The following is a 144,179-nucleotide window of genomic DNA, read 5'->3' as shown; positions in this document are numbered from 1 at the left end:
AGTTGCAAGTCCAAATTATAAATGAAATAGCCAAGATGATTGTCTATAAAATGATGATAGTCTCGCGTTCAAAGCTGTAGTGGACGGTGAGATATGGAGTCAAAAGTTCAAAACATTATTACCCTTTTGCTGGTCAGTGTATATTATACTTAGATCACACAAAGAATAAAGACTGACATAAATTGCTACTGATGACAATGACGGAAGGGTGACTAAGGGGAATGAGAATACATCATATACGATACGTATATGCCTATACCATCAAGGGCACTCCAACTTCCATTTGGCTGGTTTTCCCTGTACTAGAGAGTGCCCCAGAGGATTTAGTGCTGTCCCATCACTGCACGCCGGCCGAGGGAGGCTCTACTAACCGTGAGTAAAAACTACTACTAACCGCCTCAGCCTACTGCGCCTTACGTGTTGCCCCTGCGGACCCGGTCACTGCAGGTACCTCCCTCCTTTAGATTGAGCACTCCCCACCCATCTGCCCAGGGCTTCTGAGCAGAGTATAAATATAGCTGGTTCCTACACCGCCCTGAACATTGTATTCTTAGGTTAGGCCCAGGAGAGGCAGTTCTGTTAACGTTAGGTACTGTACCCATCTGAGGAAGCCACATTGATGACGGTAGTTAGGCCCGACACATGTTTGTGTGCAAAGAGCTTCCATTTTTTATGTATAGTAGGTATAGTACCACTTTAATCCAGAATAATCCCTAATCCTTAGTTCTATTGTTTGCATGTGTAATGGTGTGCTGCCATACCTTTTTGTTTGCTGTCTCCATGCTAGCTTTATGGATGGCACCTGTGACTATGGATGTGCTAGTCTAAATTTTCTTGCAGAAATAATAGAAGAACAGGACAATATAGAGCTATATGAATAGATGCTCCAAAATTGTTATTACATGGGGATGCAAAACAAACATGTCAGGAGAGGTGACAGATCCTCTTTAACCCCTTCCTGGGACTTTAAAGATGGCGTCCTCTTGCGAGTGACACAGGCGCCATAGATTCAGTGCCCTTCAGATGCCGCGGTCAAATTCGACCACAACATATGAATACGCTAAAACAAGGAGGAGGTATGAACTGAAGCTGCCTCACATTAGTTTCTATGGATCCCCTGCTTGTGGCAGGGCTCCATAGGAATAAAGTGTATTTCTCATACATTCCAATGCTAATACATGAGAGAAGCAATCTAATGATTGCTTGTTATAGTTCCCTATGGGAACTATAAAAAATTAACAATTCACTAAATATCACAGACAGAATAGAGACGCTAAAACTAATATACACTGCTCAAAAAAATAAAGGGAACACTTAAACAACACAATGTAACTCCAAGTCAATCACACTTCTGTGAAATCAAACTGTCCACTTAGGAAGCAACACTGAGTGACAATCAATTTCACATGCTGTTGTGCAAATGGGATAGACAACAGGTGGAAATTATAGGCAATTAACAAGACACCCCCAATAAAGGAGTGGTTCTGCAGGTGGTGACCTGACCACTTCTCAGTTCCTATGCTTCCTGGCTGATGTTTTGGTCACTTTTAAATGCTGGCGGTGCTTTCATCTAGTGGTAGCATGAGACGGAGTCTACAACCCACACAAGTGGCTCAGGTAGTGCAGCTTATCCAGGATGGCACATCAATGCAAGCTGTGGCAAGAAGGTTTGCTGTGTCTGTCAGTGTAGTGTCCAGAGCATGGAGGCGCTACCAGGAGACAGGCCAGTACATCAGGAGACGTGGAGGAGGCCGTAGGAGGGCAACAACCCAGCAGCAGGACCGATACCTCCGCCTTTGTGCAAGGAGGAACAGGGGAGTACTGCCAGAGCCCTGCAAAATGACCTCCAACAGGCCACAAATGTGCATGTGTCTGCTCAAACGGTCAGAAACAGACTCCATGAGGGTGATATGAGGGCCCGACGTCCACAGGTGGGGGTTATGCTTACAGCCCAACACCGTGCAGGACGTTTGGCATTTGCCAGAAAACACCAAGATTGGCAAATTCGCCACTGGCGCCCTGTGCTCTTCACAGATGAAAGCAGGTTCACACTGAGCACATGTGACAGACGTGACAGAGTCTGGAGACGCCGTGGAGAACGTTCTGCTGCCTGCAACATCCTCCAGCATGACCGGTTTGGCATTGGGGCAGTAATGGTGTGGGGTGGCATTTCTTTGGAGGGCCGCACAGCCCTTCATGTGCTCCACAGAGGTAGCCTGACTGCCATTAGGTACCAAGATGAGATCCTCAGACCCCTTGTGAGACCATATGCTGGTGCGGTTGGCCCTGGGTTCCTCCTAATGCAAGACAATGCTAGACCTCATGTGGCTGGAGTGTGTCAGCAGTTCCTGCAAGACGAAGGCATTGATGCTATGGACTGGCCCGCCCGTTCCCCAGACCTGAATCCAATTGAGCACATCTGGGACATCATGTCTCACAATATCCACCAACGTCACGTTGCACCACAGACTGTCCAGGAGTTGGCAGATGCTTTAGTCCAGGTCTGGGAGGAGATCCCTCAGGAGACCGTCCGCCACCTCATCAGGAGCATGCACAGGTGTTGTAGGGAGGTCATACAGGCATGTGGAGGCCACACACACTACTGAGCCTCATTTTGACTTGTTTTAAGGACATTACATCAAAGTTGGATCAGCCTGTAGTGTATTTTTCCACTTTAATTTTGAGGGTGACTCCAAATCCAGACCTCCACGGGTTAAAAAATTTGATTTGCATTTTTTTTTTTGGTGTGATTTTGTTGTCAGCACATTCAACTATGTAAAGAACAAAGTATTTCAGAAGAATATTTAATTAATTCAGATCTAGGATGTGTTATTTTTGTGTTCCCTTTATTTTTTTGAGCAGTGTATATACCTCTCAGAGAGATCATAAAGTGCTTAAATAACTTAAAGTGAGAGTACAAATACTCAAGAGAGAAATATATCCATCATTTTATGTTGAATGACAAGATTGAACAGTTGAACCACCATCTTATGCATACCGCAATTTTGTGATACTTTATTCAACACGTGTTTTGTACATGGACCACTGCTGCGGAGGCGGCAGTGTTATATATGAAAAAAAGTTGAAGTTAATAAAGAAGTTATTTAAAGCATTTGGTGTGCTCTTTAAATCTACTGCTTCCATAGAACGGTGCTAGAGGAATTACAGAGTAATAGACAGTCTGGTTAGACTAAAAGTCAGAGATATCAAAATTCTTCTAATGCCACAGCGCAAAATGCACTTCATAGTGCCGCTCCTGCCACAGGGGCTGTCAAATCAACCTCACCACCTGCCCACCACTAACTAAACCTCCCAGATGCTGCGTCACAGGGCTCGACACGTTTCATCAGAGATTCATCAGGAGCAAGTTTAAAGCAAAACTAAAGAGCATGTAGTGGAAACACACGCTGCCACACTGGTGGTGTGTGACAGCATATTCAGCACTGTGTGCTGATTCTGTGGACGGGGACTGTGAAGGAATTTGATGAATTTGTTAGAGTCTTGAACATCAACAAATGTGGCCTGTTTTTTACATCTGAGATTAACCGTACTCAAATTATGTTCTTGCATCTTGTCGTTTTGAAAACTGATGACGGCAAGATCCATACCTGTTTATTTTGCAAGAAAACGGCAACGAATAGTTTATTACACTGGGATAGCTGTCATCCCTTCCCACTAAAAAGAGAAATTCCAAAAGGGCAGTATCACCATGTTCGTCGTAACTGTTCTTCAGTCTCAGACTTTAAAACAAAGGCCAGGGATATGAAGAATAGGTTTCTCAGACGTGGATATCCTCGCAGTATTCTCAAGTCAGCATACCAGCATTTGTTGACTTGCACGCGTGAGTCCCTTCTCAACATTAGAGACAAGAAAATGGATGACGAACAGATTCGCCTAATAGCGACTTTTGATGCTGCCAACAGACCAATTCAAGAGATCTTGCGGAGACATTGGAGTGTCCTTAGAATGGACACGGACAGAGAACATCTAGTGGGAGATTATCCAGCTATTACCTATCGTAGAGGCCGAAATATAAAGGACCGTTTGGTTCATAGTTTCTTTCAGACCCCTGGTCCTAACACATGGTTAGCAAATCCCATGCGAGGCACTTTTTGGTGTAGTGGCTGTGTAGCAGGTGATTCCATTAAATTGGGATGTACGTTTGTCAGCATAGCCACTTCCAAATCTTTAAGTATCAAATGTTTTGTCAATTGCAGATCCTCGGGTTTGGTCTACCTGGCCACCTGCGTGTGCGGCTTGCAATACGTTGGTAAAAACGACCCGTGAATTTCGCCATAGAATTGGCGAACATCTGAATGATATCAGAAAGAATGCAGACACCCCAGTCGCACGTCATATTAATGTACATCATGCTCCCAGGGGGGGCAATTTGGACCAACGATGGACATTTAGGCTCGTCATAGTTCGCCCCTCCGGACTCAACGATCATATTTCCTATGCATGTTTTATTGATCGTTAATAAATTCCTTGATGGTTAAAGGATTGATCCATCACAAGTTCCCTGTCTCAATTTAAACTGCTAGTGGTGGATATAACAATAGCCACTTTTATTACATATATATCATCGTTTTAGGTGGCATTTTGATGCACTGGGCACCCTTAACACAATCCTGATACAGTAAGATTCATTAATGCCCAATGATTAAAATTAGGTTTGTGATAATCATCTAATGTACCTAATATATACTATCAAAAATTGCGGCTCTAACTCCCTTTTGTTTATTGTCATTAGGCTATTCAAGCACCAGTGTTCTATCAGCTGTTTTTTTTTTTTCTCACCTGATAATTATTGATACAGGGCCTTTTTTTTTTTACACTGTTCTTGATATTTTGAATCTGGTTCATTAGCTGCTGTTACTTTGTTGCACCCTGGATGGTCTGTCTATGCAACGTGCCGTTCCACAGGGTAGAACGCGTGAGGTTCACGGTGGGCCGATGGGTGCAACAGTTAGTCGGTACTCTCTGTTTAGCAGACGCCTCCCTGAGCCAGCAGTGCAGTGAAGGGGAGAACAGCACCAAATTCTCCGGGGCACGCTCTATTATAAGGGACACCAGCCAGGTGGTGTTCGGCTTTTCTGGGTGCTTGTGCGGCTGGGCCCCTGAATTAAGGTAATGTCATGATGCCAGCACCTTGGTGGTGCAAAATGATGAGAGTGGTTGTAGTATGGAGATAGAAGAATGAGGCAGGGTTTGAATCCAACTGAGAACTTTATTGTAACCAGGGTCTTGACATCAATTTACATACAGTTATAAACAGTCTCTTATGAATATGTAGGTTGAATACTGTAAATCCAGGTAACTGGCTGTATATGTGACTATATATCAGGCTATAGTAGGAGATTGTGTACTCACTGGTAGTCAGCTCTTTGCCTTGTTCTAATCTCAGTAAAGATGGTTCAAGTCCTTATCTTCTACGCACAAGTGATGCAACAGATGGCCTGTCTGTCCTTGAAGTAACGGTGAGGCTGCCGCTAGCTAATAAATTCTTCACCTTGATACAAAGGCGCCTAGAGCCTAGAATAATGGTTTTATCCTTCCTTTGTCTTTCCACATAGAAATTAGTAAAATCCACTTGGCACTCTGGAAGAGTAGACGGTAGAATAAAGGTTTCTCCTCTGCCTGCTTTCCTTACTTGACACGGAGACAAAACGAATTGGCTCCTCTGGGCCGTGGAGCCCAAGAGAGAGCTGAGAGGAGGGAGGTCCTTCCCCTTGCTCCTCACTCCCTCCTTCCCCTTGCTCCTCACTCCATCTCCTCCAACTCCCACACTCTAAAACTTTCTAACTAGGCCTGAACTGTGATATATATACTGTGGTGCTATCCCCATCTAGTGGTGGAATATGTGTAGTGCACCTAACAGCCTGTTAACAGGGATCTTTATACAAAAGTGCAATACAACATGGTACAACATACAATATAACAAGATTTGCAGTGCTCCTGATGAATCTCTGATGAAACATGTCGAGCCCTGTGACGCAACATGTGGGAGGTTTAGTGGTGGGCAGGTCGTGAGGTTGTTTTGACAGCCTCCTTGGTATAGTTGGTTGTTGATACAAATGACCAATCTGCGGGCACTTTTTTATATAGGGGTCAGTTCTTACCTGGTTCTTTAGCTGGTCATAATACAGCAAGTTTGCATACTGACCACCAGGTGCTCTCATACTTACCTGTATATACAATCCACCCAGTTTTGTCTGGAAATCCAGTTCAATTATCTGATTTGGGTGGACAAATCACTAGACCCAATTGGTACCGTATTTTTCACCCCATAAGACGCACTTTTCCCCCCCAAAAAAATAGGGGGGAAATGCCCCTGCGTCTTATGGGGCGAATGCTGAAATTTTTACATCGCAGGCTGCGATGTATGAGCAAGCGGGGAGGGACTGGGAGGAGGAGCTAGGGGCTGGCAATTGCGGCGGGGCGGTGCAGTCACTGTACTCCGGCCCCGCGTCTCCAGTGCTGCACTATACAGATATAAAATGTCTCATTCAATTAAAAGTGATTAAACATGCCCCCTCACTCCTAATATTACCGTACACACTAACAGTTTCTGTAGAATGCAGGCAGGCCGGGCGGGCGGCAGCGTAACTCCCTGATGTCACGTGCCTGCGCCGCCTACTTTATAAATGAAGCAGGCGGCGCAGGCAAGTGACGCACTGGCCGCCTGGCCTGCCTGCATTGTACAGAAGCTGTTAGTGTGTACGGTAATATTAGGAGTGAGGGGGCATGTTTAATCACTTTTAATTGAATGAGACATTTTATATTTGTATCTTGCAGAATTGGAGCGGTGGGGGGGAAATCTGTTGATGACAGTTTTATGGGGGACATCTGTGGATGGCACTGTTAAGGGGTGGGGGGTCTGTGGATGGCACTGTTATGGGCTGGGGGGGTCTGTGGATGGCACTGTTATGGGGTGGGGGGTCTGTGGATGGCACATATATAACAGTGCCATCCACAGATCCCCCATAACAGTGCCATCCACAGATCCCCCATAAGTGTCAGCCACAGATCCCCCCCTGTAACAGTGTCCGTCACAGATCCCCCCCATAACAGTGCGTCATCCACAGATCCCCCCATAACAGTGTGTCATCCACAGATCCCCCATAACAGTGCGTCATCCACAGATCCCCCCATAACAGTGCGTCATCCACAGATCCCCCATAACAGTGCGTCATCCACAGATCCCCCATAACAGTGTCCTTCACAGATCCCCCCATAACAGTGTCCTTCACAGATCCCGCCATAACAGTGTCCTTCACAGATCCCCCATAATAAGGCCATCCACAGATCCCCAGTAATAGTGCCATCCACAGATCCCCAGTAATAGTGCCATCCACAGACCCCCAGTAATAGTGCCACCCACAGACCACCATTAGTTCCAAACCCACCTAAAGGACACCTTTTGGTTAAAAGGGCCAGTGCGTCTTATAGGGCGAAAAATACGGTATATTAGGCAATATTTCAAGAATGTGTGGTTTCTTTTTTAATGTGAGTGATAATTGTCATATATTCCCTTGTTTTTAACTAGTATTAATAAAGTATATTAGTTTTAGCACCTCCATTCTGTCCGTGATATTGAACTATACATTAAAAAAAAAAAATATAAGAATATAAAAATTCTAATCACCCCCCCTTTCTCCAAAATAAAAATAAAAAACATAAAAAATATATACTTTATTGGCATCTCTGCATGCGAAATGCCCATACTATTAAAATCTAAAAATATTTATCCCATACGGAAAAGGACAAAACTGAAAAACTGTCAAAATGGCCAATTCACAATTTTTTGGTCGCTTATCCTCCCACAAAATTTTTTATAGACAGTGAAGTCGTACACACCGCAAAGCAATGAAAAATACAGATCACCTAGCAAAAAATTAGCCCTCACACAACTTCATACACATAACTACAAACAAGTTATAGGTGTCAGAATATGGCAATGAAAAGCAAAATAATTTTTTAAGGTTTTTATTTTCTTTTTCAGTATAAAAATGCAAGAAAATCTATACATATGTGGTATTACTGTAATCTTACTGACTTGGAGAATGAAAATAACTGGTCCATTTTAGCGTATAGGGAACTCCGTAAAAACAAAACCCACAAAAATGTTGCGGAATTGTGTTTTTTATTTTCAATTTCGTTTTACTTTTTTTTTCTTCAGCTCTCCACTATATTGTACGCAATATCAAATGTTGGAATTAGAAAGCACAACTTGTTCTGCAAAAAACAAGCCCTCATACAGCTATATGAATGGAAAAATAGAAAAGTTGGGGAGTAATAAACAAACACAAAAAAAAGAATTCCAGGGCCTAACTACTCAGGAAAGACAGATGCATGTGTGTGAGCTCGTCTCTACTTTAACCTGTAGATCAGCCTATTTCGTGGATATTCTGGCCACATCATGGTCAAAATAGGCAAAGACAAAGCCAAAGACAAACTGGACCTGATGAGGCAAGATCGAGGGACGAAATACCTCCACTTATAGTCGCCGGATGAACAGACAGAGCCAGAGGCGCTTCCAGCCTTTGATACAGATGGCCTCTTGGAGTCAAGTACAGCTACAGCCTCCAGCAATCCATCTCTGGTCTCTCACTCATTCCTGCAGCAGGCCCATCTCAAGCTCAGGCTCCAGTTATGCAGAAGCTAGCTTAAATAAAGGGTGTATCCTTCGTCTCTTGAAGGATCACCTCAAATCCAACCAGATTACATTCAAGTGGTTGTTTCCTTTTGCACTCACCTTAGTAATAAATGGCATATGGTGCACAGTCCCTCAGGTGACTGATGTCAGGAAATCAAGCAGATTGGCTTAGTGTGGAGGAATCTAACAGCCTCCTTGATTTCTCTTGATTCTTGATCAGTGTTGATAGGGTTAATGACCACTGCTTTTTTCTCAGCTGTTGCTTAGTGGTCATCACTTCTACCCTTTATAGTCTGACCCCACCCTTCTGACTATGCAGTAGATAGCTTCATTTGGGTTTGGCTGAGCTGGTGTGTTTGTCTCTGGTGTTCCTGCTCGTCCGTCTCTACAGAAGTAAAGTGTCGAGTTTGTTATATTCCCTGTTGGTTGTATCTGGGCCTGAGACCGAGACTTCCATTCGTCCATCTGGAGAGGAATGGGTTGTCTCTGGTCCTAACCTTTTCCAGGGCATTATAGGGATATAAAGGCCTAGGTATCCTGCATATGAATATTCCTACCTTCAGGGTCTATTCATATTGATAGATAGTTAGGGCCCGGATTAGGGTTGTCTAGGAGGTGACTGACCGCTCCTGTCATGGTGGACGGTAATTTCGAATTTCAAATCGGCAGGATTGTGGACTCCCGAGTTCTTCATAGATCCGTCCAGTATCTCGTCCACTGGAAGGGTTATGGACCAGAGGAGAGGATGTGGGTTCCAGCGGCCAATGTTAATGGGAATCGTCTGGTGAAGGCCTTTCACAGAGCCCATCCTGATAAGGTCGGTCCTGGGTGCCCGGAGGTCACACGTAGAAGGGGGGAACTGTCACTGTCCCTCAGGTGACGGATGTCAGGAAATCAAGTAGATTGGCTGAGCATGGAGGAATCTAACAGCCTCCTTGATTTCTCTTGATTCAGTGTTGATAGGGTTAATGACCACTTCCTTTTTCTCAGCTGTTGCTCAGTGGTCATCACTTCTACCCTTTATAGTCTGTGACCTCACCCTTCTGACTATGCGGTAGATAGCTTCATTTGGGTTTGGATCAGCTTGTCTGTGAGTTTGTCTATGGCGTTCTTGCTCATCCGTCTCTACAGAAGTCTCTACGTTTGTTTGTGTTTGTTATATTCCCTGTTGTTTGTATCTGGGCCTGAGACAGAGACTTCCATTCGTCCATCTGGGGAGGAATGGGTTGTCTCTGGTCCTAACCTTTTTTCAGGGCCTTATAGGGATATAAAGGTCTAGGTATCCTACATATGTATATTCCTACCTTCAGGGTCTATTCATATTGATAGATAGTGACCCGTTTCTTTCCTAGTTTCCAGGCCCAGTTACTGTTCCCCTTCCCTCCTGTGTTCAGTGTGGAGTTTCCCCCCCACACTGATCGTGACACCTTTCCACAGCATGGTCGGCGTTGTAAATCTTCCCCCCCCCCCCTCTTCCCCATGGAGATCCCTTCTTGGATGCCTGTGGTGATGCTTCATACTCCATTGCCTGTGCTACCGGAGCCTGGCCAGAGGGGAAATTTGGGCAGAAGAAGAAATCAGGCTCAAAGAACCCATACACCTAATTAATAAGTATCACAATGTTTGTTCAACGATGAGGGAACTCTATAGGTAGGCACAGTGCCTAAACTCACCTATGAGGGCAGGGGAGTCTCTGTTAATGGACTTTGGTGTGCCTTGCCTCCCTGCCGATAGTTGCCTACTGGGGATACTTTAAGAACAGGAAACCTCAAGTTTGGAGTTTGCATCTTTCTTGACCTGTGTTATGCTTTTTATTTCTCTATATTTATTTTGCTAATATTTTCTAGTTCTTATATTTGGCACACCATTGACCCCTCATGAGGTCATGTCCTAAGATACTCATTACTCTACTGGCCTTATGATGTGATTATATCAGGTGACGACATTATCATTGTTTGAAATATCTTCTGTTTGTACAGGTTTGTATTTCTATATGTTAGGACGTACATTAACATCTAGTTCTCCCCCATCCTGGAGACAGATGGCCTTTGGCCACTTGTCTAAGCTGAGATCTCTACTCATGCTGCTAATGTTTATCACAATGTCTGAATATTCAGATGTCTAACAGGCACATGTCAACTTGTGACTATTGAATCTATTACAGTATCTGATCATGCTTCTATCTCGTCTTCAGCAAACTTTGCTAATCTACCACACAGACAATGGACGTGGCGCTTAAATAAAACACTGTTGGATAGAGGGGCTGATTTTAAATTTCTCCAACAGAGACTGCACTAATTCTTTCAGGAAAATTCCCCTTCAGATACATCAGTGGCAACTGTATGGGAAACCTACAAAGTAGTGATGAGAGGGGAGCCTATCACTTTAGGATGTAAAATCAGAAAGGAAAGGCAAAAGTTATTTCACTTTCCTAGATAGCGGGTATAGAGTCACTGCATAAGCAGTCAAAAGCTATACAAACCCATATGAAATAACTGCAGCTGAGATGGGAGCTGAAGGATCATCTTAATGTGTGCCACACCAAAGCTTATCAATATTCTAAGCATCGTTTTATGCCCATGCAGACAAGAGTACTAAACTCATGTACAGATTCATAAAGCATCACTTCTATTAAGCAAAAAGATGAAAGCTTAGTATCAAAAACCAAAGTTATTGCAAAGACATTCCAGCAGTTCTATCAGGATCCAGATTGGACTCTGGTTTGAGTATGGATGATTTTTTTGTAGTAAATTACAGCTCCCTTGCTTATCCTTGGATGATGCAGAGGCCCTACTCAGACCATTCTGGAAGAGGAGGTTGAGGGGATTATTAAATTGATGCCGATGGGGAAGAGTCCCGGGTCTGATGGCTTTCCAGTGGGATATTAGAAGAGGTTTTTGCCCATTTTGCTGCCTCAACTTACTAACTGGTGTAGAGCTCTCTTTTCTGGTTCCTACCTTCACTAACAATCCCTTGAAGCAATAGTCACTATTCTACCTAAAGAGGGGAAGGATCTGCAACAATGAGGGAGCTATAGATCTATTTCACTTCTAAATATTGATATGAAAATTTGGGCAAAGCTGTTGGTCAATCGACTCAGTACCTTCTTCCCTAAACTTATACATCCTGATTAGGCAGGTTTTGTTTTGGGTAGAGAAGGGAACCATAATTCTTTCAGGTTTATCACAGCAAGTTTGTGCTTATAGGAATAGATGCAGAGAAGGCCTTTGACAGGGTCAATTGGGCTTTTCTGCAGAAGATGCTGTTGTGCTTTGATGTGCCAGAAAGATTTCTCCAGGCAATCATGACTCTATATAGTGACCCAAGTACAAAAGTCAGAGTTAGTGGTACTTTGTCCCCTTCTTTTCCAATTAGCAATGGCACAAGACAGGGGTGCCCCCTTTCCCCCACTCTCTTTATTCTGGTGATGGAGACTCTTCTCCAGGCTATTAGAGATCACCCTCATATTCAGTGCCTTCAGGTGGATGGTAGTAAAACTTACTACACTAAAGCAGCCTTTGCTGATGATATACTTATCATTACCAACCAGGTTAAGGCCTTCCCACACCTATTAGAATTATTTGACCAGTTCAGCTCTCTCTCTAATTTCAAGGTCAACCATTCCAAGTCTGAAGACCTCAATATTTCCCCCCAGTAGTGACAGCTTTAAGGACGTCCACCCTCTTCAAGTGGCAGACCTCGCACATTACTTATTTAGGAGTTAAAATCCCATCTCAGCATGGAAGACTATATCCTTTGAATCATGTCCCTCTGCTTAAAGACATTCAGTAGCATTTGCAGTCCCTTAAGATTCCCTATGTTTCATGGATGGGTTGTAAAAATCTCTTAAAAACCTTTATTATGCCCATGCTTTTATATGTCCTGCAAATGCTCCCTATTTAGTATCCCCACCTGATTCTTTTCCCAAGTAAAATCAATCTTTGCAACCTTCCTGTGGAATGGGAAAAAAAATCCAGGTTATCATACAACAGATTAGTGTTAAGGATAGAGCATGGAGGCTTTGGTTTCTCGGATGTGTTCACTATAGAGCGGTCCACTTGAAAAGATGGCTCCAAATCCAGGGTTCTCAGGAATGCTGTGAAATTAGCACATCTTACATCTGACTAGAGAGCGGGCCTGTGGTGCCTCTCAGCTGCCTCCCTAGGAAACAGCCCCCTTCTCAGAGGAACAATATCTGTTGTATGATCCCTAAATAAGGACAGTGATTTGTTTGGTAACCCATCCCCTATGATGCCAGCATATCTGATCCCCTTCCTGGTGACTGATCTCGCACCAGTGTGGGATAAGTTCCACAATCGCACATTGGAGGACTTTCTTGAGGAGATGCCCAACCCAGAACAGGATTCTCAATCTGCGTTTTTCACTTCTAGATACCTCTGCACTCTTCTCTGCTTGCAAGCTACTGTACAAGCAGGTAGGAGAGGTGAAAGATAAGACATGGTTTGAAAAATTACTGCATAGGAATACTATCTCCCCCAAATTGATCTTGCTTTTGTATCACTCCCTGTTGACCCCAAGGAATAGAGAGACCCCTCATTATATACAGACTTGGGCCACAGAACTGAACATTCTGACTCAGATTGTTGTGATAGCGATCTATCCCTTGTAAGACCTCTATGCCTGGCCTGTATAAGCAAATATAATCACTGCGGACAATCCTTATCAGATAGCTGAACTCACCAATACCGTGTTCATCCACAAAGTTGCTTTATTCTGTACATCAGACAACAGGATACAGCAGAGTGAATGGATCTCAGTATTATGGATACTTTCTTTAGCGTACCATGAAGAATATATGTGTCCCTGTTACATGTGGCCTGTTAGCTGCATCCATGATACAGGAAGTGCTATACTACAGAAGAAGGGTGGAGCATTACAAAAAAGGAAATAAATCTCAGATCTCAAGGAAGGAAATATAAAAAACAACTGCATTACCAAAAAAAAGGCCATTAGATGCCAGCATATAACTAACCATAGAAATATCCATAGGAAATGGTTCAAAGAATAAACTATATAAACTCCCATCTACATAAATGTAAATATTAACTGTGACAGTATACTGAACATTGGTCTTTCTGTAATAGATATCCTACGTATTCACTCTCACTCCCATAGATTCTCCAGATGCATACGGACCCAGGAACATCCTTAGAACGTATTGACAATGGTACAAAACCCCCAAGCAGTTGTACTTGAAGGGTTTGTAGGACTCAGATACATGCTGGAGATGCGAGACTAGACTAGGGAGGGCTCTCTAAGTCATATTTTTGGGTTTTATCCAGGGATACAGACTTTCTGGAAGGTGATTGCACATTTAATTAACAGTATCTCCCCCTCCCCTATTACTTTGACCCCAGAAACTGTTCTTCTTTGGTTACCCTTCTAAATGGAATTTGGCTACTCATTTGATTCAAGCAGCACAGCTATTAATTCCATTGAAATGGTTGAGTAAGGATCTGCCTACTATAGAACAGTGGAGGGATAAAGTAGACCAGATGTGCCATCTAGACCAGCGGTCCCCATAATGGAAGCGCTCATTAGTACAGGAGGACCAGGAAGCGGTGAAGGATCTGTACTCACCGCTTCCTGGTCCTCGGCTCGGCTATCGGCTGTGACCTCACACTGTGCGCCGCAAGTGTTCTTTTTATTTGCCCTGGGGGTTGACGGCTCACATATGGCTGATGGCTGACATAAGGGGCTGATGGCTGACATAGGGGGCTGATGGCTGACATAGGGGGCTGATGGCTGACATAGGGGGCTGATGGCTGACATAGGGGGCTGATGGCTGAGATAGGGGGATGATGACTGACATAGGGGATGATGGCTGACATAGGGGGCTGATGGCTGACATAGGGGGCTGATGGCTGACATAGGGGGCTGATGGCTGACATAGGGGGCTGATGGCTGAATTAGGGGGCTGATGGCTGACATAAGGGGCTGCGGCTGACATGGGGGCTGATAGATGGCTAAAGGTTGGGGGGTTGATCTGAGGCATTAGGGGTCTGATCTGAGGTCTGATTAACATTGGGGGTTTGATTGCTGGTCTCACCTGCGGTGTAATGAAATTTTTTTTTTCTTTTGTTCTACTCTCAAACATATATGCGTCTTATAGGGCGAAAAATACAGTGCAGCAGAGACCCTAGTCAGTTTATATAGTCGTTATATAGTGTTATATATTTTAATATGCACCTTGTGTTTTGTTATGCGCCTGAATCAGTCAGTGCTGACTAGCACCCCCCTAAGCCCCACCCCATAACCTCCCCCCCACCCAGTCCCTGGGAAAATTGTCTTGCAAGAAAGTGGTCCTTGGTGCAAAAAAAGGTTGGGGACCACTGGTCTAGACTATAGTTCCAATAGTTTTCTTGGGTGAACTCTTTCATTGAGCAATGTGTTGAATTCATGTACTCTCTCAACCCCCAGGACATTGAAGATGGAGTAGATGGTGAACCACCTATTCATGAGCTTTCTGTAGCCCCTTTTGCCTATATCTCTGCATATTTTCCCTGCCCCCTAACCTACCCCTTCCCTTACCCATCACATTGCTATTATTTGAGTTTAGTCTGGTATTTCATTCACGCTTGATACCTTTTTTGCAATTTGATACCATGATCCATATTTTGTTTGATAGATGGCTATGCCAATTCTGGATCCTTTTGTTTTGGTTTGTCTGTATGCGCCATGTATGTTCAATAAATAAAAATAAATTTGAAAGAAAAAACTTCCAGGGCTGAAAGGGTTAAATCTTGATGATAGTGATGTGCATTTTTTGTTTAACCTGGACAGCATTCCAGACTGCCCAGACGGTACAGGCCCTTTCACTGATCTAAAAAACAGGAGCACCAAGATGCCTCCGGCGGGGGACATCTCGTGTGTAGACGTTTTCCTCAGACAGACCACCACTGAGCTGTCTGAGTTAACTCCTAAACATATGAGATCTAACTGTAGCTGGAAGGAAAGACAAGCAATTATTGAGTTGTCAAAGGACAGTAATATCGTGATCAAGCCCTCTGATAAAGGGGGCAATGTGGACATAATGGACACCTTGGCCTACCGAGATATGTGCCTCACGCTACTCAGGGACAAACAAGGCTACGAGATATTAACATCTGACCCCACCCCCAGATTTCAGCAGGAACTAAGGGAGATTCTATCTAAAGCCAAAGCAGACAGACTCATAAGTGGTGAGGAATTTGAATATCTCTATCCAGCGCATCCCATTATGGCCACGTTTTACGGCCTACCAAAGGTCCACAAGGGTACCTTGCCCCTTAAGGGCCGGCCCATAGTGTCAGGGGTAGGCAGTCTCCCGCAAAACTGCGGAATTTATGTGGATCGCATATTAGGGCCATTTGTGCAGTCGCTTCCCTCGTATGTGAGGGATACAGGTGACCTACTCTCGAAACTCGAGCATCTCAACCTCGAACCTGGTTGGTTCTTGGCATCCATCGACGTTGAGGCCCTGTATTCCTCCATCCCTCACGACAAGGGTCTTACAGCCACTGCACACTATCTGAGGGCTAGAGGTTTACAGTTTGCTGCGCACAACGAGCTGATTCTCCATCTTCTGAGCTTTGTGCTCACTAGTAATTGCTTCCTTTTCGATGGACGCATTTACCACCAGCTCAGGGGCACTGCGATGGGCAGTTCCTGCGCACCATCGTATGCCAATCTGCTCCTGGGCTGGTGGGAGGAGACCACTGTCTTTGGCGATGTGCCAGGGTGGTACACGGAGTTTATCGTCCTCTGGGCTAGCTACATAGATGACATTTTCATCCTGTGGAGCGGCTCAGAGGACGACTTCGGCAGGCTGGTGGAGGAGCTAAATCACAACAGTATTAATCTCAGATTTACTTCATCTATTGTACGGAATAATCTCCCCTTTCTTGACCTGTGTATATCTAGAGACACTAAAGGGGGCCTACAGACCACCATATACCGCAAAGAGAGCTCCACCAATTCTCTGCTTCGCTGGGACAGCTGCCATCCTGTCCCTTTGAAGCGGGGGATTCCTGTGGGCCAATACCTACGGCTCAAACGCAACTGTTCTGACCAGCGGGAATTCATACGACAGGCGGGTGAACTAAGAGAACGCTTCTTAGCACGGGGATATCCAGACAACACCCTTAGACAGGCTTACCAGCGAGCACAACAGACGACACGCACTGGACTGCTACATCCGACCGGGGACCAGAAGGTTGAGCGCCCCAAGGCACTAAGGGTCATAGGCACATTTGACACTGCTGCAGCCAAAATCAAGGAAATTCTTGGACGGAATTGGGGCACCCTCCTAATGGACCCAGACCTGGCCGACGCAGTTAGCCCCCACCCGTCAGTGACCTTTAGGAGAGGGACCAACTTACGAGACCGATTCGTCCACAGCCACTATAATCCCCCTAAGAAAAGCACGTGGCTGCACAGTCCAGTCCGTGGTTGCTTTAAATGTGGCCGCTGTACCTTCTGTAAATTCATCACACAGTGTAAGTCCCTGCCAGCGGATCCCACGGGCTTTGCCCACCACATCCGTGATTTTATCAATTGCCGCACCACTGGGGTCATTTACCTCCTAACCTGTGAGTGCGGCATGAGATATGTGGGCAAAACCCGTAGGGAACTACGGGTACGCATAGGCGAACACATGGGGGATATCCGCAACAACAGGGATACCCCAGTCTCAAGACATGTCCACTCTGCCCACGACGGACATATGTCCGTCATAACATTCACAGGCCTAGAGCATATCAGGAAGCCACCACGAGGGGGAGATTGGGACAAAAAGATCCTCCAGAGAGAGTGCTGGTGGATCTTTAAACTCAAAACCACCCAACCCCTCGGCCTAAACGACCAATTACAGTTTGGCTGTTTCCTGTGACCTCCCCTATAGGTCAGCTCACTATTTATACATTACTAGTATATAGCTGCCCTAAGTGCGGCTACCTGCTGTGTGGACTATGTATAGTTTGTCTGTACCCTTCTCTTCCCTCCCATCACATGCTTTGGGAGTTCATCCCCTATTATGCTTATCTCCACAAACTGGCCCCCATTGGTGCCCCCACATATGGCGGATACAATTCGGGCCGATCTCTCCCGGTGCAGATCAGCTACATCTGTCAGCCACCCTGAGCCACATCATTATATTCGCAGGTGGATGACACACTTCAGTTATGCCCCCTGTTTGATTGTTCTATTTCCAACCTGCAGCGGCCATCTGCCGATATTTCCCTCTGATTGTTCAGGTTAACGCCTGTTTAGCTTATATCGCTACTATTCCTACTTATACCCGTCACCGGACTGCCAATTTAGTCCCCTTTCCTGGTCCCATGCTGGAGAGGATTGTAACTTTCTTTCCCCCAGCATTGGCACGTATGTTGTTGCAGGGGCTGTACTATCACTTATAGCAGCCACTCGCGCCTTTATGCGCTGACAGACGCTGGCATATGATCGGCACCTATATCCGCAGTGCCGCATCCAGTGATGAGAATTCCCATGACCCTCACACCAAACAGTAAGTAATACTATCTAACAGGCCATGCCATGCAACTGTATCTAGGTAATGTGCGCCCCAGACTGATTATACCACTTTGCATGTGTTTTTTTCACTCTGTAGGATTCTGGGTGATCCAGGACTATTTAGTCGCGCTAAGTCTGCGCCATCCTGGTACTTTCGTACTTCCTCCCTCCCCTCCCCCATTTCTGGTTTGACCATACAGATAGGTAGTGAGTGGGGAGGCATACTGTACCCTCTACCCCTGTCCCCTGACGAGTTGTGGGGTTTGCCATAGGCAATCACCTATAGTTCCTTCACCATAGGATACATATAGCATTTTTTACTCTCCAACGAAACGCGTAGGGACATAGAGTATCTTTTATACTAGTGTATGATACATTGCACATCTACCCACACTAGCGTATACCCCCCTCCCTCTTTATTCATTGGCTGTACCAGGCCATCTGAGCCCCACAGGGCCCTCTCCCCTGTCCTCACAGGGCTATTCAGGGTCATTGTTTTTAGGGCTAGGTTCCGGACGGGGCCACCCCTTGCGGGGATTGGACCCCGTATTAGTAGGCACTTTAGGGCAGCTTTAGGCCAAGTAGGGCAACACCAGGGACAGTTTCTCCCCTGTGGCCCTCCTGCACAAAGTGACCACCATTGGGGGACGCATCCATACGCAAGAATACCTCCCTTAAGGGCATTGGACCGGCTGGTCCTCTTGCCCAATTTCCGGTAAGACCTACCCTTAATTTTGCCTCTATGGCATGTTTATAGACCACGGCACATGCCACGGTCCTCATTACTATTGTTATTTTGTTCACGTTTACAGGTCATAATACTTGCGCCCCGTTCCATCCTGGGACGCCTCTGTCTATTTGACCATCGGGTGACCGGCCACACCAGGTCCCCTGTTTTTCTGTGTCTGTGTTTTGTTTGTCAGGTAGGGGTTCATTTCCCAGTTGGGATTCATAATTGTCCTATTAAAAGTTAGGTTTTAACACGTCACTACCCCTTTTTCTACATTCTGATAGTGATTGACCCAAGATAACAGCTGCTGTCAGACTCATCCAAATTCTTTCCACCATGCCTCATACAAATACAAATCTAAACTGATATAAAGGCCTAATTTAATGCAGTGATAATGACATTTTTTGATTACTCATAAAATTGTGATATGCTTCATGTGTTATTGTGATGCACCACTATGAGAAGTCACCTCAGTGACCGATTAGTCACATAAAAACAATTGTAATAAAACTCCAGAACCTGATGGTCTAGTATTCTTGTTAAGCATTGGTATCATGATGCAAAGCTATTACAGGGCCTGATGTCATGATCTTACACTGCATTATGATTTCCCAACAAAAAATACCGGCTAAATTAAGCTACGCTCCAAAGAGGTGTGTGGTTTGGGGGCATGGCTTAACACTGGGTATCAAGTCGCTATGTCATAATGTGGCTCCCGGTAGTGTCCCCATTAGTGCTCCCCCAATAATAGTAATGCCTACATTAGTGTTCTCCAAAATGAATAATGCCCCCATTAGTGCCCCCCAGAGTTAATAATGCCCCTATTAGTGCCCCCAGTAATAGTAATGCCTCCATTAGTGCCACCCTGAATTAATTCTGGGAGGCACTAATGGGGGAATTATTAATAATGCCCCCATTAGTGTCCCCCATAGTAGTAATGCCTCCATTAGTGCCTTATAGGAAAACACTGGCTATTATTGCCGGTAGAAAAAAAATTACTGGCACCAGCAGGCGCACTAAATTATCGGCTTGGGCGGTGAGATACCGGCCGGGTGGGAACCCTAATTATGATTACAGCGGGACCTAAGTGAACGACGCATGGATTCTCTTTGGTGGTTTCGCTTTTGTCTCTTTTCCAAAGAAGCTGTCCAAAATTAAAGGTGTAGTCTATATGTACCTGCATTCCCTGGATATGTCATAATTGCTTAAGTAGGTTTTATAATCCACCAACATGCTCATTCCAGTTGCCAAAATGTCATTGAATCAATTGGTGACATATTTAGCTGTAGGCACCTTAGTACAAACTCACAGAGCAGAAGGATGGACTGCAGATGGACTTTAGATACCCTATTTTCCATTCACATGCTAGTAGGGAGCATACCAGTAAGGCCTTATGCACACGACCATACCGTATCTGCTTTGCAGTCCACTAACCGTGGAGCCAGGCCATGTGCATGTCACCGTTTTCTTTTTCCCTTCAATAGAAATGTCCTACCCTGGTCCCCAAAACAGACAAGAATGGGACATGTTTTATCCATTTTTAAAGGGACTGTGGCACGGACATCCGATCCACAAAAAATGCGGATCTGATGTAGACAAAAATACCGTCGTGTATATGAGGCATAATAGTGATTCCATTGGGGTAAAGTTTATGCCAATAATCTTTATACATAATGGATCATGTATATGGCAGAGATGTGAGCACAGGGCGATAGAGGCACCTACAGTACCTGAGGCTCCATACTGCAGAGCTGGTACTGAATACTGAAGAGCTTCATGTGACACGGTAGGATGCCGAAAGAATTGCTTCTACCTCCAATCGAGCATGTCACAATTGTTTAAATATGGAATCTAACAGAATAAACTTCTGTATGAAATCATCATGAACCTAAGAATTAACAGACATCAAAATGAGAGCCATAATCCAAAAATAAGTCATTACAATATGAAGGAAGTGTTTTGTTACCAGCACGCTGTAGCTTTGAATGAGCAATATGAAAAAACGTACTCACTATGATAATATGTGACACCTTTACAATGTTTAACTTGACAGATCCCGACACGTCGCCAAGTCCAAGAGTGCATTCTCTGTTTCATGCCAAAACTTGCAGTCTGAACAGTAGAACAGTAGTGTGGTGTGAATATTTACACTTACGCAATAAGAGTTCTAGGTAGTTAATAGATCTAGATGACATTAAATAGATTTCTTTACGACATACAGTATACATGGTTTATAGAACAGAATGGGATTGATACAGCGGATCTGGGCGATGAGCAAATGTTGATTAACCGCAGGGACGTAGCTAAAGGCTGATGGGCCCTGGTGCAAGAGTTCAGCTTGGGCCCCCTTCCCTCAGTGCTTTGTGGCAACGGGCAGTGGGGCACCCAGTGATGTAACTAGAGTTCTATGGGCCCCAGGGCACACTTTGGTATGGGATAGGGGATGCCCCACCCCCAGGCCATGCCTGGTCACACCCTCTGTGACCACGATAGTTACACCCCTGGTCTCTGGTAATAATAATATTCCCCCCCCCCCCTATTAATGTACCTATAGCGCCCACAGTAATATCCAGTAGTGCCCTTCCACTGTCCCCTGGGTGTGTCCTCCACTGCCCCCAGTCTTCACTCACATGAAATAGGGCCCAGCACTGTCACTATACTTCATACCGGGCCCTGTCCGAGCGCTCATCTCACCTGCATCACATGCGGTACAGCATTACAGCATCTATCATGCCTGGAGCTGCCCTACTAGAATTATTCCTAAATGAAACGGGTGGGTGTAGCCTAATGGATGTTAGTCAGGCTCCGCCCACCGTTTAATTTGTGAATAATTCTAGAAGGGCAGCGCCGGGGCCTGATAGATGCTGTACCGCATGTGATGGAGCTTAGTAGAGAGTTCTGATGAGGCCCGGCATGAAGTACAGTGACAGGGCCAGGCCCTGTTACATGTGAGTGCAGCGGGCCCCCTCCTCCCCCCCCCCAACCCGGGGCCGGTTGCAGTCGCACTCTCTGTGACCATGATCCTTACACCTCTGGGTGCACCTAGCCTTTCTGCTGCCTGAGATAAAAATTAAATTAAAAATGCACCTCCCCCAATGCCAAATTATCACCCTAACCCCTTCCCTCTAGCCCTACCGTTAGGCCAGACACACACAAGGGAGTTGAATGCGATAAACTCACAGTGTGTGTCAGTGAGAGGTTCCGTTCTGGTCTCCACATCTCTGACAGGATTGCGCGGGATTATAATTCTGTGTAACCCTGAGAGTCCTGGAATCTGTTGTATTAGGCTGGATTCACACGTCCATGAAACAGGGTCCGTGCGATACCGGCCTGGATTTCTTCTGAGTTTAGGAGCGCACGGCGTCATTGGTTGCTATGACGCCGTGCGCTTCCTGCTGCCGCCACAGTACAGTAAGACACTGGTATAGATCATACCAATAAAAAGGATAAAAACAGAAAAGGTCTCACTACTCAATGAATTGTGTGATCAGAGCCAGTTTTGGTTCCGGGGACAGGAGAACATGGAACAATTCAATGCTGATCGGATCCCAAAATTGTGTCAATGAAAGGTTCCAAATCCCTCATTTTTATCTCCATTTGGCAGAGGGTGGAGCTGAGAGGGGTCTCCCTCCCATTCTCATCCCAGCCTTCTGGGAAGGCTCCACCTCTCTTAGTCAGCTGGCAAATATGAAATACTAGCTGAAGAACCCGGCTTCGCACGGGTATATTTCATCTATTTAATTTAGTGTTTGTATGCGTCGTTAAAAGATAGACAGTATCCACTATAACAGTGTGACCTCTACAGAACCCGGCCCCCTTAACAGTGCCCCCCCCCCCCCCACAAAGTGCTGCGTCTCCTTAAAATGAGACGTCCACAGCACCCCACCCCCTTAACTTTGACCTTCACAGCAGCCTGCCCCTTTAACGGTGAGTTCAACAGCACCCCACCCCCTTGACAGTGACCTCCACAGGGGCCTGCTCCCTTAACATTGACCTCACAGTACCCTGCTGCCTCTTTAATAGTAGCCTCCACAGTCCCCTCCTCCCTTAACAGTGACCTCCACAGTGCCTGCCCCTTTAACATTGACCTCTATATCGGCGTGCCCCCTTAACAGTAACATCCAAAGCGCCCTCCCCTTTAACAGTGATCTCCACAGCGGCCGCCCCTTTATTAGTGACCTCCACAGTACCCCATCTCCTTAACAGTGATTTACACAATAACCCTCCCCCTTAACAGTGACCTCCACAGAGCTCCGTTAGTGACCTCTACAGCACTTTGCCCCTTAACACTGACCTTCATAGCGGACCATCCCCTTAACTGTGAGCTCCCCCATTCCCTGCCCCCTTAACAAAGACCTCCACAGCAGCCGCCCCTTTAACAGTGACCTCCACAGCATCCTGTCCCCTTAACAGTGACCTCCACAGCGGCCGCCCCTTTATTAGTGACTTCCACAGTACCCCATCTCCTTAACAGTGATTTCCATAACACCCCGCCCCTTAACAGTGGCCTCTACTGAAATCTGCACCTTAACACTGACCTCCATAGAGGACCGTCTCCTTAATTGTGACCTCCACTGCAGCCTGCCCCTAGGGTGGCCAGAGGTCCGGTTTTAGGCAGGACTTTCAGACTCCCTGTCCTCCGTCCGGCGCAGGGATGTCCTTTTGAACAGCTGACTCTCAGACAGCAGCACTGTGCTGTCTGACCGGGAGCTGCAGGGAGAAAGTCACCCTCTTTCCCACCGCTGCAGCTGACAGAAGTTGATTTTTACCTTCATTTTTTTTAATCCCTGTCGGCTACAGTGTGGGAGGGGGCATGGCCTTACCGGGTCAGGGGCGTAGCTTAGCGGGACCTGGGGCGTGTTTTTTATTTATTTATTTTTTACGTTCTTTTTAAATTTCAACACCTTTATTAATATACAAAACCAATACACAAAGAAACTTCAAGCTTAATATAATTAATACCACTTTACCCTTAACCCCATTTCCCTCCCACCCCCTCCCCCCACACCTCCTATAAGGGCAGAGAAAGAAGGGGAGAAGGAAGAAAATGAAGGAGAAAATAAATAAATTTATTAACTCAACACTTCCAGTCATCCCATATCTTGATCCATTTCTCTAGTACGTCTCTGCTTATAAAGAATCCGTTCATAATTTTTTACCTTATTAACCAAGTTTATCCAATTGTTTACCTCTGGAGTTTGACGTGCGAACCAGCTCCGACTAATCAGAACTCTGACCAATAATAGTATTCTACCTAGCAGGATCTTTTTATATTTATGACTACCTAGTGAAGAAAAATCATTCAGTAGAAACAGTTGTGGCTCAAGAGGGATCCGTATTTTCAATTTATGGGTAAGGAGATTATTAATACCATTCCAGTAGGCTCCAAGTTCTGGGCATGCCCAGATCATGTGCAAATAATCCGCACCTACAGTATCACACAGAGGGCATTTGAAGGTATCTCTTAATCCACACTTATTTAACCAAATGGGAGTAACATATAATCTGTGATAAATATTGAACTGTATTAAAACATGATTAAAGTTATGAGATAGTAGGTAGAAGTTAGTAAAAATGCTTCCCCACCCTACCGATTGTATATTTGGGCAATCCATCTCCCAGGCACTTTGTCCCGGCGATTGTGTCTCTCCAAAACGTGACTTAAGTAATAATTTATATATATTTGAAATCTTCATTCTTTGTGATATATTCCCTACCCACCCATTTAACGGAGAAGTATTATCTATTTCTAAGAGTGATTTATCATTCAAACTAAAAAGTGCCGACCGAAGCTGAAAATACCTAAGCCATGAAAGATTCACTATATTATGTGATAGTTCCACAAATGACTTCATCTCTCTATTCTTAACAACCTGTGTAATATAAAGAATCCCATTCTTTTGCCAAAATTGATCCGTTGCTATACCCTCTAGGGTCTGTAAGTGAATATTATGCCAAAGAGGCGTGAATGTAAGTGATCCCTTTACCCCCAACCAAGCTCTAGTGGTAGCCCAGATTTTCAGTAGTGATTTTATAGTCTCTTTATGGCCCTGGTCTCTATTAATCAATAACCCGGATTCCAAAAGCGTAAATATGTTATTATGCGAGGAGCTTCTCACTAACCTACTTAAGAAGGTACTATTTTGCCATTCATGGCACGTCCATAGCTGAGCAGCAATAAAGTAACCTTTGAAGTAGGGGAGATTTAATCCCCCCTGCTCCAAAGGTTTATATAAATATTCCAGTTTGAGGCACACACGTTTCCTTCCTCAAACTAGGTCATTGATTATTCTTTCCATAAGTTAAAAATATTTATCCTCTATCCAGATAGGTGTATTCCTAAGAACATAGAGGATTTGGGGTAGAATCACCATCTTGACCAGTGAAACTCGATCAGACCTAGATAAGGGAAGTCTCAACCAAATCCCTATTTTTGCCCTAATTTTCGTTATCAATGGGATCAGATTGAGTTGAACACAATTTTCAACCTTGGGAGATATAAATCATACCCAAGTATTTAAAAGTGTCAGAGACATCTAGCTGGGTAATCAAGGATTCCTTCTGGGAGACCGGATCTAATGGCATCAAAATTGTCTTCGACCAGTTTTTTGTCTAGGCCTGATACCTCACCAAATAGTTTAACCATCCGAATAATTCTTGGGAGAGTTATTTCTGTGCTATCTATAAAAAAGAGGACATCGTCTGCGTATAGAGAAATGCGATCCTCCTCCTAATATTCCAAATCCTTTAATTTGAGCGTCCTGTCTAATAGCCAGAGCCAGAGGCTCAATATAAATATCAAATAGGAGTGGTGATAGTGGGCAGCCCTGACGAGTACCTCTGTTTAAGTTAAAACTGGTAGTAAGGCTCCCGTTAAGACTCAACTTGGCCGTGGGGGATCTATACAGTAATTTAATCATATTTATGAATCTCTCCCCGAAACCCATCCTGGCCAGGACCCTCCACAGGAATCGCCACTCCACCCTGTCAAAGGCCTTAGAGGCATCCAATGACAGGATGGAGCGAGCAGACCCCCCTGGTGCCTGTATGTTAGCAAAAAGCCAGTGAAGATTATGGTGAGTACCCTTATTTTGGGATGAAATCGGTCTGTAGGATCCCAAATCTATGGGGTCCTTACCTTTTTTTGGAATTAATATTATCATGGCTTCCGACATTGAACCCGGTAGGGTCCCCTCCTCCACCGATTCAGCAAAGACCCCCAACAATTTGGGAAGAATAACCTCCTTATATTTACTATAGAATTCATATGGGAGACCGTCTGAACCGGGGGTGGAGTTATCCGAACAGAGTTTGATTGCCCCTTCAAGCTCCTGGATTGAGAGAGCGGCCTCAAGTACCCTCCTTTGGGCCAAAGTAATAGTGGGAAAAATAATACCATCAAGGTAGACATCCATCATTTCATCCGTTATCCTACAATTGGCTCTATAAAGATCTGAGAAATAGTCCAAGAAAACTTTCTCTATAGGGTTTTGTCCAGTAACTATCCTCCCATTAGCCATTCGGATATTATCTATATTTTTCTTGGGTTCCTGATTCGAGATAACTCTGGATAGAAGTTTCCCCGGTCGCCCCGATTCGGTGAAATCTTTTTGACCCTTAAAGAATAAACTCTGTTGGGCCTTCTCCAGCAAAAAGTTAGAGTATGATTGTGTGGTCTTCTGCATAGTTTCCCTGTTTTCCTCTGTCCTATTTATATAACAGGATTGTGTAGCTGAGGAAGCTTGTTCTTTTAAATTTTCCTCCTTTTCCCCATACTCCTTTCTCAGGTTGGCAATATTACTAACCATTATTCCCCTCATATAAGCCTTGAAGGTGTCCCATACTACTTGTGTTTTTGCTGAAGTATAATTAGCCTCCCAGAATTGGTTAATTTCCTTTTGTATTGTTTCATGATTCTTTATTACTGATAACCAATAGGGGTTAACTCTAAATGGAGACCTCCCCGTTTGTTTATCATGGGTCAGGCAAAGCTCGAGGAGTAGGGGTAGATGGTCCGAGAGTGACCTAGTCTCATTTAGAGAGGAAGCTGTAATTACTCTGCACCAGCACTACAGTGTAGACGGCATGCTGATACAGAAAGCAGAACTTGCATGGGTGCCATGGCCCCTTCAAGCAGCTGCGAGAGTCAGACCACCATGATGTCATATTGATGACATATCCTGAGGAAAGGTAATCAAAATCACAAAACCAGTCTACCTTCTTAGAGGGGGATTTCAGGCACACAAAATAGAACCAAAAAGGTCTATAATTACCTGTGGAGGACCTTGATCCTTTTTTTACTATGGACACCACATTTGCCTTGCGCCAATAATTTTGCACTGTACCAGTGCCTAGAGAACCTTTAAAAATTATAAACAGGGGCACAGCAATGACTGAACTGAGCTCTTTAAGCACTCTTGGGTGTAATCCATCTGGACCCGGAGCCTTATTCACATTTACCTTATTTAACTTATCTTGGACAATATCTACAGTTAGCCAGTTGAGTATATCACTGGATTTACTAACAGCCCCAGCACCACAGATATCAGCTCCTTTCTCTTCTTTTGTATATACAGAGCTAAAAAAAACTAATTTAATAACTCTGCCTTTTCTTTATCTTCAGTGACTTATTTAGGGGACCTACCTGCTTAGACCTTGGTTTTTTAGCATTTATATATTTAAAGAATATTTTGGGATTTGTTTTGCTCTCTTCTATTTTTTTTTGCTGTGTGGACGGATCACGGGGCTGGCAAATTGCGGTCCCCAATGCATGGAATGGCCGACCAATGGCCGTGTGCAGAAGCCCTTAGAGAGACAGCTTTTGAGCTATACATAGGAAGGGAGAGGAGATGTATTAGTCTTTTCTTGATACTTTTCCTTCTTTTAGTATCCACTCCCAGAAGTGACTCAAAAATGCCACATAAACGGCATGTATAATTTCAGCCCAGAAGAGTACTTTTAAAGGAAATGTGTCATCAGAGAATTTTATTTAAATCATGTTAAATTTATGTTCAAAGAATGTGTGATTTTTTTAAATTTTCCATGACCTAAAAAAAAAAAAAAAAAGTCCTGCAGTTTTGACGCTGGCTACTAAGCCTAATAATAGGCACTACTTCTTGGTCAGTACAGATCACTTTTTATCATTATAGGCATGATTACAATGACAGATAACCCCTACATACAGAGATAAAAAAAAGGATCCCAACATACACAATAGGTGATTGTAAAAGCATATCTATTCTTTCCTTGTACATTGACCTCTGCAGAGGTCACAGAACATGCCTAGAAAACTTTCCCATAGAATTCAATGAGGCCCCTTCAGTCCATCGTGTCTATAGTTCATGGCAGCTGCTGTAAAGCATCTCTCTAAATGCTGTTAAAAATAGTTGGCTGGGGGGCGGAGCCTAGCGGCGCATGGAGTAGGACGCATGCCGCACTAGCTCCGGCAAGTATCCTGTCTATAATACCTAAAACGGTGGAGATATATCCTTACAACACCTGAAGGAGCGGGGGACATAGCCAGCAAGCGGTCCGGTGCTGAGAAAAATCATTATGCCTGCAAAGAGAGGCAAAACGCCGAGCCGGCAGGACAGAGAGGCAAAATCCCAAGATGGCGCTGAGGAGGAAGAGTGGCCTGATCTGAGGGCGGCGGTGAGTCAGGGAGCGGCAGCGCGGCTAGAGCGCTTCGCTCACAAGTCACACCAGTCCCCCAGTCAGGTATGGGGAGAAGGAGAGGACACCCTGGCACAAGTGGAGGAAGGCTTAGGGGAGCAAGATGGCCCCTGTAATGACGACCAGCAATTCCCAGCTCAGCATGAGGGGGGGGGCGAGTGTCAGCGGGTGCAGCACTGAGAAGTGCCTGCCAGTGATTAATGCCCCTGAGCCCACCTTGAAAGATGTGATGGCAGCTATTGCTTGCTGCAACGCCACCCTCCAGAACATGAATATTAATATTGGAAGTCTAAAAGCGGACATGTCCATTATCCGTCATGACCTGCATAAAGTGGCTGAACGCACCTCAGAGGTAGAGAGGAGGGTCTCGGATCTGGAAGATGGGGCTGTTACCCTACAGAGAGAGAGCCGGGCTGCGTCAAAGGATATAGCGGCACTCTATGCTAAAACAGACGACCTAGAAAACCGCTCTCGCCGCAACAATATAAGGCTGGTGGGCATTCCTGAGAAATCTGAGGGCCCAGAGGCTACTGATTTTATTGAAAAATGGCTTGCGGAAAAATTCCGTGATAGAGGACTCTCTGCACTTTATGCTGTGGAACGAGCACATAGGGTCCCCACCAGGCCTTTGCCGCCAGGACGTCCGCCACGTCCAATACTGGCCAAAATCCTGCACTATCGAGACAGAGACACTATACTGAGGGCCGCAAGGTCTCATCCTGATTTAAAAATTGGAGTGCAGGTGTCTCTGTTCCCTGACTATTCGTCGGATGTACAGAAAAAAAGAGCTCGCTTTGTGGAGATTAAACGGAGGCTGAGAGATTTGCAAGTACAGTACTCCATGATGTTCCCGGCCAGGCTCAGGGTGGTGGCGTTTGGATCCGCGGTGTTCTTTGAGGACTCGGACGCTGCGGTCAAGTGGCTGGATCAAAATGAGCGTCGCCTTAGGATTCCATCAACAGACACCTGAGACTGTTGGACATTCCTGCTCCTGATTGAAGTTCTGATGTCCACTGGACCGTCCACCCACCGTTGTGGACATTTTCTTTTTTCTTTAGCCGGTTGCTGAAGAAATTTGTGGGTAGAGCATACGCCCGAGGCTGCTCCCCACCTTTCTAATGTGCCTGCGTACGGTATCGTGCTGGATGCTGTGCTGCTTCAGGCGCTGTTGGGCCAGGTTCACAATGTTGGCCCCAAGTTCATTACTGAATCTAATTATGCTGTATATGTTCATTGCCTGGGGAGGGATAGTTGGGTGGGGGGAGGGAGGGGGGATGGGAATAGCGGGGGTTATTATCGTTAAAGGTGCTTATGATGGCAATTCTAAAATGCTGAAACGTACAGTCCTGGTATATTTTGTCCGGGGGGGAAAAAGAGAAGAGATGGGAATCTGTAATCTGGTATTTAACATTGTTTTTCCCCGCGGCTGCTGGGAGGTGGAAAGTTGTAGATCTCAAATGTACTTTTATATATGTATGCATTCTTATGGGACCTGTTACGAGAATACTTAGCTGGAATGTGAGGGGAATGGCGGATGCTACAAAGAGACACGGTCTGTTCCGTTACCTGTCTAGATATCAGCCGGCAATAATATGCTTGCAAGAAACGCATATGACCAAACAATCTATACATGTCATGCAAAAGCCGTGGTTGGGTTATTCGGTGCATTCCGTCTTCTCCTCGCATTCCAGGGGGGTTAGTATCTTAGTTCATAAGAATATCATATTTGAATGCCTGAGGGTATGTGTGGATGAAGAGGGAAGGTTTATAGGAATGCATTGTGTGGTCCAAGGGATGAGAATGGTGTTAGCAACAATCTATATACCCCCACCATTTTCCTCGGTGCCTTTAAGGAAGCTTATAGAATTCATGGCAGAGTTTCCTGAACTTCCAATGTTAATAGTGGGAGATTTTAATAATGTACTCGACAGTTCGCTTGATAGATGCCAGATCACACCTAGTGGTAGTAGTACGGGTGAAACCTCGTTTGCAAGAATACTGAGGGAAGTAGGTCTGATGGATGTATGGAGAGAGACCCACCCCCTGGACAGGAAGTACTCGTGTTGCTCCTCGACATATGGCTCCCTGTCGCGTATAGACCTGGGTCTGGTAAATGCTCATATGTTCCCGTTTGTACAGACCTCAGAGTATCTTTCTAGGACCCTATCTGACCATTCCTTATTTAGCATCGCCCTTGATATCTCTGTGACAGCCAGGCCGGGGGTTAGATACTGGTGACTTAATGCCTTTTGGTTAAAACTGATGGGGGACCCGTCCGATATGCTTCAATCCCTTAGAGAATATTTTTGTATAAACGAAGGGACTGCGTCTTCGTTAGTCGTCTGGGATGCGATGAAGGCCTTCCTCAGAGGATCCTTTATTAAAACAGTCAGTCGGATTAAATCTAAATCTAGAGAGCTTGATCGGCAGAAACATGACAATATGAAGATAGCGGAGGAAGCTTTTGTGTTAAATCCTTCTATCATGACAAGCAATACCTTGAAGACTAGGCAGGAGGAGTTGAGGTGTCACCTTTTGGAGGTAGCAGAGAGGAAACGACTGTTTTACAAGCAGCAATTTTTTACTGAAGGTGAGAGTGTAGGCCATATGCTCTCTGTTATCGCAAAAGCGCAGCAAGGATCACAATGTATATCTGGCCTGTTAGATGCTGGCGGCGTCCTCAGGCGTGATACGGATAACATTCTGAATATACTAAATAATTTTTATTCCTCTCTGTATGCTTCCAGGGTGACATGCTCAGATGAGGAGATCGACACCTTTTTGGCCACTTTAGATCTTCCTAAGCTTTCTAGGGAAGACAGTATGCGGTTAGAGGAGCCGATTGAGCTAGAAGAATTGAAGGCGGCATTGGCTGCTATGGCTAATGACAAGGCTCCGGGTTTGGATGGGCTTCCGGCGGAAGTTTATAAGTCCTTTGCGGAAGTGTTGCTCCCGGAACTTCTGAAGGTATTCAATTGTTCCAAGGAGAGGGGGGAGCTTCCTCCGTCTATGCAGGAGGCGGTAATAGTAGTCATTCCTAAACCGGACAAGGATCACTCTCTCCCTGACTCATATAGACCGATATCGTTACTCTCCACTGATGTTAAGTTGCTTGCAAAGGTCTTGGCCATGCGTCTGTCTAAAGTGATTCTGTCTATCATACACTCTGACCAGACTGGCTTCATGCCTCAGAAATCAACGTCAATTAATATTAGAAGAGTGTTTGCCAGTATTCAACTTCCAGCTGATAATGTTGGAGATAGAGCTATCCTTTCATTAGATGCGGCCAAGGCCTTTGACAGCATTGAGTGGCGATTCCTGTGGAGAGTTATGGCATATATGGGATTTGGAGATGAGTATATATCCTGGGTTCGGGTGCTCTACTCTAAGCCCGAAGCATGTATCAGGGCGAATGGAGGGGTGTCCCCCAAGTTCTGTCTGGGTCGGGGTACTAGACAGGGGTGCCCGCTGTCGCCTCTGCTATTTGCAGTTGCGATTGAGCCATTAGCCGCAGCAATTCGTAAATCAATGGACATCCGGGGGTTCCAATATGGGACAGTTAATAATAAAGTGGCGATGTATGCAGATGACACCTTGCTTTTTCTGGGAGATACTGGTCCATCGTTGGAAGCGGCTATGAAAATCATTGATTGCTTCGGGGATCTGTCGGGTCTGACTATTAACTGGAGTAAGTCGGCGATTATGCTGCTCGACGGGCAAGTGCAATCACAGACAGTGAGAGACAGAAATATTCCATGTGTAGCGACCTTTAAGTATTTGGGTATTCATATATCTCCGAAAATCCGAGACTTTGGGCGCCTTAATTTTGACCCGTTGGTTATCAAATTTCGTAATAAGACTAAGGCATGGTGTAAACTATATCTGTCGGTGGCGGGAAGAGCTAATCTCATTAAAATGGTGTTGATGCCCCAGCTACTCTATGTTCTACATAACTCCCCGGTCTGGCTGTCAAAATCCAAATTTGTTCCTATCAATGCTACTTTCAGGGAGCTCATATGGCGGAAGGGGCAACCGAGAATTAAGCTTGAAACGTTGCAATATCCTAAAACAAAAGGGGGCCTTGCAGTCCCAAACCCCTGGGTGTACTTCCTGGCTGCACAAAGCCAACATTTTAAGGGGTGGATGGAACTGGAGTCAAGTGAGATGTCGTGTCAGTTGTTTAAACATTGCTTGTCTTCTAATGACCTAATGATGATCCTGGAGACTAGGGGGGCTGGAAAGAGTGGTCCGATGGGCGATTTGGGACACTTGATGCAGTCCGTATGGAATAAGGTCAAGCTCCTGAGGGGGGTTTTCGGCAATACGGAATATACTCCACTGTGGGGCAATCCTGTGCTGCCGGAATTCCTCTCCCTGTCTGAGTTTGGGGCATGGAAAAGGAAGGGTATTCTGAGGTTGGGCCATCTTTTGGAGGAAAAGAAGTTCATGTCATTTGCCAGATTTCAAGAGAAGTATGATCTGCCTAGAACTCACTTTTATAAGTACCTTCAGGAGAGACATGCATACAACTCCACATTTAAAGGTACGACTGTGGTGGCTGGGAGAGATGCTGCACTGCACCAGATTCTGTCCAGGGGGGCGAGGAGAGGTATGATTTCCTGTATATACAAGTTGCTGCTTGAGAAGTTTCTAATGTCACATCCTCTTACGGCTAAAAGTAAATGGGAGAAAGATGTTGGCGAATTAACTGATGACCAATGGTCTGACATACTGGAGGCGATACCTCTCTCTTCGTTGAGTGAAGGACGTAAACTCTCGCAACTGTTTATTGTCCATAGGGTCTACAAAACACCGGTTTTTTTGTTTCGTATAGGGTTCAGACCCACGGATGAATGTCCAAGATGTTCTGTGGTGTCTGCAGATCTGTTGCATATGATGTGGACGTGTGAGAGGTTAGGGAGATACTGGGAGTTGGTACGTCAGACAATACAGGATGTATACAAGGTACGAATACCCTCTGACCCGAAAGTGTGTGTGTTAGGATATGTCTCTGAATTGGCCACTAGGCAGGTGCATAAAATAGCTATAGGGAGAATGTTATATGTCGCTAGGAAGTTAATAGCCCTACATTGGATACAGACAGCGCCGCCAATCCTAGGCGAATTCCTAAGTGCGGTTGACACAATGCTGAGTTATGAACGGATGGTGTACCAGAAGCGTGGATGTCCAGCGAAATTTGAAAAATTGTGGGATCCATGGCTGTCGTTTCGATGTCTGAATAGAAATGTTTAAAAATGTGCCTTTGTATTTTGTAGGTTAGGGTGGGGTGGGATGGGGAGGGGGGGTTGGATTGGAACTGGATTAATACACATAATTTGGTGCCCTTTTTGTTACTAGTCCTATGGACAATATGTCTCTATGTCATCCTTGTATGTATTGTGGAAAAACGTGTATTTACACTGTAAAATGTTCAATAAAAATGATCTGATTTAAAAAAAAAAAAAAATAGTTGGCTGCCCTCATAATCAGGAAATAGAATAAAAAATATACAATCATAAAATAAGAACAGATTTTAAAAAAGTATGTGCGTCACCATCTGGTTTTAACTGGCAGAAAAATAAATTATAGGAGACATGTTCCCTTTAAGGTTCATCTTTTATTGAAGGCTGAGGGAGCTAGTTGAATATGGAACTCAAGTATATTAAAGTACTTAAGGGGTTGTATATAATTAGAAGAACCTAACTACTTACTTTCAAAAACAGTGCCACCCTCCTTCAATGGTTGTTTCTGGTATTGCAGCTCACCTTTATTGGACTGGTGGGGTACTGTTTTTGGAAGAAAGTAAAATCTTTTTTCTAACCTTGTACCCTTAAATTTCATGAAAAAACGGTTTACAAAGTATAGTACTCAAGCAGATACATATTTCACACATTTCTATAAATTAAAAACAAAAATGTACAATGTTGTGCTCCTTATGGATTTCATCCACTTTAAGCAGTGTCTTGTAGCTGCTGAAGTTATTTACATTACTTAGCTGTTGCTCTGTGAAGACTGTAGCACTGTGCTACAGATAGGAGTCATTTCAGGGTGCTCGACATCTCGCTGGACATTATACATGTCTCATCTGCATTTGTCTCATAAGATATAAAATAAATAACATCTGTCTTTCTTGGACACATCACACAGATGTAGTTCCACTTCTCGAATCGTCCATGTAAGGTATACTAGTATCTTCGTTTTCCACTGGGTGCCTTGAAATTGATTGAGAGAATATGTAAATCTCATTATCTTTCATTGAAAGAGCAAGAGGTTCATCCATGATATCGTCACTTCCATCCTTTACATCTTCTTTGGCGTTTCCATTAGGGAAAGTGATTGGGGGAACAGGTGGAGCATCACCCATGGGACCCTCAAAAGGTTGGTACACATCAACCTCTGGATGCGTTCCCTCGGTTTCTGGTAAGAGGTGGCCATAGACCATGGTATCATCAATGACTGCGTAGATATGGGACTCGTTAGCCTTTCTTCCCTTCTTGAAAAATGCTTGGCGTCGAGGTGCCTCTGTATTCACCTTGGAGTTGTATATACCCACAGGAGTTTCGATCTGCTTTTTCCTTTAGGTTAAAAAAGTACATATTACCAAATGACAGTAATAACTGATAGGTAATCTACAATGTTTTGTTGTTCTTAAATATTAAAATTACTATCCAAATTAATTTTCTGGATGCAATAAAAACAAACACCTGCCATTAAAGACTATTAAAAATGTCACCCTAAGGGCTCATGCACACGAACGTGCCTTGTTTTGCAGTCTGCAAAACATGGATGCCGCCCGTGTGCCTTCTGCAATTTGTGGAACAGAACAGGCAGCCCATTATAGAAATGCCTATTCTTGTCTGCAAAATGAACAAGAATAGGACATGATCTATAATTTATGCGGGGCCATGGAACGGAGCAACGGATGCGGACAGCACACAGATTTTTTTGCGGCTCGGATGCGGAACCAAACTACGTTTGTGTGAATGCCACCTAACTTGTGCAGAACACTGGGCTAAGAGACAGTATTGTGAAACTTTGTCCCTGCTTTGAAACCTACCGTACATTAATTGACTCTACATTGTGTTTTTTTAAGTACTCTAAGAATTATCTATGACTTAGGCCTGTTTGTGTTGTTGTTTTCCGGTATTGAGATCCAACAGAGGATCTCAAAACCGGAAAAAAACATATCCATTTAGTCCTCATTCATTCTGAATGGAATGAGATCCGTTCAGGATGTCTTCCGTTCCGTTAGCATTCTGTTTTGTGACCAGACACAAAACTGCTGAAAGTTGCAGTTTTGTGTCCGGTCATAGAAATGGAACAAACTGGGTCACTAAAAACAACGCAAGTCAATTTTTTAGGATCCTAAAAAAAAAATTAAAAAAAAAATGGATCTGTCACCCATTGACTTTCAATGTACATGAACAGATGCATCCTGATGTGCAAAATAAAAACGGATCCGTTTAATTCAGGTTTTGCCAGATCTCAATACCGGAATTAACAAAGATCTGAAACATTTTCTACATACACAAAAGACCCATTACTCTCAAATATTGTTCACAAACCTGTCTAAATCTGTGTTAGTGAGCACTTCTCCTTTGCCAAGATAATCCATCCCACCTCACAGGTGTGGCATATCAAGGTGCTGATTAGACAGCATGAATATTGCACAGGTGTGCCTTAGACTGCCCACAATAAAAGCCCACTCTGATATGTGCACAGTTTTGCCTTAGAAAACCAGTCAGTATCTGGTGTGGCCACCATTTGCCTCACGCAGTGCGACACATCTCCGTTGCCTAGAGTTGATCAGGTTGTTGATTGTGGCCTGTGGAATGTTGGTCCACTCCTCTTCAATAGCTGTGCGAAGTTGCAGAATATTGGCAGGAACTGGAACACACTGTCGTATACGCCGATCCAGAGCATCCCAAACATGCTCAATGGGTGACATGTCCGTGTGTATGCTGGCCATGCAAGAACTGGGATGTTTTCAGCTTCCAGGAATCATGTTCAGATCCTTGCAATATGGGGTCGTGCATTATCATGCTGCAGCATGAGGTGATGGTCGTGGATGAATGGCACAACAGTGGGCCTCAGGATCTCGTCACGGTATCTCTGTGCATTCAAAATGCCATCAATAAAAAACACCTGTGTTCGTTGTCCATAACATATGCATGCCCATACCATAACCCTACCGCCACCATGGGCCACTCGATCCACAACGTTGACGTCAGCAAACCGCTCACCCACAGGACGCCACACATGCTGTCTGCCATCTGCCCTGAACAGTGAAAACCGGGACTCATCCATGAACAGAACGCCTCTCCAACGTGCCAAACGCCATTGAATGTGAGCATTTGCCCACTCAAGTCGGTTAAGACGACGAACTGCAGTCAGGTCCAGACCCCGATGAGGACGAAGAGCATGCAGATGAGCTTCCCTGAGATGGTTTGTGCAGAAATTCTTTGGTTATGCAAACCGATTGTTGCTGCAGCTGTCCGGGTGGCTGGTCTCAGATGATCATGGAGGTGAACATGCTGGATGTGGAGGTCCTGGGCTGGTGTGGTTACACGTGATCTGCGATTGTAAGGCCGGTTGGATGTACTGCAAAATTCTCTGAAACGCCTTTAGAGACGGCTTATGGTAGAGAATTGAACATTCATTGCACGGGCAACAGCTCTGGTAGACATTCCTGCAGTCAGCATGCCAATTGCACGCTCTCTCAAACGTTGCGACATCTGTGGCATTGTGCTGTGTGATCAAACTGCACATTTCAGAGTGGTCTTTTGTGAGCAGTCTAAGGCAGACCTGTGCAATATTCATGCTGTCTAATCAGCACCTTGATATGTCACACCTGTGAGGCGGGATAGATTATCTCGGCAAAGGAGAACTGCTCATTAACACAGATTTAGAGAGATTTGTGAACAATATTTGAGAGTAATGGGTCTTTTGTGTATGTAGAAAATGTTTCAGATCTTTGAGTTCAGCTTATGTGTGTGTGTGTGTATGTGTGTATATAATATTTATATATATATATATATATACACACACACACACACACACACACACACACACACACACACACACACACACAGCTCAAAAAAATAAAGGGAACACAAAAATAACACATCTTAGATCTGAATTAATTAAATATTCTTCTGAAATACTTTGTTCTTTACATAGTTGAATGTGCTGACAACAAAATCACACAAAAATAAAAAAATATGGAAATCAAAATTTTTAACCCATGGAGGTCTGGATTTGGAGTCACCCTCAAAATTAAAGTGGAAAAACACACTACAGGCTGATCCAACTTTGATGTAATGTCCTTAAAACAAGTCAAAATGAGGCCCAGTAGTGTGTGTGGCCTCCACGTGCCTGTATGACCTCGCTACAACACCTGTGCATGCTCCTGATGAGGTGGCAGACGGTCTCCTGAGGGATCTCCTCCCAGACCTGGACTAAAGCATCTGCCAACTCCTGGACAGTCTGTGGTGCAACGTGACGTTGGTTGATAGAGCGAGACGTGATGTCCCAGATGTGCTCAATTGGATTCAGGTCTGGGGAACGGGCGGGCCAGTCCATAGCATCAATGCCTTCGTCTTGCAGAAACTGCTGACACACTCCAGCCACATGAGGTCTAGCATTGTCTTGTATTAGGAGGAACCCAGGGCCAACCGCACCAGCATATGGTCTCACAAGGGGTCTGAGGATCTCATCTCGGTACCTAATGGCAGTCAGGCTACCTCTGGCGAGCACATGGAGGGCTGTGCGGCCCTCCAAAGAAATGCCACCCCACACCATTACTGACCCAATGCCAAACCGCTCATGCTGGAGAATGTTGCAGGCAGCAGAACGTTCTCCACGGCGTCTCCAGACTCTGTCACGTCTGTCACATGTGCTCAGTGTGAACCTGCTTTCATCTGTGAAGAGCACAGGGCGCCAGTGGCGAATTTGCCAATCTTGGTGTTCTCTGGCAAATGCCAAACGTCCTGCACGGTGTTGGGCTGTAAGCACAACCCCCACCTGTGGACGTCGGGCCCTCATATCACCCCCATGGAGTCTGTTTCTGACCGTTTGAGCAGACACATGCACATTTGTGGCCTGCTGGAGGTCATTTTGCAGGGCTCTGGCAGTGCTCCTCCTGTTCCTCCTTGCACAAAGGCGGAGGTAGCGGTCCTGCTGCTGGGTTGTTGCCCTTCTATGGCCTCCTCCACGTCTCCTGATGTACTGGCCTGTCTCCTGGTAGTGCCTCCATGCTCTGGACACTACGCTGACAGACACAGCAAACCTTCTTGCCACAGCTCGCATTGATGTGCCATCCTGGATAAGCTGCACTACCTGAGCCACTTGTGTGGGTTGTAGATTCTGTCTCATGCTACCACTAGAGTGAAAGCACCGCCAGCATTCAAAAGTGACCAAAACATCAGCCAGGAAGCATAGGAACTGAGAAGTGGTCTGTGGTCATTACCTGCAGAACCACTCCTTTATTGGTGGTGTCTTGCTAATTGCCTATAATTTCCACCTGTTGTCTATCCCATTTGCACAACAGCATGTGAAATTGATTGTCACTCAGTGTTGCTTCCTAAGTGGACAGTTTGATTTCACAGAAGTGTGATTGACTTGGAGTTACATTGTGTTGTTTAAGTGTTCCCTTTATTTTTTTGAGCAGTGTATAGTGTAGAATATATATATATATATATATATATATATATATATATATATATATATATATATATATATATTATAATAATACACACACACCGCAGCACATCCAGTAGGTGAAAAACTGTGGGATCCTTTATTCACCCATAAAGGATCCCACTGTTTTTCACCTACTGGAAGTGCTGCAGTGTATTTATTTATTTTTATATCATCACTTTGGCTGCTTCACAAGGTGTGCTGCCCTGAATTTTCTCAAGTGTGTATATATATATATATATATATATATAAATACCGGAAAAACGAGCGGCACTCCGTAGAATATAGAAAAGTGAACCTTTAATCACCCAGAGGTGCAACGTTTCGGCTCTGCTCTTGAGCCTTTTTCAAGTATGAAAAAGGCTCAAGAGCAGAGCCGAAACGTTGCACCTCTGGGTGATTAAAGGTTCACTTTTCTATATTCTACGGAGTGCCGCTCGTTTTTCCGGTATTTATACATTGGGGTAAGAAGCCTATTCCCCTTGGGACGTGCACCCTACTTTCTACAGTCATTTTCACCAGTGCCGCCATTTTTCTCGTACTATATATATATATATATATATATATATATATATATATATATATATATATATATATATATATATATATATATATATATATATATATAATCAGAAAAAACCACTGGCAGCACCACCCTGGATAGTATGGAAAAATAGACGGGTGCAATGTCCAAGTATGGTAAAAAGGTGCTTACCCACTTTAGAAGACAAAAAATCGGACTGCACTCCAAGCATTTCTTCAAAGAAGTTAGTTTTTATTCACCCATAAGGTGGCAAAGCGACGTTTCGGCTCAAGCATGAGCTTGAGAAAGGCTCATGCTTGAGCCGAAACGTCGCTTTGCCACCTTATGGGTGAATAAAAACTAACTTCTTTGAAGAAATGCTTGGAGTGCAGTCCGATTTTTTGTTTATATATACATACATATATACACATACATACATATATATATATATATATATATATATATATATATATATATACACATACATACACACACACTTTTTTTCTGTTTACGGGCCGTTTTTTTGCGTTCTGCATACTGAACCATTCATTTCAGTGGTTCGGCAAAAAAAAAAAAAAAAAATGGAATGTACTCTGTATGCATTCTATTTTCGTATTTTCGTTCTTCCGCTCTGTTGAAAGATAGAACATGTCCTATTATTGCCCCCAAATTACGTTCCGTGAATTTTTGCAAATGTTCGCGAACGGGCGAACCGCCATAGACTTCAATAGGCAGGCGAATTTTAAAACCCACAGGGACTCTTTCTGGCCACAATAGTGATGGAAAAGTTGTTTCAAGGGGACTAACACCTGGACTGTGGCATGCCGGAGGGGGATCCATAGCAAAACTCCCATGGAAAATTACGTAGTTGACGCAGAGTCAGGTTTTAATCCATAAAGGGCATAAATCACCTAACATTCCTAAATTGTTTGGAATAACGTGCTTGAAAACATCCAGTGTGTGTATACGATCAGGTATGATGTTGTATCGATCAGGTAGTGCAAGGGTTACGCCCGCTTCACAGTGACAGACCAAACTCTGACAGACCAAACTCCCCGTTTAAAGCACCGCAAACAGTCCATTTGCACAACCACAAACTCCCCATTTGCACAAGGTTGGATACCAAGCTAGCCATGTCCCGTTCCTAGTCCTCACTGACATCATTGAAAGTCTCTTCCTCCACCCAGCCACGTACAACACCAAGGGTCCCTGAAAGGTGACAACAAGCCCCCTGGGACGCCTGCTGTGGTTGGTCTTCCACCTCCTCAAAGCCACCTTCCTCCTCTGACTCCTCTTCTTCAGACTCCTCTCTCTGCGTTGCTGCAGGTCCAGCAATCGACGACGACAAGGCTGCTTCTGGTGGTGATGGTGACCACAACTCTTCCTCTTCATGCTCATCTATGGCCTGATCCAGCACTCTTCGCAGGGCACGCTCCAGAAAAAACGCATATGGGATGAGGTCGATGATGTTGCCTTGGGTTTGACTGACCAGGTTTGTCACCTCCGCAAAAGGACGCATGAGCCTACAGCCATTGTGCATGAGCGTTCAGTAACGCGCCCAAAAAATACCCAGCTCTGCAGAGGCTGTCTTTTTTAAATAAAAAAAAAATCTGTTCTTAACAGTTTAATCTCTGTTTTGTCCCCTATCAGGGGCCGGTGTATGGAATAGATTTTAGGAACCGGGAGATGGAAAAAGATGCTTGGTCGGTCCTCTTACTTCCAATTTGGGGCACTGCGCGTGTGCCGTGTAATGTACTGTGCAATCCCAATAGGAGTGGTATGTTAAGTAGTACTATTCCTATCAATTTAATCCCTGTTATGTCCCCTATCAGGGGCTGGTCTATGTAATAGATTTTAGGAACCGGGAGATGGAAAAAGATGCTTGGTTGGTCCTCCTACTTCCAATTTGGGGCACTGCGCGTGCGCCGTGCAATGTACTGTGCCACCAGATAGGAATACTACTACTTAACACACTACTCATATCTGGTGGCACAGTACATTGCACGGCGCACGCACAGTGCCCCAAATTGGAAGCAGGAGGCCCAACCAAGCATCTTTTTCCATCTCCCGGTTCCTAAAATCTATTACATAGACCGGCCCCTGATAGGGGACATAACAGGGATTAAACTGATAGGAATAGTACTACTTAACATACCACTCATATCAGTTTAATCCCTGTTACGTCCCCTATCAGGGGACGTGTGTGGAATAGATTTTAGACAACCGCAAAGAGTTGTCAATAGTTGACACACTCATGACATAAATTTTATTCCTCTATGCGTCAATCTTGGTATAGTGATGACTGTGCTCGTGCGCACGTTTGGGAGATTGCAGGCGATGGGGTTTTTTCAAAGCCTATGGTCGTGCTGAGGTAGTTCAGTGACAGTTAAGTGACCCAGAAAACAATGATTCTGCAGTGTGGGCCCATTGTTGGCCTAGTAGGCTTTAATGATCACCTTAGATGATCACAAAGAAAATTAATGTTTTTTCTATGCAAAATTATCCAGCCAATCGCTTTTGGTCTGTTCACAATGAAGCAACGACCTTATCATCTGGGGTGTGCCAACATTGCCATTGCCAACACACTCATAGAGGTGGTCACTTCATTGTGATACGCAAGCCCCTTCACCACAACAAGGTAACGATCAAGAAGGGGAATTGACACATGTATGTGCCTTTTTTTGTTTTGTTTTTGCAGCCACAGTGCAGCACCAGAGGCCAGAAAAATTAGGCATGTACACATGCCTGAAAAATTAGGTATTGTTGCAGCCGGTATTGTTTTCCAGGCAGAAAGTGCACTAAAACATTGCGGCTTGAACCCTAGTTGGTGGCGGATAAGTCACGCAAGTCATCCGGCATGCAGAGATAAAATACAGCAGTGTGTGGACCATCTTTAGCCCAAGGCAGCTCATCTCATCAGGCCTTTTTTAGTCAAATGTATCGCCCACTGTCAGTCTCTTCGGGATCCATGCCTCATTCATCTTAATAAAAGGTGAGGTAATCTAGACTTTTTTGACCTAGGAGACTTCTCTTCTCAGTGACAATACCTCCTGTTGCGCTGAAGGTACTTTCTGACAGAACACTTGAAGCGGGGCAGGCCAGAAGTTCTATCGCAAATTGGGATAGCTCAGGCCACAGGTCAAGCCTGCACACCCAGTAGTCAAGGGGTTCATCGCTCCTCAGAGTGTCGATATCTGCAGTTAAGGCGAGGTAGTCTGCTACCGGTCGGTCGAGTCGTTCTCTGAGGGTGGACCCCGAAGGGCTGTGGCGATGCGTAGGACTTAAAAAGCTCTGCATGTCCTCCATCAACAACACGTCTGTAAAGCAACCTGTCCTTGCCGGCATGGTCGTGGTAGGAGGAGGATTACTTTCACCTCTTCCCCTGTTAGATTCCCGTTGTGCTGTGACATCACCCTTATATGCTCTGTAAAGCATACTTTTTAATTTATTTTGGAACTGCTGCATCCTTTCCAACTTCCGGTAATTCGGTAACATTTCAGGCACTTTCTGCTTATACCGGGGGTCTAGTAGCGTGGCCACCCAGTACAGGTCGTTCTCCTTCAGCCTTTTTATACAAGGGTCCCTCAACAGGCACGACAGCATGAAAGACCCCATTTGCACAAGGTTGGATGCCGAGCTACTTATGTCCTGTTCCTCGTCCTCACTAATCTCACTGAAGGTCTGTTCTTCCCCCCAGCCACGTACAACACAACGGGTACCAGATGGGTGACAACGAGCACCCTGGGATGCCTGCTGTGGTTGGTCTTCCTCCTCCTCCTCCTCAAAGCCACATTCCTCCTCTGACTCCTCTTCCTCAGACTCCTCTTCCAGCATTGCCGCAGGTCCAGCAAGCGATGCTGATAAGGCTGTTTCTGGTGGTGATGGTGACCACAACTCTTCCTCTTCACGCTCATCTACGGCCTGATCCAGCACTCTTCGCAGGGCACGCTGCAGGAAGAAAACAAATGGGATGATGTCGCTGATGGTGCCTTCGGTGCGACTGACTAGGTTTGTCACTTCCTCAAAAGGACGCATGAGCCTACAGGCATTGCGCATGAGCGTCCAGTAACGTGGCAAAAAAATTCCCAGCTCCGCAGAGGCTGTCCTAGCACCCCGGTCATACAAATACTCGTTGATGGCTTTTTCTTGTTGGAGCAGGCGGTCGAACATTAGGAGTGTTGAATTCCAACGTGTCGAGCTGTCGCAAATCAAGCGCCTCACTGGCAAGTTGTTTCGCCGCTGGATATCTGAAAAGTGCGCCATAGCCATGTAGGAACACCTGAAATAGCCACACACCTTCCTGGCCTGCTTGAGGACGTCCTGTAAGCCTGGGTACTTATGCACAAAGCGTTGTACAATCAGATTCAAGACATGTGCCATGCACGGCACATGTGTAAACTTGCACAAATTCAATGCCGCCAATAAATTGCTTCCGTTGTTACACACCACTTTGCCGATCTCCAGTTGGTGCGGAGTCAGCCACTGATCCACCTGTGCGTTCAGGGCGGACAGGAGTGCTGGTCCGGTGTGACTCTCAGCTTTCAGGCAAGCCAACCCCAAGACGGTGTGACACTGTCGTATCCAAGATGTGGAATAGCCCCTGGGGAGCAGTTGATGTGGAGCAAGACGCAGCAGCAGAAGAGGACTCAGCCGAGGAGGTTATGGAAGAGGATGGAGTAGGAGGAGTAGAGGAGGTGGCAGCAGGCGTCACCAACTCCTCTGCAGAGCCACACATTCCATGTTTGGCAGCCGTCATCAGGTTTACCCAATGTGCAGTGTAGGTGATATACCTGCCCTGACCGTGCTTTGCAGACCAGGTATCAGTGGTCAGATGGACCCTTGCCCCAACACTGTGTGCCAGACATGCCATGACTTCCTTTTGCACAATAGAGTACAGGTTGGGGATTGCCTTTTGTGAAAATAAATTTCGGCTGGGTACCTTCCACTGCGGTGTCCCAATAGCTACAAATTTTTTGAAGGCCTCAGACTCCACCAGCTTGTATGGTAAAAGCTGGCGGGCTAAGAGTTCCGACAAGCCAGCTGTCAGACGCTGGGAAAGAGGGTGACTCTGTGATATTGGCTTCTTACGCTCAAACATTTCCTTGACAGACACCTGACTGTGGGCAGATGAGCAGGAACTGCTCAAGGTAAGGGACGGAGTGGCGGATGGTTGAGAGGGGGCAAGGAGGACAGCAGTGGTTGACGTGGCTGAAGATGCTGGACCAGGAGGAGGATTGTGGCTTTGAGCTTGTGTGCTGCTTGTACACGTCATCATGTGTTGATCCCATAGGCGTTTGTGATGTGAAATCATGTGCCTTCGCAAAGCAGTTGTACCTAGGTGGGTGTTAGATTTCCCCCGACTCAGTTTCTTTTGGCACAGGTTGCAAATGGCATCGCTGTTATCAGAGGCAGACACACAAAAAAAATGCCACACTGCTGAGCTTTGCAATGACGGCATTCTGGTGGTGGCAACAGCATGCGTTGATTGGCGTGCTGTCTGGCTGACCCCGGGTGCCGATACATGCTGTCTGACTGTGCCACTAGCGCCTTGCGACGACCTCCCCCTGCTTCCAACTCGTCTCTTCCTCCTCTCTGTCTCCCCATCTGAACTTACCCCCTGTTCTTTTTCTCTTCGAGCGGGCACCCACGTGACATCCACAGACACATAGTCATCATCAACCGCTTCACTTGTATCTGACAACTCAGCAAAGGAAGCAGCAGTGGGTACAACATCATCATCATCACACCGTACGTCCATGTGTGTAATGCTGCCTGACTGAGACATATCCCTGTTATCTACATCCTCTGGCAATAATGGTTGCGCATCACTCATTTCTTCCAACTGATGTGTAAATAACTCCTCTGACAGATCAAGTGAAGCAGCTGTGGTGCTAGTGTTAGTGGTGGCGGCAGGCGGGCGAGTGGTAACTTGAGAGGTGCCCGAAGCTGAGCTGGAGGAGGATGGTGCATCAAGGTTCCGAGCGGAAGCTGTAGAAGATTGGGTGTCCTGTGTTAGCCAGTCAACTATGTCCTCAGAACTTTTCGAGTTCAGGGTACATGGCCTCTGAACACTGGGCATTATTCTAGGGCCAAAGGGAATCACAGCACCACAACCACGATGGCCCCTGCGGGGTGGCCTGCCTCTGCCTGTCATTTTCTTTAGATTAGTTTAGTTGTACTATGCGTGCAAGCTACTGTGACACCAGATATGAGTGGCACTGTGCACTGGCAGTAGTTGGCACAGTACACGCTGTAGGCCTGACACACACGCTTGCAGGCAACTAACTGCTATTACATTACAGTCAAAATTTTTTTTTTTTTTAAATGTAATCTACTGTGACACCACATATGAGTTGCACTGGTGACACTGTGCACTGGCAGGGCCTGAAACACACACACTTGCAGGCAACTGACTGCTATTATATTACAGTCAAAAAATGTATTATTATTTTTTAAATGTAATCTACTGTGACACCAGATATGAGTTGCACTGGTGATACTGTGCACTTGCAGGGTCTGACACACACGCTGGCAGGCAACTGCAATTAGATTACAGAGGAAAAAAAAAAAGCAGACTGATGTACTAGCCCTAAAAAGGGCTTTTTGGGGTGCTGTCAGGACGCTGTCCTTACAGCAGAGATCAGATGAGTCTTTCAGGACTGGAGTGGACACTGAATACACTGGCCTAGCTATCGATTTCCCTATTAAATCAGCAGCAGCAGCACTGTCCCTCCTCTCACTAAGACTGCAGCTTCTGAATGAATCTAAAATGGATGCTGTCCAGGAGGTGGGAGGGTCTGGGAGGGAGGGTCTGCTGCTGATTGGCTGGAATGTGTCTGCTGACTGAGGTACAGGGTCAAAGTTTGCTCAATGATGACGAATAGGGGGCAGACCGAACATTGCATATGTTCGCCCGCCGCGGCGAACAAGCGATTTTCGCCGGGAACTATTCGCCGGCGAATAGTTCGGGACATCAGTAGTCAGGAGTAGCTTTTAGGGTGAACCCAGATGCTGGTGGAATTGGAATGCATATTCTGCACCACTAACTTGCAGCAAATTATAGTGCAATGCATGTAAATAAGGGTTTGAATAAGTATTGGCTATTTTACTACTATAATGGACGTGCCAATTTAAAGGGGTTGTGCGGAATCCTAAAAAAGTCATTTAATTGTGTAAACCTCTTCTAGTCTACAGTGCATAATAGTGCACCTGTAAACTTTCCCCAAATCTTCACTTTAATCTCTTCTCCCACTGTGTGCCATAGTTTACAATCCAAACTTCCAGGTTGTGGGTGTAGATGTGCGGCAGCCACAAACACTTCCCATAATGCTGTGTGCTGCTGCCAGAAATGTAAACGCCTACTACACCTTTCCTTGGTCCTAAAACTCCGCCCACTACACCCTTCATCATCCCCTTGCCATCTCCTCCTAATGTTTCCTCCCACACAGCTTCTGTGTATCATTTGAATACATTATGGTGGAGACTTAAAGGAACCCATGGAAAGCATAAGTGGAGCAGTTGCCTATAGCAGCCAATCAAGATGCTGCTTTCATAGTCATGCACTTTTCTCAAATGAGAGCTGTAATCTGACTGGGCGCTTTCTTTATTTCTATTACTTGTGATAAAACTCTCCTAATATATTGCATGTCATCTGGGATTTGAACGTCTTGCGTTGCTGTTGTATTCCAAGATATAGTACGATTTATGATATTTTGACTGTTGTAAATCATTCACTCTCATCTCCCTACAATACACTTACTTTTTTTTGATGCAGCAAACCGTGGCTATTATCGCCAGAACAACACCAAGCGCTGCAGATGCTGCAATTAGTATAATTGTTAAAACTGCAGAAACAAAAACAGAAAAATATATGAATGATAAAAAAATTTATTACAGTACTTACATAATGGCCAGCCACTGTTTCCAGAACATGATAATTATCACTCGAGACTTTGATTTATTTGTATTTTAATGTAAATATTTAGTTAATATTTTCAGCACAGTATCAAAAAAAATAAAGGGGGTCGTTTATCAAACTGGTAGAACTGGCTTAGTTGCCCATAGCAACTAGATTCCACCTTTCAGTTTTCACAGCTCCAATGGAAAATGAAAGGTGGAATCGGATTGGTTGCTATGGGCAACTAAGCCAGTTCTACTTTACACCAGTTTAAATCAATCTCCCCCCAAAGTCTCTCTCTGTGTAACTGGCCATTTCAGGAGAAAAAGTGCATATAAAATTTTGGTCTATAATGTTATCGACCTTCTTAATTAACAGCTACACAAAAAGCGCCTAATCCCCAAAAACATCAATGATAAGAATCAGTGGTAAAAAAATATAATAGATATTTCTCTATACAGTACTTTTAAGAACTATTGGCGTCATAAATGGGGAATTGTATTATAAAAACACACTTTGGAAGTTGCTACTCACTTCACTGGGGGGCTGTCAAACAGGTTATACTCGAGACACCTGAGACAGTACCCCCCGGCCAGGTTCGCTTGTAGTGTCTTACTGTCTCAGGTGTCTTGAGTATAACCTGTTTGACAGCCCCCCAGTGAAGTGAGTAGCAACTTCCAAAGTTTGTCTTTATAATACAATTCCCCATTTATGACGCCAATAGTTCTTAAAAGTACTGTATAGAGAAATATCTATTATATTTTTTTACCACTGATTCTTATCATTGATGTTTTTGGGGATTAGGCGCTTTTTGTGTAGCTGTTAATTAAGAAGGTCGATAACATTATAGACCAAAATTTTATATGCACTTTTTCTCCTGACTATCGAAGCGTTTAGCCTGCTGCTAACGCTATTTTTTAGCAGCCTCCCCCATTGTTGTTGTTTTTCTTTTTTAGAGATTTATACGTTAATAATCTACCAATAGTCCTATCAACGTTGGTGCCTTTTGAGTGGGATATTCCTTGTCTAAAGTTCTTCCTAACCACCTCCTTTATTGTTTTGTTTGTTTTACTTAACTGGCGTGTAAAACCAAGAACTTAAGTCCTATTACAATGCCGACAATTTTATGCGACAGTCAGCAGTCTACCACGCACCTTTTTGACAAAGCATATCTTTGCAGATACATATTTTGTTGCTACCAAACCAAGTAGACAAAATCAGTCTACTACTATCAACTTGGTAATTACCATAGCTTTCTTTAGGTTGCAGCTTCAGGTCATGTAACTCTGACTCTAAATTGCTTTAAAAAGGGATTTTCCAGACTTAAAACAGTAAATTTTAGCAACTTTTGCCAGGTAGCATAGGACGCATCAAAAGAGGCACACGCGCACATTACAAGAACATAGTGTGCCTCTATACAACACCACTAGTCAGACCACCTATGTATAGAAAGCACATAACTAAATTTGAGCGAGTGCAGTACTGTGAGAAGCAGTGGCGTACTAAGGGCAGGGACGGAACGCCCGCTGTCAGGGGGTAACAGAAGCAATAAGCTCTTCCATCAGTATAGATGGAAGTGCTGATTGCTGGAGCGCCAGGAGCTGGGTCCCGTCATTCACTCACCGCTCAGCTCCTCGCGCTCCTTTTCTAAAGGCCCGAGGCGCACTGAATGGTGACGCACGGGGACTTCTCCCTGCTCCACCATTCAGCCTGCAGGCACAGATCGCGCTGCCGGCCTGTGTGGGAGAAGCCTGAGCCTTCAGCACTGGCACAGAGGGCATTACTACTATGGAGGGGGCACAATTGGAATTAGTGCTGTGAAGGGGACACAAAGGGCATTATTACTATGAAGGGGGCACAATGGGCATTAATACTATGAAGAGGCACAGAGGGCATTAATACTGTGAAGGAGGCACGGAGGGAATTAATCCTGTGAAGGAGGCACGGAGGGCATTAATCCTGTGAAGGAGGCACGGAGGGCATTAATCCTGTGAAGGAGGTGGGCATAACTGTTATGTGGCCCAATAGGCATTACTACTGTGAAGGGACACAGAGGACATTACTACTGTTATGGGTCACAGAATGGGCATTACAGCTGTGAAAGGGGCACGGAGAGGACATAACTACTGTAGCGGGGTGCACAATGAGGGCATAACTACTGTGAAGGGGCATAATGAAGGGATAAGTACTTTAAGGGGGCACGATGTTGGTATAATTACTGTGAAAGTTGTATAGTGAAAGGCATAAATACTGTGAGGGAGCACATATCTGGACAAAACTACTGTGAAGGTTGTACAATGAGTGTAATACTACTGTGAGGGGGGTACAATTTCTTTAACGTATTGGTGGCGGGGGGTGGTTGTGCCAGAGAAAGGACCCGCCCTGGGTGCCAAACACCTTAGGCACGCCACTAGGGAGAAGGTCAGGGGAATGGGTGAAACGTGCAAAACTTTTCATTCAGTGTGGGGAAAAAGGTGGCTTAGGGGAGATGCAATTACATTCTTACATTACAAATATATGAACACACAGTACAAATGTCTTGCTAATGACCTTTTAAGGCTCCTTTCACATCTGCGCTTTGGTTTCTAGCTTTGAGATACGGCTGAGGATCTCAAAAGCGGACCAAAATGGTTCTGTTTGATTTAACACATCAGGATGCATTCATTCCATTAGGATGCAGTTGTGTTTAATCAAAATGGAACAAACTGGATCAGTCACTAAAAACAATGCAAGTCAATGTTTTAGTGACGGATCTGTTTTTTTCCGTTTCGATCTTGCAGCGGTTTTGTGTCCGGTCACAAAACGGAATGCATACTGCATTCACAATACATTGGACCTAAACTGAACTGTTTTGGCCCGGCTTTGAGATCCCCAAAACCGGAATTCCAAAACGCTGATGTCAAAGTATCTTAATACTTAGGCCTGTAACCATGGCAAGGAGTCGCCCTCTAAGGAAAGAAAAATCGGGACATTCAAAACTCGCCCTTGGGAATGTCCAACTCCACCCAGAAATGGCCATTTATGGGCAAGGTTGTCGTTAGCCCCATTTTTGCTTGGACTCTCTGAAAACCAGGGACAATCCCTGAAAATTCGGGACAGTTGGCAACTATGTAGTGTATGTTGCTATGAAATATTAATAAGCAAAATCTCACCTGGGGATATTTGATTGAAGGTAATAGACACCTGCAGTTTAAGCTTCCTTGTCCCCGTCCATGGTTTGCAGTTGGAAATGTTAACCCAGAATGCAGAGTACATATCCAATACACTAGGTAGTTGTTGATCCTCTCTTCGTACTATGCCTGGCCCATCATCTTGCTGTTCCCTTATATTGACATACGCACGGCCCATTTCACATGATATGTCCATCTTGTCTTGACCGAATTTCAACCTTCCAGATCTCTTTTTAGGTAAATTTATACTCCATGAAACAGACACGTAATCTGGAAGCCCGTTGTCCCATTGTGGCGTTTGTAGATAGATGGTATCTTCAGTTTTTGGAGACACAGTGAATATGCACTCCTCTGAAAAAAAAAATACTAACGATTAAGAAAACATACACTAAAAAACACCAAGTAGGAAAGAGAAGGGAACTCTGTAATGTAGCAAATCATTGTAGGATCTTCAGAGTTATTAAAGAGCATTGCTACCAAAGCCCAAAATATTACGAATAAACACTGTATATCAATCATCCACAATGTGAAAATAATGCCTAATAATGTCCAAGTCTTATACAGTCCAAGTCCCCTTTATACAGCTCTGACCATTTGAGGCATGGACTCCAAAGGTTCACTGGAGGTGTCTTGTGGTATCTGATCCATGGAGTGTGGCCTGCATGGATCTAACTTGTTTTTCCAGCATATCCCACAGATGCTTGGATTGGATTTAGATCTGGAGAATTTGGAGGCCAAGACAACTCCTTGAAATCTTTATCGTGCTCCTCAAATCATTTCTGAACAATGTCTACGGTGTGGTAGGGTGCATTGTCCTACTGAAAGAGGCAATTGGCATTAGAGAATTCCATTGCCATAAAGGGGTGTACTCGGTCTGGAATGTTTAGGTAAGCAGTAGCTGTCAAAGTAACATTTGTATAAATGCTAGGACCAAAAGTTTTAGACAATAGGCCATCACTTTCTGATACACCCATGCCGATCAGCTGTTCTACAGTAGCTCTGGCTTCGGAACTACACAGCTCAATCTGTTGCACAGTGGTTGGTGCTGGTTACAGCAGTGCTGTTCAAATGCGGACCCCCACCGATAAGATACTGATGGTCTATATAGGCCATTATTTCAAAAGGGTTGGACAGCTTCTTTAAGTGTTTTTATATTTGTTGCAGCCTACATGACATCAAAAAGAATTCCTATAAGCAAACCAAATCCTAATACAGCCTACACTAGTAATGTAAATATATTTGTGGTATATAAAAGGTATTTAACCCCTTAAGGACTCAGCCCTATTTCACCTTAAGGACTTGGCCATTTTTTGTAAATCTGACCAGTGTCACTTTAAAGGGCTTCTGTCACCCCATTAAACCGTTTTTGGTTTTTTTCTTTACTAATAATCCCTATAGTGCGATCTCAGCATACATAAGCTAATTAAGGATTTTCGTTCAGTAGAATTTGCTAAAAATCGATTTTTGAAATATGCTAATTACCTTGCTACAAGCAAGTAGGGCGGCTACTTGCTGGTAGCAGCCGCATCCTCCGATCGTAATGACGCCCCCTCCGCATTGTGATTGACAGGGCCAGGGAAGGGAATCGTTCTCTGCTGGCGCTGTTAGAATTTGAAATCTCGCGCCTGCGCCGTACCTGTCTTCAATCGGCGCAGGCGCACTGAGAGGCGGCCGCTCGCTCGACCGCTCCATCCTCAATGCGCCTGCGTCGATGATGTCATCGCATACACCCGGAAGAGAAGACGCCGGCATCGCTGGAATGAGGCGGAGAGTCTGGATGACGTGGCTGGATGCTCGAATCAGGTAAGTATGTATGTAATAAGCATGCTGCCACAAAAACCACCAACGAAATGGGAATAAAAAACAAAAAATTATTTTTATCAAAAGTACAATTATTAACACTATACCACCAACGAATATGAATAATAAGCCCTACTCAATAAATATACAGATGCTTATATATGACACATATATAAATATCTGTATATATCTGTCAAATAGTGTGTGTGTGTGCATATATATATATATATATATATATATATACACACACATATATTTTAGTGTAAGTGATATATATCATTATATATGTTTCTTTGTGTATATATTACTATATATATATATATATATATATATATATATATATTCACGGACTGGCATATATATACACATAGAAACAGATATAGAGATACACATAAATATAATATATATAGATAGATAGATAGAGTAATTCCGATATATTATCATAAAGATATATATAGAAAGAGTCGTGATAGACAGGCACAGATGGACAGGCAGAGATGGACAGGCAGAGATGGAGACGGGGAGATGGATACGCAGACATGGACACGCAGACATGGACAGGCAGAGATGGATACGCAGACATGGATAGGCATAGAGGGACACGGAGAGATGGACAGGCAGCGATACATAGGCAGCGATACATAGGCAGAGAATGTCTGCCTGTCCCTGTCTGCGTGTCCATGTCTGCGTGTCCATGTCTGCGTGTCCATGTCTGCGTGTCCATGTCTGCGTGTCCATGTCTGCGTGTCCATGTCTGCGTGTCCCTATATCGGAATTACTCTATGTATATGTATATGTATATGTATGTATATATATATATATATATATATATATATACACACACACATATATATATATATATATATATACACACATATATACATAGAGTAATTCCGATATAGGGACAGGCAGACATGGACACGCAGACATGGACAGGCAGACATGGACAGGCAGACATGGACAGGCAGACATGGACAGGCAGACATGGACAGGCAGACATGGACAGGCAGACATGGACACGCAGACATGGACACGCAGACATGGACACGCAGACAGGGACAGGCAGACATTCTCTGCCTATGTATCGCTGCCTATGTATCGCTGCCTGTCCATCTCTGCCTGTCCATCTCTCCGTGTCCCTCTATGCGTATCCATCTCTGCCTGTCCATGTCTGCGTGTCCATGTCTGCGTGTCCATCACGGACTGGCATATATATACACATAGAAACAGATATAGAGATACACATAAATATAATATATATAGATAGATAGATAGAGTAATTCCGATATATTATCATAAAGATATATATAGAAAGAGTCGTGATAGACAGGCACAGATGGACAGGCAGAGATGGAGACGCAGAGATGGACACGGGGAGATGGACAGGCAGAGATGGACAGGCAGAGATGGAGACGGGGAGATGGATACGCAGACATGGACACGCAGACATGGACAGGCAGAGATGGATACGCAGACATGGATAGGCATAGAGGGACACGGAGAGATGGACAGGCAGAGATGGACAGGCAGCGATACATAGGCAGCGATACATAGGCAGAGAATGTCTGCCTGTCCCTGTCTGCGTGTCCATGTCTGCGTGTCCATGTCTGCGTGTCCATGTCTGCCTGTCCATGTCTGCCTGTCCATGTCTGCCTGTCCATGTCTGCCTTCCCTATATCGGAATTACTCTATGTATATATGTGTCTATATATATATATATATATATATATATATATATATATATATGTGTGTCTATATATATATATATATATACACACATATATACATAGAGTAATTCCGATATAGGGAAGGCAGACATGGGCAGGCAGACATGGACAGGCAGACATGGACACGCAGACATGGACACGCAGACATGGACACGCAGACATGGACACGCAGACATTCTCTGCCTATGTATCGCTGCCTATGTATCGCTGCCTGTCCATGTCTGCCTGTCCATCTCTCCGTGTCCCTCTATGCCTATCCATGTCTGCGTATCATCTCTGCCTGTCCATGTCTGCGTGTCCATGTCTGCCTGTCCATGTCTGCCTGTCCATGTCTGCCTGTCCATGTCTGCCTGTCCATGTCTGCCTGTCCATGTCTGCCTGTCCATGTCTGCCTGTCCATGTCTGCCTGTCCATCTCTGCCTGTCCATCTCTGCCTGTCCATCTCTGCCTGTCCATCTCTGCCTGTCCATCTCTGCCTGTCCATCTCTGCCTGTCCATCTCTGCCTGTCCATCTCTGCCTGTCCATCACGACTCTTTCTATATATATCTTTATGATAATATATCGGAATTACTCTATCTATCTATCTATCTATCTATCTATATATATTATATTTATGTGTATCTCTATATCTGTTTCTATGTGTATATATATATGCCAGTCCGTGAACATATATATATATATATATACACACAAAGAAACATATATAATGATATATATCACTTACACTAAAATATATATATATATATATATATATATATATATATATATATATACACACATATATACACACACACACACACACACACACTATTTGACAGATATATACAGATATTTAGATATGTGTCATATATAAGCATCTGTATATTTATTGAGTAGGGCTTATTATTCATATTCGTTGGTGGTATAGTGTTAATAATTGTACTTTTGATAAAAATCATTTTTTGTTTTTTATTCCCATTTCGTTGGTGGTTTTTGTGGCAGCATGCTTATTACATACATACTTACCTGATTCGAGCATCCAGCGACGTCATCCAGACTCTCCGCCTCCTTCCAGCGATGCCGGCGTCTTCTCTTCCGGGTGTATGCGATGACGTCATCGACGCAGGCGCATTGAGGATGGAGCGGTCGAGCGAGCGGCCGCCTCTCAGTGCGCCTGCGCCGATTGAAGACAGGTACGGCGCAGGCGCGAGATTTCAAATTCTAACAGCGCCAGCAGAGAACGATTCCCTTCCCTGGCCCTGTCAATCAGAATGCAGAGGGGGCGTCATTACGATCGGAGGATGCGGCTGCTACCAGCAAGTAGCCGCTCTACTTGCTGGTAGCAAGGTAATTAGCATATTTAAAAAATCGATTTTTAGCAAATTATACTGAACGAAAATCATTAATTAGCTTATGTATCATGAGATCGCACTATAGGGATTATTAGTAAAGAAAAAAAAAAAAAAACGGTTTAATGGGGTGACAGAAGCCCTTTAAGTGCTGATAACTTTAAAACGCTTTGACTTATCCAGGCCATTCTGAGATAGTTTTTTCGTCACATATTGTACTTCATGACACTGGTAAAATGAAATTTAAAAAAATCATTTTTATTTATAAAAAAAAATACCAAATTTACCCAAAATTTGCAAAAAATTGCAAATTTCCAAGTTTCAATTTCTCTACTTCTATAATACATAGTAATACCTCCAAAAATAATTACTACTTTACATTCCCCATATGTCTACTTCCTGTTTGGATCATTTTGGGAATGATATTTATTTTTTTGGGGATGTTACAAGGCTTAGAAGTTTAGAAGCAAATCTTGGAATTTTTCAGAAATTTTCAAAAACCCAATTTTTAGGGACCAGTTCAGGTCTGAAGTCACTTTGCGAGGCTTACATAATAGAAACCACCCAAAAATGACTGCATTCTATAAACTACACCCCTCAAGGTATTCAAAACTGATTTTACTAACTTTTTTAACCCTTTAGGTGTTCCACAAGAATTAATGGAAAATATTTCACTTTTTTGGCAGATTTTCCATTTTAATAATTTTTTTCCAGTTACAAAGCAAGGGTTAACAGCCAAACCAAACTTAATATTTATGGGCCTGATTCTGTAGTTTACAGAAACACCCCATATGTGGTCGTAAACCACTGTACGGGCACACGGCAGGACGCAGAAGGAAAGGAATGCCATACGGTTTTTGGAAGGCAGGTTTTGCTTGACTGTTTTTTTTGACACCATGTCCCATTTTAAGCCCCCTGATGCACCCCTAGAGTAGAAACTCCAAAAAAGTGGCCCCATTTTAGAAACTACTGGATAGGGTGGCAGTAGTGTTGGTACTAGTTTAGGGTACATATGATTTTTGGTTGCTCTATATTACACTTTTTGTGAGGCAAGATAACAAGAAATAGCTGTTTTGGCACCGTTTTTATTTTTTGTTATTTACAACATTCATCTGACAGGTTAGATCATGTGATATTTTTATAGACCAGGTTGTCACGGATGCGGCAATACCTAATATGTATACTTCTTTTTTTATTTATGTAAGGTTTCACACAACGATTTCATTTTTGAAGCAAAAAAAATAAATCATGTTTAGTATTTCCATAGTCAGAGCCATAATTTTTTCAGTTTTTGGGCAATTACCTTGGGTAGGGTATGATTTTTGCAGGATTTGATGACGGTTTTATTGGCACTATTTTGGGGTGCGTGTGAATTTTTGATCGCTTGCTATTACACTTTTTGTGATGTAAGGTGACAAAAAATGGTTTATTTAGCACAGTTTTATTTTAAATTTTTTACAGTGTTCATCTGAGGGGTTAGGTCATGTGATATTTTTATAGAGCCGGTCGATACGGACGCGGCGATACCCAATATGTATACTTCCCCCCCTCCCCCCCCCCTATTTTTTATTTGGGGAAAATTACGTTTTTGTTTATTTTTACTTGAAACTTAAATTTTTTTGGGGGGAAAACTTTATTTTTTCAACTTTTTTTTCACTTTATTTTTTGTCCCACTTTGGGACTTGAACTTTGGGGGGTATATTACTTTACAATGCATTCCAATACTTCTGTATTGGAATGCATTGGCTGTATGAGTAATACTGTGTGTATTACTCATACAGCTTCCAGGGCCTGTGAGATCCAGGGTGCTGGATCTCACAGGCTCTTCACTGGAAGGCAGCGCGATGCCTTCCTTAGACATCGCGCTGCCTTCCATGCCATCGGGCCCCCCCCCCCCCACAGACGCATGGGGACCCGATACCACCGCCGCAACCGCAGTTAAAAGCCGCAAACCGCAGGTCTGAATTGACCTGCGGTTTGAGGCGATCGCCGATACGGGGGGGGGGGGGGGTCACAATTAACCCCCGCCGCAATCGCGGTTTAAACCCATGACGTACCGGTACGTCATGGGTCCTTAAGGACTCAGGAAACATGCTGTACCGGTACGTCATGCGTCCCTAAGGGGTTAAAAAGTACTAGTTAAAGCGATTGTCTGAGTGTTTAATACTGATGACCTATCCTCCGGTTAACTGATTAGTGGGAGGTCTGACTTCTGGAACTCCTGCTGATGCGCTGTTTTTAGAGACGTTAGCACCGCGGCCTCTTCTTAGGCGAGTGACGTTACGTTCATCAGTCACATGGCCTGGGCGCAGCCTAGTTCCCTTCAAGTCAATGGTGCTGAGCTGTAATACCAAGCACAGCCACTATCCAAATGTATGGCGCTGTTGTGGTAAGCTATGAGGAAGCTGCTGACTCTTCAAACAGCTGATCAGTGGAGGTTCTAGGAGTCGGATATTGATGACCTGTCCTGAGGGCAGGTTATCAGTATTCAACACTTGGGACAATCCCATAAATTTTTACTAGCAACAGATGACTTCAATCGAAAAAACAATAATAATAAGTAATAGACATACAGCTGCACATATAGCCACAATAAAAGGCCCAGATTTATCATACCTCTACTCCAGAATTCTGATTTCAAAAGCCGCAAAATGATGCTCTTGCAACGTTTTGGGCTCACTTGCACACAAAAAATTACAACTTTTTGTATTTTTACACCAGTCACTCCAGTTTTGAAATATGGGTGGGAAAGTAGGTGTGGTTAGTTATGTTAATGAGCTTCACTCCATTCAGCACAGACTTTTTTTTTTAAAAAGTCGCAATCTCACTCCAGTAGGAACATGGAGCAGGAAAACTGGTGTAGCTGATCTAGACAAAAGTGTAAAGTTTAAGGATAACACAAATTTATCAAACATGCGACATTTGGTAAATGTGGCGTAAAGTACTCCAACAAAGACTCAAGTAAAACTGACTTCAAATATTCCCCTCATGATAAATTCCCCTCCAATGAGTACAGATACTGCAGACACTGGGCTACACGTACAGTATAAACATTCATACTAACAAAAAGGCCCCTTGCAGACGAGCGAGTATTCCGCGCGGGTGCAATGAGTGATGCGAACGCATGGCGCCTGCACGGAATCAGGACCCATTAATTTCAATGGGGCTGTGTAGATGAGCAATGTTTTTTACGCATCACTTGTGCTTTGTGTGAAAATCGCAGCATGTTCTATATTCTGTGATTTTCACGCAACGCTGTCCCCATAGAAGCGAATGGGGCTGTGTGAAAATCGCATCGCATCCGCAAGCAAGATGGTTACTAAGAGATGTTGTTTGTAAACATTCAGTTTTTTATCACGTGCGTGCAAAACGCAATAAATTGCATTGCACCCGTGCAAAAAAAAAAAAAATTAACAACGGAACGCGATCGGTAGCCAAACTGAATGTATTCACTGAACGCATCCGGACCTAATCCACACACGCTCGTCTGCAAGGGGCCTTACTAGTAATTCTGACTAGACCATTACCCTATTTATTATGACATGTACAGTAGGTTAGTTACTAGTCTAGACATAGATGTACTACAGTAAATGTACAGTATGTCTACTAAGGCTACTTTCACACTAGCGGCAGGACGGATCCGACAGGCTGTTCACCCGAAGGAACAGCCTGCCGGAGGTCTGTGCCACTAGTGTGAAAGTAGCCTTAGTAGAAATACTGTACACTTGCTCAGTAGACATTGAGTGAAGACCCTCCAGTGGGCTTAAAGGGCATATGTCAGCAGATTTGTACCCATGAAACTGGCTGACCTTTTTGTGTGCACTTGGCATCTGAAGGCATCTCTGTTGGTCCCATGTTCATACGTGGCCGCGTTGCTGAGAAAAATAATGTTTTAATATATGCAAATGAGCCTCTAGGAGCAATGGGGGCATTAACATTACACCTAGAGGCTCTGCTCTCTCTGCAACTGCTGCTCCAGCTCAACTTTGATTGACAGGAAAGGAGCGATGGCGTTTTCACGGCCTGTTCCTGTCAAAGTGCAAGGCAGTTGCAGAGAGAGCTGAGCCTTTAGGAGTAACAGTAACGCCCCCATTGCTCCTAGAGGCTAATTTGCATATATTACAACTTCATTTTTCTCAGCAATGCAGACACATATGAAAATTGGACTCACATAGATGTCTTCAGCTACCAAATGCACATACAACAAGTTAGACAGTTTAATAGGCCCAAATCTGCTGACAGATGCCCTTTAACATGCCACAACCAATGTGTAGCAGTTTGCAAAATATCCATTAAATTAACAGGTGGCCATATACAGGTGAAACTCAAAAAATTTGAATATTGTGCAAAGTTCATTTATTTCAGTAATGCTACTTAAAAAGTGAAACTAACATATGAGATAGACTCGTTACATGCAAAGCGAGATATTTCAAGACTTTATTTGTTATCATTTGGATGATTATGGCTTATAGCTTATGAAACCCCAAAGTCACAATCTCAGGCACCCTTTGCTCAGGGGGTATGGATTAATTAGCTGACTAGAGTGTGACACTTTGAGCCTAGAATATTGAACCTTTTCACAAAATTCTAATTTTAAGCTGCATTAATGCAATTCCTTCTAAGTTGCATTACTGAAATAAATGGACTTTTGCACGATATTCAAATTTTTTGAGTTTCACCTGTACATTAGAGTTAATCAAAACTGAAGATTTCAACCAAGCTATCGTACATTTGGTTAACAGCGAACAGCGATGATTGTTTGTTCAAACACTTGTTCAGCTGTCAACCTACTTCTGTCTGAAGTGTGTGGCCTATGGTTAGTACCAGCACCATACCTTCAATGAATGATACAAAAGACACTTGGAGGTCATGGGTCGGAAGCTTGTTGAGATCTCCATTCCTTGGTAAATTTAGGATAATAGTAACATTGTCTCTCATCTGAATCTTTTCAATCGATCCATTAGGGCAAAAAGTCCCAAGTTTAAATTGGCTTTTGTTAGTGGAACTCAAGATATCGTAGGTAAACCCCACAGTTGTCGCATTGCATGGTTTATCTGAAACATGCTGTTGTAGGTATGTGGACTTTGAAACTATTTCAGTACTGATGTATTCCGGAGCGATCAACTTCCAGGTGTAACTCTCCAGCTGTAACGGAAAGCCAATAAAGGACTGAGGGATGGTAAGGGACATATTGCGGATGTTACAGGCGGTGAGATTCCAGCATTCTAGAAAGACAACAAAAGAGAAAGATACATTATATACTCAACACTGCAACGTTAAGTGGTATGCAAGAAAATAATAGAAGAAAAAAAAAATATAATAATAATAAATAATAATTAATAATATTATATTATATTATTATTATTATTTTCACCCTTTACCAAAAACTCTACAACAGGGGAAGGGGGCCATTATCAAACCCCCTGTGGCAGTTTGTAGAAGCCCTATTTGCACAGTAAGGGGGGAAGGGGGGGCTGGCACGAGCTCAACACTTTAAGTAGACATCACAGGGTAAGGGTGTGGTGGGGTATTAGAGGCAGGGGCTAGGCAACTCAGGATATTTAAATGGGTTGGACACTTTCTGGCTACTGTTGACCAAAGGTGTATATAAGATGACTATTTGGCACTTACTAAAATATCCTTGGTTGATTTTCTGTGCTGTTTACTACATTTCATAAGCCACGTCACCTTGTTGGGCAAATCTTCTGTGCTGTCCACAAAGGAGACCTGTCCATAAGATGGCTGCTGATGGAGGGTCGGTGCAGGTGCGGTGTATTTGAATGCAGGAGACATTACATGGAGGCTATTTGCCTGGTCACATGACCCTCCATCAGCAGCCATTTTATGGACTGGACCTCTGTGTGGACAGCACAATGGACTTGGCAAACAAGGAATCCTACCTTATGAAATATAGAAAATGGTGCAGAATATAAAAAAAAAGAACAAAAAAATTATAAAAATATACTTCTAAGTGCCATATAGTCATTTTACAAAGACCATTAACAGTAACCGGAAAGCAGCAAACCTCTTTAATGTAATTTACACCAGAAAACTCTAGCGCACGGATGGCCCCAAGATCCACCAAAATGAAAGGGGTGTTTAACGTGGCGCATCTGATGCGAGGAAAAAGACAGTCTGAATAAAGGGGAGGGGGGGGGCACTGGCCACTTGGATCCCGCATTTTGTGGAACGGAACAGCCCGCCCCTAATAGAACAGTCCTATCAGTGTCCATAATCCGGACATGTTCTAATTTTTTGTGGAACGGCCATGTGGACATACGAATACGGAATGCACACAGGGTCATTTTTGTTTTTTTTGCGGCCTCGTCGAAGTGAATGGTTCCTCATACGAGCCACAAAAAAAACAACTGAAAGTACACGGAAAAAAAAATATGTTCAATCATGTACATGAGCCCTAATAGTCATAGGTAACCTTGACATTGATGGAATCTGATGACCATTACATAATTTTTATATCTATCTTTAGTTAGGTGCATATTATATGACTGGTTCTGGAGAGGGGTTCCTACACGAAAAAGTTCTGTAGAGGTTTCCACAAACTTCCATCTGGCCCTGTTGAGGTCACAACAGTTAATGCATGATCAACAATTTTCCAGCTATACCAGTGACTGCCCCCACTCCGCGCCCAAATTAACAGATGTGCTAACATTACCAGAAAATATTCTCAAGCAGCCTTTATGGGTGTCTAAAATTCACAAGTATACAGCCAGCTCCTGGCAGTTTTGGTAACCGTAATAATGGGGAGAATAAAAAAAAGTGACAGCTAGACAGTAAATAAAGCGCATGAACATCAACATTTTATACTCCACCTATACCCCCCAAATATTGTCAATGGGCAGATTAAATAAATGGCGCTTACAGTAAGATTGTGAATCAAATCATGTAGATTCATATTCCTACCTATTTCTTTTTCTGCTGTTACAACCAGACTGTTCAGATTGTCACAAAGAAATGAGATTCTGTAGTACTTCCCTCCCTCAAGCACAAGATCAGAATTGCAGTCTGTAGATCCCTTACAGATGACACAGACAGGAGTAAACTGGCGTCCAAACAATCTCTTGCGTATGCGCACAACCAGGCCTTTTTCATTCAGCAGATCCAGAGGGTAGATTGTATCTGAAGATAGATGGAGACACATAAATCATACATTACTAAAAGGTAGACTAATACCAACCACCAAAAATAAAATAAAATAACTGTTTTAGCTGAACAGAACACCATTGCAATACTAGACAGTCCCAGACACACTTAAAAATGAATAGATAATTTAAAAAAACCTGCCAAATGCTGCTGATTGGAGCACAGCACTGAATGACATTCAGGTAATGGAGCCTATGGGTCCATTTAACGGAGGAGATGGGATCTTTCCTAAAGCATACAGCAACCTAGATGCATTGTGAAAGCTCCCTCTAGTGGTGGTTTCCTGCAGCATTTTATCATTTAAAAGGGTTTCTGGTCAATGAAAATGATACCTAATTCAGTTTATCACACAAAAGCTAATAAATTCCTAATATGCAGCATTATTTTTAGATGAGACAGCAATAAAGCTGCACTAGGGGGTGAGCGAAATCGGAGCTTACTGAAACTGGATAAATGTATACAGGCAAATAAACCATATAGTGGATGTCATACGGTTGTTGCAACTAATATTCAGAAAAAACAACTTACTTTGTTCACTTTTCTGGACGGTGATGCTGAAGTTCAGGCTTAGGCCCGGGTAACCACTCGTCGGTTTATCTACCTCACAGTTTTGCAGGGATAAATTGAAGCTACTAAGTATATTGGCGGGCTGCTTGTCTGCCAGCTTTAGCAGCGTCGATTTCGGCAGATAGTAAAGTACATTCTCCTCCTTTTTCACGCACGTGGGGAGAGTATAATTGAGAAACTGAACACTGGCTGCATAGTTTTCAGGGAAGATGAATTTCCAGGTCATTTGCTCATTAGGAGGAAACGGGCCAGGGTAGTTCGCCGACAGAAGATTTACAAGTGATTGTTGTTGGAAAATGGATTCAACAATACTCAGTCCTGCGAAGAGAAAAATCTGTCAGTATCTCAGAGGCATGGTCCAAATGGGATGACACCAACGTCTTCTAGGACTGATCTGCTCTGCATTGTGCCCAATTTCAGGCTTAGACACTGCTGCACCAGTTCTATGGTTTAGCCCCTCAGACGGCGTTCACACACTACAGACAGTGCAGGGTATTCATTAACATGGTCATACATATTGTCAAGATACACCCTTCTATGAGATTGTGGAAATCTTGATAACTGCACCAAATTTATTACAATGTCACACAACTCGCTAGCTTTGTTACACCCTTTTTTGTTCCTTACACCTTCTAATTGGCTTAAAGGGAACCTGTCCCCGGGATTTTGGGTATAGAGCTGAGGACATGGGTTGCTAGATGGCCGCTAGCACATCCGCAATACCCAGCCCCCATAGCTCTGTGTGCTTTTATTGTGTAAAAAACAACAACGATTTGATCCATATGCAAATTAACCTGAGATGAGTCCTGTCCCTGACTCATCTCATGTACAGGACTCATCTCAGGGACCGGACTCATCTCAGGTTAATTTGCATATGTATCAAATCGTTTTTTTGACACACTAAAAGCACACAGAGCTATGGGGACTGGGTATTGCGGATGTGCTAGCGGCCATCTAGCAACCCATGTCCTCAGCTCTATATACAAAATCCCGGTGACAGGTTCCCTTTAAAGGGTTATTGACCTTTCAAAAATCTTTTGTTATGTCATAGTGACAAATCTAAAGTTTTGATGGGTGGAGGTTCCAAGTTCCGAGACCCCCACTGATCGCTAGAACGAAGAGAGAAGAGCTTACATAGCGTGCCGTCTCTCCACGCTGCAGGAGATGGGCTCAATAGAAAGTCTATGGACTTGTCTTAATTCACTCTTCTGCAGTGAGGAGGGGGCACCATGTGAGCGCTTCTCTCTCTTCTTTCTAGCGAGCACTCAGACCCCATCAACTAAAACCACTATGACACATCAGAAGTTTTGTGAAAGCTCAGTGATACTAATACATTTGGTACATTTTACAATTCCTCTTAACCACTCTAAATGAAGCCATGAAATGCATAATTCATTTGGTACAAGCCTGTACTGCATCATATTACTGTAAATCCACAGCAGGGTGGACAAACCACCTGTGCAGCCTCTTCTGCTACACATGGGACCTGAAAAGAGGGGGCTTAGCCAGAAGTTCAGGTTTTAGCCCCAATACAAGGGGCTGAGCTTCACAGGTACACTGCTGACTATGAAGGGATAACATGGCTATATGCTGCTTGGATAGGTATGGAAAGTCAAGGATAAGTTCAGTGTATACTTGTGTGAGTAGCGTGTGTGCATCTAATGTATTAGTTGCATCTGTGTTCATCATGTGTCCAGTGTGTTAGTGGCATGTGCGCCATTTGCCCAGTGTATTAATGTCTAGTGTGTGTGTGTAGCATGTCCAGAGTGTTAGTGGTGTGTGTGGCATGTATCTGATGTGTGCAGTGCCCCAGTGGATCATTGCAAGGGTTAATTTTATTTTACCAAGTTACATATGGGGATGCAATGCACAAACACTTACGTCTTTATGCACTATGTATCCCAAATGGTTGATTATTGGCAGCATAGAGTCAAGTCTGTCCGTCTTGCAGTTACTGCCTAGGAGATGGGTTGGTCCCACCTCTTGGGGTCTGTCTACTGTCAGAACTAGAGACAAGATGTGCATATGTCGGATGCTGCCGACTAGGCCCTATGTAAAGCCTCGTCCAGAAAAACACCATTCCCGAGACTAAAAAAGCTGCCAGAGTACCTCTCAGAAAGAGAGAAGATATCTTAGAAGGACAAGAACCATAAAGGACATGCAGCATAAAGTCAGTAAGGTACCGCACGTTTATAGCAAAAGACTTTACTGCTGGGAAAAGGTTATATTGCTTCATTGCCCACCACACTTGGAGATACACTGGCCATCCGGATTTTGGAACTGCACCCCTCAGCCCACAAATTGCAGAAAGAGTAAATGAGAACGGGATTACATGTCTAGGATTTTTTAGAGATTGCAAAGTGTATTTTGTGAGAGATAGAGAGGAAGTACTACCAATACCACCATCATTACTACTCTCATTATCTATTCAGTAAAGAAAGACTTTATTTATTGCAGCCAATCAGGCCTAGTTCTTGACCTTACCATCGGTCCACCAGCGTCTGCATCTGCTCTCCTGTCTTGCATCCTGCCAAATATCCACCATGAAGCCTCAATACCAGGGTGTGCCCCAAGGGAAAAAGGGTGCGCCCTCCTTACATTGCATGGCCCAGGCAGAGCCAAGGAGAGGACTGCCACTGTGAACCACTACAACTTCTTACAGCGCCACAATTACCATATCCGGTCTGTGAGTGACATGTGCGAGCATGTGTCCAGAGTGTTAGTGGCATGTGTGGAATGTGTGTCTAGTGTGTTAGTGGCAGGTATGACGTGTCTGATAATCCCTCATGGCAATGGGCACATACTTTTTGCACAGGGGTTCTTTACTGTCAGCATCCTGTGCCATGGCAAATTGGCAGTAGAACAAGACATGCTTATGTATCTTAAAAATTGGAAGCATACTCTGAAACCCATGTGATGTACACCCAAAATAAGCAATAAATAACCATGGAGGTGTATGTGGCCTAAAAAACTTAGATTGGGGTGCAAAAAATAAAAAAAAATCATGTTAAAATAAAAAAACATTATACTTACCTTCAATAATTATACTCTCCAGGCAAGTGAGCTGGCCACTTACAGCCCACTGAAGTTATGTTACTATGGATGACATTACTGTAGTGAGCCGAACTCAGATGACATCATAACTACGATTATGTGTCATCACAGTAGTGTGCAAACAAAGATGTGGACAGAGATCTAAACACATGCAGCTAGGGAACATTAAAGAATACTAAATTTAGGTATATTGTAGGCATGTTTTTCTGATCCTGTAATCAAAAGAGTAGATCTTAGGGTAGGTTTACATCTGAGTTATGGTATTGTGGTACTGGCAAGGTCAGGGTGCCGGAATTGCCATATCCGGTACAGCTGGGGCCCACCGAATCCCCATTCACTACAATGGGATCTGTCAGGAATGCCAAAACAGTACCGAAATACCGTAAGGCAGATGTGGGCGTGGCCTTAGTACAATGATATGGTACACCAAGTTAACAAAATTCATAGGAAAATGTTACAAAATGCAATAAAACTTCCTTTGACACTCACTTCTAATGGAAGATCTGTTTGTGATGCTAATTCCAAGACCTTTGATATTAGCATTCCATGGCAGACTTAAAGCAATAACTCCTCTTTCTTGAACTTTAATACGTGTAATAGTACCATTCCTGCAGAAAGTTCCAATGTTATAGGACGAGTCACGAACATAAGTGCCGATATTGAAGCTAACAAGGTCTGAACACAGGCTTGAAGGATGTATCTGTCTCAGCCATGGAGTGGAGAAGCCAAGTACAAGACCACTGTTCTTGGAGGTCACGATGTTCCAAATGAAGGTCCGATTTAAGCCACCCAAGTCTGAAGGCTGTAGAGTAATATTTAACGGACACCCACCAGTGCTGCAATCTAGATATAAAAGAAAACAAATATACAAATCTTATTAAAGCTTTGCACTGCAGATATTCTTTAAAGGGAATGTGTCATCAGAAAATGAACTAGTGTTTAAACTTTTTTTCTTTTTAGAACTTTTGGGGATATTTTTATTTTTTCATACCACTGTCTATAAAAAGAAAAAACTCAAATCCTGCAGTTTTAGTATGTTGAGACTTCCTGTTCGGTACAGGTAACTAATCAGTAGCCATCACATTATCAAAGGCAGAATTACAATGACACCTCTGTATAGATAACATGCCTTTCACCATTTCCATTAGTTGGTGTCACAATTTATCTACTCCCTCTCGACCTCTGCACAGGTCACAGAGCTTGCATAGAAATCTCTACCATAAAATTCATTGAGGTCCCCTCCTGTCTATTGCCTCATGTGGCAGTGTTCAAAAAACAGGAATTCTTGACTTAGTTTAGACCTAGTGGCCAGTGCGAAATCTACAGCATTCCAGGATTTTTTTTAAAAACATATACTGCTCAACACTGAAATTGCATCACCAAAAAGGGGAGATCTAATGACTACCGTATGTATAAATATATCAGGGGTCAGTACAGAGATCTCTCCCATCAGCTATTTATTCCCAGGACTGTGACTGTGACGAGGGGACATCCTCTGCGTCTGGAGGAAAGAAGGTTTGTACACAAACATAGAAGAGGATTCTTTACGGTAAGAGCAGTGAGACTATGGAACTCTCTGCCTGAGGAGGTGGTGATGGTGAGTACAATAAAGGAATTCAAGAGGGGCCTGGATGTATTTCTGGAGTGTAATAATATTACAGGCTATAGCTACTAGAGAGGGGTCGTTGATCCAGGGAGTTATTCTGATTGCCTGATTGGAGTCGGGAAGGAATTTTTTTCCCCTTAAGGCTGGTTTCACACGGGTGTTGCGGGAACATGCGCGATTTTTCCGCGAGTGCAAAACATTGTAATGCGTTTTGCACTCGTGTGAGAAAAATCGTGCATGTTTGGTACCCAAACCCGAACTTCTTCACAGAAGTTCGGGCTTGGGATCGGTGTTCTGTAGATTGTATTATTTTCCCTTATAACATGGTTGTAAGGGAAAATAATAGCATTCTGAATATAGAATGCATAGTAAAATAGCGCTGGAGGGGTTAAAAAAAAAAATAATAATAATAATAATAATAATAATAATAAACTCACCTTAATCCACTTGCTCGCGCAGCCCGGCATCTCTTCTGTCTTCATCTGTGCTGTGAGCAATAGGACCTTTGATGACGTCACTACGTTCATCACATGATCCATCACCATGGTGATGGACCATGTGATGAACGCAGTGACGTCATCAAAAGGTCCTATTGCTCACAGATGAAGACAGAAGAGATGCCGGCTGCGCGAGCAAGTGGATTAAGGTGAGTTTAATTAAATTTTAATTTTTTTTAACCCCTCCAGTCCTATTTTACTATGCATTCTGTATTCAGAATGCTATTATTTTCCCTTATAACCATGTTATAAGGGAAAATAATAATGATCGGGTCTCCATCCCGATCGTCTCCTAGCAACCGTGCATGAAAATCACACCGCATCCGCACTTGCTTGCGGATGCTTGCGATTTTCCCGCAGCCTCATTCACTTCTATGGGGCCAGCGTTGCGTGAAAAATGCAGAATATAGAACATGCTGCGATTGTCACGCAACGCACAAGTGATGAGGGAAAATCACCGCTCATGTGAACAGCCCCATAGAAATGAATGGGTCAGGATTCGGTGCGGGTGCAATGCGTTCAACTCGCGCATCGCATCCGCGCGGAATACTCGCCCGTGCCTTCCTCTGGATCAACTTGCAGGATAACAGGCTGAACTGGATGGGCAAATGTCTTTTTTCAGCCTTATAAAACTATGTTACTATGTAAAAAAGACAAGCCATAAGTTTATGCAAATTGAGGAAGTAGCAGGTATCCTTCAAGCAACTAGCTCCAATCTGTGTCATGTGGGTGTCGGATACTAGCCAAATTGAAATCAATGTTTTATAGCTACTTGAAACCTCAAAAATTGGATCAAGTCGTGTGGGTTGATTGTGTGATAACTGGCATGTCGGTGAACAATAGGCATCACCACCAAACTGGGATAAAATCCTTCAACTAAGAGATCTTGGTTTATCACACTGGCAGATCGCCACATGCCTAGGCCGAGATGTCAGCATAGAAACATAGAATGTGTCGGCAGATAAGAACCATTTGGCCCATCCAGTCTGCCCAATATATTAAATACTATGGATAGCCCCTGGCCCTATCTTATATGAAGGATGGCCTTATGCCTATCCCATGCATGCTTAAACTCCTCCACTGTATTTGCAGCTACCACTTCTGCAGGAAGGCTATTCCATGCATCCACTACTCTCTCAGTAAAGTAATACTTCCTGATATTACTTTTAAACCTTTGGCCCTCTAATTTAAAACTATGTCCTCTTGTAGCAGTTTTTCTTCTTTTAAATATTCTCTCCTCTTTTACCTTGTTGATTCCCTTTATGTATTTAAAAGTTTCTATCATATCCCCTCTGTCTCGTCTTTCTTCCAAGCTATACATCTTAAGGTCCTTTAATCTTTCCTGGTAAGTTTTATCCTGCAATCCATGTACCAGTTTAGTAGCTCTTCTCTGAACTCTCTCCAAAGTATCAATATCCTTCTGGAGATATGGTCTCCAGTACTGAGCACAATACTCCAAATGAGGTCTCACTAGTGCTCTGTAGAGCGGCATGAGCACCTCCCTCTTTCTACTGCTAATTCCTCTCCCTATACACCCAAGCATTCTGCTAGCATTTCCTGCTGCTCTATGACATTGTCTGCCTACCTTTAAGTCTTCTGAAATAATGACCCCTAAATCCCTTTCCTCAGATACTGAGGTTAGGACTGTATCACTGATTTTATATTCTGCTCTTGGGTTTTTACGTCCCAGGTGCATTATCTTGCACTTATCAACATTAAATTTTAGTTGCCATATTTTTGACCATTCCTCTAGTTTTCCTAAGTCCTTTTCCATTTGGTGTATCCCTCCAGGAACATCAACCCTGTTACAAATCTTTGTGTCATCAGCAAAAAGACACACCTTACCATCGAGGCCTTCTGCAATTTCGCTGATAAAGATATTAAACAATATGGGTCCCAGAACAGATCCCTGAGGTACCCCACTGGTAACAAGACCTTGGTGTGAATATACTCCATTGACTACAACCCTCTGTTGCCTGTCCCTCAGCCACTGCCTAATCCATTCAACAATATGGGAGTCCAAGCCCAAGGACTGCACTTTATTGATAAGCTTTCTATGTGGGACAGTATCAAAAGCCTTACTAAAGTCTAGATAAGCGATGTCTACTGCACCTCCTCCATCTATTATTTTAGTCACCCAATCGAAAAAAATCAATAAGATTAGTTTGACATGATCTCCCTGAAGTAAACCCATGCTGTTTTTCATCTTTCAATCCATGGGATTTTAGATGTTCCACAATCCTCTCCTTAAGTATGGTTTCCATTAATTTCCCCACTATTGATGTCAGGCTTACTGGCCTATAGTTGCCCGATTCCTCCCTACTACCTTTCTTGTGAATGGGCACAACATTTGCTAATTTCCAATTTTCTGGGACGACTCCTGTTGCCAGCGATTGGTTAAATAAATCTGTTAATGGTTTTGCTAGTTCAATGCTGAGCTCTTTTAATAGCTTTGGGTGTATCCCATCAGGCCCCTGTGACTTATTTGTATTAATTTTAGACAGCTGACTTAGAACCTCTTCCTCTGTAAAGACACATGCATCAAAAGATTCATTAGTCTTCTTTCCTAACTGAGGTCCTTCTCCTTCATTTTCCTTTGTAAAAACTGAACAGAAATATTCATTGAGGCAGTCAGCTAGTTCTTTATCTTCTTCTATATACCTTCCTTCTTTTGTTTTTAATTTGGTAATTCCTTGTTTTAGTTTCCTTTTTTCATTTATGTATCTGAAGAATGCCGTCTCGCCTTTTTTCCCTGACTGAGCTAATTTCTCTTCTGCCTGTGCTTTGGAAGCTCTTATAACTTGTTTGGCCTCTCTCTGCCTAATCTTATAAATTTGTCTGTCATCCTCGTTTTGTTTTATTTTTATAATTCCTAAATGCTATCTTTTTGTTTTTAATGATTTTGGCCACTTCTGCTGAGTACCACAGTGGTCTCTTCCTTTTTTTGCTTTTACTGACAAGCCTAATGCAATTTTCTGTTGCCTTCAATAGTGCCACTTTTAAGTAGTCCCATTTCTCCTGGACTCCAATGAAACTGTTCCAGTCTGAAAGGGACTTGTATACCACTAATCTAATTTTAGAAAAGTCTGTTTTTCTAAAATCTAAAACTTTTGTTTTTGTGTGGTGTGACTCAGTCACTGTACTTATAGTAAACCACACTGACTGGTGATCACTAGATCCCAAGCTTTCCCCTACAGTAATATCAGATACCAAATTCCCATTTGTGAATACTAAATCTAAAATGGCCTCCTTCCGGGTTGGCTCCTCCACTACTTGCTGTAGAGATAATCCCAGTAGGGGATTTAGAATATCTGTACTCCTGGCAGAACTAGCTATTTTGGTTTTCCAGTTTACATCTGGAAGATTGAAGTCTCCCATAATGATAACTTCCCCCTTCAATGTCATTTTAGCTATTTCCTCAACTAGTAGATCATCTAATTCTTTGACTTGGCTAGGTGGTCTATATATCACACCTACACGAGTTACCTTATGATTATCAAGCTGCACGGTAACCCAAACTGACTCTAAATTGTTCTCGCTAACTTGTATCAAATTAGATTTTATGTTATCTTTCACATACAAGGCCACCCCTCCCCCCTTCTTGCCTTCTCTGTCTTTCCTGTATAGAGAGAACCCTGGTATTGATATATCCCAGTCATTACTCCCCTTGAACCACGTCTCAGTAACAGCCACTACATCTATATTCTCAGATGCCATTATAGCCTCAAGTTCATTGATCTTATTCCCTAGACTGCGAGCATTTGTAGACAAGACTCTGAGCTTGTCATTCCTTAACCTTTGTGCTACTGGCCTCTTCTGGCATTGTTCCGGGGGGCAGTTGGACTGCTGGATTATCACTCTTTTGCCCCCCTTTCCTAGTTTAAATGCTTCTTAGCAAATACCTGGAACTGTTCACAGAGGACATTCGTTCCTTTGAGAGAAAGATGCAAACCATCTTTCTTGTACAGTTCTTTTCCATTCCAACAAGAGCTAACATGAGACACAAAGCCAAACCCTTGGTTCAGACACCATTCACCAAGCCATACATTGAATTCCTTAATGCGCATCTTCCTGTCATGCTGAAGGTTATGCACAGGCAAAACTGCAGAGAATGAATCAGTTGATGCAACCTCCCTTATATCCTTTCCAAGTGTGTGAAAAGCTTCTTTCACCTTTGAAACCTCATTGCAAGCCAGATCGTTTGTCCCAAGATGGAGAATAACATCCACTTCCCTTTCCTGCTTTGCTTGCCTAACAATATTAAGGATCCGTCGTCTATCCCTGCTAGCGGTAGCACCAGGGAGACATCTCACAACACCATTCTCCTCAAACTTCACACCTCTTATGATGGAATGGCCCACCAACAGCTGCTTACTATCAATCCTCACCTTCTCCTTTTTGTCTTTGTCTGCAGTCTTACATACTTTAGGCATGGGAGATGATTGTTTCTCACCCACTGTGCTTGAGCCATCCTCCATGTTGCTCTTGCACTCTGAAAGTGCTGCAAATGAATTATGGAGAGCCACAGACTGTGGGACATGCCTTCTATCCACAACTCTCAGTCTACCAGAACCTACAGTAACCCATCTCCCTATTCTAGGGGGCCTCTGTGACAGTGGCATTGCAATGTTCTCAGCCTGAGTTTGTTTAGTGGTTAATTTAAAAATCTTATATTTCAAAAAGTTAATTTCCTGTTGCATTATGGAGAGCTGTCTACAGATCAGACAGTATCCAAACCTCTGAAGAGTGGAACCTGAAATAAAAGCACAACAATTCCTGCACAGAACCAGGTCTGCCATTGTAAAGAGGGGAAAGATTTTAAACAAACAAATCTTACTTGTTTAGATTGTATCCACCTCCAGATTACCTCCTGAATATCTCAATGCTCTTGTAAATCAGCTCTTGGTAAGCAGTCTTGGAAAAGCAGCAAGCTATAATTAGCAAGCTAATACTGTGTGGGTATATATACACACCCTCCCACAAAGGCTCCTCCCCCAACAGCAAATTAACACCTTACTTGCCTATGCTCATTTGCAATCAGACAATAGAGATCCTGTGTCTAGCAAATTCCTTACCTCTCTTGAAACACAGTGTCTGAGTATTGACCAGAAACACCACTGAAGTTCTGTTCTCTTGAAACACAGTGTCTGAGTATTGACCAAAAACACCACTGAAGTTCTGCTACAGTGGAAAAACTGAGTTAGACTAAGTTGGTCTCCTGAATATCTCAATGCTCTTGTAAATCAGCTCTTGGTAAGCAGTCTTGGAAAAGCAGCAAGCTATAAAGCACTGTTCAATGTTGTGTTGTCCCGGTGGTTGGGAGAACGACAAACTGGAATGACAGCAAGAGGTGCACAGAGGTGAACCTCTGCATGGACAGATCATTTGATTAAAAGAATGGAGCATAGTGATCCATTTTATACTGCAAGTGAAACTGGACATCACATTCCAAGCCTAGGAAAGTATCTACACAAATCATTATAAGACATTTGCATGACACTTGGCTATGAGCCAGACGTCCAGCTACAGGTGTTCCACTGACCTCACACTTCCACTCTCAAAGGCCATCATGGTGGACAGCAAGGCTGGAATAAAGGTCTATCCACTTCAGCGATGATGCCTGCTTTTGTCTCAGATGCTATGATAGCTGGAGATTGGTCTGTAGACCATGTGCACAATGCCATGAAGAGGCCTTCACAAGGGAATGTCACACAGGTCCTATTCCCGGGATTATGGTGTGGGATGGCATAATGTACGGCAGTCGAACCCTTCTAGTCTTTATTTCATGTACACTAACAGGTTGGCATTAACTTGATTTGGTCGTGGAACCAGCGGTATGGCCTTTTCTCCAAATAGTCCCAGGACAATACCAAGCTTCATGTCGCTTGTGCTACTGTGAGCAGCCTACGTAGCCTATATGTGCTACCATGGCCTGCAAGGTCCCTGGACTTGTCTCCCATCAAGCACATCTGGGACGTTATTGATCTGCAATTGCAAAGGGAGCTGCCAGCAGTCTTGATCATTTGTTCTCAGACAACCATTAATGACCACACTGATAGCATACAAAGACATGTAAGGTGTGTATTTCTGCATGTGGTGTTCATACTCAATACTGAATAATTTGAGAAGTTTTGAATATTTTGTTTACATTTTTTTTTTTTTTTTTGCATATCATTAGCCTTCCTATCCATAATTCCACAACTTTTGATTCTTGGTGTTGCAATTTCACTGTTGAGTAGTGTAGATAGGGACACTGAATTTTTTTTAAAAAAAATCTGTAAAAATTCTTTCAAAATATATAAACATGAAAACCTGATTTAAACGATGTAATTTTCTGAGGACACATTTCCTTTATGTAAACTATAAAAAATAAAAAAAATATGGAAAAAAGTACCTTCCATAGAAAGAGAACCTAGTGCCACCTATTGGAAGTGGATCCTGGCCTCCCTGCTATTTAACAAGCTTTGGAACATGACAAGGAAAAGTAGCCAAGTTATTAATCCATCCACAGATTGCTGTTTTAAGGTTCTTGCCTCTCTAAAGTATGGAGTAGGAATTTGGCTGGCTGAGTGAGATTCCTTAGACACAGAGGAGGTACTGGCTCTCCCGAATGAGACAAGCTGTGTATGGAGACATAGTGGAGATACACAGCTAGTCTCCTTAGGCCTAGTTCATTTTTTTTTGCGGTCCGTTTTTCACGGATCCGTTGTTCCGTTTTTTGAGTTCCGTTGTGTTTCCGTTTCCTTTCCGTTTTTCCGTATGCCATGTACAGTATACAGTAATTACATAGAAAAAATTGAGCTGGGCATAACATTTTCAATAGATGGTTCAGCAAAAACGGAACGGATACGGAAGATATATGGATGCATTTCCGTATGTGTTCTGTTTTTTTTGCGGACCCATTGACTTGAATGGAGCCACGGAACGTGATTTGCGGGCAATAATAGGACATGTTCTATCGTTCCACGGAATGGAAAAACGGAAATACGGAAATGGAATGCTTACGGAACACATTCCGTTTTTAATGCAGAACCATTGAAATGAATGGTTCCGTATACGGAAAACAAAAAAACGGCCCGTACAATCGCAAAAAAAAAACTATCGTGTGAACTAGGCCTTAAGGGGGTTGCCCAGGATTTTACTAGGGATGGCCTATCCTGAGGATAGACCATAAATATCTGATCGATGGGGGTCTGACATCCTGCCACCATGACTGGCTGTTCTGCAGAGGCTCCGATGCAGGAACTACACAGTTCAACTGTGTTTTGGAAGGACCTGGTTTCTGAAAAGCTTCATCTATTGAACTGAATGGCAAGGGTGCTGCAGTAGCCAGCTCCAACCATTGTACTCTGGATACAGCTGTGTAGTTCCAGTACTGGATCTACCCTGAAACAGCTCATCCGCAGGGGTGCATGGTGTCAGATCCCCACCGATCAGATATTGAAGTCCTATTTGGAGGATAGACCATCAATAGTAAAATCCTAGACAACTCTGAAAGTCAGTACCTCCCTACACTAGAAAAAAGTTTTTGGAGTAGTCCTTAGTTAAAGGGGTTATCCAACCCCTATAATGACCTTCCCAATGCCAAGGCTCCTCATATAGGTTATACTTACCCCGCTCTTCCATCTCCCTGATGCCCGCCCCTGATCCCCGTTGCGCAAATTAAAACTTTCTGCGACGGTGGGAAGCAGCCAATAGCAGGCCGTGACGGGGACGTGATGCTAGGGAGGCTCATCCCAGCCGCGGCAGGGATCTGGAGGGATGTGGGTTCCATGGAGCAGGTAAGTATAACCTATATGAGATGCCCAGGCATTGGGGAGGTCATTATAGGGGTTGGATAAGCCCTTTAAGGAAATATAATTAGTTTGTGACTAACTTGTCCCTTTTATTTGTTTAAACTGTATCATTTAGAGGGGTACAGACAGAAGCTGGGTTTGCATGTTCGGACCTGCAGCCCTTCCTTCCCGACAATTGGCTGCTCATACAGTGAAGGTGAAGCACCACATGTATGTATTTCAAAGCTCTATAGGCAACTGAACTTAAGGTGCTTATTTCATATTAAAAGTATTCATTTTATGATATTTAGAATAGGTTTTAATAAAGTATATTCAAAAGTTTAGGTACACTTTAAAGGAAATCTATTGCCAGATTTATGATGGTGTATCTGAGGGCAGCAAACTGGCGATAGAGACCCTGTATCAAATGCAGGGACCCTTACTTTTATTTTACTTGCAGACGTTTTCTTAAAATCAGTGGTGAGGCAGGTCACTGTTAGGCCTCTTGCACACGAACGTTGTGTGCCCGTGACCGTATTGCGGCCCACAATACACGGCACTGGCCCGTGTGCACTCTGGGTCCGCAATCATGGAGCTGTGGAACGGAAGCACGGATCGGAACCCCACGGAAGCACTCCGTAGTGCTTTCGTGGGGTTCCAATCCGTGCTTCCGTTCCGCACCTCCGTGATGAATTCTTGTTGAGGGTAGTTGAGCATCACAGAAAAGTAGTCACCAAGCTAACAAAAGAAGGGATTGCATTGTTCAAAGTTGATTAATATAAACACATGTTTTGCCTATCATACTACCTATTAATCTTAGTGTCTAGTTTTAATATTATTTTAAGTTTGTGATTTCTAGTTTTCCCCAATAAAATTTATTAACATTGAAAAATCTTATTTTTTGCCTAATTTTACAAAACTGATCAAAGTATGCAACCTCAAAATATTATCCTATCTTCTTGAAATGTGGCACATATATCTTTTACATCACTGAGACTCGGGGCGTAAGCAAAGTCTGCAAACATTTTACATTTTATTTTTTTCCATTACAAAATGAAACACCCTAATAGAGGTATATTAGGAAATTGCTGTAAATTAAATTTCAATCATCATTTTATGAATACAGAAGAAGAAAGTGGCTAATAATTCATTAAAAGAGGACCTTTCACTACAATAAAAAATCTAAACTAAGCTTTCAGACATGGAGAGCGGCACCCAGGGATCTCCCTGCACTTACTATTATCCCTGGGCGCCGCTCCATTCTCCCTGTATAGGCTCCGGTATCTTCAGATTTTTGGCTCAACTGGGAGGAGCCTGCCGGCATCTCCTTCTCCCAGGCTGGAGTGCTGGCCAATTGCAGCGCTCAGCTTATACCCTTTTTTCTCCCAGGCTATGAGCTATGGGAGTAGTTAAATTACTTATATTGCGATATATGATTCAGCAGTTTCTTCTAAAAACAAAGTTTTATAATATGTAAATTAGGTCTCTACCAGCAAGTAGGGCGGCTACTTGCTGGTAGCAGCTGCAGAAAACCGCCCCCTCGTCGTGTTGATTGACAGGGCCAGCCGGGATCTCCTCCTCCGGCCAGCCCTGTCGGCATTTCAAAAATCGCGCGTCTGTGTTCATTCGGCGCAGGCGCTCTGAGATGAGGAGGCTCGCCTCCTCAGCACTCCCTCAGTGCGCCTGCGCCGATGACGTCTTCTATTTCGGTGATGTCATCGGCGCCGGCGCACTGAGGGAGTGCTGAGGAGGCGAGCCGAATGAACACAGGCGCGCAATTTTTGAAATGCCGACAGGGCTGGCTGGAGGAGGAGATCCCGGCTGGCCCTGTCAATCAACACGACGAGGGGGCGGTTTTCTGCAGCTGCTACCAGCAAGTAGCCGCCCTACTTGCTGGTAGAAAGGTAATTAGCATATCATAAAACTTTGTTTTTAGAAGAAACTGCTGAATCAAAGTAAGTAAGACCATTATATTTTCATATATCGCAATATAAGTAATTTAACTAGCCCAAAAAAAAAATATGACTTTAGTGGGGTGACAGAAGCCCTTTAAGCAGTAGTTCAAATTACAAAACGTAATAAAAAAACTAAATATAAATATAAGGTGTCCTGAACTCACTGATAGTCCTAATGATTTCCATGATGAAGTACATCTCTGGCGTCTTGCAGCTGAAGGAGTAATCCACTCGTTTGCCTCTTGATATCTCAAGACTTGACTCTTTGCAGGTTGGAGTGCAGATATAACAAGGTGGTGAGGGGGCATTTATACCACGTTTTATATGGATGGTTATGTTGTCTGTAGACGGTAATGTGATGGTTACAGATTCTGGAAAGCAAAAGAGAGAAACCTCTTAGAACAACACAATCACATACTGGAAAGAAAATTTTATGCCGTTATTGGAGAGTGGGGTCATTAAAATGCTTATTGTCAATGTTTTTTCAGGCGTGCAACATTGGTGACCAATAAGTCATCATTATCAGATCATGGGGGTCCAAATCCTGGCACCTCCACAATCAGCTATTTGAAGAGGCTGTGGTGCTCCAGTGAGTGCTGAGGGCTCTTCCTAGTCCAGCGAAGTCACGTTCATTGGCCACATGACCTATATGCAGCTCAGTCCCATTCAAGTGAATTGGCCTGGGCTACAATACCAAGCACATCCACTATACAATGTACGGCGCTGTGCTTGGTATGCCCGGAAGGGGCAGAAGAAGTCATCAGAGCACTGCGGCCTTTTCAAACAGCTGATCGACAGGGATACTGGGAGTCAGACACTCAGTGATCTGATATTGATGACCCATCTTGAGAATAGGTCATCAGTATTGTACTAAAGAAAAATATCATTGTAACAATAATAACCCAACATTTTTTCTTGACCAATACTCAGTGGCATACTTGCAATGGAGACAGCCCACGCCACTGCTACGGGGCCAGGGGAGGAAGGGGCCTGGCACTGAACTTCTCTTACCCATGTGAAAACACTGCATTATCAAGCAGCCACCACTAGGGGGGAGGTCAATGCAAAGAAATGATTACAGCTTCCATGGCAATTGCATAAATTCCTGTGCACTGAGCTCCCCCTAGTGGTGGCTTAAGGCAGACTGCTTTGTAATAGAAGGGAAGCAGGAGATTCATCAATGTATTTTTGCCATTTGTCTGGTGTAAATACATTGCTAAATATGGTGTTCAAAATGAGTGCCACAATTTTGAAGCACGTGTTCCGCTTTTTCCAACATAAAAGTAGGATAAAGTGATTGAGGTCAAAGGCATTTTTTTTATTACAGTTTGTATAAAATAAAATAAAAATAAAATAAAAAAGTTAATTCATCAAAGTTTTGGCATTTTGCATTCTGCATTGCCTGGGAGTGACTGGCGCAAAAAGTAAGTCCTCTGAAACTAGGTGGGGCAGGCGGGCCCATACTACGTTTTGCTATGAGGCCCTATGAGATCTGTGTATACGCCCCGAATATAGTGGGAAAGAATATGGATTCTTGCTATGGGCAACAAGGCTATGTTTTCTCAAAGATAGTTTTTAGGTTTTCACGCCTGTATGTTTAAAGAGGATTGGATATGACCAATTTAGTAAATACCTATGTTGGCCATAAATTACATTATTATTTTTTTTGAATGCTGCCTTGTGCTGTTCGTCTGTTACTCCTCCTGGCACACAATAAATAGCTCCCCTTAACATTTTGCACAATTTTTGGAAATGCCTCATTGACTGGTGAATGGTAACACACTGTTACTAATTTATACATTCCAGGATTAATAAATGAGGAACACCACAACACAGGGTTTAATGATCTAAAACTTATTTTATTGGAAATAAAGGGATTTACCAAAGAAGACAAATCAAGAGAAGACCGATTTGCTTTACAGAAAAAAATAAAAAAGTTGAGCTGTAATTGCTTTACGTTTCCACATACATTTTTCTTGAGCTTGGATATATTTTTTTTATTATACATAGTCATCATGAAGGCTTCAATAAATTTATGAAGTTTTCTCTGACAGCACTCAAAGCATTAAATACAATCTCAGAGCAAGGAAAAATCACATATAAGGTGTCACGGATGGTGTACAGGAGACAAGATGATACAAATAACATACGATGACTCACTGGATCCACAACTAAGGAACAAAAAGGGAGACCCCTGCAATCGACCTGCCGCTCTCCCTTATTGCTCAGCCTATGCGACCACTCTAAAGGTGAATGGGCGCATATCCACGTACCTCGGCTATCTGAACCTGAAGGCCCTACAATAGTGAGGGGACACGACCACCGGCTCCCTACACAGACACGGAGGGAGTCAGGGTCACCTGGATCCAGACAACAGAAAATCATAAATACTAAAACAACACTTATCTGCAGACGAACTGAGAACTGGTAGTTGGGAGCTGAAGACAGCATGCACACTCATTCCAGGAAGTTGTATCAGCCACACCCAACTACCTTATGGGGGAGAATATAAAGGGAGGTAATGAGTCTGACTGCATGACAGCTGAGATAGCCTAACGAGGTGAGGAACAGAAACCAAAACAAAGAAACTCAAGGGGGAGGATCTGAACGGCTCCTGTCAGAACTTCTCAGCTGTCTGCTTGTGACAGTACCCCTCCCTCTAGGAGTGGACTCCGGACACTCAGGGCCCACCCTCTCAGGATGGGACCTATGGAAAGCCCTGATGAGGCGAGAGGCCTTAATGTCCGTCACTGGGAGCCACATCCTCTCCTCAGGACCATAACCCTCCCAATGAACGAGGTACTGGAGGGAACCGCGGACAAGACGAGAATCCACAATCCTAGAAACCTGAAATTCAAGATTCCCATCAACCATAATCGGAGGAGGAGGCAAAGGTGAGGGTACAATAGGTTGAACATAAGGTTTCAATAAGGACTTATGGAAAACATTATGGATCTTCCAAGTCTGAGGAAGATCAAGACGGTAGGCAACAGGATTGATGACAGACAGGATCTTGTAAGGCCCAATAAACCTAGGACCCAACTTCCAGGAGGGAACCTTCAATTTGATATTCTTGGTAGACAGCCACACCAAATCACCAACATTCAGGTCCGGACCAGGCATACGTCTCTTATCCGCCACACGCTTATATCTCTCACTCATATTCTTTAGATTATCCTGAATATTTTGCCAAATAGATGACAAAGACGAGGAGAATCTGTCCTCATCAGGCAAACCAGAAGAGCCCTCTCCAGAGAAAGTCCCAAACTGCGGATGAAACCCATATGCACCAAAAAATGGTGACTTATCAGAGGACTCCTGACGACGGTTATTTAAAGCAAACTCAGCAAGGGACAAAAACGAACACCAATCCTCCTGATTCTCCGCCACAAAACAGCGCAGATATGTCTCCAGATTCTGATTGACACGCTCTGTCTGGCCATTCGACTGCGGATGGAAAGCAGAAGAGAATGACAAGCGAACCCCCAAGCGAGAACAGAAAGCCTTCCAGAATCTGGAAACAAACTGCGTGCCCCTATCAGAGACTATGTCAGAAGGAATCCCATGCAATTTGACAATGTGGTCAACAAATGCCTGCGCCAGCGTCTTAGCATTGGGCAAACCGGGAAAAGGGATAAAGTGCACCATTTTGCTAAAACGGTCCACAACCACCCGAATCACAGACTTCCCCGAGGAACGAGGCAAGTCCGTTATGAAGTCCATGGAGAGATGTGTCCAAGGACGGGAAGGAATGGGCAAAGGAAGGAGAGGACCTGATGGCCGTGAGTGAGGGACCTTGGCACGAGCGCAAGTCTCGCAAGCTGCCACAAAACCCTCAACCGACTTACGAAGCGCAGGCCACCAGAATCTCCGAGCAATGAGATCCAGTGTGGCTCTTGTCCCCGGGTGCCCAGCAAGGACCGTATCATGGTGTTCTTTAAAAATCTTGTGTCTCAAAGCGAGAGGCACAAACAACCTCCCAGGAGGACAAAGATCAGGAGCTTCTGACTGGGCTGCCTGCACCTCTGCCTCCAATTCAGGAAAAAGAGCAGAGACCACCACACCTTCAGCTAAAATGGGACCCGGGTCTTCAAAATTCCCACCTCCCGGGAAACAACGTGACAGGGCATCTGCCTTCACATTCTTAACCCCAGGGCGGAACGTAACAACAAAATTAAACCTTGAAAAGAACAAAGACCATCTGGCCTGTCTCGGGTTCAGACGCTTGGCTGACTCCAAGTAGGCCAGATTTTTATGGTCAGTAAACACGGTAATAGGGTGTCTGGCTCCCTCTAGCCAATGGCGCCATTCCTCAAAAGCCAACTTGATGATCAACAATTCCCTATCTCCCACATCATAATTTCTCTCTGCGGAGGAGAGCTTCTTTGAGAAAAAGGCACACGGTTGCCATTTGGCAGGAGAGGAACCCTGAGACAAGACCGCCCCCACCCCTACCTCAGAAGCATCAACCTCAACTATGAAGGGTAAGGAAACATCAGGTTGTACTAGGATGGGAGCGGAAGCAAAACTCTCCTTGATATCAGAAAAGGCCTTACGCGCCTCTACCGACCAGGAAGAAAAATCTACCCCCTTTCTGGTCATATCCGTGAGTGGTTTAACAACAGAGGAATAATTCAAAATAAATTTCCTGTAATAATTAGCAAAGCCCAAAAAACGCATCAGCGCCTTCTGATTCTCAGGAAGCTCCCACTCAAGCACAGCGCGGACCTTCTCGGGGTCCATGCGAAAACCAGAAGCGGAGACAAGAAACCCCAGAAATTGGATCTCTGGAACCGCAAACACACATTTTTCCAGTTTCGCGTATAATTTATTCTCCCGCAGGATGAGTAAGACCTGACATAAGTGTTCCTTATGAGATTTGAAATCAGGAGAAAAAATCAAAATGTCATCCAAATACACTAATACAAATTTTCCCATTAAATGATAAAAAATGCTGTTGACGAAATGCTGAAAAACGGCTGGGGCATTCATCAAACCAAAAGGCATAACTAAATTCTCAAAATGGCCCTCAGGGGTATTGAAAGCCGTCTTCCATTCGTCTCCTTCTCTGACCCTAACCAGGTTGTATGCCCCTCTTAGGTCTAATTTGGAAAAGACTTTCGCCCCAACAACCTGGTTAAACAAGTCCGGGATCAGAGGAAGCGGATAAGGATCACGAATAGTGATACTGTTCAGCTCCCTGAAATCCAGACAAGGTCTTAAAGAACCATCTTTTTTCTTAACAAAGAAAAAACCAGCGGCAACAGGTGACTGAGGGTCGTATGTGTCCTTTTCTCAGACTCTCAGAGATATAAGCACGCATTGCGACCCTCTCAGGTTGGGAAAGATTGTATAAACGAGATTTAGGCAGCTTGGCACCTGGGATGAGATCAATAGGGCAATCATACTCCCTGTGCGGAGGCAAATCCTGAACTCCACTCTCAGAGAAAACATCCAAAAATTCAGAGAGGAAAGGTGGTACAGTTTTAGTAGAAACCTCAGAAATAGATGTTATGAGACAATTCTCTCTGCAAAAGTCACTCCAACCATTTATTTGCCTCGCTGGCCAATCAATGGTGGGGTTATGTTTAGAGAGCCAGGGTAGCCCCAACACTAGAGGAGTAGGCAAACCGCTAAGGACGAAACATGACACATCCTCAACATGAGTATCATTCACAATTAAACGGATATTGTGAACTATGCCCTTTAATGATTTCTGAGAAAGTGGAGCTGAATCAATAGAAAAAACAGGAATATTTTTTCGCAAAGTGCAAACCTGGAAACCATGAGTTATTGCAAATTGGTTATCAATGAGGTTGACAGCTGCTCCACTATCCACAAAAATCTCACAAAAAATGCTCTTGCTCTCTAGCGCCACCCTAGCAGGCAGGACAAAACGGGAACTACAAGCAAAAGACAATTCTTCAATTTCCGCCTCAACCCTGCCAATAGTAACAGACGGAATATTCTTAAAAGTTTTCTTCCTTTTTGTCTCTTTATTACTCCCAGAAAACTGCCTGAATCTCCTAGAGGGACAAACATTTGCCAGATGATTTATACCTCCACAACAAAAGCAAACCCTCCCCTGCGGGCTGAATCCTCTATTGTCAGAGGCAATCAACCCCAGCTGCATGGGCTCCTGCTCAGAAGGGGCTGACAGCGACTGAGACCCCTGTGCACAGAATGACACCGCTGCACTGTCCCGGGACTGAGCATGATAAGAAGGAGAAATCTCTCCTCTTTCTCTAAGACGCCTGTCAATACGAACAGCCTGAGACATAGCAGAATTCAAGGAGGTAGGTCTTTCATGAAAGGCAAATGCATCTTTCAATCCCTCAGAAAGACCATAACAAAATTGACTTCGGAGTGCAGCATCATTCCAACCCGTATCTGCTGCCCATCTCCGAAATTCTGAGCAGTATATCTCTGCGGATTGTTTACCCTGGCATAACAGACGTAGTCTAGACTCAGCCAGAGCAATACGATCCGGATCATCATATATCTGACCCAGGGCTAAAAAGAATTCATCCACTGAACGGAGGGGTTGTGCCCTCTCCGGCAGCGAAAAGGCCCAGGACTGAGCATTACCCCTGAGCAGCGATATAATGATGCCCACCCTTCGTTCTTCATCACCGGAAGAATGGGGAAGAAGGCGAAAATGGAGTTTGCAGGCCTCTCTAAAACGTACAAAATTCTCACTACCCCCGGAAAACGTATCCGGGAGCGAAATCTTAGGCTCAGCACAAACTCCATGAACGCAAGCTGAACCGGTCACTTGAAACTGAGAAAAAGTCTTACGGAGATCAGCTACCTCCAAAGCAAGACCCTGAAAGCGTTCAGCCAAAAGTGAAACCGGATCCATGCTAGACAGTTTTGGTGGCTGATAATGTCACGGATGGTGTACAGGAGACAAGATGATACAAATAACATACGATGACTCACTGGATCCACAACTAAGGAACAAAAAGGGAGACCCCTGCAATCGACCTGCCGCTCTCCCTTATTGCTCAGCCTATGCGACCACTCTAAAGGTGAATGGGCGCATATCCACGTACCTCGGCTATCTGAACCTGAAGGCCCTACAATAGTGAGGGGACACGACCACCGGCTCCCTACACAGACACGGAGGGAGTCAGGGTCACCTGGATCCAGACAACAGAAAATCATAAATACTAAAACAACACTTATCTGCAGACGAACTGAGAACTGGTAGTTGGGAGCTGGGAGCTGAAGACAGCATGCACACTCATTCCAGGAAGTTGTATCAGCCACACCCAACTACCTTATGGGGGAGAATATAAAGGGAGGTAATGAGTCTGACTGCATGACAGCTGAGATAGCCTAACGAGGTGAGGAACAGAAACCAAAACAAAGAAACTCAAGGGGGAGGATCTGAACGGCTCCTGTCAGAACTTCTCAGCTGTCTGCTTGTGACATAAGGATGAATTCCCTCCATAGTTTTTCAAGTTTTGTCTTTATGGCGTTCAATATGTGCTAAAAATGTCATAACAAGCTTATTCTGTCAGTATTTATATAGTTTTTATTCTTATTTATTTCTACTTCTAAAAATAAAAACTTTTGAAAAATAAATTTTTCCATCACTGTAAGCTCATAGCTATAACTTTTTTACATTTTTTTCTAAGGAGCTGTGTGAGGGCTTGTGTTTTCCGGGGTGAGCTCTAGTTTTTTTTATAGGTACCATTTTGGGGGTATATATGACTTTTTAACCACACTTTAATCAATTTTGTGGGAGCATAAAGGTGATTTGTCTGTTACGGCATTCAATCAACAGGCAGGATTTTTTTTTTTATATATATGTTAATATTTTGGACATTTTCAGATGTGACGGTTCCAGTTAGGTTTTTTTTATCTTTTAAAAAACATTTTTAGCCATCTTTTGTCTTCTGATCACTTGTACCAGTGATAGCATAACTAGAACTGACTGGGCCCCACAGGAAATTTTTGAATGGGTCCCCCCTCCCCTCAAAAAACTGCAGCATTGTGTCTAGGCATGCACTACACTATGACTTGAAGTCACACAGCGTCAGTTCATAGTGCACTCCTACGCACACTACGTCCCATCCTGAAGCAGTGCACTGCCAGGACTTAGTGAAGTGCAGGCTTCCAGAAAAGAAGAACATGGATTGGGGAGTAATACCAGTGCTAGGACTCCTCCAGAGCCCCTTCCTAACTTCAGACCCTGTAGCAGATGCTTTCCCTCCTTCCATGGTAGCTACGCCCCTGATTAGCTGCAGTTATATAAATCTGCCTGTACTATCTGTGTGTGCTGACTCTCCAGTTTAGTTTATGGGATGTAGCTTTACACTGCATCCTGTATGTAAGAGCTGACAGGAAAGAGTTGACAGGGCAGAGAGGGCAGACAGGCTCAAGTTTCATCACATGGGAGAACATGGAGACCCTGCAGTGTGAGGGGATAGCAGCTGTGTTACTAATCTGTTATTGCTGCCCTCAGAGAACACAGACCAGTGCAGTGTGAGAATACTCTGCCCCCTCTGTCTCTGTAAAGCCAGGCGTGAGTGGAAATGTAGGATTCTTTAGGACAAATCATATCTGAGGAGAGAAGGAATCAAGATGGCTGCCAACCCACAAATAAAACATGCAGACACAGATCTTGTTGGAGTGGACCATCACCTGTCCAATTGGATCTTAGACTATCTGACAAACTGACCTCAGTATGTGAGAGCCCAAGACTGTGTCTCAGATGCTTTGATTTGTGGTACAGGGGCATCTCAGGGTACAGTTCTTGCTCCTTTTCTCTCCACACTGTACACTGCAGACTTCAGTTACAACTCATTTAGCTGCTACTTACAGAAGTTCTGTGATGACTTGGCAATAGTAGGCCTCATCACAGATGAGGATGACATGGAGTACAGAGAACTGACCCGGGAATTTGTTGATTGGTGCCTGCGGAACCACCGTAGGATCAATGCTGGGAAGACTAAGGACATGTTGGTTGACTTCCGCCAGCACAGAAATCCTCCTAAACCAGTGGACATCCAGGGGACAGACATTGAGATAGTCAACAGTTATAAATACCTGGGTGTGCTGCTCAATAATAAGCTGGACTGGGCAGATAATGTGGACGCACTCTACAGAAAGGGTCACAGCAGGCTCTACCTGCTTAGGAGGCTGAAAGCTTTTGGAGTGCAGAGGCCACTTCTTAAGGGCCCTATACATGGGCCGAGAATCCCAAACATAATTATCTGGCAGTGTAAATTTAACACTGATTACCCGATGAATGAGCCAGTCAGGTAATTTGATTGTTTGTGCACACACAAAAACTATCATTTGCCCGCAGCAGATCATGCTGTGTAAATCTGCTGCCGTCAAACAGCTAGTCAGTATGGGGAAGAGCAACGGTATTAGCGATTGCTCCTCCTCATACTCTGGAGGAGATCACTGCATGTAAATGCAGCGGTCTCCTCCACCAGCCAGCAGGCGATTGCCAGGAAGGAATGCTTCCTTCTCGACTATCTGCTGCTTTGTCCTCCTGTGTAAAGGGACCTTTAGGGTCCAGTCCAACTCTGTAATGGCATCAGCCATCTTCTTTGGAGTGGCCTGCTGGTGTAGCAGCATCTCAACCAGGGAGAGGAAGACACTTCACAAACTGATAAGAAGGGTGAACCCCATCCTGGAGCGCCTAGACCCAGTCCAGGTGGTAGGTGAGAGAAGGATACTGTCCAAGTTGATCTCCTTGCTGGAGAATAACTCCCATCCCATGCACGAGACTGTGATGGCACTGGGCAGTACTGTCAGTGACCGACTGCTTCACCCCAAAAGTGAGAAGGAGCGCTATCGGAAGTCATACCTCCCTGCAGATGTTAGGCTGTACAACCAACACCAACCCAAACGGAGATGGACTGCACTCAGCCTACTGGGTTCCTGGTGATATCATTCCATCCAGAGACTACATTTTTTAAGCTGTGATATCTATATACCTTATTTTCTTACTTTTTATCTGTAACCCACTGTCACAGTAATGCCTTATTTTGGAGTTTTTTCTACTCTCTGTGCTGCTGTAACACTATGAATTTCCCCACGGTGGGACTATCAAAGGATTAGCCTATTATACACAAGAGCCTCTATATCTTATTCTTTAATAAAGGCCTATCTTGCATGACATAGGCAAAGGAACAAAAATCCCGGAGTGCTTCTTTTCTTTAGAGTTTCCAATAATAGTGTACTTTTAGCTCTCGCTGTTGGTAGAGAGTAGGTTGAATATGTGACTCTGCAGTCTGGGTGAGTCAGCTTAGACACGTGCACCTTGCATATTGCCCACACAGGAGAGCCACCGTATTCCCTCCAAACTAATTGTTGTTATGTTACCCGATCAATTCCAATTAATACATCTTCAGTTGTATTAATTCTTAAAGGCGTTGTCCCATCTCAACCTTTCATGGCCAAGATGGGAGAGCCAATGCAGTAATCCGTCGGGGAGTGCTGTGAGGAGGATGGGAGTGGTAGTAGTAGTGGCTGAAAGTAAGCTGTTCTCATACCAGTGCTCCCTGGGGCCGTGCAGTGAACGGAGGACCCACCCTTTCTTCCCTTGGGGCACACCCTGGATCTTTTGAGGACCCCCGTCTGGTGGTAGTTGGAGTTCCCATAATAGTGAACATTTGGCAGGGTGCAAGGCAGGAGGGCAGGTGCAGGGCTGGATAATGGCAGCAGTGCAATGGTGGTGCAAGGAAATAACCAGGCCAGTGTAGGGTTTATAAATCAAGTCTTCTTTACTGAGGTAGTTTAGGCAGTTCATAAAGAAAGACACTGGTAGCATTTGTAAAGCCCCAGAGTGGCATTACCACTCCTACTCCTTGCTTCTATCTGTGTATAATGTGCCCGGTTCACAAGCAGGTGGCAGCAAACAAGGCAGAGCTACAGTTAGATAGAATGGAACCTTCCGTTTCATTCTAACCCCCCTGTGTGGAGAAGTAGACGAGTCCGACTTCCTGCAGGAAGGGTGGGGATCAGTTAGAGGTCAGTCCTAGCGTACCCCAAGCTAGGTGAAGGTGTGCAGGGCCACGTCTCTTCAGAACGTGCCCAAACCAGCCAGAGCACCCTAAGCTCAGCTGGACATGGAGGCCAAAGCTGGAAGCCTCAGAAGCCAGGAAGAAAAGTTCCCTGGTATAACTTAAGAGACAGACTACAGAGAGAAGTTGCAGCATACAGCAAAAGCTGAGTCATACAGTCAGCGTGTCAGTACAGCAGAGCAAGAGAGCAACAGATGTTGGGTTTGCCTGCCAGAGTTTTAATGCTAAAGCCTGCTGGAAACAAGACAAAGTTTGAAGATTGTTTCTGATGAACGTTTACCAAAGTAAAGCTGCTATTCAACTTCATCACAAGGTCTGGACTCAATTATTTCTTCAAACTCCTCAACTATAAGGTTTGCTGCTTCGGAGCCTACGCCTGGGGTCCAGTCGTATCCAGGTAGAAGAGTGACACAAACATTAAGGGACATTGTAGGCCACCCTATACCACTCGGCCATTCCTACACCTGGGTACCAACCATATTATAGGGCCCCAGGGTGGCGGCCCGTTGCACATTCAGTTCAGTCTCCCCAGAGTACAGACACAATACCTCCAAAGCTGAACATGGGATAACCGGCTGAGTCTCTATCACTATTGGAACCAAACCGCTTTCCAAGTCTACCAAAGGGGTGCACATTACCAATATGCACTGCAATTCCCAAAGCAAGGTGTAGATTCTCCAGCAGGTAGCCAATACGTAGTAAAAGCGTGGTGGGCGCTGCAGCAATATACCCTTTCCAGTAGCAGTGAGTCCTAATGCTATAGAACAGTGATTGCACTTACTGTACGTCCTTTAAATTAGCCCTCACCAGTCGGTATATTCTGTACTCCTTTCTCTCTCAATGGGGCTGAGCTGCGCCCAGGCCAAAAGTCGTGATGTTACTGACCCATAGGAAGCAGAGAGAAGGCTGCATTGCTACTGCGAGCGGCTCTGCTTCTCAAACAGCTGATCGGTGTCGGACCCCTGCCGATCAGATGCTGAGGCCCTATCCAAAAGATAGATCAGCAGTAAGAACAAAACGGACAAACCCTTTAAAAGGGCTTGTCTCACTTCAGCAAGTGGCATTTATCATGTAGAAAAAGTTAATACAAGCCACTTACTAATGTATTGTTATTACACATATTGCCTCCTTTGCTGGCTGGATTCATTTTTCCATCACATTATACACTGCTCGCTCGCTTCCATAGTTACCACCTCCCTGCAATCCATCAGTGGTGGTCATGCTTGCACACTTTAGAATAAAGCGCCTGCCTCTCTGGTGGCTGGGACCATGGGAGCACACACAGGCTAGTCCTTTTTCCAATAGTGTGCAAGCATGTCCACCGCTGATGGATTGCAGGATGGTCATAACCATGGAAACAAGCAGTGTATAATGTGATGGAAACATGAATCCAGGCAGCAAAGGAAGCAATATGGATAATCACAATACATTAGTAAGTGCCTTGTATTTACTTCCTATACACAATAAATACTATTTGCTGACGTGAGACATCCCCTTCAAAGGTCCATACACGAGACAACTAAACAGGCAACTATCAGGAACAAACTTTTCATTCCCAATAAATGCCGGCTCGTCGGACTTAAGAGCTGCATTTACAAGCAACAATCACAATCACCTCTGCTGTATAGGGACGTGCAATTGCTTCTGCTATCGATTGCCCCCATACAGATACATTGTTTCTAGGCACAGATTGCTGTTTACAATGCTTTTACCAAATGAACAAGTGTTTGCTCATAAAATCGGGGGTAACTGGTGGCACATTTACATGAGCTGATAACTGGAAGCATCGGGAGTTGGGATTGTCATGAATGTTCAAATCGTCCCAATAATTGACCAATGTAAATGAACCTTTACAAATGCTGCTGGATTTTTAGACATACAGGAGGCAGTGGCGTAACTACCGGGGAAGCAGGGGAAGCAGCTGCTTCGGGGCCCGGGCTGCCATGGGGGCCCGGCGTCGGCAGCGTGTGACAGTTTATTTTCAAGTTTTATCGATGTCTTAACTGTTCAGGGCCCCTTCACAGCAGGCCCCCCTCGCTAATATGATCTAATCTTTCTTGTCTCCTAAAGTCTTCTGATGTGTCTGGGATTCGAACCCACAACTTCCAAAGTCTGAGTGTATCAAAGGCAAAGCATTAACCCTCACAACCATAAAGGCTGCATTACAACTGACTGAAAAAAAAATGAGACTTCTACTGTTATAGCTGGCTAAGTGTACATCTATACACATGACAGCTGCCCCAACACACCCAGCACTGCTATATCTCTATATGACAGCTATCCCAGCACACTCAGCTCTGCTATATCTCTATATATGAGCAGCTGTTATGTGTATAGATGTACACTTAGCCAGCTATAACAGTAGAAGTCTCAAATTTTTTCAGTCAGCAGCAAGGTGTCTCCTATGGTCTAGTGGTTAGATGCTTTACCTCTGATACAGAAGGTCATGGGTTCGAATCCCAGCAGAAACCTTTTCTGAAATATAAGCACTGACTCCATATATGGACATACAGGGCGGGACACAGGAAGAGGCTGCATCGCATCGCTGACATGGAGGTAAGTAGAAAAGAAGTGTTTATATATATTTTTTTAATACCCGACTGTTACTGCCATGGGGGGAGCGGGGGGCACTTGATACTGGCACATGGGGGTTGGCACCTGATACTGGCACATGGGGGGGGAGAGGGGTTGGCACCTGATACTGGCACCTGGGGGGGAGGGGGGGTTGGCACCTGATACTGGCACATGGGGGGGGGAAGAGAGGCACCTGATACTGGCACCTGGGGGGGGGGGGGAGAGGCACCTGATACTGGCACATGGGGGGGGGGAGAGAGGCACCTGATACTGGCACATGGGGGGGGGGGGGGGAGGCACCTGATACTGGCACATGGGGGGAGGCACCTGATATTGGCACCTGATACTGGCACCTGGTGGGGAGAGAGCCACCGGATACTGGCACATGGGGGGGAGAGGGGGTATTTTTGCACTGTCACATTATAAGGAGAATTATTACTACTGGGGGGGGGGGGGGCATTATGGTGGGCTTTATTACTCCCCCATGGTATGACCCCCTAGTAGCAGCACCAGCCTCTCCCTGCTCTGCTATCCCTCTGCCCCTTCTCCAAATCCTTATTATGAAATCTCTCTCATTAGGATAAAACACAACATAAGCTCCGCCGAGCCCCCGGCCAAAGTGTTGAAGTGGTGTCCGAGATCCCCAAGGGTCAAGTAACTAAGTTTTCATGTGAAATATGTTTGTTATACACATATATCATCCACTGTGCCACACAATATACAGTATACCGCTACACTGTGCCCCACAATATACAGTATACCGCTACACTGTGCCAAAGGAGTGGGGTTTACACAGGAGGAGGAAGGTGCGAAGCGCGCTGGGGGGGGGGGGGCCCTTACAAATATTTGCTGTGGGGCCCAGTCACTTCTAGTTACGCCCCTGACAGGAGGTGTTCTACAACAAGCTACTGGAGAGTAACAGAGCCATGTATTGTCCTTGCAAAGCTTTCATTTGAGGACAGCTATAATACATAGTGCATTACATCCATATACCACCACCACATACAGGGGTGCGTTAAACCCTATTCTTCATCTTCAAATAACTCATTATACAGTATATCAAGTGACTAGATATAATGACATCTGTACATCCAGAAGGTCTTTGCCTCCTATAACCAGATGAGAGTGGGGTCGGAAGACCAATACTATATCTAAGTCTTTGAATCTAGTGGTGCATTTACCTGACAAATACCATCATTTCAAAGGGATTGTCCAGTGAAGGAAACGTATTCCCCATCCACAGGATGTGGGATAAGTGACTGATCGGCGGGGGTCCAACAATGGGGGCCTGTTCTACCCGTTTGAATGGAGCTGGGGGTCATGCTTGTGCGGTGCTGCTCCATTCAGCTCTATGGAGCTGCCTTAATTCAAACAGGGGGCTCAGGCCCCCATTGGTTGGACCCTTGAAGATTAGACATTCCTGCTGGGGCAGGGTTAGCTCCTCAATGAGGCAATGTGAAAGGGCTTGATAGGTTTCATGGGTTACTTTTTTGATTAAGAAATGCAGCTGAAATTCAGGAGGATTACAGTTCAAACTATATAAAGAAAATAACCCAAACAAGGCAAAATATATCAGTCCGATAGGCTTTGCATAAAAAATGCACAGGTGATTTTTGGACCACTATTGAGATAAAATAGAGTGGAAGGAAGATAAACATAAGACTATTGTGGAACACAATTATATAAATTTCAAATCTAAAACCTCTCCTTAGGCAGTTTAATTATACCTAATAGCTTTAGTCATGCAAATGAAATCAACGTCTTATTTCCATGAGGTCCTTCACCTTATGATAAAGAGATTTTGTTGACTGAAGCATGAGTCACTGGTATTTATGCCAGAGATTCCTTTTACAAGTCATTCTGTTTCAGAAAGCCATTTGGATGACTAGCAAAACATCTTCAAGAGAAAAATATAGAAGTCCAGTTGCTCCAACTTATTAATACTGATATATCAGGACCTTGAGGACTGTGAACCTTCACAGACAATTCTATGAACTGTAGGAAACTAGATAAATACGATACATGAGTAGTGTCTTTGATTATCTTATCAGGTAGACAAGCAGCATAATAAACCATGAACACAATAGGAAGACAGATACAATGGCAGAGTACCAGATGTTATCAGGGTAGTAAATGCAGCTTGTAGGACCTGTTCTCCTTCCATTCCATTCCAAGTAAGAATCGAGGAAGCAGCTTCTGTAGTAACATTAATCTACTAATGTATCATGAATATGACCATGACATACTTTTTTTTGTATTCTACCCCTTAAGAATAGGAATACTTTGGGCCTTAAAGACAAGGTTAGTCATTTTCTTGTGTTTGCATTGGTCTATATAACATTTTGATTAGAATTTTTGCTTTTTTGGTCACATATGGGGGATTACGAATACATTTAATATGGTCCTGATTTATTAACTGTGATGTGGCCAATAGCTATAGGACTGCTCAGGACCTGATGCCTGAGGGGCCCAAATGCCCCTCTTCAGTGTAAAGCAACACATGGCACATAGTAGGTGAGGGTCCCTGATGCAAATTTTGCATTAGGGCTCAGGAGTTTCAAGTTATGCCTATGAGAACATAAACCTACTATCCACAGGTCACTGTCTCCTGGGAGTCTATTTTCCCCATCAACTGCTTCTTTACTTCCTCTATGGCATGATCACATGTTCTGCTGCAGCCAATAACTGGATTCAGAAGTGATGTGCCCACAAGAGACACATCCCCGATGAAGCCAGTGATTGGCTGCAGTGAAGCAGGGGATTATGGCTGTGACATGGATGAATTATACAAGCAGCAGACCGTTAAATCGGCATACAGGAATCGTCATGCCGGACTACAGTGGCAGGAAGTAGGCAAGTAGAATTCATTTTCAATAGCAGAGGCAGGCTGCATCTGTGAAAAGTTACTTATTCCTGGACAACACCTTTAATATTGCGGTCTAGCAGCCCTGAGATGACTGAAGGCATGCACAACTTCATTCTCTGTTCTTTAGATGAACTTACTTCTGAGCATGTGCATCACAGTTTCAGGCACATGGCGAAAACACAGAGGGGTGAGAATTGATTGCCACTAGAACGCTCTACTTATCACTGTTTGTAGTATAAGGACAGAAGAGGTGAGAACTGATTATCTTTCACCACTAGAACACCCTGCTTATCACCTTTTTTTTATAAATAAGAGCCGTAGATTGATAGAACATAAAATATATTTGATTAACATTTCTAAACTTTTATGAAAGTTAATAAAATAAATTACACAATAATAATAGCAGGCAATACTTTAAGTCAAAGTGGGTACATTTCACTCAAAACGAACTTAGACTCCAACTCCACAACTCTAACTGCACAGCCCTGATTGTTTCTGTGTAGCTCCAGCACCAATAGTCGATGTAACTACACAGTTCCATCCACTGTGTAGTAGAGCCGATTACTGCAACTACACAATGGATAGTATAGTTCTGGTGCTACTTCTGATGCAGAAGCTACTGCAGAACAGCTGATCAGCAGTTGGGAGGGGTGTTGGATCTCCGCCGATCAGATATTGATCCTGAAGATAGGCCATCAATCGTACAATACAGGATTAACCATTGGCCCAAATGCAGTGGCCATGTGACCACAAGTCCAGTCAGGAACACTTTATTTTATAGGGGCAAGAAGTCAAGGCTCACCAGGCTTAGGCTAGTTTCCCATCTGCGACTGTTCTCTGGATCTGACTTTTTCAGATAGTGCCACCTGCCAATTGGAACCCTTCGACTATAATGGGAACCAGAGGAGATCTGGCCACTTCCTGCCAAATATGCCAGAATTTGGCTGGACAAAACCGTTGCACTCAGCGGTTTTTGTCCCAGCCGATCCCAACATTCTTTGCCGAACATTCTGCCGGAGAGCACAGCCACAGATGTGAAACTAGCCTAAACCGGTTGACCCTTGACTTCTGGCCCCTTTGAAATAAAGTGTTCCCGACTGAACTTGTGGTCACATGGCCAATGTATTTGGGCAATGGTCATATGCTTGGGAAGGGTTTAGGTCCAAGTTGGGAAGCCTGGGGGTTGTGTTGCCTCTTTGAACCAACTCTCCAGGGTGTAAAATGAGTGGCCTACCAGTCTGCCCTTTTTTTGAGGTTGACCTCTAACACATATTCTTAATTTTCTTTTCATAACAGAGTTGCCACTGAGTTTGACCTAGCTTCGAAGTGGAAAAAATATTTGCCAAGTGAGGCCAATGAAAAAGGTCTATTTTGCTTTTTCTGTATGTAAATAGTGTCTCTGACTTTCTACTGTAGTCTACAGATAAATGAATAATATACACAAAATTCACGATTTTAAAAGGGTTTGCCTGTTTGTTTGTTTTTTTGCAGCAGAGCAGTGTTGTTTTTTAATGGTAAAGATTAACAGTGATTTACTGCATATGATGGAATCTCACTAGATTGTGCTGTAGGATCACGTGTCATTTTTGCATTACGATGTGCAATATCACATTGCAGAAAATCAAAAAGAAAATCAAAAGCAATTAGTAGAAAAAGTAGAAACTTTGAGATATGAAAATTAGACTTGGACACCAGATTTAATGCAGTGACCTACACCCATGGATGGAAAGATTTATAAAAAGGAATGCAAGGGTAGAGGAGCTGGCAAAGTTGAACAGGAGAAACATTCTTCTCAACTGGATTATAAAAATTCCTTATTTAAGAGGATGACACCAGTACCTCTTATAATCTATGGGGGTCACAATGTACTTATCTGTTGTTGCAGTGATGCTAAATGGCTATATTCAGCCCAGAAATTCTGTTTTCACTAGAATTGCACTAGCGGTGGGGTAGTTTAAAACTGCCTGTGCTGAAGAGAGTTCAACAGTCTAAGGAAATGGGGCCAGAAAGGGAAATAAGCAAGGTGTTTTCTTTTGTTAAATCCCTCATCCGCTATGGGACATACAACAGATTGCACCATTTTAATGGGTTATTCCCATTTATAGCATATCCCCAGAATTTTCATGAGTCCAATAGGTCCAGAGGTGGGACCCACACCTATCTCTAGAATGGACCTGAGGACCCCACTAACATGGATACTCTGTATGGAGATGTGGCAGCACATTTGAGTCTCTCTTCACTCACTTCTATGGGAGTTCTGGAAACAGCAGAGCAAGCATACTCAGCTATTTCACATTGATATGGCATATATGCTCGTGAAGGGAATCATTTACGTTTTACTTTATTAATATCTATTTGTGGGACAAGTCCTTTAAAGTACATCATATAGTATTTGACAATCTCTAACAAAGCTAGAACCAGCCCTGTACCTCACATGGAACTGGAGATCTCCCCATTCATTGCTCCAATTGCTTGGCAAAATTTTCTTCAGGTTGACAACTCAGGGGGTATGTTCTTTCTGGTAAAGCTCAGGGGGCATGTCCTTTCTACTACAGCTCTCCCCCTGTAACTGACTACTTCTAGCAGTGGATATGGCTGGTGGCAGTTGAAGGAAAGAACTAAGCATGTGTGACCACCTCAGTAGATGGCCATGCACATTACGATACACATTAAACTCCAGGGGGAACCATTATAATGAAGTAAAGAGAATATCTCACAACTGGAGCATTTTTGTAACAAAGTAAAATTACAAAAACAGCAAAAGTAATTTTTTTATGCTGAATTATATGAAAATAGCATTTAATGGTGGCACAACTCTAAGTACATAGACATATGAATGTTATTTTTTTTATGGGATAAACTGTTTTCAACTGGGTAAATATAACATAATTTATGTATAATTATTTTTAGGGAGGTGGTGTTGCATGAAAAATGTCACCGTTGTTTTATTCTTCCAGTTTATTCTGCAAGTTAATACAATAAAGGTGATGCTAAATTAAGGTTTTTCTACGGTATTCACAGAACTGTATAAATAATAGAATTTATATTTTTTTATGGGTTGCTACAGACATGGTGATGCCAATTATGCATAATTTTTGTGCTTTCTTCTTTCAAAGGTTTTTTTATTGGAGGTTTTTGCAGGATATTTTACAAACATAAACATTAGTATGTTTTTTATGTAAACAGTAATAGATTACAAATTTCTTTTATATGCATCAAAATGTTATTGATACAGAGATGTTATGCCAATTTGTATTAAAAACTATGCTTGTTTTCATGCTTTAAGTTTTTCCAAAAATGTTTTTTGACTTTTATTGAACCTGCAAACCTACATAATACACTACTGTACTTCTGAAATTTGAAAAGCTGTCTATTGGGCTCTGGAAAATGAATCTGTACATGGCAGACCTGGAGGCAATTGTTAGGCCTTTTGTTTCCATGAAAACCCCTTCGTCCCCCTTTACGATCGCATTGTGGGGGAAAGGGTCGATAGGATGAGAGAAGGGGGTCTCCCCCTCAAAGAGTTAAATGACCAGGAATGGAGTAATGCCCCATCCCTGCTATTAGAGCAGGTGCCAGTCATGTATCAAAGCTGGCACTTGCAACTGATGGCATAAGCACCATCAGTGGACCATAATGGATTCGCACCATGCATTAACTACCTTCCCACTGCAACATATTATAAAACAGAGTGGGAATGGGTTAAAGCCCATGTGGGTTTTGCCTGTAAATTGTTACAACTAGATTAGGCAATGTATTTATTCTTGATGATATGTTGCAGTAATGCCATGAATATTCTCTTAAATTATCACAAATAACACTATGTTGGGAAATCAAGTTCATCTGTCAGACTTCCGAAAAGGCTGCATATTATTTAAAGTAGTCAGGCAATGACTTGTCATATAGGAATTTTCAGATGATCGCTGATGAGCAGTAATTAGAACTAGCCAAGGGCATTATCATGTACACTCCATTACACAGGAAATACTCTTACCCTAAAAAACCTGCAGAGAAGATGATGACGGATATAGTCATGAGAAACTCATCAGTTTAAATTTTAAGGCACTATCTTATTTTTTGAATGGCTGCTATTTAGTAATGTGCTTGCTATAAGTCTGATTCCCAAAAGTGATCGGTGAGAGGCACACTGGAGATACCAGGAAAGGTCCACTCAGCCAATCACTGGCATTATTGATGACCCGCCTCAGAGTGACTGGCTGAATGAGCACCCACACCCCTAGACATTTGCATAGTCAAAAACCCAAAAGGCTCATTGGAAACGAGTATTTTCAGAAAACCCACCTCTACAAATTCCCTTTTTAGGTGGGAGAGCAGTCACCCTTACCCACTTGAAAAAATTGCTCAAAACATTCTGAATTTCTGAAACAAGCAGTGTATTTGAAGGACAGATTTCGGGATCGTGGTTATCCCCTCCATGTTTAAAAGCCAGCTTTCCATTCGGCGTGTTCGCAAGACCGTACCTCCCTCCTCAGTACAAATAAATAGAGGGCAAGAACCGATAAATATAAATAAAGATATGTGGAGGAAGAACCGAATAAATGTAAGAAGGAGGTAGAAGAAGGCGCTAAGATAAAAAATCCGGAAACTACTAAAAGGGTTAATGATTTTAAGTTTAGTTTACTAACTTAGTTTAATACCAATGCGGGTAGGATAAAAAATGCGATCCTTAAGAATTGGGGGTATTGAAAAATGACCCCGTTTTAGGAAAGGTTCTCCCAGAATACCCCTTGGTGATTTTTAAAAAGGCTCCAAATCTACGACATCTGGAGCACAGTGCAAAATGTAAGACCGAAGATAGGAAAAAAGGAAATAAATTCACGTGGTGTGGGTTCTGTCTCCCTTGTAAAAATAGGAATAGAATAGATAAAACAAGAAGTATAGAAACAGTTTGCTCCAAGAAGAAAGAACAGTCCTTTAAAGTTAAGGGGAACATTTTATGCGAGAGTACAGGGGTCATCTACGTTCTGGAGTGTCCTTGTGGCCTCCAGTACGCGGGGCGAAGTACTAGAAAACTCAAGATTAGAGTTCAAGAACATATACGGAATATAAAAAAAAGAAGGAGTCGAAACACATGGTGTCCCTCTGCACTTTAAGAGATGTCACCAGAAGGATCCGAAGGGTTTGCGATTTAAAGGTGTGGAATTGGTGAAAACCTGCGGGGGAGGGGGGGGGGGGATTATAATGCTAAAATAAACAAAAAGGGAGGTGGATGTACAAATTGGAGACACTCCAACCGAATGGACTGAATATAGAGTGTGATTTGAAACCATGTTTAGTTTAGCGGTTTCTTCCTCTTGAATCTCCATTTAGTATTCACCTGTAGGATGAAGGAGATCAGACCTGTGGCAGTAAGGGGTGGGTCCCAGCAAGGATTGGATAGGAGCTGTGATGAAACCGGGATCATATGACGGGTCACGTGATAAGAGGCGTGACGTGCCCGGGATTAGATACTAGGTCATGTGATAGGAGGTGGGTTTTGATTGATACTAGTGGAACTCCTTTGGAGATATTTAAATACCTCCTGCCTTTGCAAAAGGATAAAAGATATTGTAGGAATTAATTATAAATTATTTGTAACGATAATAATGGTTTTATTGTGAAAAATTGGCTTGTTTTAAGGTGGAGGTATGAACCAGATTTGATGATGTAAGTGAGGAGTGGGATTTTGAGACTATTTATAAGATTGGATTACAGAGTGTAGGTGTTCGCTCCTGAAGAAGCGTGAAAGCGAAGCCCGGGTCGGGCGACACCTGTGTGTGTGTGCGCACTTTCATAATTTTATATGCTTTTAACAAGAAGCTGTTTGTAAGGCCTCATGCACACGACCGTTCCGTTTTTTTGCGGTCCACAAACCGCGGATCTGCAAAAAACAGAAGCCGCCCGTGTACCTTCCGCAATTCGCGGAACGGGCGGCCCATTGTAGAAATACCTATTCTTGTCCGCAAAACGGACAAGAATAGTTCATGTTATGTTTTTTTTTGCGGGACCACGGAACAGAGCAACGGATGCGGACAGCACACGGAATGCTGTCCGCATCTTTTGCGACCCCATTGAAGTGAATGGGTCCGCACCCGATGCGGACCAAAACAACGGTCATGTGCATGAGGCCTAAGTATAATAAACCTTTCTACTATATGGCTGAAGTCTGTGCTTCACTATGGCTGCGATTCCTTGATTACCTACAGGAGTGTCGGATATAGGAGAGATGCCTATGCATGGAGCTTGAAGGTCTTTCCCCGTGTCACCAATTAACCTTGTCCCGTGAAAGGAGTAGGTGTGAACAGCAGCGCGGTTTTCCACTCTAATGACTTGTCTGATTCTGTGATTTTACCCACATCACATTGAGGACCTGCAGTGCAAAAATACAGCTACGTATCTTAGTGACTAATTTTCTACTGTGAACTTGTAAACCAGTTGAACATTTACTGCAAATCAATAGTCTCTGGACAGTTGGGACAGTTCATCAATGGAAAGCTTTTTGTATAGTATAAGTAATAATAAGTTCAATTGTACTCCTATTATCAGGTAGTAGCAGTTGTCAATGAAGGGCTTCTTCTAAGGCCTCATGCACACGGACGTTGTTTTGGTCCGCATCCAAGCCGTAGTTTTTGCGGCTCAGATGCGGACCCAATCACTTCAATGGGGCCGCAAAATATGTGGACAGCACTCCGTGTGCTGTCCGCATCCGTTGCTCCATTCCATGGCCCCGCAAAAAAAATATATATAACCTGTCCTATTCTTGTCAGTTTTGCGGACAAGAATAGGCAGTTATATCAATGGCTGTCCGTGCCGTTCCGCAAATTGCGGAACGCACAGGGAAGCCATCCGTGTTTTGCGGATCTGCAATTTGCGGACCGCAAAACACACAACGGTCATGTGCATGTAGCCTAATGTTGATACTCTACAGGCAAACTGAAGATTTACTTTAAAGGGAACCTGTCACTGGGATTTTGGGTATAGAGCTGAGGTCATGGGCTGCTAGCACATCCGCAATACCCAGTCCCCATAGCTCTGTGTGCTTTAACTGTGTAAAATAACCGATTTGATACATATGAAAATTAACCTGAGATGAGTCAGGGATAGGACTCATCTCAGGTTAATTTGCATATGTATAAAACCGGACAAGCAAGCGACCGGACCTGGAGCCAGACTGCATCTTATGGGATAAAGGAGAATCTGCAGAACTGTGAGTGGCACCGGTGCTTATCTGTGATAGGTTATAGGTTTAGGGATTTAGTCAGTGCGCTGTAGTAGCGTCCCCTGAGTAGCAGGGCTAGATAGGAGTATACTAGCTGAGTGTAGCCTGGACTCTGATGTGTATACTGTGGAACGCTTTTATTCTAACTCTTGTTCATGTATTCTGCGTAAACCTGTTTATACGATTTTCTGGCAGTTACATCTGGTCCTTTATTCACCCATGATATGGCAACTTTGCGACGTTTCGGCTCACAAGGGAAGAAGGCTCTTGTGAGCCGAAAAGTCGCAAAGTTGCCATATCATGGGTGAATAAAGTTTCACAATTTTTTCACTTTTATCTGGAGTGCAGTCCTATCAAAAAGGAAAAATCCTTCAAGACTGTTGGAAGACCATTTCAGGGGACTACCTCTTGAAGCTCATCAAGAGAACGCCAAGAGTGTGCAAAGCAGTAATCAAAGCAAAAGGTGGCTACTTTAAAGAACCTAGAATATGACATATTTTCAGTTGTTTCACACTTGTTTGTTATGTATATAATTCCACATGTGTTAATTCATAGTTTTGATGCCTTCATAGTCATGAAAATAAAGAAAACTCTTTGAATGAGAAGGTGTGTCCAAACTTTTGGTCTGTACTGTATATAAGGTCTCTACTATATACCATGGATTTAAAAAAATTGGGGCATTCCCCTGGTATAATTTAATATCTTAATCTAGTGCCCCAGCAGTTTATTAGTTCCAGTAACCCCCCCCCCCCCCATCATTTATTATGCATTTTTTCATCCACCCATATTTATATAGTCACTTATTTATCACCTTCACATATAGGGGCTCAGTTTATTAACTTATCTCTTTGTTCCATCAGCCCCTATTCAGATTGAGTTCTAAGGCACCTGCCTAGAATCCGATTATCGACAATCTGGCTGTAGGAGTAAACATGCCACTAGCATGTCGACTGTGGCTGTTGTAAGTGCGGAAGTGCGCGTGATTTCGTTGCTAGGCAGCTGGTCGTGCTGCGCCTCCCGGACATGCTTCATTGCCACGTGACAACTCCTCCCGATGACGTGTACTCCCGCAGCACCTGCTTCCTGGCACGCAGGCTTGGTTTGCATATCACTTGCGTTCCAGCCGGTGCGCGCAGGTAGGGAGGAGCCACGGTATGAGCGCATTAGCCGGGATATTTAAATAACTGTGGCTGTGCTCCCCTCCTTGACAGACGACGGTGAGACGCAGGCCGAGGGCGACACTTACCCCAGCCCATACAGGCATCGACCATTGTTGCTCTTCATGCCCGTTACCTGAGGAATGGTCTATTTATTTGGACGCCTCTGATCTTCAAACCGGTCAGTTTGACTTGTGTATGAAATGCCATGTGAATTAATTGGTTTATATTGGGACAGTAGGGTTTACTTTTTGTTCTATTTTTCTATTTGTTTTTCAGTTTACCCTCCATTTGTATACCTATCCCCTGATGGGTCACGAGGGGGGACGAAACATGTCATGTTGGTACATATGAGATAGGGATATGCTTAGGGACTAGGCCCCGACAAGGGAAAGGTTCCAGACGGGGTCGTCCCTATCTGGGCGGGTGCTCCATATTGCTAGGTAGGGACGGCTTAGCCCCTATTCCAACCAATTTTTAGGGTATTCATTTAGAGACTATGTAGTTTTGTGTCCCCGGAAGAATCACAGCATTTTTACGGACCCCGTCATTTGATTATCTAGGATGGTTGAAAGGTAGAAATTCACCTGAGTATAGTCTCAATGAACTGGTAAGATCATTCCATTTATTAATGGCTACGGTCTATTTGTATTTTTATACTTTTCTTTTGCTATATTTTTTATATACATTTTTTCACCGGTTATTTGAGCACTATGTGGGTTTATCCTTTGAATTATTATCAGTAAAAGCTATGTTTTAAAATGTATTCAGCCCAGGATCTGTTCTATATTTGAGGGTTTGACCTTTTTCTATACGCAACTATCGTGTGTATAGTAGAGGATTTTAGAATTTCAGTTCAAGCCTATGGTTGGACTTTACGAGTTGTATTTTCACTATTTGGCCTCTTTCATACGCTTGTGTCCACGATGACATCCATGACAAGATGGTCAGTGGTTCATCTGTTAAGTTGTCTGTGAAGAATTTGTGTTTGGTCATAGCAAGGATCCGTGAAAACTACAAATCAAACACAGATGGTATCCGTGTTTGGTCTGTGTTTTTCACAGACTGAGACTATTATGTACACAAGGGATCTGTAATCATGGAGAAAAAAAATGGCATGCTTCGGTGGTGTCACCACAGTCCATAGAAAACCAATAATGTGGAATACACACATTAAAATATATGGGTACAACGTAAAGACCCTGACCTACCAGGAAGAAGCTGGTGGGCCAATACCACTTATTTGGCTAATTTTCTTTTGAATTAATGTTGTGTACCATGTACACTTGATGTGTCAAGTATGTGGGCCAAAAAGGTATTGTGTTTCCCTCTGGTGACACGTTGTGATTCATGCTATCAACATGGACAAGTTTATGGGTTGAGGTGCATTTTAGCATAATTAAAAGATACGCAAACTTTAAGTCACATTTCTGCAGGGCATCAGCAGGAAAAAAACATTTTTGAGGGAACAGATTCTAGCAGAACCCGGTTTGCCACGGTTTTCCCTGCCACTTTAGGTGCTTCAAGTGTATACATGGAAGTGGCTACGGTCATTGACAGCATCTAGCAGCTCAGCAGCAGCAGCAGCCACCAGGCAGAGAAAGTACAGTGTTTGTCTTGTAGTTGAAGGACCATGTGCTCAAACTCTTGAGAGTCTGCAGAACTTGTGAGAAAGCCAGAACAGAAGTGTAGCCTATGACCTTTACACAGTACCATACTAGAGCATATCACATTGACCAGAAGCAATTGCATGATCCAGGGTGGTCTCCTCTCCTGATGCAAGCACTTACTCAAGTGGCCTAGTCAGCAGCAGAGGTCCATAACAGGTTCACAGTGCAGGTAATAGTCCATCACCATGCAGTCAGATCTTCCGGTCTCTACTTCACTCAGCAGGCCCAAACTCAACCACAGATCCTCACTGCTAGCTAACTACCAACATGTATGCCTCGGTTCAGCAGCGCTCTGCCATTCACAGTATCTGACTAAGGCCTCATGCACACAACCGTTGTTTGGGCCCGCATCCGAGCCGCCGTTTTGGCGGCTCGGATGCGGACCCATTCACTTCAATGGGGTCGCAAAAGATGCGGACAGCACTCTGTGTGCTGTCCGCATCCGTGGCTCCGTTCCGCGGCCCCGCTAAAAAATATAACACGTCCTATTCTTGTCCGTGCTTTGCGAACAAAAATAGGCATTTATATTGCCGGCGCCCGTTCTGTTCCGCAAATTGCAGAAGGCAACACGGGCAGCTTACGGTCGTGTGCAGGAGGCCCTAACATGAGGTTCTCTGAACTCCTCCTATTTATCACCTGGCCCCACCTAGGATACAATTCACATGGTGCAACAGCATCCACAAGTGAAACCCTGACCTCAGCCAAGCCACATGCCCACCACTAAAATTTTAAAAGGTAAAATGCACACAAAAATACAGTGCCTGGAATAAAATGCATATTTGTCCTCAAATACAATTTTCTGCCCAGCCCAACTAGTTTAACATGGCATATTACAGTATATACAACAAAACATGGCAGTTAGGGTCCATTCACACGTCCGCATTCGTTCCGCAATTTTGCGGAACGGGTGCAGACCCATTCATTTTCTATGGGGACGGAATGGATGCGGACATCACACAGTGTGCTGTCAGCATCCGCATTTGCGGAGCGCGGCCCCGATCTTCAGGTCCGCAGCTCCGCAAAAGATAGAACATGTCCTATTCTTGTCCGCAGCTTGCGGACAAGAATAGGCATTTCTATAGGGGTGCCGGGCGGGTGTGTTGCGGATCCACAATTTGCGGGTTCGCAACACACCACGGACGTGTGAATGGAGCCTTAGGGTCCATTCACACGTCCGCAAATGGGTCCGCATCCGCTCATTTTTTCAGTTTTGCGGCCCGTTTTTTGCGGTCCGTATACTGAACCATTCATTTCAATCGTTCCGCAAAAAAAACGGAATGTACTCCGTATGTATTCCGTTTCCGTATCTCCGTTCAAAGATAGAACATGTCCTATATTTGGCCGCAAATAAGGTTCCGTGGCTCCATTAAAGTCAATGGGTCCGCAAAAAAAAACGGAATGCATACAGAAATGCACTCATATGTCTTCCATATCCGTTCCGTTTTTTGAGGAACCATCTATTGAAAATTTTATGCCCAGCCCAATTTGTTCTATGTAATTACTGTATACTGTATATGCTATACTGAAAAACGGAATGAAAAAACAGAACCGAAATGGAAACACAACGGAAACAAAAAAACGGAACAAAGGATCAGTGAAAAACGGACCGTAAAACACTGAAATAGCCATACGGTAGGGTGAAAGAGGCCTTAAAAACATCCCTGCAACTACATGCCCCCTCCCCATTCAACAATGCTCACGTGCACCATATATCCACCCACTCACTCAGTAGTTATGTGCCCTTAGTGCCCCCACACAGTAGTTATACACCATTATCGCCTCCTTCACAGTAACATGCCTCCTCAGTGCCCCTTCATGGTAGTTTTTCCCCTTAGTGCCCCTTTCATGGTAATGCTCCCCCATTAGTGCCCTCCTTCATAGTAGCGCTCCCCTTTAGTGCCCCCCCTTAATGCCCCCACACAGTAGTTATACCCCCTTAGTGCCTTGTTCACAGTAGTTTTACCTTTAGCACCCCCACACAGTAGTGCTCCCCTTACATTAGTGCACCCTGTGGTGTCAATACAATAAAAAACATTAATACTCACCTAGGCCCATTCTTCTGCTGAACGGAGCACATTTGACTCTCAGAGCGAACAGGCTGAGAAATGATCCTTGGCCCTTGTGCTCTATTATTCAGCCCTGCAGGTTCGATGATGTCACTGTGACTACTGGAAAAGTAGGAAGCGGATATTAGGAATTGTGGCTCCCACTGAGAATATTGGGAAAGTGGTGGGATGTTATGATCACTAAATAATGTAGAGGGTTGCTGTGACTACTGGGAAAATAGGGTGCAGATCCGCAAAACATGGACACCGGCCATGTGCGGTCCGCATTTTGCGGACCGCAATAGCCGGCACTATGATAGAAATCCGTACTATTCTTGTACGTGGCTATTTTTTTGCGGGGCCGCAGAATGGAAGTGCAGATCCGGACAGCACCCTGTGTGCTGTCCGCATCTTTTGCAGCCCTATTGAAATTAATAGGTCCGCAACCGTTCCGCAAAATTGGGAACGGGTGCGGACGTGTGAATGGACCCTTACTTTATAACTAATAAAGTTCAGCTAAAGCAAGGTTTACACCTGAAAACTGCAGCATACGCATCTGGAGAAGGTTTTCTTGATGCCAGGATTTCAATTCGCACATTCTCACATTACTGGAAACATGGCGGGCGGCAGAGGCTCACATTGCGTAAGAAACTGCATTGCGTAAGAAACATCCTGCTATTATTAATGTAACCAGACTGTTAAAAAATGTATTTGGCACTGATGAACACTGGTGGATATCATAGTATTTACCTTTATGTACGGTTGACTTCCTACCTTTATTGTACAGTCCTACATAACATGCTAGTACTTGGAAAATAAAAGGCGATTCAAAAGTTTCAACACAATATTTGCCATATTAATGTGATTGGGTGCGGGGCTGGCAGGAAGTCTTGTAAGGATTATCGCACTGACAGGGGGAAGTCCACACCACAACCCTTTAAAGGGGTTATCCCACAAAAAGTATTACCATGTAGTGAATAGGTTATTTCAAATTAAGCATTATTTTAATATATGTGCACTAAAAACAATGCAGCTTTTTATATACAATATATTTTCTTTTTTAGTAGTACCCCCTGCTGTTTCTCCTGTTGCTTGAAATTCTGGTCAACCTTCTCCTGCACTCATACAGAAGCAGGCGACATAGCCCAGTCACCTTTAAGTCTTTCTTTCCTACTTCTAAATGAATAGAAATATTTGGCTATATCTCTCTCTCTTTCTCTCTAAACACTGGAGAAGGAAATTGTGGGGGCTGCATTACATATCATAGAGCTCTTTATTACTGGAATCACCGGGGTTGTGCGTGAGGGACTATTTTCTATGCAGGGAAGGAAGGGTTTAACAAGAGCTGGCTGCACTGCACTTCTGGGAGATGCAGGTGCCCGATTGTCACATGTGACAAACTGTTGCCCACCCACAGAAACTGAAGAGACCAGAGAGGAGCAGAGAGGAGAGGTAAGTAGTTACTAATAAATAATACTTATTTCCACCCAAAATAAGTGACAAGCTACTTATTATTTCTGCTGCGCATGGTTTTCCACCTACCACCAGAAATGTTATAATGCCTGTGAACGGGGTTCACACCATTCACATGAAAGAGACATGGATTTCACAAGGATTAAAGGTTAATTGTCTTTTTTATTTTTATTTGCTAGTTTATTAGAGCTAGGCATGTATAACTGAGTTAGTCTGTCAATGATTGTCAAAAGATCTGTAATTACCTTATAATAACAGCTTTCATTAATGTCTCCTGTCTCTTTCCACTGCTCCCTTAAAAGACCGTTACTAGGTCTTGTCTGTCTCCCAACTTAATGTAAACAGAAGACAGAGGGGTGGTCCTTTTCAGAGTGAGGAGGAGTGTCTCTCAGTAATCCAATCTGATTGGCTGGCAGGAAGCTGCTGGCTACAGAAAGTGTGTATGGAATGTGTGGGAAAGCAGTTTTGGCCTCAGAGAACTGCCAGAGGAGGAATGTTATATCAGTGTGTGAGTGTGTGTGTCTAACCTTGGGACCCTATCACTAGAATGAAGATCCTGGTCCCTTATGCCCTCCAGCAGCCCAACCGGTTCCATTAGTGGTTCCAGTGGATAGCTGATAAATGTGTAGACTGAAATTCCCTTTTAACTATTAGATAATTATGAAACACGTCACCAGCTACAGATCCCTGGATCTTTATGTACCATTTCTAGGATTCACAATCAAAATTGTGTCCCATAAGTAAATAAAACGAGAGAACAATAACCAGCAATTAAATGTCAGCTATAAAACCACTCGGTAAATTTACCTGTTAGTTTATACTTCACAACATAAAAGAGGTTATTCCAGAACTTCAGTGCCAAGCTGTGAATCATCTTGGGTGAGGTTGTACTACACACAGAAACTGTTGTGTGCTCCTGTGCAATCAGTCTACTCTACCATCTACTGTATAGTTTCCGGAGCCTGCCCAAAACAGCTGATCGGTGAGTGTGCTGGGTGTCAGATCCCCGCTGATCTGATATTAATAACTGATCCTGAGGATGGGTCATCAATATCTAAAGAGGACCTGTCACCACAAAGGCAGTGCAATCTGCAGGCATCATGTCATAGAGCAGAAGGACCTGAGCAGATTGATATGTAGATTTATGGGAAAAGATTCAGTAAAATGTATACTTTATACATTTATATCTTTGCCGTTTCTGATTTCATTGTACACAGGGGAGGTGTTATCAGTGATTGATTGCATTCTCTGTATAAGGCCTCATGCACAAGACCATGGTTTTAGTCCCCATCCGAGCCCATCCAGATGCAGACAGCACTCTGTACGCTGTCCGCATCCACACGTCCATTCCGCGGCCCCGCAAAAAAAAAAAAAAAAATATAGAACATGCCCTATTCTTGTCTGTATCATGGACAAAGATAGGACTGCTCTATTGTGGGCTGGACATTACCTTCCGCATAAAGCGTCCGGTATCTGCGTTTTGCGGATCCGCATGTGCATGAGGGTACAGCTACGTAACGACAATGTTGCACAACAATAAGTCACACAACAAAAAGGGTACAAGTACACTGCGACATATATTGTGCAACTATCTGTCGCAGCAATGTTGTGCAACATTTTTTGTAATAATAGACTATGTTGTTGCACTGGGACATGTAACATGCTGCAACCCGACTTGGATGGATTTTTGTGCGACTGTTGCATGGCAGTATGTCGCAGTGTGACACCATAGACTATCATTACAAAAGATCTTGCGCGATAAGTGTCGTCGTGTAGCCCTAGCATAAAAGTGTATACAGACATAGCTGTCAGTCACTGATAAGAAGGCCTATTCACCTACTAAATTAATTAATTATAAATGTATAAATTACAAGTTCTACTGAATCTTTTCCCAAAAAACTAATATATATATATTAATCTGCTCAGCTCCTCCTGCTCTATAACATGCTGCCTGCGGACTGCACTGCACTTCACGGTGACAAGTACGGATTAACCCTTTTGATATAATAGTGGGAACCAACAAAATGATATTTTAAAACTGTACTCTGATTCTGTTACTACTGATTCTGCTACTTTCACACTTGAGTTCAGAATTAAATTGATCCGTTTTGATTTTGCACATCAGGATGCATCCGTTCCATTAGGATGCGATTGTGTGAAATCAAATGGGGAAAAAATGGATCGTCACCATTGACTTACATTGAAAGCAATGTAAGTCAATGGTGATGGATCCATTTTTTCAGTTTTTCTGAATGGACACAAAACTGCAGCTTGCTATGGTTTTGTGTCTGGTCACAAAAAGGAATGCTGACGGAACATTTTTTTCCTGTACTGATATCCTCTGCCGGATCTTAATACCAGAAAAAAACTCCTCAAGTGTGAAAGTAGCTTTAGGGTCCATTCACACGTCCGTGAAATGGGTCCGCATCCGTTCCGCAATATCCGGAACGGGTGCAGACCCATTCATTCTCAATAGGGCAGGAATGAATGTGGAGAGCACACTATGTGCTCTCCGCATCCGCATTTCCGGAGTGCGGGCCCGATCTTCCGGTCCGCAGCTCCGAAAAAAAAACAAAAAAACATGTCCTATTTTTGTCCGCAATTGCGGACAAGAATAGGCAGTTCTATGGGGGTGCCGACCGAGTGTATTGCGGATCCGCAATGCACTACGGACGTGTGAATGGACCCTAATGCTGACAGATTGATCCTATGATCTGTACTCAACATTCCATTAGTACTGTACGTAAAAAAAGTTAAATAAATAAGTTACACTAGGTTCACATTGTCGTTAAGAAATCCAGCAGCCTGTTCCAGCATAAATGACAACTGTCGGACAGACAAAAACTGCTGCATGCAGCGATATTTGTCCAGCGAAAGATGGCATTTATGCCTGAAAATGGATGGATCCCTGTCGAGTTCCATTATAGTTAATAGGGAACCAGCGGTTTCCAGCATTACCCAGCTATGTCAGATAAAGTGATTTCATAACGTTACTGTGAACGTAGCCTTATGAGCATCTACTGTAAGGCTGAATACAAGTCTCATGTTTTAAGACTAAGACCGCACACAGACATCTTATGGCACCAAATGGCAAATTTGTTACAGAAATTTCTGGGACTATTCATTTCAAATGCAGAAAATGCCCACATTCACTAATGTGAGTGCACTCCGTGATTTGACGCATCTTGATTTAGAGAACGTTTCTGCACCTAGTCCAAAATGGGGTGTGGCTTTTCAGGAGGGGTGTGGCCTACTACGCAACTTTTGCACCACCCAATAGTTTATTTAGAGTTGGGGTACAACCACATGGCACAGTCGCGAGGTGTCTGGGACATGGCCGTACTGCGGGCAAGTACCTCTTATTTAACGCATGAAGACCGCACTGTATAGCCGGTCTGCATTTTTAATGGCAGTGTGGTATTGAATGTCTAGACCAACTATACGGAGCTGTCTTCATGAGCTAAATAAGAGGCAGATGCGTCCTAATTGGCCGTTCAGTGCTCAACCACAGCACAGTCACATCCCAGAGGCCGCATGACCGGCCGCATGTCTATAATCACCACTTACATCATCCGGCCTGAGCCAGAGATACATTTTGTACAGTTTTATGCCATCTATTGGATTAGGAACGGGTATGAAACTGACTGAGTTGCATAAGTATCTTCAACAAATCTGTAATGTGTGAATATGACAACAGAAGTGTATGGGTTCATAATCTTCCATTTCATTCAGAGACATGCAGTTTTCAATGTGGATTTTGCTTCTTTAGGGTACTTTCACACTAGCGTTATTCTTTTCCGGTATTGAGTTCCATCCTAGGGGCTCAATACCGGAAAAGAACTGATCAGTTTTATCCTAATGCGTTCTGAATGGAGAGAAATCCGTTCAGTATGCATCAGGAATGTCTTCAGTTCAGTCCCTCTTATGGTATTTGGCCGGAGAAAATACCGCAGCATGCTGCGGTATTTTTTCCGGTCAAAATTCCAGAACACTTGCCGGAACGCCGGCATTAATTTCCATTGAAATGTATTAATGCTGGATCCGGTACCTAGTGTTCCGGCAACACAGATCCGGTTTCCCAGTCTGTGAAAAAAAACAAAAAAACATCAGTTTTTCCAGATGACACCAGATTGACGGATCCGGAATTTCAATGCATTTGTCAGACGGATCCATCTACAAATGATATCCGTTTGTATATGGATTTCCGGATCCGACAACGCAAGTGTGAAAGTACCCTTAGGCCTCATGCACACAACAGGTTTTTTTTGCGGTCCGCAAAAACGGGTTTCGTAGTTCCGTGATCCGTGTCCGTTTTTTCTTCCGTGGGTCTTCTTTGATTTTTGGAGGATCCACGGACATGAAGGAAAAAGTCGTTTTGGTGTCCGCCTGGCCGTGCGGAGCCAAACGGATGCGTCCTGACTTACAATGCAAGTCAATGGGGACGGATCCGTTTGACGTTGACACAATATGGTGCAATTGCAAACGGATCCGTCCCCCATTGACTTTCAATGTAAAGTCAGGAGTCCCTATTATACCATCGGATCGGAGTTTTCTCCAATCCGATGGTATATTTTAACTTGAAGCGTCCCCATCACCATGGGAACGCCTCTATGTTAAAATATACCATCGCATTTGAGTTATATCATGAAAACTCAGATCCGACAGTATATTCTAACACAGAGGCGTTCCCATGGTGATGGGGACGCTTCAAGTTAGAATATACTAAGAACTGTGTACATGACTGCCCCCTGCTGCCTGGCAACACCTGATCTCTTACAGGGGGCTTTGATCCGCACAATTAACCCCTCGGGTGCCGCATCTGAGGGGTTAATTGTGCGTATCATAGCCCCCTGTAAGAGATCAGGTGCTGCCAGGCAGGAGGGGGCAGACCCCCCTCCCTCCCCAGTTTTAAATACATTGGTGGCCAGTGCGGCCCCCCCTTCCTCCATCCCCTGTATTTAACTCATTGGTGGCCAGTGCGGCCCCCCTCCCTCCCTCCCCTGTATTTAACTCATTGGTGGCCAGTGCGGCCTCCCCCCCCCCCCCCCCCCCATCATTGGTGGTAGCAGAGAGTTCCGATCGGAGTCCCAGTTTAATCGCTGGGGCTCCGATCGGTTACCATGGAAACCAGGACGCTACTGCAGTCCTGGCTGTCATGGTTACTTAGCAATTTTAGAAGCATTATACTTACCTGCGCTGTCTGTGACCGGCCGGGCGCTCCTCCTACTGGTAAGTGAAAGGTCTGTGCGGCGCATTGCCTATAGCACAGACCTGTCACTTACCAGTAGGAGGAGCGCCCGGCCGGTCACAGAAAGCGCAGGTAAGTATAATGCTTCTAAAATTGCTAAGTAACCATGGCAGCCAGGACTGCAGTAGCGTCCTGGTTTCCATAGTAACCGATCGGAGCCCCATCGATTAAACTGGGACTCCGATCGGAACTCTCCGCTGCCACCAATGATGGGGGGGGATTTTAATTAGGGGGGGAGGGAAGGCCGCACTGGCCACCAATGAGTTAAATACAGGGGAGGGAGGGGGGCCGCACTGGCCACCAATGAGTTAAATACAGGGGAGGGAGGGGGGCCGTACTGGCCACCAATGAATTTAAAACTGGGGAGGGAGGGGGGTCTGCCCCCTCCTGCCTGGCAGCACCTGATCTCTTACAGGGGACTGTGATACGCACAATTAACCCCTCAGGTGCGGCACCTGAGGGGTTAATTGTGTGGATCACAGCCCCCTGTAAGAGATCGGGTGCTGCCAGGCAGCAGTCATGTACACAGTTCTTAGTATATTCTAACTTGAAGCGTCCCCATCACTATGGGAACGCCTCTGTGTTAGAATATACTGTCGAATCCGTCTGTGTGAAAGTAGCCTACGGACACGGATGATAATCTTGTGTGCATCCGTGTTTTTTCATGGACCCATTGACTTGAACGGGTCCGTGAACCGTTGTCCGTCAAAAAAATAGGACAGGTCATATTTTTTTGACGGACAGGAAACACTGATCACGGACGCGGATGAAAAACTGTGCATTTTCCGAGTTTTCAACGGACCCATTGAAAGTCAATGGGTCCGCAGAAAATCACGGAAAACGGAACAACGGACACGAATGCACACAACGGTCGTGTGCATGAGGCCTTAATTAGTATTTACTGTGGTCTCTGCAAATTTACTAATTGTACTCCGGGAAAAATGAGTAAAAGTTGCCAGAAAACTGCAACAGCCGGGTCTGGGTTAGATTTTACGGCAGGCGTACGTACGGACTACCAAAGATGTGTCTTATTTATGATGAGGTGCATGCCCTGTCATAACTTAGGTGCATCGTCAGGTAGCAAGGCCTACATAAAAAAACATCCGTGTGCTGTTCGTTGAGAACAAGAACATCTCGTGGACATGAATCACTGACATGTGAATAAGCCCCAAGTATGATGTTTTAATGGATGACTAAGAACTGCAACAGAGCCATAATCTGCAGCTCCTGAGCCCCGTCGTAATAACTGCAGGCACATGCACACACGTACACCATTCGCCATTTACTGGTGTCTTTTCACGTGGTGTAGAAGCCTTTTAGCTCTCACGCACCAGGACAACATTAGCTTTCTGCCGAATTCTAAGTTTCAGTGCTTTAGTATATTACCGTAAATTCAAGTACATAATATTTTAGATTAATGCCGGATTCAGGTGGCAGTATTAAAAATAGTCTCCATGGCTGCAACACATGAACGATTTTTAATGCTTAGTGAGGTCCGTTTCTTCATGTAGAACACAGATCTGGCGACTGCTGGACAACTTTGTCTACAATGATCTCCAGATCTATGTTCCATGAGAAACGGATCAAAGCAGAGCATGACCTGAATCTTACAGTCCGTGTGGGAAAACGAAGGTGTGAATTGCACTAGACTCGTCTGGGTCTGTGTTCAATCTGTTCAATACGTCCCGCCAAATAAGGCCTTATTTCATGGTTACATGCAAGTCTGTTGTCACTCCTCCAGTTTAATTAGAATTCACAATAGATAGATAACAAGAGGTTAAAGCAATAATCTACGCAAATCTGGTGACTAAACACTGTTCCTAGTTGTCAGTAATACAATTGTAACGCCACAAGTTGCAGTGAACAGAAAGAATCCGTAATCAATAACTCTTAGAATGAATAAGGCTACTTTCACACTTGCGGCAGAGTGATCCGGCAAGCAGTTCAGTCGCCGGAACGGCCTGCCGGATCCGGAAAACGTATGCCAACTGATGGCATTTGTAAGACTGATCAGGATCATTGAAATGCCGGATCCATCTTTCAGGTGTCATCCAGAAAAACGGATCCAGCATTTTTTTTTTCAGTCTGCGCATGGACGAATCTGGCATTCCGGTATTTTGAATGCTGGATCCGGCACTAATACATTCCTATGGAAAAAAATGCCGGATCCGGCATTCAGGAACGTGTTCAGTTTTTTGGCCGGAGATAAAACCGTAGCATGCTGCGGTATTATCTCCGTCGTGAACAGTCAAAAACACTGAACTGAAGACATCCTGAATGGATTGCTCATTATTCAGAATGCATGGGGATAAAATTAATCAGTTCTTTTCCGGTATAGAGCCCCTAGGACGGAACTCTATGCCGGAAAAGAAAAACACTAGTGTGAAAGTACCCTGAATCTTCAGATCATAGAAAGGTATCAACTGATCTAATGAAGTTCTGGCATAATTATCACACACTATGGCTGCCTTGAATCCATGCCTAAATCAAGCATGGCTACAACAGATAACCTCATGGGTCGAAAATATGTTTAACCGATGAGGTTGACATAAATCAGTAGACTGGTAGAAGGGAACAAGAATGCAGGTTACCTGTTAGTGGTGGAAGCAGTAGGGCGAGCATACATCCCAGGAGCAGCATTGTTCAAGCTCGATAGTCCAGGCCTCAGTATGTACTAAAACAGTCCTTAGGGAGTGTCCACCAGCATCTCCATACACTGTTTGCTTCTCTTTTAGCAAAATCCTGAGATGATCTTCATTTCATAAACTAGTTTCAGCCCTCCCTGGAGATTTCACATTTGAGGCTATGAAGAGTTTTCTTCCCTGGCTTTAGCTTTCAGTAGGACCCAGCCCACAGCTTACAGGAAATGAAATCTAAACCTGTACACCTACAACTACACACTGCACAAGGCGTGTCCTCTAAGTGCTTCCTTATTACCTTCAAGGTGTTCACAGGTAGAAGCTAAACACAGGTTACAGACATTTGCTGTGTGGTGTGAAGGCTGGAGGAGGTCATTCAACATAGGAAGGTCAGAATATGGGATTTACAGCCAAGGCATGGTCTTCTAACAGGAATACAAACTGTGGTCGAAGAACTCAAGAAAGTAAACTTGTATGTACAATGGTTATCACTCTCAAGTCCCATCCACACTTCCAAGGTAAAGCCTCATTCACACATCAGTGATTGTGAGTAGTGTTGAGCGAACTTGTGTTTTAAGTTCAGCATCTAAAGTTCGGGTTATTGAAGAATCGCGTTATGGTCCGTGGTAGCGGATTCCATAACGCGATTCTTCGATAACCCAAACTTTAGGCACCGAACTTAAAACCCAAGTTTGCTCAACACTAATTGTGAACCAAAACCAGGACTGGAGCCTTCACAGACATAAGGTATAAGGGAAAGATCTGCATCTGTTCTGTGTTTAGAGCCGCATCTGGGTTTGTCTCAAAATCACTGATGGAAATCACTGACCGAACACCGATGTGTGAATGAGGCATAATACATATAATTTTCAGGAGTTTACCGTGAGGAGTTGTATGTACAAATGCTCTCATCCACAATTTCTGTCCCGGACTTTACCCAGATTTTTTTCTCCCCAGTGTCCATGTACTAAATCTGGGTTTTGTCCGAGTACAAAGAGTAAATTTCCGGACCTGATATTCCTAAAATTTTCCTGAATTTAGGTGTAAAAAAAGCTCAGGTCACTTTTACACTGCAGTATTTTGATCAGTTACTGTTATACTATAGGCCTTGTCCACACTTCCGTCTTTCATGGAAGTGTGCAGTCTGCATTTTCCACGGACAGCACACATCAGTATTTTTTTAGTGACCACGGGTCAGTGGCGTACTGCCAATATAGGGAGACCACACAGCTGCTATTGGGCCCAGAGCGAATGGAAGGCCCCGCCCACTTGTCCTCTGTTCGGGTTGAGGTCCTGCTTGCTTCCCCTATGCTCAGTCAGGTACCCCCCCTCCGCTGCCAGGTCTGGCACACATAAAGCCCCGCCCCTCTTCTGAGAAGGACCTGTGGTGATGTCACGGTCATGTGATCAGCCATGTGTGTGGGAGGAGTTAGGGGAACTAAGGCTCCATATAGGACTGTGCTGGTGGAGAATGCAGAGGTACTTTATGTATGGAAGGTGTGTATAAGGCAGGGCTATGTCAGTGTAACCAGTCAACTGTACAGTTTTCTGTGTGTAATATGCACACAGTAGTTCTATCTGTATAATGGACATGTAGCAGAGCTGTGTGCGCAATGTGTATATAGTAAACTATCTGTGTAATGGGCATGTCATAGAGCTGTGTATGTAATATGTATATAGTAGTGCCATGTGGGCGCTGTGTACGGCAGCGGCAGGTGGGCGCTGTGTACGGCAGCGGCAGGTGGGCGCTGTGTACGGCAGCGGCAGGTGGGCGCTGTGTACGGCAGTGGCAGGTGGGCGCTGTGTACGGCAGCGGCAGGTGGGCGCTGTGTGCGGCAGGTGGGCGCTGTGTGCGGCAGGTGGGCGCTGTGTACGGCAGCGTCAGGTGGGCGCTGTGTACGGCAGCGTCAGGTGGGCGCTGTGTACGGCAGCGTCAGGTGGGCGCTGTGTACGGCAGCGTCAGGTGGGCGCTGTGTACGGCAGCGTCAGGTGGGCGCTGTGTACGGCAGCGTCAGGTGGGCGCTGTGTACGGCAGCGTCAGGTGGGCGCTGTGTACGGCAGCGTCAGGTGGGCGCTGTGTACGGCAGCGGCAGGTGGGCGCTGTGTGCGGCAGGTGGGCGCTGTGTGCGGCAGGTGGGCGCTGTGTACGGCAGCGGCAGGTGGGCGCTGTGTACGGCAGCGGCAGGTGGGCGCTGTGTACGGCAGCGGCAGGTGGGCGCTGTGTACGGCAGCGGCAGGTGGGCGCTGTGTACGGCAGCGGCAGGTGGGCACTTGACCGGACTTGGAGAACAGTCGATCACTGAACACAGCCAGGCTGCCCCTCCCCCCCAGCATCACCGCTGCCGGCCCAGAATGAACACTTGCCTGCCCCTGATGTGTGCCACAGCCGAGCTGCCCCCAGTAAGAAGAGCAAGTAGAGTCCCTGTGGGGTGGGGGTGGGGGGGACACTGTAGGCTCATAGATAGAGGACTCAGGACAGTGTGATTTCCCCCCCCCCCCCCCTTGAACTCTGCTTGCTGATACAGGACAAAGTGCACATCCCCACTCAGTCACCTTGCAGGGTTATGCACACTAAGCATCAGCAGCAAGGAGTTAAAGGTGTGATCCAACCCCTATAATGCCCCCCAAAATGCCCGGACACCTCATACAGGTAATACTTAGCCCACTCTCCAGCACACGCATCCCTCCTAATGCCCGCAAGGCCGCCACTGCATCCCCCCTTTGTGCAGATGAAAATATACGGAGATGTGGCGGGCAGTCAATAGCAGACTACGATGGGAATGAGCCTCCCTAGCATCGCAGGTGACGCTAGGGAGGCTCATTTCCGTCGCAGCCTGCTATTGGCTGCACCTCTTCCCCATCGGGCATTAGTATTACCTGTATGCAGTGCCCAGAATTTTGGGGGGCATAATAGGGGTTGGATAACCCCTTTAACCATTAGGATACCGGAGGTTTTTTTTTCATTTTTGCATTTTTAATTTTCTTCCCTATCTTCCTTGAGCCATAACTTTTTTATTTTTCTGTTAACCTATCCATTTGAGGGCTTATTTTTTGCAGGACAAGTTGTACTTCAATATGCCATAAAATGTAGTGGGAAGCGGTCAAGCAAATTCAAAATGGGGTGGAATTGGAAAAAAAAATACAATTGCATCCATGGTGCATCTGTTTGTCACGGACGACAGATAGGAAATGCTCTTGAAATTAATTTTGAGCTGAGCAACGTCCGTGGATTACGGATGACACACGGAGGGTAAAAACGGATACTCAGACCATCCACGGATCGTTCACGGATTAAATAAGGATGCTTTTTTCACGTACGTAATACTGACACGGAAATGTGAACAAGGCTTAAGGGCCCCTTTAAATGGGCCAATTTTCCAGGCAATCGTCAGGAAGGAAGCATTTCTTCCCGACAAGCGCCCGCTTGTCAGCAGAGGAGACAGCTGCGTTTACACGCAGCGATTTCCTCCACAGTATAGAGAGAAGCAATGGCTAATGCCATTGCTCATCCCCTTATACCTTATGTCTGTGGAGGCTCCAGTCCTAGTTTTGGCTCACAATCACTGATGGAAATCACTGACCAAACACTGATGTGTTAATGAGGCTCAAGGCTAGTTTCAGATGAGCCTGTTTACTTTGTGTGGGGGTATGAGTTCACACAGTGAACTCTGCTCCTGTGCCAGGACCACACGTCATTAAAATAATTTATAATGCTGTGTGTCTCTGCCTGACCTCCTCTGTAATGATGTGTAACACCCCAGAGTTGTGTTACTACACGCCTCTACCCCGCTACTACCTTCTAAGAGTATTTATACTGTCATCAGATGTGATTTTTGCTCATGTCCTCCACAAGTGTGCATATAGACCTATGTTAAATGTAATTGTTCATGTAATTTTCCTGGTTTACCAGCGGGTTGCAGCATTATTGGCAAAGATAGTCTTAATGTTAAGGCACTTCAGAGTGGAACATTCCTGTTCTATTTTGCCCCCTCTTCTGGAGAGAGGTAACACCTTGGAAGGGCCCTGGGATAGTACCCTGCGCACGCTGCAATTGGCGTCACGACAAATACCGAATATTATCCACCCGTACCTGGCCACTGTATTAAAAGTGGCATTAGTGAACAGGATTTACCTTTGTGCCTATAATACAGGCTACAGTAATCTCTAAACCCCCAGAAAAAGAGACTTTTATTGCATGTACTTACTGCTAAAGAGTGTGGGTCTGCATCATTTGCAGCACTGTGGCAGAGCAGGGGTTAATTGGCCATCTTAGATGTGGACATCAGCTCTGGAGAAGGAATACATCCATCCAGCAGAGGGGAGGGAGCTAAACAGCCCGCCTCCACAGAAAAACATTTCTTACAGCAGCAGGAATTAAGGTGCTGAATACAAATTCCCAGGAGGACAAAGAAGTCGACTGTAACGCCCATACAGGAAGTGAAGCAGCAGCCATCTTGGAAAAGGGAAGATACAGTCTTTTCTGCCCTGGATTCTGGAAAAAAACACCATCTGTGGATCTGAGTGAGTACTGCTGTGAAAATAACCTTGCTAAAGACTACTAGGGGTTATAATCTGTCTGCCAGAGCACCATACTCCCCGAAATTGAGCAGTTGCAGCGACTCTTAAAAGAGCCACACACCGATTCTGCTGCGGGCGCCCATAGCAATGTGCACCTAAATTGCATTTTAGCCAATACTAACCCCTTTAGTCTGGTTCTGGGTATCAGAAGCCATGTCTGACAGAGATAGCACCTACTTGGAATGCAGTGATCCACCAGCAGCAGCTGCAGCCACCTGCATCATGCTTCTTGCTATGCCATACCATTTTGGAGCACCTTGGCTCCTACATTATTCAGGAGAAGCCCACCAAGAACATCTGCAGTATGTCAGTGATCTACTCAGAGGGAAGGATGACACGTGGCAGAATGACCTTGCCCGATGGAAGGCCCGCAGGTGGAGTGCATTACAGGACTTGATAAAGAAAGAGGAAGAAAGGAAGAAGACTGAGAGGATGCTTAGTGGAGAAGGTGACTTATCAGAAAGAAGAAAAAGGATAAAAACATATAAAGAAATAGTGGAGGAAAAAGAGAGCAGAGAAAAGGAATTGCATGAAGCCTACAAAAATGCCAAGACTTGCTTTCAGCCACCTGCTGAAGACAGCACACCTGGTATGACACTACCAGATCCTCCAACCACTGAAAGGGACCTATCCACCGGTGAGGAGTCCACTGATGCTGCTCCATGCACTCTTGATCCACCACCAAATGCAGAGCTCTTTACTATGAAAGACCAAGGGTCTATCCTTTATTCCTCTACGGAGAATCTGTCACCTACAAGGAAAAGGGCAAGGCTTACAGAGGAACCTCCGGAAGACGGCGATCCTTCAATTCCAAATTCTGCCACAGAAGGCCATCAGGAGATCGCAGATGAAGCTTCTGCTGGAGTTACAGCTGCTGAGAGCACCAGAGCTAGCAGTGACAGCTATGAGGATTTTGCGCTGCTTAAAGAAGAACTTTTGCGCCCTCAACTATGGGACCCAGGAGGAAGACTTCCAGCCTCTCTTGTAAGTGACCTTGTGCTGTGAGGAGAACCAACCATTAGACAATAGGAGCCAAGCTATGGACACATTTTGACTGGTAAGAAACATTGCCTACCGTTTATTGTTTACATTTTGGCCTTTTTTATCTATCCCTTTTTGTGCCCGGACTTCATGGACTCCATCTATCAGCCAAGCCATACCCCATGTGGATTACAACTATACCTTTATGTTGGATTACAATTGATTTTTAATTTTTGTTTTTTTTGCTATGTGTTCTGCAACATTACAAGCCAGCACCCAAAGAAAAGACTCTAGCATATACCTGAGCTCTTTGTGACTACTGTTCTACTTTTGCACTAATTTTGCTTCAATGTTTACAGGTTAAGTAAAGTGCCCATTTTGTGTATTCTTCTCCAGGTTCCGCAATGTGAATCTACACACTTTTTGTGATTGTGAGCTAACTTTTGCCTTTAGCCATATAAGTAGCACCTTTCTTCTGTGTGCCTTGCTTTACAGTAGTTTATACGGCCTGCCTCTGCAGACGCAAATACTAATGGCCTACACCTGACGTCATAACTTAGGTACCCGGGTAGGACCAAGTGGTAAGTCCCAAGCAGGTCCAGCATCTACACCCGCTGTAACCCCGCTGCTTCGGGAATGGTTAAGGGAGTAATATGCCCCCTCCTTCCTGTTTGTTATGTGTGCCAGGATTGGTAATGGGATTACTATATCCCCATCCTATGATGTCTAATTGCCAGAAGTGTTCGGGAGAAGCATGCCCCCCCCCCCTTCTGTGCCTTTGCCTAAGGCCTAGTGCACTGCCTTAGAGCCAGTTAGCTACCCATAGTCACCATAGTAATCATGCAGAGAAGGGAATACAGGATAAGGCCACCCTTCCATTTGCAAGCATTTCATTACACAATGGTGGGATTACAGAGTAAAGACAACCCCATGCTTTCTTTGGTATTTATGACTGTTATCCTCAAAGTTAGTTGGTAATGATTGTTTAGTGCAGACATTTGGTTCACTGGTTATACAGAGAGGGCAACCGTTAATAAGACACCCTACTCATGTGGGGCAGGAACCTTAGGGTAGCCGTTATATGTTTGTCTTTATATGTACTTCATGCAGCACTTTGTATTTAATTTGATACCCCAGAGCTTAATCTTCTTATCCTAAGCACAAGCCGAGGACGGTTGACTCAAAGTAAGGGGGAATGTAACACCCCAGAGTTGTGTTACTACATGCCTCTACCCCGCTACTACCTTCTAGGAGCCTTTATACTGTCATCAGATGTGATTTTGCTCATGTCCTCCACAAGTGTGCATATAAACCTATGTTAAATGTAATTGTTCATGTAATTTTCCTGGTTTATCAGCGGGTGGCAGCATCATTGGCAGAGATATTATGGCACTTCAGAGTGGAACATTCCTTTTTTATTCTGCCCCCCCCCCCCCCTTTGGAGAGAGGTGGGCGAGTCCCTCTTCCTGCGGCAAGAGAGGGAAAAGACGTGACCATATACCCAGTGTGAGCACCTTCAGCTCTGCTGGATGAAGAGAGCAGAAACTACAGCCAAACTCCTGAGTTCCAGGAAGAAAGCATCCCCTGAGAATCCATCTGTGAGATCAGTCCAGAGTCCTAGGAGAAGCCTATTCCTCCTCAGCTAGTCTGTCCCCACATAGCAGAAGTTACAGATAAGTGAAGAAGCTAATTCTGCCACAGTTCCAGAGCTATCAAGCAGACGTTTATCCTGCAAGCTCCACATTTAAAGCAGAAGTACTTATTCCTGCCAATCATTGCCAAAACCTGCTGGGACCAAGAGACCAAAGCTGTATACTGTTTGGATGCAAGTAATTTTAAGTAAAGCAACGTTTGAACTTCATCTAAAGGTCTGGACATCATTTAATCTGCAAAATTCCTCTATTACTCCTACTATAACTACACTCAAATTCATTGCAAGTGAGCCAGGAGTCCAGTCGTACCCAGGTAGGAGACACCGTGACACAACTACCACAACACTACAGAGACATTATAGGCCATTACACCACTCTGGCATTCCTAATCTGGGACGTGCGTTATAACACCTTGGAAGGGCCCTGGGATAGTACCCTGCGCATGCTGCAATCGGTGTCATGAAAAATACAGAATATTATCCACCCGTACCTGGCCACTGCAGATGCGTACTGACGGCAAGGGCTTTAAGGCGGGTTTAGACAGCGTTCCTTCCTGACAGTCGACTGCTCATTCAGTGAAGGAGACTGCAGAGATCTCCTTCACAGTATGAGGAGGGAGGATCGCTATAGCAATCCCTCATCCCTATTCAGAATCATTGCTGCTGGACAGCAGATTGCTGTTTAGACAGCACGATCTGCTGCCCAGTAACGATTATTGGTGGTGCATGCACGAACGACTGGATCACCTGATGAACGAGATGGACAACGATTATTGGTTTGTCTAAATCAACCTTTAGGCTGGCTACACACAGCATAATACAGTACCTGCAAAATGTATGAGATTAGACGAATCTGTACACTTTGCTGTTTTTCTTAGGTGCGGCAATTTTACCTATTATACAGATTTTAACCTCTTGGGGACACAGGGCGTACAGGTACGCCCTGATGTCCCGATACTTAAGGACACAGGGCGTACAGGTACGTCCTGTGTATTTCCAATCACCGCCGCGCGGCGGGCAGTTATCGGAACAGAGTGCCTGCTGAAATCATTCAGCAGGCACTCTGTGGCAATGTGTCGGCGATTGAAGCAAACCGCAGGTCAATTCAGACCTGCGGTTTGCTGCGTTTCTGGGTTATTCAGGTCTTTGGTGACCTGATAACCCAGAATAGGATGTGATCGGTGGTGTGATAATACACCACCAATCACCATCCTTAGATCCTGAGAGGTGATGGTGACATCACCTCTCAGGATCGCTTCCAATTGGCTAGACAGGCGGGCAGGGGTTTACTTCCCCCAGCTCTGCTCTCCTCCTCCACACTGCTTCCTGGAGTGAGAGAGAGAAGCCCATCGCCCAGCACCCCCAGTGAGCCACCATAGTGCCATCTGGCACTAAAAAGGTACCTAGGCACAAGTTAGGGAGAGCTTAGATTAGGCAGGGATACTCAGGGAAAGTTTAGGAAAAAAAAAAAAAAAAGTTAAATTTTTGCATTACCCTGATCGGGTGACTGAGGTCCACAGCACACTCAGCTGTGTGACCCTTGACCCCCCAGGGGTGCTGCAGCTTGCCCCCAACCCCCTCTACAGAAATTTCTTGGGGTGCAAAAAAAACTTTGCGTCCGGCCACTGTTAGCGCATTGCCCACCCCACCGCTGTCTACTTTTTAAAATTTATTTAGGTTTTACCCTATAATATCCTTTCTTAAACAAAAAACAAAAAAAACATTTTAGTATCTCCATAGTCTGAGAGTCATTTATTTTTTATTTTTAGCCGATTGTCTTAAGTAGGTGCTAATTTTTTGCGTGATGAGAGGACGGTTTTATTGGCACTATTTTGGGGTGCATATGACTTTTTGATCGCTTGCTATTACACAAAAAGTGTAATAGCAAGCAATCAAAAAGTCATATGCACCCCAAAATAATGCCAATATAATCGTCCTCTCATCCCGCAAAAAATGAGCCCCTACTTAAGACAATCGACTAAAAAAAAAAAAAAAAAAACTGACTCTCAGACTATGGAGATACTAAAATGTTATTTTTTTTTTGTTTAAAAAAGGATATTATAGGGTAAAACCTAAATAAATTTTTAAAAGTAGACATATTAGGTATTGCCACATCCGTAAGAATCTGCTCTATAAAAATAACACATGACCTAACCACTCAAATGAACACAGTCCAAAAAAAAAAAAAATGGTGCCAAAACAGCTATTTTATGCCAAATTTTCCATTTTAATAAATTTTTTCCGTTAACAAAGCAAGGGTTAACAGTCAAACAAAACTCTATATTTATTGCCCTGATTCTGTAGTTTTCAGAAACACCCCATATCTGGTCGTAAAATGCTGTATGGCCAAACGGCAGGGCGCACAAGGAAAGGAGCGCCATATGGTTTTTGGAAACCAGATTTTGCTTTTACTTCAAAATTTCAATTTTTTGTAACCTTGCCTCACAAAAATGTAATATAGAGCAACCAAAAATCATATGTACCCTAAAAATATTCCCAACTAAACTGCCACCTTATCCCGTAGTTTCCAAAATGGGGTCACTTTTTGGGAGTTTCTACTCTAGGGGGGGTGCATCAGGGGGGCTTCAAATGGGACATGTTGTAAATAAACCAGTCCAGCAAAATCTGCCTTCCAGAAACCATATAGTGTTCCTTTCCTTCTGCGCTCTGCCGTGTGCCCGTACAGTAGTTTACTACTACATATGGGGTGTTTCTATAAACTACCGAATCAGGGCAATAAATATTGAGTTTTGTTTGGCTGTTAACCCTTGCTTTGTTACTGAAAAAAATGGGTTTAAAATGGAAAATTTGCCAAAAAATTAAAATTCTGAAATTCCATCTCCATTTGCCAATAACTCTTGTGGAACACCTGAAGGGTTAACAAAGTTTATAAAATCAGTTTTGAATACCTTGAGGGGTGTAGTTTCCAAAATGGGGTAATTTTTGGGTGGTTTCTTTCTATTATGTAAGCCTCACAAAGTGATTTCAGAACTGAACTGGTCCTTAAAAAGTGAGTTTTGGAAAATTTCTGAAAAATTTCAAGATTTGCTTCTAAACTTCTAAGCCTTGTAACGTCCCCAAAAAATAAAATGGCATTCCCAAAATGATCCAAACATGAAGTAGACATATGGGGAATGTAAATTAATAACTATTTTTGGAGAGATTACTATGTATTATAGAAGTAGAGAAATTGAACCTTGGAAATTTGCAAATTTTTCCAATTTTTTTTTGTAAATTTTGGTATTTTTTTTATAAATAAAAATGTTTTTTTTACTCCATTTTATCAGTGTCATGAAGTACAACATGTGACGAAAAAACAATCTCAGAATGGCCTGGATAAGTAAAAGCGTTTTAAAGTTATTCACACATAAAGTGACACTGGTCAGATTTGCATAAAATGGCCTGGTCCTTAAGGTGAAAATGAGCCCGGTCCTTAAGGGGTAAGATCTGCAATATGTTAATTGTTTGTGCGATTCTGCACCTTCTGTAGAGTGGTTTTCCCATAAACTTCAATGAGGTTGTTTACATAAACAGAAAAACCACATGAAAATCCACATCAAAACTACACAAAAAATGCTACAAAACCGTCATAAACAGTGCAGATTTATGTGTGTTTTTTGGGCTGTTTTGGTACAGATTTCACACACCCCTTAGACCCCTTTCAAACGAACGATACGGATTGTGTCAGGATGCGTCAGTGAAACTCGCACCATTTTGCAAGAGCACGCTGGGGCTCTGCTGTACCCCAACACTGGTACATATTGATGAACACCTTCAGCTTGGAAACCACCACCAGACATGTTTCGGAACCTACTGTTCCTTCCTTAGTGGTACAAGAATAATAGAGGAAGGAACAGGTTCCGAAAAGCGTCTGGTGGCGGTTTCCAAGCTGAAGGTGTGCATCGATATCTACCAGTGTTGCAGTACAGCAGAGCCACGGCCGGCTCTTGGCGTCTTGACGATCCCAGCACGCATGCGTGGGAAGCGCGAGAGGAGATGCTGCATATTCAAGCCGGCATGTAACGAGGTCTGTCTGTGGGAGACGAGCGCTCACTGTACCAGGATCCGTGAGTAACAAACACATGAAGCATTACTGAAAACAACTATGGATTAAAGCAAGCGCTTTACTAAAATAATATATGCACATTACATATGAGTTAACTGGCAAGCAATACAATAAGCCACTCAACCACAAGGGAATATTGGAGCAGACTGTTAGGATGTTTTATAAGTTTGTTACCAATTAAGAGAACCTTGCAATTCAGTTAGCACTGAAGAGAGATACAATTGCCATATATCCACTGACACTACTAACTGCATGCCAAAGTGAAGAACTATAAGACAAGGAAACTGTGTTTTACATTTTTTTATACATATGAAATTTTTTATATGAACATTATATATGCGAGAGCTCCGGATTTAAAGGGACCGTGATCATATAATAGGGTGTATGAATTCTGTTTATATTGTTTTTTAGTGTGTTGTATTATATACATGAATTAGTAAAGTTATATGCAAATTACTGTAAGGCTACATGCACACGACCGTTGGTGTGTTTTGCGGTCCGCAAATCGCGGATCCACAAAACACGGATGGCCTTTAATATAACTGTCTATTCTTATCCGCAAACAAGAATAGGACATGTTATATATTTTTTTCAGACCACGGAACGGATGCGGAGAGCACATGGAGTGCTGTCCACATCTTTTGCGGCCCCATTGAAGTGAATGGGTCCGCATCCGAGCCACCAAAACTGCGGCTCGGATGCGGACCAAAACAACGGCCGTGTGCATGAGGCCTGAGCCAGCCATATTTTTGAATGTTTTGTGTCTACTTATATCACTGAGGGGTGGTCAGTGGGCTGGGCTCCGGTTTAACCGGTAAGCATCCTCTATTCTATTGTTAATTATTGAGAAGAATGTTTTTATTTATTTTTTTGCAGGGCTACGGAACGAACATATGGATGCGGATAGCACATAGTGTGCTGTCCGCATTTTTTGCGAACCTGTTGAAATGAATGGGTCTGCATCCTATCCGCAAAAAAAACCGGACACGTAAACTGAATATGTTTGTGTGAATGTAGCCTAAGGCCTCATGCACACGACCGTATGTATTTTGCGGAACGGAACAGCTGGCCCCAAATAGAACAGTCCTATCCTTGTCCGAAATACGGACATAATGGTTCCGCATACGGTCCGCAAAAAAAACTGAATGGAAACGGAAAGAAAATATGTTCGTGTACATGAGCCCATAGCCTTAGGAAATATTTTACATTTAGTCATTTTTACAAAAAAAACTTTCAATTTTCCTGCACGATGTGGTCAGCAATAACATTATCGCTACCCTTTAATAACCTGGAGTAATCCCACCGAGAATACTGTAATTATTTATTTGTCTGGTTGAGAAGATCTGCCAAGAGATCTGATGCCTCCGTGGAATCGAAGATGCAGAGATATCTTGGGTTATTCTTTGGAACATTACACCCTTATTTCTAGCACATGGTAGAATTGTGAACCTCATGGATAATTGCGTGAAAATATTCTATCTGCAAAATATTAGAAGGTGCAGCAGAAGGAAATTCAATCATACAAAGGGTGTAGTGGATTATGACTGTAAAAGAGGGTGTTCACACTCCAGAGAAAATAGGTCAGAAGAATGCCTAAGAAATCTGCACAAGGCACCTCAAGTAAAGCTCTTTGTATGCCAAAGTTAGAGTGCTACCACACTAGGCATCCCAAAACATCTGCCTTGTACTGTTTTTTTTTATGGTGTTTTTATTGGTGTTTTTATCACTTATTGTGCCAATTCTTTTTAACAAATATGGTGTTTCAGCACTTAGATTTTTTTGCAAGACATTCATTGTTCGACAGGAAAGCATGTCTCCCTATCTGATCTCACTTCATGTAGAGCAGTATATATAGTATATTTACTTCACAATGTAGAGCAATATATAAAAAGTCATTCTAAAAACATCTTAATATAAGGCCTCATGCACACGACAGTTGTTTTTTGTGTCCGCAAATTGTGCGTCCGTCAAAAAAAACGGATGCAGCATCCGTTTTTTTTGGAGGATCCGTTTTTTTCCACAGATCCCTTGTAATAAATGCCTATCCTTGTCCGCAAATGTGAAAAAAGTAGGACATGCACTATTTTTTTAGCTGAAGGGAAACCCTGACAACGGACGTGGAACACAAACGGATGAACTATCAGCATTTTTTTGCTGACCCATTGAAATGCATGGATCCCCATCCTATCCGCAAAAAAAACGGAACGGAGGCAGAGAAAAACAACTGTCGTGTGCATGAGGCCTAATGCTATGCACATTACCGGTTGCATTGTTTTAGGCAGGTCCAAAAACCAATGGATTTCTAGGAGACAAAATGCCAGAAAAGGAGCCAGATATCACAAGTAGTGATGGACAAACATCGGCCGGGTTGATTCGCGAACGCGATCAAATAGTCGCCAACCGCAAGTTCGCGGCGGGCCACATTCACTTTAATGGCAGACGAACCTGAAAAACCTTCAGGTCATATTTGGGGGCACCAAATACTTACTAGAAGTACACAAATCATCCCACAACATGGACAGTGACATACCAGAGGGGGATCAATGGCAAAAATTCCCACCAAAAATATGTATTTTAATCAGGGGCCATTTTTATGCGCCTTAAAGGGAAACTCTCAAAAATGTGCCCTGCTGGAGCCTAGAAATTTTTTATTTTAGGCCACAGGAGAATGGGCCCCAAACATTAGGCATTCACCGGACACAAAACATCAAGTGATTATGTGCCTGGAAGTATATTAGATGGTCATTGGATATCAATTTTATTGCAGGTCAGTGGACTACAGGCCTCAAAAATTATTTATTCACTGTACAGAAAAGAACAATTGATAATGTGGCTGGAGGTACTGTACTTTAGGGTGTCACCGTATAACAATTTTACTGTTGGCCAGTTAGATTACATTCCCCAAAAATGATGCATTTACCGTACAGAAAAAAAAAAAAAGTGATCATTTGGCTGGAGGTACATTAGGCGGTCACCGTATAACAATTTTACTGTTGGCCAGTTATATTATAGGCCCCCAAAATTATGCATTCATCGTACAGAAAAGATCAAGTGATTATGTGGTATATCACACCCCTGCCTTAATCAGTTTTTTGGGGGGGCAACTGGTCACACCAGTTGCAATTAGTTGTTCCAATAGCGTTTGTCCCTCTGTATAGCAGCAGAACCGCTGCGCTTGGTGGAGGTCCGACTCTCGGAACCCTCACCAATCAGCCATTTGAAGGGGCTATTGCGCTAGTGGGAGAGCTGCGTCCTTTTCAGTTCTTACCTGCCCGCTGTCTACATTGTAGTGGTTGTGCAGTGTAATTACAGCTCATTCCATTCAAGTGAATGGGGAGAGAAGGTGTAATTAACCTACACAATCACAATGTAGATATGTCATCAAAATCACAAAACTGGAATACCCCCTTAATTATAAAGGTTAATGTGGGTGGCCTATCTGGGACATCCTTAGGATATGCCATCAATGTCAGATAGTAACCAGTCCCAGAGCTGACACCTGCACCTACCGAGAACAGGGCCACAGAAGTAAAGGAGAGCACACCACGTATATGCATCATGGTCTCCATTCATCACTATGGGAATACCAAAAATAGCTGAGTAAGCACACTGGGCTATTTTCGTCCTATATTGGTGAATAGAGAGTGCACTGCGCAAGCACAGTCACCTCTCCATTCAACCCTATGGGGCTACCAGAAATAGCTAAGTCAGTGCTTGGTAAGTATCTAGAAATAGGAAACAATAGTAGAACCGCTTGTCGGCGCATATTGTCCTGACAAAAAGGGGTTTTCTGCCCTCGAAACGTGTTGACAGCACCAAAATAAAGTTTTTTTTTCATATCATCCATGATGTCCATTTGAATTCTGCCAGACAAGCGGTTCTACTATTGTTTCCCATTTCTGGATACTTACCTTTCTGAATATCGCTCCTGTGAAGCGCTACAGAAACACCGCGGCTGCAGCCTGGCTTACACCACTTGCTGGTCGATTATAATTTTTTTAATACCAGCGTGGCTTTCTACAGCAGTTGTGACTCTTGACTTACTGACACCGCACATGTGGCGATGCCTCCCTTCTCTTTTATTTTTCAGAAGTCAATGCGTGGCTATTTTCAGAACTCCCATAGCAGGGAACAGAGAGATGCTACTCTCTGTTCACATCAGGAGTCCCATTCTGTAGATAGGAGCGGGTCCCAAAAGTGGGAACGGCACCTATCTCACACTGATCTCATAACTTAGCAATATGTCATCAATATTCCAGATGGGAATACTCCTTTAAAGGACTTCTGTCAGCAGATTTGTATCTATGAAACTGGCTGACCTGATGCATGTGTGCTTAGCAGCTGAAGGCTATGTTCGTATGTGGTCGTATAAGGAAAATGAAGTTTTAGTACATGCAAATGAGCCTCTAGGAGCATCGGGGGCGTTGTCATTACACCTAAAGGCTCAGCAGGGAAAACATCATCACACTTGGCCCTGTCAATCAAAATGGAAAGGGCACATCAGTTGCAGAGCCTCTAGGGGTAACAGCAACCCGTTGCATGTAGGACTTTTTCTCTCATCAAAAATAACTGATCTGTGACAGATGTGACACAAACTGATGTGAACTGATCATAACTGATGCTCAAAATAACAGATCCCTTTTTTTTCTGTTCAGACGAATCAGAAGAATGGAAAGGTAGACAGTGATGTGAACTCAGCCTTTAGGTACATTCACATAACTGTATGTATTTTGCAGTCCGTATAACACGGATCGGCAAAAAATACGGATGACATCTGTGTGACATCCGTGTTGCATCCGTTTTTTTTTTTGGGGACCCAAAAATGGACAAGAATAGAACATGTTCTATCTATTTTGTGGGGCTACGGAACAGACATACGGATGATGACGGCACACAGTGTGCTGTCTGCATTTTTATGGACCCACTGAAATAAATGGGTCTGCATTCCTTCCCCAAAAAATGCTGATCGGATGCGCAGCAAAAATACGGTCATGTGAATGGGGCTTTAAAATGGTTTTTCAGTCTCTTTCATACAGATGACCTATCCCCAGGAGATATCTTCATCAATATCAAATGAGTGGGGGGTCCTACACCCAGCACCCCTACCAATCAGCGGGGGAAGGGTGTCGGACCCTGAGTGATCTCATATTGATGACCTATACCGATGATAGAACATCAATAATGACAGATTGGAAACCCTTTTTAGAACCTGATATTTCATTCCACCGTTCCACTGAACACTCACAGTGGTCCAGTAATTTAGTTGTAAGGATCCTTTTATTGGAGTTTTGCTTTCCTAACAAAATGTATAGATATAGCTAGAAGATAGATAGCATTTTTCAGAAGCCTCTTCTAGCAGAGGAACAACCTGCCTGAGTTCATCATAGCTGGATACTACCTTTCCTCACTGGAGTCCATTGACTATAATAGGACCTGGCGGGGATCCGGACTGTTTCTGGCATTAAAGCCAGGATTCAGCCAAACAAAAACGACTGCATGCAGCCGTATTTCAAACAGCGGTATTTGTATGGCCAAATCCCAAAACGAATGCCAGAAACAGACCAGATCCCTACCGGGTCCTATTATAGTCAATTGGACTTGGCAGTGCTCCGGCCCTTTCCAGTTATACAAGATACCATGAACTCCGGCAGGTTGTTCCTCTGCCGGAAACAGCCTTCAGAAAGATTTTTTGCGTTAGTGTGGAACTACCCTAACACAGCATATGAACATTGACAAGTGCGGCACTGAGGAGTGATTTTTATCAGCTATCGCTGCGCTAAAGGTAAAGTCAGAATTAAAAGATACAATACCAGAGTTAGATCAGTAATACAGCACCAGATGTAAAGTGTCTTATCACCTCTGGAAGATCCATGAGACCTGCATAACTGGTGCACGGGCCATGGACCCTCTCGAACAGGGGTGCACAACCTTTTTTGGTCTCCATTTGGGCCGCATTGTCACATTGCTCTATTTCAAGGGGCCGCAAAAAAATAAAAGTTAATCAGCGTTTGTTTGCATCAGCCTATTACACAGGATGTGTAATGGGGAGGAATGATCACAGTCATTCCTCCCTCATTCACTTCTATTGATTATCAGTAGCCCACCCCTGTTTACACAGGGAGATATGCTGATGATAATCATATATCTTTCATCCTGATATAGTATGCAAATTAGCTCACAAACGAGTGATTCCTTGTTTATCGGCTTATCAGCGTCAGGATCATACAGGCCAGATATAAGATATGAGCATCCCAGTAATTTTCCCGAATATTGTGCATATAATAGAAACTGATTTTTTAACACGTTCCTGCAGCATGGCCCTGAAACAGAAGATTCATACTTTCCTGCTCCCTGCCGCTCCCGCTGCCTCCATCTTCCAGTCCCCGCGCTGTTTACATCTGGCTGGCTACGGCCATAGTTACTTGCATCACTCCAGCCAATGACTGGCTTCAGAGTTGATCTGGCCACAAGCAGTGTTTCACCACTGAAGTTAGTCCTTTGCTGCACAGGTGCTCCAGGATCGGAAGATGGAGGCAGCAAGAGCAGCATGGAGTAGGAAAGTATGAATCTTCTGTTTCAGGGGCCATGTTGCTGATGGCTATATTTCCTTCCTGCCTCCTATTCACAAATGAGTGCTTTCCTTCACTGGTTCTTACCGCCTCCTGCCCCCCAGATATAGTGTAGGTGCCCTGCATTAACCAATAAGCACTTTCCTTCACTGTAAAGGACGGCGCTCACTGGTAGGGATGAGCGGACCCATGGATGTTCAGGTTCGCCGGGTTCGGCCGAACTTCAGGTCAAAGTTTGGGTTCAGAACACGAACTTTACCTGAACTCGAACCCAAATCCCATTGAAGTCAATGGGGACCCGAACTTTGGTGCACTAAAATGGCTGTAAAATAGTCATAATAAGAGCTAGAGGGCTGTAAAAGGAAGCAAAATGTGGCTAGGGAAATGACTTAAAATAACATGGAATAGAAAGAAATTTTTAAAAAAATCTTGAACTAGGAGGCAGAGGTCAAAGTAGAGTAGGAGGCGGTGGAGGTGGAGGAGGAGGTAGCCAACACAGTTTTTTTTTGTTTTTGTTTTTTTTCTAAATTTGGGAAGGCCCGAAAACATTGGGAAATGGAAAAGAGAACTCAAAGAGAAAGTGCGCTGGTGTATAACAATGGCTGGTTGCAGCCGATATACTTGTCTACTCAGCACAAGGTACGGACAAGTCCTGTGGGATCTATGCCCGGTTCATTTTAATGTGCTTATCTGTGATCACCCCCCCCCCCCCCCCCCCCGCGATGCTAAACACAGATTCGGACAATACACTGGCTGCAGGGCAGGCCAGCACCCCCAAGGTTTAAAGGGCAAGCTTAGGCCATGTGCCCAATTTGGAGACCCAGAAGTTGAATGGGGCAGACCCATCAGTCAGTACGTGTAGGCGTGTGCACAGGTACTGTTCCACCATGTTGCTGAAATGCTGCCTCCTGCTAAGTGGCGCTAGTTGTTGTGGCGTGCTGACAAAGCTTTTCCACATTTCGGCAATGCTAACCCTTCCTATTGAGGTGCTGGCGGTGCCCCAGCTGCGTTGGCGACTTCTTCCTCTTCCTCCTTTGCCTTGTATTTCCACTGAGCCCCCGCTGTCAGGTGGGAATGCCATCAGCAGCGCGTTTACCAGCGTGCGCTTGTACTCGCACATCTTCCGATCACACTCCATTGACGGAATTAAGGACAGCACGTTGTACTTGTAGCGGGGATCGAGCAGGGTGGCCACCCAGTAATAGCACTAGTTAGAATGTGGGCAACTTGGCGGTCATTGCGCCGGCACTGCAGCATGTAGTCACTCATGTGTGCCAGGCTGCCCAGAGGCAACGACAAGCTGTCTTCTATGGAAGGTGTATTGTCTGTGTCCTCTGTATCCCCCCAGCCATGCTCCAGTGATGCCCATGAGCTGCTTCAGGTACCACCCTGCTGTGAACACGGTTCCTCCTCCTCATCATTATCCTCATCCTCCAGACCTGTGTCCTGGCCGGACAGTTGTGTACCTGGCCTCTGTTGGTGCAGTAACCTACCCTCTGAGCCACTTGTGAATAACTGGCCTGATAACTGTGGAAATGATCCCTCTTTCTCCTATGCCACATCCTCTTCCATCATTGGCTGAAGCATTTTTTCAAGGAGACATAAAAGTGAGATAGTAACGCCGAGGATGGCGTCACCAGCACTGGCCATGTTTCTGGAGTACTCGAAACAGCGCAACATGGCACACACGTCCCACGTGGAGGCCCACTCGTTGGTGGTAGTGAAGTGGTGCTGTTCCGCAGAGTGACTCACCCGTGCGTGCTGCAGCTGAAACTCCACTATCGCCTGCTGCTGCTTGCACAGTCTCTCCAGCATGTGCAAGGTGGAGTTCCACCTTGTGGGTATGTTGCTTATGAGGCGGTGATCGGGAATGCCGAAGTTACACTGCAGCACAGACAGCGAGCAGCAGCAGGGTGAGAGTGCCGAAAGCACGCACAGATGGCCCGCACTTTCTGCAGCAGCTCTGACATATCGGGGTAATTTTTCAGGAACCTCTGCACCATTAAATTCAGCACATGCACCAGGCAAGGGAAGTGCATCAAACCGGCTAGGCCCAGAGCTGCTACGAGATTTCGCCTGTTATCGCACACTACCAGGCCTGGCTTGAGGTTCAGCAGCACCAACCACTCATCGGTCTATTGTTCCATGCCGTCCACAGCTCCTTCGCGGTGTGGGTTTTTCCCCCCAAACAGATAAGTTTCACAACAGCCTGCTGTTGTTTCCCCCTGACTGTACTGAAGTTAGTGGTGCAGGTGTTACGCTGACCAGATGAGGAAGCGGTAGAGGAGGAAGCGGAGTAGGAGGCAACGAGAAATGTCCTGCAATCCTTGGTGGCGGTAGAACATGTGCCAAACTGCTATCCGCCTCAGATCCAGCCGCCACTGCATTTACCCAGTGTTCAATTAGGGAGATATAACGTCCCTGTCCGTGCTTACTGGTCCACGTATCGGTGGTTATGTGGACACAGATTGCGTTGCGCAGTGCACACCTGATTTTGTCCACCACTTGGTTGTGCAGGGCAGGGATAGCTTGCCTGGAAAAGTAGTGGCGGCTGGGAACCATGTACTGTGGGACAGCCCCCGCCATAAGGTTTTTAAAAGTCTTCGTATCCACCAGACAGAATGACAGCTTTTCAAAGACCATGGAATTTTGAAATGCTGGCAGGGGATCGTGGTTGGGTAGGGGGGTACTTCCTCTTTCTCTCCAGTGTTTGGGGAATGGACAGCGGAATGCTTCCGTAGGACAGTGTGGAGATGCTTGCTGACGGTGACGGTGGTGGAGGTGGTGGTGTTGCTACCACATCCTCTGTTTGCGGGGTGGCAGGTGCCATTGTCACTCCAGAGGGCGAGGAAGAGGCCAACACCGCAGCAGAAGAGGGAGCAGGAGATCTTTCATGGTTTTTCAGATGTGTACTCCACTGCAGCTTGTGCTTTGCATTTAGATGCCTGGTCATGCAGGTGGTGCTCAGGCTTAGTACATTTATGCCTTGCTTCAGGCTCTGAGTGCACAGTGTGCAAACCACTTGCCTCTTGTGTAATGACCCGGAGTGCAATTACCACTTCTTTTTGTCACCATGCTACCATTTCCATGTGCTAATCTATATCATCTAATGTATTTCCTATAACGTGCATAGTTATTCTTGAAATTATTGTGTTCAAGTGTAATGACCTGGTCCACCAGCAGATGGTGGCAACAACTTTCTGGTTCCTCCCAGCCCTCTGTAGCTAGAGGGAGGAGTTTGTTAGTTAGAGAGAGTCTAGCTTAGCCCCTGGAAGGGGAAGGCAGCAGGCCTGGTCCTGTCTGGACAGGTTCTGTTAGGCCTACACCAACCTTACCACTGGAAGTTGTGCACATCCAAGCTGAGCCGAAGCTTGAGGTACTCTAAAGCCAGGAGAAGTTCCTAGGACCATAAGTAAGACTACAGACTACAGCTAGCTTAAGTTCCAGTAGAAGAGGAAGAGTTTCCTATTTATTCAGCCAAGCATAGCAGAGCTGAGACTGTTGCAGAGGAGTATTCGCCTGCCAAAGTTAATGCCATTACCTGCTGATGAACAAGATATCGTTTGGAAGCTGTGTGGATTACCAATTTATGCCAAGTAAAAGCAACTGTTCAATGTTACTACTAAGTCTGGATTCCATTTATTCTCCTCATCCACTATCTAAGTTCAACTACCCCTTTTGCACTGCTTCGGACCACATCACGTCTGGGATCCACGGATATCCAGGTAGGAACACCATGATACTTGTACATAACATCTACAGAGACTGTAAGCCACCCTGCACCACTTTGGCAATCCTACTCTGGGTACCAACATTACCATCTACAAAGGGAGCCTTGTGCTTCCGCTGCTTAACTGCAGCTGGCGTCACGTTTACTTGCTCTATAAGAGGGACATATTTTGTAGAAACCTCCTAAGGGGCGAGGGATACCCAAGACACTGAACCCGTGGGCCTGTTGCACTTGTCGTCAGCACATTGTCTGAAGAACTGCCACGCCAGGGAACTCCTTGGAGCTGGCTTTGGTGTGCTCAGTCCCTGGGTGCGGTGGGCAGTAGCAGGCATACTGGCTAGCGGACGGCCATCATGCTTTTGCACCCTGCTCCCTCTTTTGCTGTGCGGCTGGCGCTGTGTGACCACCACCTCTTCCTCCGAACTGCACACGTCACTCGCATGACATTTGATTCCATGTGGGGTCTAGGACCTCATCATCCTGCACCCCTGCCCTCCTTGCTGGTCTGCACACTGCAGAAAGCCACAGCAGTTGGCACCTGTGTTTCGTCATCATCATCAGAGACATGCTGCGGTGGTCCTCCCATGTCCACATCCTGAAACATAAGTGGTTGGGCATCAGAGCACTCAATCTCTTCCACTTCTGGGGCAGGGCTAGGTGGGTGGCCCACGGAAACCTCGCCAGCAGAGTCATCAAAAAGCATAAGATACTTCTGTATGAATTGGGTCTCAGAATGCTTGGCTGATTTGCAAGGGGGTGAGGTGAAAGACAGATTCCCATGGGCTGCAGGTGCCAACTCTGCGCTTTCAGCAGGGGACTGGGTGGGAGACCATGTGAAGGAACTGGAAGTATTGTCATCCATCCAATCTACTACCAAATCTAGTTGTTCTGGTCTCACCATTAGTACAACAGTATTCAGGCCTACAATATGACGTTGAACATCCTGTCGCCTACGTGCACCTGAGGAAGGTGTTTCATTTGGGCGTGTAGCTGGCACAGACTGCTGGTATTTAGGAGAGGGCAAAGGAGAGCTAAGAACCGGGCCGGCACCTCTGCCTACCTGAAGCTCCCTTTACTTAAAACTGTCCCATATAATAAACACGCAGGACAACAGGTAACCTTTTAGCTGGGTGATGATCGGCCACAGCTTATTTATTTTAAGCGGCAAAACCAAATAACATCTTGGAGCGGTATGCCAACCGCCGGACTCCCGGCGGGCAAGTACGCCATCAGCCATTTCCAACACTTCCGCTGTATCAATTGCCGCCAGCTGTGACTTCATTTCTCAATTCAAAACGCCTTTCTTGAAAGAGAAGACAATGTAAAGAACTTAAAACATGGTAAAAGGTTTAACATTTTCTTAACTAAACCTTATATCATCGTCATTCCTTTCACCTTCCTTTATCTCATCTTTTTCCCTCTTTTTTTATTTATTTTTTTATTTTATTTTTTTATTTTATTTTTTTTTTAACAGAAAACTAAGGAAACTCCCCGCTGAGATACCCATTCAAGGGCGGGAGGGTGGGCAACTCGGCTTCCGCTGCAAAGAGGAAGTGCAGCAGCCGGGGAGGGGGTTATATACCCTGCTAGAGGGAGGAGACATCATTTACTCGTCCCCCAGTGACGTGCCACCATAACTCCATTAACCCCTCAGGCACCTGAAAGCAACCGGCAAGGTGCTACGTCTGCCCCATAGCTAGGAAGGGGAAAAGGGGGACCACCAGTCCCTAAGCACCCTCCCTAGAAGTCGGGCGCTTGCCAGACTGCTGGTATTTAGGAGAGGGCAAAGGAGAGCTAAGAACCGGGCCGGCACCTCTGCCTACCTGAAGCTCCCTTTACTTAAAACTGTCCCATATAATAAACACGCAGGACAACAGGTAACCTTTTAGCTGGGTGATGATCGGCCACAGCTTATTTATTTTAAGCGGCAAAACCAAATAACATCTTGGAGCGGTATGCCAACCGCCGGACTCCCGGCGGGCAAGTACGCCATCAGCCATTTCCAACACTTCCGCTGTATCAATTGCCGCCACGGAGGAGACCCGTAGCCTTACACGGGGCTCCGACCACCACCCAGCAAAAACATGGCCTGTTCAATACCGTCCTGCAAGCCAGAAATAAAGATGTCCAGACCAATCTCAGTCAAGTGAACACCATCGGGCCTCATAAGGGATCTATTGTTGCCTTCTAGTTGGCGATGTCTCACCACAATCCCACCACGGGACCGAACAAACCGGGACATGCGAGAATTGACCGTCCTCTTACATTTTTCGGCATCCCTGGCACCGTGCCAAACCACCCGAGGAATGATTTCGGACCATACCAGTACCATCTCGGCAAAGAAGGACGAGAACCTCTCAATGTCGGAGCGCATGAGAGTCATTAGCTCAGCCAAGCGTAAAAGACACAGGTCATTGCCACCGGCATGAATGACAAGAATCACCGGACCCCTGGAATGAAAACCGATATCTACCACCTCAGTAAGAAGCTGTGACCACTTAAGACCACGGATACCCCTCCAGGATACATCCACTTCACGGAATCCCAGCATCCGACCGCCAGGCCTGCATTCCGCCCTTTGAGCCGCCCAGAAAATGTACGAGTGGCCAACCAACCAGACCGCCGGGCGCACCACACCTAAAAGAGAAAACAGTTAGTACCAAAGTAACATAGGATAACGCTGTGAACCCGCGCCACAGGCCCACTGGTGCCGTATCATGCATAACAGGCTGGGAACACAAGAATTACATACATTCAACATCCGTATGACTCATACATTTATCACAAAAAAAAAATTTTATATATTTTTTTTTAATATATTTATTTTTTTAAAACAAGAGATACGGCCTAATATACCTGGCGTAACAGGCAGACTGCCACCTGCCAATACTCATAACCTCCGACTCCGGCAAACCAGCTCTCGCCGCCCCAATTTGAAACAAATGGGTGCCAAAGTCCTTCGGCTCAATTCCCAACCGTGACAAGCAAGCGCGAAAAACAGTTACAAATTGAAATTTTGTCAAGGGGGAGGAATCCTGGTGAGTGAAAAAATTAGCACCACCAACACGAGACTCACCGTACACAGAGACCAAACGAACCGGGCAAGCCACACCAGACACCTGGTGGAGGGGGATCCACGCCCCCCTGCCAAACTGGTCCGTCTTAGATCTGCGAACACGGACCCTGACAGCCCCATTACCACAGATCACATCCTGAAATAACAACCCCCCTGGCTTCTTACCAGAAGGGGGAAGCAATTCACCCACCCGTAGAGCTGCAAAAAAGGCCAAACTAAAGCAGGCCGAAAAAAGCTTCGCTTCAAACGCTGAAGCACACACCCCTGAACAAGCCTCGACCAGCCTGCATAACAGGTTAAATGAAATAGGACGGCGACAATCCTTCAAAACATATTCCTTCCTCCAACCCTTCATAGCCTGCCTGATGATAAAATGCTTGGAGACATCAGGCCAACCACAAAGGCGAAAGAAAAAGGAAACCCCAGACAACCGTCGCTGCGCAACTGGTGCAGACACACCCATGGATCTGAGTTTTAGCAACCATTCCACCGTCACCTCCAGACGAAGGGAGTCCTGTGTGGAAACGTTCCTAGCACCCACCCCTGACAACCAGTCGGCCCATGCCTTACCGTGACCCCGCCAGGTCGCAGGCGACACCGAAGCCCCCACCAGAGACATCAGCTGGTGGCCACCAAACGCCATAGGTGCTCCGGACATTCCTTCCCGATGTGCTCCGCTTCCGGAAGCAGCTCCCGAAAAACCTGCCAACGAAAACGGGAAAGAGCATCAGCAATACTGTTATCAACACCTGGAACATGTCGAGCCCTGAAATAGATATTATGCTCAAGACAACGCAATACCAAATGTCGCAACAGCGCAATCACCGGGAGAGAAGAAGATGACAGGCGGTTAATACAATGGACCACACCTAAGTTATCAGACCAGAAGCAAACGTGGTGATTAGAAAGCTTGCGACCCCAGATCTCCACAGCCACCACAATAGGGAACAATTCCAGCAACGTTAAATTCTTACAAAGGCCATGAGAGCGCCACCACTCTGGCCAGGGAGCGGAGCACCACTCATTACCAAAAATGGTGCCAAAACCACAGGAACCAGATGCGGCTGAAAAAAGGGACAAAACCGAATTAGGGACCTCTTCAGAAATAATACACGTGTGACCATTGTACAAGTGCAGAAAATCCCGCCATACCCGCAAGTCGGCTTTCAGGGACCTAGTCAGACGGATGCAGTGATTAGGAGACTTAGCCACCCGAGTAGCCAACGACAAACGCCTGGAAAACACCCGTCCCATGGGCATGACCGGGCATGCAAAACAGAGCAAACCTAGCAATGACTGAAGCTGCTGTAGGGTAACCTTACGCACTGCCAAGAAGCCTTCTATCAAATACAACAACTTCTGCAACTTATCACAGGGCAAACGAAAAACCATATTGACAGAATCAATTTCAATGCCCAAAAAAGACAAACACGTGACAGGACCCTCCGTTTTTTCTGCTGATATGGGAACACCAAACTTGGACATACAGGACAAAAACGTGTTGAGGAGCAAAAGACAACCATCCCCCGATCCCGGGGAAACAAACAAAAAGTCGTCCAAATAGTGTATGACCGATGAGGATAACGTTTCATACCTGACCACCCATTCTAGGAAACAACCAAACATCTCAAAATAGTGGCAGGAAATAGAACATCCCATAGGAAGGCAAGTATCATAATAAAACAGGCCATCAAACGAACAACCAAGAAGATGATGACAATCTGGGTGAACAGGTAAGAGCCGGAAAGCCGATTCAATGTCTGACTTAGCCAAAAGGGCGCCCTGGCCTGCCGTCCTGACCAGAGAAACCGCACGGTCAAATGGGATAAGTGGTGTATGAGGCGAAACTTACCAGGTTCCTTTTTGGGGACAATACCCAAAGGGGACACTCTAAGGTTAGGAAACGGCAGGGATTGAAACAGACCCTTGACTCTACCCAAAGATACCTCCTTACCCAACTTCTCACGAAGAACCTCGGGGAGCTCCCTAGCAGAACGTAAATTATCGGAAAAAACAGGAACCCTGCTCAAGACAAAAGGAATAAAGAAACCAAACGTGAAACCAAAGCGAAGCTGGGAGGCAGCCGCCTTATTGGGGTAAATGTCTAGCCATGGGGACATCTCTGCTACGCTCACCGGGGTCCTTAGGGTCTCCTGAACCAGGGGTTTTGAAAGGTCTAGATGAGGGGCAAGAGCACCGGTTAGCGGCGTGGTTGCCACCACATGCCGAGCACTCGTGCTTGTACTTGCACAGGCCTGCATATTTGCAATGGCCTTCATTGAAAAGCCAGCATGCCCCTGGGTGGCGGACAGCCACTGGCCCTTGACCAGCACTTGTTCCGGAACCAGTGGCCGCGCTAAGAAAGGGGGGCTGCCGCTGGGACACCATAAGGCGAAGCCAGACATCAGTTGCCTTGACACCCCAACCTACATCCGGATGTAACGCTAACCGCCGACGGAATTCTTCATCATATCTCCACCAAGCGCTACCGCCATGAGCTCTATAAGCACTGTAAAGGGTATCTTGGTAGACAAACAATTCAGAACAGCGGTCAGGGTGACGCTGACCCATAATACACCCCAATACTGAAAAAGCTTGTAACCAATTATTAATGGTCTTAGCGACCCTGGGCTTGCGATCAAACGGCTTGTCAGGAAAACGCCTCTCCTTATCAACCGTATGTTGATCCACCGATATAAGAGACCAAATGTCAATATATTAGTTAGACCATATTTTCTCTCTCACAGTGTCATCCAAATGACAACCCAGGGGGCTAACACCACAAAAGAAAGAGTCTTTATATACTCCCGCTAAAACTGGGGCGCGTGATAAAGAAGGAGACGGGGCAGGAGAAGGGGACATCTTTGCAAGCAACGCTTTAAGCACTGATTCCACATCCCCACCAACCCCCCCTCCCCCCCATGCCCCAGTATACTGGTACTCACCAGGTGCGTCAGTCGCCAAAACCGGAGAAGGACCGGGTACCGGGATCTCAATCCGGGGTTCCGTCACTGGGGCCAGGCTGGGGGCCCTGGAGGTATGACTAGGCACCCGCCTCTTTCTTCTTGAACCCGCCGGCCGACCAGACTCCTCAGATGCGCCCGTCGATCCATCCGAAGATGACGGTGAGCGCCATCTAGAGGATCTGGAACGCCTGCTGCTGCCTGAAATCCTGGAACGGCGACGGGATTGTCGCCTACGTGCATGGCGACGATACCGCCGCCTACTGCCTGAGGATGAT

General features: G+C 44.5%; 1 protein-coding gene across 2 annotated transcripts; it reads right to left on the bottom strand.

The window, feature by feature from the left end:
* Positions 1 to 34,072: 34,072 nt before the first annotated feature.
* CDCP1 (CUB domain containing protein 1) lies at positions 34,073 to 116,494 on the bottom strand. 2 transcript variants are annotated; one of them, XM_040432945.1, is made up of 9 exons: positions 116,240 to 116,494; positions 78,513 to 78,719; positions 67,005 to 67,358; positions 63,423 to 63,779; positions 62,655 to 62,870; positions 60,569 to 60,958; positions 50,860 to 51,228; positions 47,570 to 47,654; positions 34,073 to 35,164 (listed from the first exon to the last, which is right to left on the bottom strand). In XM_040432945.1, exons 1-9 carry the CDS (start codon positions 116,286 to 116,288, stop codon positions 34,729 to 34,731), a joined length of 2,463 nt encoding a protein of 820 aa, XP_040288879.1. In that variant the 5' UTR covers positions 116,289 to 116,494; the 3' UTR covers positions 34,073 to 34,728. The 2 variants fall into 2 exon arrangements, with proteins under 2 accessions (XP_040288879.1, XP_040288880.1); XM_040432946.1 differs by having other exon boundaries at positions 35,049 to 35,164; positions 47,566 to 47,654.
* Positions 116,495 to 144,179: the final 27,685 nt, after the last annotated feature.

The sequence above is a fragment of the Bufo bufo genome, chromosome 5 (genome assembly GCF_905171765.1).
Source record: "Bufo bufo chromosome 5, aBufBuf1.1, whole genome shotgun sequence".
Classification (NCBI taxonomy): domain Eukaryota; kingdom Metazoa; phylum Chordata; class Amphibia; order Anura; family Bufonidae; genus Bufo; species Bufo bufo.
Note: the sequence above shows the minus strand (reverse complement) of the source record. Positions and strands in the feature narration are given on the sequence as shown.

Bases quoted from the DNA above. Each gene is read 5' to 3' on its own strand.
- CDCP1 (XM_040432945.1), bottom strand. From the start codon at position 116,288: ATGCTGCTCCTGGGATGTATGCTCGCCCTACTGCTTCCACCACTAACA. The intron at 78,720-116,239 runs GTAACCTGCATT...TTTGCTTTCCAG, and splicing joins ACTGCTTCCACCACTAACAG to AATCTGTAACCATCACATTA. The intron at 51,229-60,568 runs GTATGGTGCTGG...TTTTTTTTTCAG, and splicing joins TTTTGTATCATTCATTGAAG to AGGAGTGCATATTCACTGTG.